General features: G+C 39.9%; 2 protein-coding genes across 3 annotated transcripts in view; one reads left to right on the top strand and one right to left on the bottom strand.

The window, feature by feature from the left end:
- Window positions 1-42,002: 42,002 nt before the first annotated feature.
- EIF3H (eukaryotic translation initiation factor 3 subunit H) lies at window positions 42,003-126,912 on the bottom strand. Of its 2 annotated transcripts, XM_021546491.3 has the most exons (8): window positions 126,761-126,912; window positions 109,021-109,177; window positions 58,816-58,983; window positions 57,293-57,392; window positions 55,738-55,887; window positions 47,571-47,691; window positions 44,266-44,398; window positions 42,003-42,265 (listed from the first exon to the last, which is right to left on the bottom strand). In XM_021546491.3, the coding sequence occupies exons 1-8, from the start codon at window positions 126,878-126,880 to the stop codon at window positions 42,168-42,170; spliced, it is 1,047 nt and encodes a 348-aa protein (XP_021402166.1). In that variant the 5' UTR covers window positions 126,881-126,912; the 3' UTR covers window positions 42,003-42,167. The 2 variants fall into 2 exon arrangements, with proteins under 2 accessions (XP_021402166.1, XP_021402167.2); XM_021546492.3 differs by lacking the exons at window positions 109,021-109,177; window positions 126,761-126,912 and adding an exon at window positions 102,940-103,417.
- Window positions 126,913-140,871: 13,959 nt separating this feature from the next.
- Window positions 140,872-144,179, top strand: part of UTP23 (UTP23 small subunit processome component) — a 4,020-nt gene continuing 712 nt past the window's right edge. Inside the window, exons 1-3 of the mRNA XM_021546404.3 lie at window positions 140,872-141,105; window positions 143,068-143,242; window positions 144,119-144,179. The exon at window positions 144,119-144,179 is cut by the window's right edge and continues 712 nt beyond it. Coding sequence (XP_021402079.1) covers window positions 140,918-141,105; window positions 143,068-143,242; window positions 144,119-144,179 — 424 coding nt within the window. The 5' untranslated portion in view covers window positions 140,872-140,917. The remainder of the gene's footprint in view (window positions 141,106-143,067; window positions 143,243-144,118) is intronic.

Below are 144,179 nucleotides of genomic sequence, written 5' to 3'. Positions count from 1 at the left end.
AGATGAAGGATTATCTCCAGCTGTTTCTGGTGAACAGCTATCTCAAAGAAGTGATTTTGTAAGGCCCATTTCCAGTCTCTGTTACGTAGTGTTACTGTCAGCCTGAGTATTTAAAAATCTTCTCCAGTGAGGGCTCCCCAAAATCACAATATAAAAGCCCTGCACTTTTAATTTCTTTTTATGTGCCTGTTGATTTACAGCACTGCAAGTGTGGTACTTTGTGCTCACATTCCCAAGCTTTTCTCCACATGCAGGGGCTGGGATGAGCCTCTACCACAGGACTCCAGAGGAGCAAGAGGCCCAGATGTTGGGACTGTAGCATAGGGCTTTTTGACACAATAATCTTCATCTCTGCTGTCCCTCAGTTCCTGATTATTACATATTATATAGATATAATATATAGATATATATTATTTCCACTGCTGTTATGGTCCCTGTCCTGGATGTAATTAATTTCACTGCAAAAAGAGCTACCTGGCTATCAAAAATCTTCTATTTGTCCAGAAGATCTCCTGGTTTCTCAGGTTCTGTGCATGTGTCTCTCTTTCCTAACCCCACCTCAGATGTTAATATGTTCAAGAGCTGGGCTCTGTCCCTTCTGATGGCCACTAAATTGGCAATGTTCTGACCATGTATCTGAACTTGGCAGCATGTACTGTAGTTTTTGGCTGAAACAAAGTAGAAAAAGTGTAAGGATGAAAGGAAAGAGGCAGTGTATTTTTTGGAGTTGAGCTTTTTTTGGCTTTTTTATCCAGAAGCTGCTTTGTCCACTTACCTGGGTTCACATCCTGTCCTTAGCCAGAAGTTTTCAAACTCATTCTCGTCCCAGCAGACAGCTCACCCAGCAGATTAAAGGCTGGTTGGCACAAGGAGCCTTCCTGACATTGCCCTGTTTCAGAAAGTGGTGCCTGAGTGGATGGGTTAAGGCATCCCCTTGGGCTTGAAAGACACATGTCTTATCCCCTGGCCCAAGATACTTTTATGTGGGTGACATAAGAAATGCCAAATCTGCCTTTTCATCCTGTATGTTCAGTGCTTCAACAAACATTCTCAGATTAAGACCTGGGCTGCACCGGGAAGCAAAACCAGCTCTGATTGAGCCATGCCATTTTACATGTGTTGAAGTGTTACTTTTTAATCAAGCACTAGGACTTACTCCCATCCTGGGAGTGATTTCACATATCCAAACGATACTCCTTCTGCCTCAGACTCACAACATACAAAAAATGTATCACTGAAACAGAAGAGTGACTAATACGGGGATGTAAGTAATTTGTGTGCAAATAGCATGCAAAGAGCAGGACTGAGACTGTGTCTGAAGCCAAGTGTTCCATAAGTCAAGTCATAGGAAGTGGGAAGTGATAAAGGGTGTGACCCATGAGAAAAAAGTCTAAACTAATTAGGAGGATCTCCTGCTGAATGATATGTGGAAGACTTGACATTTAAAAAGGGGAATGATCTGTTTCAAGCATCACTACCATGCAAGGGGTGCTCACAGCCTGTTTGCTCCAAATATGCTTTTTAAAATACTTATTCCAGATCAGTCCCTGCTTTGATCATTTTTACAGAAACACCCTTTTGCTTTATATCAAATTTGGAAATTGACAGCCTTGGCCTTCATTTCCTGGTATGAGTCTCCCAGCACCAGACATCATCATGGCAACACCCCTTAATCTTAATGCTCCTGGGACTCTGACTAATGAAACAGAGGCGAGTAATAGGTTTTTAGGCCAAATAAATTATTAAGATTGCCTACCCTGACCTCCTCTGTGCTGCATGACACAGAGTCCCAAGCAGAGACTCTTTAGAAAGGAAATGGATGCAGTGAGCCTCTGTGAGAGAGCTGCTCCAGTGGCTGGCCATGGAGGCACTGGCAGTGCTCCCTGCCCTCCAGCAGTGCTCGGTGGGCAGGAAGAGGGAGTGGCTGCAAAGATCAACAGCAGAGCAGGAGTGTAGCTGGATGACACACACGTGCTGGTGAAGATCAGGTTGGTTTGGATGCTGTTGACTTCAGAGGTTGAGGCTCCACAGGACAGAAGTCTTCCAAATGGAACATCCATGTCAAAAGTCCACCTCAGGTACAGCAAATCTGTGACCCTTGAAAACTAAATATGGTGTTAAAAGTCCAGAGTTGTTCTGTTCTAGAAATGGGGTGTGACAAAAATATCCTAGGCTCCTCCCCACTGAGGAGACGACCCTTCCTTGCCTATGTTAATCCAAGCCACAAGAGGATATTTTCATTCATGAATCTTCAGAAAGGTTTTAAGGAGATAAATCTTAAAGAGAGAACAAGTTACTAATGATAGGTTGACTCTCAGAACTTATGTCACAAAAATATTGCACAGATTTTCTCACTAATATTATTTTTCTAGAAGAGGTGGAATATGATCATGAAAGTGATATGGAAGTGCAAAACCTTGTTCTCTAATGTGTGGTGTTTGCATCCATACCTGATCCTTCTGTTGAGTGCAGCCGAGCTGAGCTGCTCTTGGCCCCGGTGGGAGGTTGGACCTCTGGAGGCAGATGAAGATCTCCTGACACCAACTCAGGGACTCCAGCTGCTGCACATTGTGCTCAGCAGGATGCAAATCGGGGTGCTGTAGGTGAACTTGACTGTGGTCTTTCCCAAGGAGACCTGATCTGGATTTCAGGAAACCATCACCATCATTTTCCTTATAAAAAAAAGTAAATACAAAAGACTGCTTAAAACCCCAGTCATTACCAGAATAGAAGCATAATCTTTAAAATTACAAATATGTACATAATTGCACAGTCCTGATTATAGCTTTCTGTGTTTGCCTGGCTACAGATCTGACAACTTTGGGAGACCTTGGGCACTCAGATTGCTTTTTTTTAATCAGATCGCTGACTTAAGTGTGCGCATATAAAGCCCTTGGAGCCTAAATTTAGTGACCTATTTTTGAAAATCTTGTTCTGTTTGCACCCAAGCAAAATTACCAACAGTATAACACAAAGGGCTCTTACAGCTGGACTAAACACAGAGAAAAACTTGAATTCTCATCATAGGTACTCAGAGGCAATTAATCCCCAAGCCAAGCTTCTGTAGAAGATGCCACTCTGAATTCAGAAATGCAGATGTTTCGCCCATTTCCTTACTAATCAGCTAATGCCATGTTACATTGGGTGGCTGCTGTGAGTCTCTCCTCTCTCAGTATGGCACCCACCATCTCTTTACCTTCAGCTATCATCAGTCTCAGAACATCCTGAGGCAAAGCAGGATTTCCACATGCTGTCTTTGGATAAAAGCTTCTCCCCAAAGATGAAGAGGACCCCAGGGCATTTCAGCATCCTGGGCAGCTCATTACACAAACTTGTCTCTGCCCTCTCCAGTCTTCTCTGTCCTGCCTTTGCCAGCAAGGACCTGGCAGAAGATCCAGAGGGTTGCTGTGAAGTCAGCAGAGGCAGACTGCACGAGGTCCAGGGGTCCACAGAGTATTCCCATTTAGTCCTCACTGAAGGGGGAAGAACAATTTTAGTGCATAGTAAAGCATTTGTTTAATTCCTCTTAGGTGCATGGTGCATTTTAATGAATAAAATATTAGATTACCTCATATAAACAAAGTTTAACATGATCGTGAATCGAGGCCTGAGAGTGCTCTCTGCAAGCTCCGAAATTGCCTTTGGGAAACTGGCAATGTTTGGCATTTCCTGACTGTATATATTTTATGGAGTATATTATTCACAAACATAAAATGTGCATTAAATAAAGGTAAAGCTGTGTCCAAAGCAGTGGGGTCATTAAAGATCCCATGGCACTTTATACTTATTGTGGGTGTTAGCCCTGGTCTTCTGGCCAAAATCAATTTGGCAATTACAGGCTGTTTGCCTAAATTCCCAAGAAGTTTCAGTCAGATGCCATATTCCTTGCTTCCTCCTGAGACCATTGAGTAGCAGCATTGTGTGCTGCTCAACAGTTTCTGTGTTTCATCTTTTAAATGTCTGTATGGGCCATGTCAGAAAGGGGAAAAGCTAGAAAAAGTAAGAGGACACTTGGAAGGTTGTTTGTTTTGGGAGGATCTTTGTGGGGTTGGGTTTTTTTTTTGCTATTTTGGTTTGGGTTTTTTGGTTTTTGGTTGGTTGTTGGTTTTGGGGTTTTTTTTTGGGGGGGGGGTTGTTTGGTTTGTTTTTTTGTTTTTTCTTAGGTTTTTTGTAATTTTTATTTATTTAGTTTAAAACTGAAGAGAATTAAGATGTCCCCAAAAATAAGGATTCAGATAATCTGCAGCCACATTGGAAAAATATGGTTACAAAATGTTCTTCAGCCCTGACCCAGTTACAACCTGAATTTAATTTGCTGCCTACATTGCCCATGGCTGTAATGCATCTCAGGAGCATGTTATTCACATGATAGGGTCTGATCCAACACCCATTCCTTTCTGTGCGAGTCAGACTCTGCTGCTAATGAGGATGGCATAATTCTCTCCTCGTCGTTATGGCTGCAATCGTGTGCCAGAGGTTACATGTTCCCTTCAGGCACATGCTTTTAAAGAAAGAGTTTATTGTGCACTTTGGTGGAATCTGGAGCTGAAGCACAGAAGCCATATGTCAGGGGCTAGCTGTTTTTATATGGAGGTTTGCCATAGTTACAGCTGTAGGTAATTATTACAAATAATAATGACTAACATTTATGTAACAGCTTTCTCCGAGCATCTCAAATCACTCAGTAAGCCTCATATATTGATTACAAATCCCGAGCCAAATGCTGCTTTCATTCATATGCACACAGCGTCAATGGTAATCTCCACTGGGATCAACATACGTAGTGAGGGCAGAAGTTGGTCCTGTGCATACATGTGTGTACAAGTGCAATGTACATACTCACACTTAGGTAGGGATATAGAGATTGGTTCCCTTGCTGGCTGAAAACTGGAGCCATGATACAATCTGAGCAACATTCGGCAACAGCAAAAGCAAATTGGGATTAATAAATATTTCCACAGAGTTTTCTTTGGAAAATTGGGCTTTGTTTTAATAAAAAAATTTCATTTGGGCAAATAAACCAATCTCCAAAGAAATCAGAAAGAAAGAGGTTGGTCTCTGTTCTTGTTTTGTTTTTTATTTTCCTGAAAAACTAAATATCTTCAGCATATCAAAACAAGATATTTGCATATTACCAGAGTAAAATGTATTTCCTAAAAGGAAAATAAAATACTGTGACGTGTCTTAACGATTTCTTTGGTTTTTTCCCTTGATGAATGATGTGTGAGAAAACAAAGAACTAACTTTCTCATTGACAACAAAAACAAATCTGGAGGAGTCAAATTTCCCATGAAAAGAAATTCTGTTCTCCAACAAGATCTCCTCAGCTAAGAGATCAGAACAAAGATAATGACCCTGAAGCCTTTGTTCTCTGGTATTTACATAAACCAGGAGAAGTGGACAGAGGAGCCTTTGCATCATCTTTTAACTTCCCACCATCTGTGAGTTTGGTTTAGCAAAAGTTTGCACCTGCAGGTTGTTCTAATACTTGCATGCTAGTAAAAGAAAGAAAGCAAACTGGTTTTGAATGAAGCTTCTATATAGGAGAATTTTGGATGAGTGGAACAAAATCACTATAATTATAAGTTAATCAAGAAGCTGAAATAAGCAACCATCTCCTGAGAAAAGTCCAGCAGTGAAAATTTTCTCTAGCATTGTGAGAGGCCTCCAGTTCCAGGCTAACCCAAGAAGACAAGAGTCAGGATGTGAATATATGGCACTGTTTCCTACCACATGTGTTTTTTGAGATTTTTCAATACCTCTATTGAGCAGGCACAAGACTGCTTATCCAACAGAAAGAAAAAGTTGAGTGACATGGCAGCAGATAAATGTAACAAGTCTCAAGATTCTAGACAGCTTCAGAAACAATAATCAAAGAACACAAATCATTGAGACAAAAAGTGCAAAGTATTTACTCTGATGCAATGATAAGAACACTCAGATTCTGCAGCAAGTCACCTTTTACAATATCCATTAAAATGAACAGCACTGAAGTATTTATTTTAGAAATTAAAAAGCACCCTAGTGAATTATTCATCTCTTTCTCTGATTTTTAGAGGAGACAGCATGGTACAGCACAGCTTGTTGTAATACACAACAGCATTTTGATCTGCAGATTTAAAGAATTTCAGATTGCTTAGAGATACATGAGGCTCCGTGGTGGTATGTAACATAATTTCTCACACAGTCTAACCACTGGAACAACTCTTGCCTTAGAGGAGGTAAGTGGTAATGTGAAACATGTTGTTTCCTATTGTGAAGTTTTAAAGAAATACATTACATGCAAATAATTGGACTTTTTCCTTCATTAATATTCTAGTAAAATATATGCTACTAACAGGCAGCTCTGGGACAGTTTAGACAGCTTGGCTGATACATAATAAAAACAAGGGCTCTTGCTATGTCGTGCATTGAAGTTTTCATAAGAATAATTCCACTGATTTCAGAAGAATTTCTCTTTATTTACTGAGGTACATTAGACAAGAGAATCAGGCTCAAAGTAATTCTATTGACAGATTGAAAATGCTTACTCTAATCTCCACAGAGAAACATAATAGTTGAGATTTCCATTTAAAAAAATATCTGTTTTGATGAAATACAAAAGCATATGCTTTAACAAGCTGCTGCACCATTTTCAATCAGCACAAAAGCACAGATCACATTTTAGAGAAGTATTGTGAAATATTTTTAATGAAACTTGCACAAAAGTTCACCCTCTGAGAAAACTCAGTCTACCAGACTAATACATCAATAGAAAAGAAAATGAAACATGAAAACAAACTCTAGTCAGATGACGATAGGAAATGTTAGCTAGCCTAGAGGAATGGAAAGGCTTGGAATTTAATGCAAAATTTAACTCTTTTTTTGACACAGGCAATTATCAATGCTCCTCTGGTTACCAACTTTACTGACATAGAGGCTATTTGTTGAGGAGTTGAGGGTAAAATAAATCATTTTGGGAAAGCCCTCACATCTTTGGCAGGCCTGAAAAATCAGGTCAGCTATTAAGGACGATAAATATAGGTCTGACTTCATTCTGGACTTTTTTTCCACCGTCCTTGTACTCAAATCCATACAAAAGTGTATCTTCTTCCTGCAGTCTTTCTGGCTGCACTTCTCTTCTGGCTGTTTAGGTCATTTAATGCAGCATTTTTGCTTCTGCAGCCAATGCCTGGATCTTTGTCTGCCCTTGTGAAAAAAGGTGATATCCCAGGAGCTTCATTCTATCTTTTCTGCATTTTAATCTCAATTAAAAAAGCAATCTGTCATAAGACATGAAGTGGGACCAGTGCAGAGGGCTCAGGCCTAGCACTTATCACCTGAAAGGGCAGTTCAGAGGCTGATCCTGCTAAGAATCTGCAGTAGGACATGTTGTAGGATTGGGCTGAGCCCCTTTGCTTTTACAGGACCACCAGCACGCACTCGGCAAAGTCCTTCATCCTGAAGATCCTCAGTTTTCCAGATGTGAAATGTGAATAGAAGATCTTCTATTATTATTATTAGCCTAGGCCTCTCCTACAAGTTTTGATATAAAATATTCAGGGGGAATTTATTCTTACTGAATGTCTGAGCTGCAGTCCACACAATGAAGCCCCCAGTCTCCACTGGTTCCTCTTGTAATACAAATAAACTATAGTGATAAATATGTCTCTCAAGGAACAAGTTTCCCTGAGTCAATCGTGTTCAGAGCAGCCCCCTTAGGCAAATTCACCCTTTCATGCTTAGCATTTAAAACTCATTTTATGAGCTGGTTATACGTTTATAATGTTTAATCTTTGCCTAATACTTTTTATGGGGTCCTTGTGGATGAAGGGTACACTTTGAGGGAAGTCGGGCTATGTGAAAACTGCTTACAGCAAGAGCTGGAAGGAATGGTTAGCTGAGAACTGGGGAATAATCCTGTAGGTTCTTAACACCAGAACTTGAAAATGAGGGAATTATGGCTCTTTTCTGTTATTCTGCTTTTTTTTTTTCCCAGCTTCTGTTTTGGGTCATGATGTTTCCCTACAGCCAAGGTAGATATGCTAATGGCTGGACGGCCTATACCATTTTGATATTGTCTCATAAAACCAACATTAACTTGCCTTCTCAAAGCCTTAACTGACTTCAATGAGTATATTCAGCCCTTAAAATTCCCACTGACTTGCTGGAGGCACCCACACAGGAGGCTGACCTTTAATCCTATTGCACTGCTTCAAGAAACCTCTGTTCACTGTGCTTTGCAGTGGCTGGATCTCATGGGAAGTATCTCTATAATATTTGCTAGCTATGAAATGTTATTCTTTTTAACTCAAAGGAAATAATTTTTTGCTTTCTGTAGGGGGTCTGGGGAGTTTTGGGTCTGTCAGTGCCTACTGATGACCTATGGCAGCATCATTCATCTGCTCAGAAGTCTTCCTACTCCTTCTTCATCTCAACCTATCTGGACCTCCTCTGAGCTTGACTTAGCTCTCCAAGGAGAAAAACAAAACTCAGCTCCTAGAAAAAAAGGAAATCCCTGATGATTTCAAGCAACTTAGGGTCATGGTCTCTGCACTCCTCTTTGCCTTTACTTCTGTGTGCTAATCTCTGTAGATAAAACATTTGTATCCACATACTGGATGACTTGCAGTACATGCACCCATGAACACCCTCTATCCACATTCACAGAAAAACAGTCCCTTGCTGCTTTCTACACCCACACAAGATTCTTGCTACAGTGCCTCTTCACAAAGCTTTGTAAAGACCAGCAACCCCATGTGGCAGCGGGGCTCTGCCAACCCACTGAAGGCTTAGGGCTAACAGAATGGAACCCTGTAAAATGTGCCTTCTCAGAGCACTCCAAAACATCCACAAATTTGCCATCAGAACCCAGGGAAAACACTGGCATTACCCAGGGCTGACACTGAGCTGGCATTCCCAGCCAGAGCCAGTACAGAGGCACTGGGCCATGTGAGCCCTGATCTGTCGTGCGCTGGGGCTCGTGCTCACAGCGCTCATTCGGTGATCACATGAACAGCGAGACCTTCTCCTTTGTGCTACCCAGGTGCAGACCACTGACATAAAAAAGTTGTATTTTCAGAAAAATATATTGGAGCAGGCTGTCTTTTATGAAAAACAACTCATTATTTCAAACAGTTCGTTTGCAGAGCAGGTGCCTCTGCCTCATCGCATATCAAGCTCAGCTAATGTTTTGATTGCAAATAAACATCTGCCTTGCTTTTAACTCACTTACACTGACAGTTCCCCGCAGCCATTTGCAGAACAATGTGGTGTGAAATCATCCATGTGAACTGGAAATCTTAATTGTTACTCTTGTCAAGCTCAGTCAACACTGCAGGCTCTTACCTCACACCAAGTGACACCAGTAATGGACAAAAATGTGAGGTACTGCTATTTATCTAATACAGCAGCAGAGAGAGAAGGCCCTGAATACTCATTCAAGATGTCGACCTGAGCAAAAACTAAAAAGGAATTATTTGGATGATGATTCAAATCAAAGGCTCCAAAAATCACAGAGATTATTTACACTGTAAAAAACCTTTTTGGCCTGCTTAGAACTTTTAAGCAATTTTCCTGTAGTCACAGGGTTGCAATGGATAGTAATTATTTCAGTCCTTAATACAGGCTTCAGCCCCCCTCCTTTTTCTCCTCCCTCAGAAAAAAAGTTATAGGTAGTAATTTTCCTTCATTGGCCAACACATGGCTGTGTGTGAAGAATACTCTGGATATCCAGCACGATGTAGGCTTTGATGGATGGAAATAAAAGATCATTCTCTGCAAGCTGGAGCTGAAATGTTAGCCTTTGAGAGCAAAGGTTATTTTATCAGGAAATAAATCAGAGCCCTCTTTCATTGCTGTTTTTTTCCATGCTCATCTCAGTGATGACTAGGGTGTGTGTTCAGACCACAGGAATCTGAAGAACCACCCAGTCGCTTCATCAGTCCTAGAAGACGACAGGACCCAGAGTCAGAGCTGCACCATCCTGGATCCCTTTTTTTATTTCACTCTTTTTTTTCCCCTTTTTTTTTTTTTTTTTTTTTTGCATTTGCATTTGGCCTTATTTCTGTTTGTTTGTTTGGATATTCTCATTTATGGGCTGGTGGTTACAGTTAATTCCATGGACTCTGAGCTAAGAGACGCTGGGTTTTTCTTCCAGCAGCCTGTCCCCCCTGTGCTGCCATGCCACGAGATGCCACCCCATGCCTCTTCCTAATTCATCCCCAGGGAGCTGCCTTCCTCCAGGCTGTGGGAAGCACAGATCCTTCTGCAGATCAACAACCATGGCCCTTCAGTGCTTTTCTTCAAGGAAGAGGCTTTGCTCTTGTGTCTGACACGTCCCCAGCTCCTCGTGAGTGGCACTGGGACAGTGTGGCAGCCACAGGGGTGCTCCCAGGGAGCGGCTCTGGAGCCTCCAGACCCCACAGGGAGAGGAGATGTGTTGTCAGACCTTTCCTAGGGAGGCGTGCAGGAAGGAATTGTTCTCTGTTCCTGCGTCCAAAGCCAGGGGGAAGGGGAGCCCAGCTGAGTTGGAGAGGAGGGAGGGAGGGTTTGGGGAGACAAACACTGGATGGCAGGGGAGGAAGGCACTGGGACAAGCCTGCACATAGATGAGCATCCCTCAGTAGGTGGCAAAGGCTGCCAGCAGGGAAGAACAACACGTGGCCATGGAGAAACAGGGTCTGGGTACATGAGTGAGCAAGGAGGATGAACACAGGCCTTGCCAGGGAGCCAGCCCCATGAAGTACCCACAGCCCCAGGCCCACAATGCCTCCCTACATCAGTCTTCAAATAAACTGGGACACCACACCTTCAAGAAAAGATACAGCTATTTATAAGCATTCCAACTATGCCTTTGATTCTATTTCAAAACCCTAAGATATAATTTAGGTTTGCTTTTTTTTTTCTTTTTTTTTTAAGAAAAAAAAAAAAAAAGAGAGAGAGAGAGAGAGTATCAGAGAAGACAGAAAAGAAAGAAGTTTAAAACCAGAAATACAATTCTACCATCACATCTCACCTTTGACTTACAAGCCTATAGGTCTCACTCAGCCCCTGCCTTCCTGGCAATCAGACCTTTTAATTCACTGATTTATCACTAAAATGTTATACAATTAAGTGTGTATTTTTTCCAAATATGAATTTTACATTTATCACCTGCTAAACACACATCACCCATGCCCCTTCAGGAAATGTAATAGGTATCACCATTTTACAGATGGCAAAATTAAGACATCAACACACTAGGTGACATATCAAGTTTGCCAAAGCAAGCCTATGTCAGAGATAAGGTGAGAGCATGACTGCTTCATTTTCTGTTCTGATGCTAAATGCCACGTTTTTCTTTCTAATCTATTTTACTTCAACCTGGCAACAATCTTAAGTCTGACTGGAGAAATAAAATCTTCAAATTGAATGTCTCTCAGTGATCTCAATGTGACTCTTACCTTCTTTTACACCAAAATCCTGCCATGGATGGAGTTTTTTGTTTGTTCTTGACAATAGTGTAGATTATACATTGTCTTAATCCTTGGACATACCCATCTTTTTTGGATACTTCTCTGTTGTATTACAAAGGTCATGAAGTAGTTGCAAGATCCAAGCTTGAGAAGTCATCGATCCAGATCCATGTTATTATCCATGACAGAAAGTTCCTTTGGATAAAATAAGCAGAATTTATGCTGCTGCAAATGGGTCACCTCATCAAGACCCACATTTTGCATAGCTTGGTTCACACATAGTTGTGAAAAGTCTCTGACTAGGCTTTGCAGGGGGAACAATCAACTTGTAAGGGGCAGCTCTGTCCTGGCCTCCTCAAATGAGGTGAGAGGACTATCTGAACCAGCATTTCATAATCCTGAACATGCACATCAAATCTGATAAATTTTAGAAGGCAGCATTTTAACCATGGCTGTGACCTTTTTTGGTCCTGGCCTTGTGCCCATGATATCAGTCACACGCTATGAGAACAGCAGCTGGGTTTATCACAGCATACATTTTCTTCTATCTAATTACAGTCCTGAAGACTAAATTATCTGCACAGCTTTGTTTGAAGTCTACAATGCCTGCTTTGAACATCCCTTAAACTTCCTGCCGGTCTTGCAAAATCGTTCTCTGATTGCTCTGGAGGGTTTCTCAAGGACCCAGCACACTGAGCAGGAGCCAACAAAGGCAGTGTCTTCAGGTAAGTGCAGGAGCAGAGTCTAATGTGCTAAAATTCAGCAACAGTATGTAATTTTACATTTTATGTCATATTACAATATATTTATATCCTTTCACTCCAGAAGTGTAGTTTTAATTCTTCTCGTCTTTAAGGCTTCTTGATGCTGCTTAGATGATACAAAAAGAAATGTTTTAAGGCATCAGAGCCCTTCTGCTAGGAAACATCATCCTTATAAAACAGCTTGCCTGCTGGCTTGGGAATGATGTAATGACTCGGGCCCTCTCAAGCCAGTGACCCTAGAGGGAAGGAAGGAGAGCAATGGGAAGGGCAGAGCAAGGACAGGGAAGGGGAAAGGCATGCATGGAGAGGGCAGCATGTAGAGTATGAGGATACCGTGACACAGCTCAAAGGATGCTGCTGCAGGGCATCCATCAGAGTGTGTTTAATTGCCACAGCCTGGTTTTTGGTAGCAGGGGAGAGCCACGGAAGTGGCTTCTGTGAGAAGATGCTAGAATCTTCCACCATGTCCAACAGAGCAATCACTGATGGTTCTGAAGATAGACATGCTACTGGGTCAGTAAGTGAGGCTGGTAACGCCTCTGTGAAGACATATTTAAGAAGAAAACCAAAACAGCACAAATGTAGGTTTTTTCCCAGGGGCAGGCTGTGGCCATGCATCACGGCCACCACCATCTTGGCATGGCCCCAGTGACCCTTGCCTGCCTGGCCACCCCTAACCAGCCACGCGCTTCCTCTGCCCAGTGCCCCCATGAAGAGAGACTCCAAACAGCGCCAGCGCCGCGGCCACCACTGCGGCAGCACTGAAACAACTCTCCAGGACAGAACCTAAACGAGATCCACCTCTTGGCACTGCAGGATCTGGCAGGAATCTTTAAATTAGTGGAACTTGTTGGAAATGGCACCTATGAGCAGCAGTTTTCATTCTGGTCAGAGAGGAGGAGGAAGTGAGGACATGTGAGGGAAAACAACACAGCGGCACCAAGGTCAGGGGAAAAGAAAGAGAGGGAGGAGATGCTCCAAGCACTGGAGCTGAAATTCCTCTGCCAGCCAGAGTGAGGACTATGGTGAAACAACTGTCCCCCATAATGCATGAAGTCCATAGGGGATGCAGAGACCAACTCACAGGCTGTGGGAAAAATACTCACACCAGAGCAGGTGAATGCCGGAGAAAGCTGTGATCCAGTGAGAGACCCAGATAGAGAGAGAGGATCCCTGCTTCCAGAGATAGAGAGCCTCTGCTTCCAAACTAGAGCAGCCTATCCTTAGAAGTCTGCACCCCATGGATGAATGACCCACGCCACAACAGTTTTGGGAAGGGACCCCATGGCATAGCAAAGAGGATGCCTCTCTCTGAGCAAACAGAAGAGGATCGCAAGTGATGAATGAGCTGACCAAAACTCCCACATCCTGTCTCCCTGTGCTGTCTGTAGGAAAGAGAGATGGCCTGAGAAGAAAAAAAATGTTTAAAAGGCATATTGTACTTCTCATTATCCTCCTCTAACTCTGTTAATAGTAAATTTATTTTATACCTTTAAATTTGAACCTATTTTGCCCCTTACAGTGTTTTCTCCCAATTCTTATCTCAACTCCTGAGCCCTTTATTTTTTTTTTCTTTTCCTCTCCTGTGCCCAGCTGAGAGCAAGAAAGGAGTAAGCAAATTACTTTCCTGAGTGTCTGGCATTTGGCCAGTGTCAAATCATGACACAGAGTCCAAGAGGTGCCCTGAAACCCTCGGAAATGCAGCCCTGCCTCCTGACCTCACAGAGGGTATTTTAGCCATACTGTACTCTTGGAACTCCATTGATACCTGCTGAATTTAACATTTGTGATAGCCTGAGTGCATCACTGAAGACACTGTATTTAGTTGTACAGTACGGGGGAAGTTACCAAAATATACTGTGAACAGACTTTTCATAAACACCATTTTCAAAATGCCTTAAGTATTATTCATCTCATTTTAAATACATACTGTATTTGAAACCTGCTTAAATATATCTTTAACTGAAAACTGGACAAGTTCCAGCAAAGTAATCTATACAGTTGAGCAAATGATACTCAATTTATGACCATATGTTATTTTATTAAATAAACAACAAAAAAAATTGTCATTCCCAAAGACAAAATGAAAATATCTTCCCAGAAAACATGTATTTACTTAATATTATGGTTGCTATACAAGTTAAGAGAAGCCAAGACATTCAAAATCAAGGCTATCCTTTATGCTTTTACCCAGCAGCTATATGAGGTAAGAGTCAAGCGCCAGCCATAACTTGCATTTCTTGTCCAGCACTGGTTGATGTACCAATTTGTATGTTATGGCAACAGGCTTCATCTGTTCTTTCAAACGCTTTCCTGCTTTCACAGTGCCTACAATAAGTATCCAGAATTATCCTCTTCCTGACTCTTTTATCTTCCATCATTTTTAAAGCCAGAGCTGCTGCAGCTGAGCCATCCTGAGAAGGTGCCACTGCAGAGTTGTGGGGCTTGGCACTCCCAAGTCCTTCGGTGGTGGGGCAGTGCTTGACAGCCTGGCCCCAAACTCAAGGACAGACTTTCCTGGGAGAGGCAAAACCCCAGAGGCCTGAGGGATGGAGAGGTGGGATGGGGGCCAGTGGCTGGCTGGACCAAGGGACCAGTATGTCCTGGCACAGGGCGTGCCTGGAGCTGCCACACACCACAGGCAGGGGAACATGATGCCTGTTCCTGCAGCTTTGGGCAGCTCCAGGCACCAGCTGCCTCCACCCAGCCTCTCTGGACTCAGATCCCTGGACTCATCTGCTCTCTCAGAGTACACTCCAGGCCCTACAGGCACTAGTGTGAAGATGATCCTTGCCCTGAGCAATGGTCACACTTAGGATCCAGCAGGAAGGAGAGCAGTGTATCCCCCATAATTTAGGAGCACTCAGGCAAAGCCCAGGATTTCACAAGTCCTGCTCAACCTTGTGATAAGGGCTTAGAACCAAGAAGAGCTGAGCATCAGCCATAGCAGAAGTAGCTGGTGAGCCTCAGTCCACAAACTCTGCTATTATTTACAGTACAGGTTGCATTAAAATAAGCACCTGAGCCACAGAACAAGACACCATCCTATCAAGTTCTGCGCAGCCTCCGAACTGAGGGATGATCCCCTCTCTGACAAGCACACTGGAAGGAGAACCTGACATTGTTCTTGCAGATGAGCTCTGTTCGTTTCTCTGAAGCAGTATCACAACATAAAAGCAAATAATTCCCTGATATATTTTCCTTGTCCACAGTATTTAGCAGCACAAGGAGAGGAGAAAAGGATACATTCAGGGACGGGTGTGGGAGAGGCAGAGGGCTCCCCAGCCAAGGGCTTGTAGGGTGAATGGCTTGTGCTTGAATTCAGTGCATGCTGGCTGACAGGCTAGAGGACTATAGGGTTGCATACCAACTGGAATTAAGATGTGCTAGTTTTCCTAGCTCCCATAATTTTTAAAGAACAGAAAGAAAAAAAAATTCTCATGGAATTAATCTATTTCTTATGCTCATTCCAGCTGTGCTTAATTTACCCTCTGCTATTTCTCCCCTCTGATCAAGGGATGCTGTATCCGTACATTCATATTTCCCCTTAAAATCCCTGTGTTGAGCAGAGCTTTTCTTAATTGCTTTAATATGCTGCATTTTGGGATGGGAGGAGCTGATCCAGAGTGACAACTGCTCCTTGTCCCCCAGCAGCGCTGCAGCCCCGCTCCCCACGGGGGTCCATCCTTCACCCCTGCCCGCTGCCTGCTGCCCCCCAGGCTGTGGTGCAAACAGGCTCTGGCTGCAGCCCACACTGGCCCATCTGACCCAGCTGTGTGTGCAGAGAAGCAACCACGTTATGTGCTCGACACAGTGACACCAAGCACCCTGCAGCAAAGCCAGAATATTCCCCTCTGCCTGGCTCACTTTCATTCATGGATTAAAAGGCAAGAGAGAAGCCTTTGGGCGGTCAGATGGAACCCAGCATCCTGGCAAGACTGCCCAGCCGTGATTTAGCAACCAACATGCCAGATGGGCCAAGCCTGGAAGAACAGGGATGGGGCGATGCCAAGCCAGCAAGGCAAGGGGAGCACAAAAGGGAGAAACCAGGGAAGAGGAGGGACATTCAGAGGAGTTTGAGTTTTTGTGCGAATGTGCTTGCCTCGACTTGCATCTGAAGCTTCTCAGATAACCTGAGTTCTGCACTTAGCTCTTGCATATCAGACGGACTGCTAGACAGAACATCTATGCTGCAGGCAGCCTAAACACTTGCAACAAGCTCTAATGCCACAGGAACATCTCTCTGCAAGCAGAGCAAGAGCCTTCCACCATCAAGTTGCCTTGGCTGGACCAGTGACACCAGTATGTTAGCCCAGACCCAGAGCAGGGACACATCTCCCACCACCTTCACGTGCCAGTTGCCTACTGACCACCCTGCAGATGGGGTGCTGCAAGACTGTGAGAGTACTGGCTAACAAACCACAGCCCTGCTTTCTTCAAGTGAAAGGAGTTTCCATGAGTTGTCCCGCTGGTTTCATTTTTCTTGTCCTTGAAACACTATCCCATACCCCAGACAATGTGCTATTCTGTTCAGCAGTACAGGAGTGTCCAAGAGGAAGGTACAGACCTCTCCTGAGGATGAACCACAGAGGGGTAATGTATCTAGACCCCTGCATAATGACCAGACTGAATATAACATAGCTCTTTGCCAAAATAATCACCCCATGTAGGCCAGTCTCATGCACTGTGCAAGTCATTAGGTCTCACATATGTGGCAGAACTGCTTAGCCAAATAGGAATTACATAATAATTTATGGGGGATAGAATGCATATTCTATGCCATAACTTCCTCCTCATGGAAATTTCTCTGTAGGTATTTCTTCCCAGCCCTGTTTCCCTGCTGAAGATGCCCTGACCATTATTCAGCCTCATGTGATGCCCTTTATTAGGAGTCTGTGGAGACGGCTCCCTCTCTGAAGTGTTTAGGATTCATTGCTCCCCTCTTTGAAAGCCACTCCAGGGAAGCCTGGGAGAGATCATGTAGCAGGAATTTTTTTTAATTTTATTTTCCTATTCTGGCCTTCCCAGAGACAACTGAACAACCATAAATAGACCAAACTCTTGGAAGGAAGGAAAAATAAAAGAGAGAGGCAGGCAAGATGATGATGTGAAGTTATGCAGTGAGACCAGGAAGCTGACAAAGAGGTAAATTATCTGGCCTTTTACAGAGATGGTCAATGGTGGTGTGTACACTGTCCCCTGCCTTTGGCTTTGGAACAACCCACAGGCAGCAGCCCAGTGTCTGAAACAAGCTGGGCTGGGTCTCCTGGGTGCCAGGGAACACCAGCACCACCATGCCCACTAACAGGCCAGCCTGGGGTTTCCTCCTCTTGTGGCCACAGCTATGCTTCACCACCGTCTGGCTGGCTGCTGCTATTTATTCCATGATTTTCTAAAAATGTGCTCAACCTAGATGTTCAGACTGCTGCCAGCCTCCTTCTTTAATAAAAGTAACAACAGCAAGGTATTGAAAATCACGAGGCATTTAGAAATATACAGACTCCTTTATGGGTGAAATAATCTAATAGACAAGCTGTTGTTAATTTACAACCTCAATTTTCAGACACACTTCTTGAGTCAAAAGTACTTCCTGCTCCATAATTCCTACAGGGACACAGGTGGCCCAAATTGCAGTATACATCTACTGTACATTAAAATGTATTTCGGACTTAGCTTAAACATTTTTGAAATCTCAAGTTTATGTCTAGACTATTTTAATCAGCTAAATGTCATAATAAGCCATATGTTGGGCTTGATAGGTTACATATACCAGCCCTGCTCATAAAGTATCAAAAGGTGTTTTTAAAAAGGAGTCTGTGTTTGTTTTACCAGGAAAATGGTGCTTTTAGTCAGTCGTATCAAACCTACTGGCAAAGTGCACAGGCTGTGACGTAACTACTGGGAAAGAGGGAGGCCAGAGTGGGCGCGGTGTGGGGAACAGAGATGGCTCAGTCCACGCCACGGGCACACGCCAGCTCTGCTGGCAGGGAGCCTTTCCCCTCCTGCCCTGGCAGCAGGCAGCTTCACCCGCGGGATGGCTGCAGGCACAGCCACTCACACACCCCACAGCTGCTTCTCCTTGAGGAGCATTCCTGGGCTGCACTGGATGAATGTTTTTTACGAGACCCTTCCATGCAAGAGCAAAGGGCACCAGCCAGGTCCTGAGCACCACTTTGCATCAGGTCTTACCTGTGTAGGGGGTGACTTGCTAGAGCAGAGCAGTGCTGGCAGGTTCTTTGGGTTACACCAGAGAAAAAGAGCTTTCACCAATAAAACTCTGCCATTACCAAATTAAATTAATTAAGCATAACTGCAAAAAATCAACCATTTTTTCTCCAGGGATTTCGTTAGTATAAACCAGAAAAATCAAAGTCTCTTTCCTGAGCATTGTTAAGCCAAAACGCCCAGCTTGGGAAATGACCCATGACTGAGGGATGCCTCATGCCAGAAGGACAGTTCCCTACCACGTAGGCTGAAAAGGATCCTCTGTTTGCTCTGGGCTGCAGAGGGCCTATGGCACACAGACACGTAGCTTGGACTAGCTCCAGCAGCCAAGGATATACATGCACACAAATTCATCACACTGCTGTATGAGATTATTTCCTTATGAAAAGCTGGCTCCCTTCTTGATGCAGAAATTCCCCTTCAGCTGCCAGCCCCTGCCACAGGGAGGTCTTGCAGCCCCAACTCAGGCACCCTGACCACCAGAATGGCTATGGGCCATGCCATGCCCAGTGTCCCCTAGGGCAGTATGTCCATCCCCCTCATTCTGTTCTCCTGACAGCCCTGGAGCAGAAGACTTTTATTGGAAAAACCACATATGGCCCTAGGAGACATATTTGTGTGTCCCAGTGGATTAAATCCCACGAGTTCTACGTCTGGGCACTTGCCTTTGGAGGTTCCCCAGAGACTATATATACATACAGGAGAGCTTAAAGAGTATTTTAATTATAGTCTTTCCTCAGGAAAAACAGTCCATTCAATGCACAGAGCTCCCAGGGGCAACACCTGATTTGCGACTAAAAGTAGAGTAACCCTCTGGTTACCCCATCATAGTTCCACAGGATGAACCATTTGAGATAACGGCTAGAGTAACCCACAAACTGTACATCAACCCCCCTCACACTATCCCAATTCTTTGGCTCCTGGGTAACTTAGCCAGTCACTTTCCAGATGCAATTATTCTTCCTCCTTTTAACAAGCCTCCAGGGCAGAGGATGAGAGAGAAGTTGTCACGTTCTCATTCTGCAAAGAAAGTGTATTTCCTCTGCAGTGTGAAATGCAGTGCAGTGGGGTGAAACCATGAAGAAGCAGAGCGTGCCCATGGTACCAGGTAAGAATACTGGCTTTTTTAAAAATATATTTTACTGTCAGTTTCTCCACCACAAAACGTAAATCCTTACGGGATCCCTTTTTTCAGAGTTCTCCTGTTTGCCAGCAGTAAACATCTGAGAGCTGTTTTTATTCCCACAACAGTTTATTGCCATGCAAATACCATAATTTTCAGTCTCTACAAACAGAGAGAGATCGTCATCCACCCAGTTTGTTACTATACTTGCTGGGCAGAAGGATGTAGTAAAAGTCATTATTGCTCTTGATGTCCAAACTGGAATTCCAGATTTTAACTCTTTCCCTGCCTCTGCAAGCTTGGGGTTACTTCCTCTCATGCCAGATAGTCAATTTGAACTCTGGTGTGAAAATCCACCCCATCTTCTCCCTGCCATGCTGACCACCTGCAGAGGAAGGAATAGGCACAGAGTTACTAAGACACACTGGTAACTCATCAGCCTGTGGAAATTGGTACAGCTTCACTGAAGGTGTCATGCTGAAGATATGCAACATTAGGGCTTATGGCCTTAGTTCCAAAATAATAATGAGTCCATGGCCATGACCCACAATTGGTCATTTCACTTTCATCCAAGACCCTGTATCACTGCAGTGTAGGTGTGCCCAACACCTTCCAGTCTGTCTGTCTGTCTATGCCTGGACATGAGGAGTGTGCTTGCTTGCCCCAGCAAGAAACTTTGACATGTAGCATTGCAGGAAGGGACAAGGCCAGCTGGATTTAGGTGGCCTCTCAGGGTGTTACTGGTATAGGCAGATCAGCCCCTTTAAGAGAGGACATGCATGCATATGTTGTAATTCTGCAGCTTCTGGGTGACTGATTCCCAATATGGGTGAACAGGAATCAAGAAAAGAAAGCAGGAAGCAACTAGGAATAAAATGGCAAGAGTAGACAGTACCAGCTGAGTCTCTTTTCTCAGACACGTAGTTCAGCTGGGCTGGGGACATCTAGTTTTCTGTAGAAGCAAATTATGATACTAGAACAAGGATAAGGAATGGGACCTGTATTCATCAGCAAAGAGAGGGTAAATTCTGTTGTTAAATCAGAGACACACTGAGCCTTGCCATCACAGTCACTAGGATTATGCATGAGCTTTCAGTCCCTCTACCTGATAATGCTCTTTCTTGCTTTAGCAGTTCAGTTTCAGCAAGGTGATAATTGGTCCAGGTAGGATCAATCCACTTAATTAAGGCTCTTTTAAAGCTTAATACAATGGTTCTTCTAATTCCTAATATCTTAATCATGGAAATGACATGCCTCCAGAGACTTCCAAAATGTCAGTCCTGGCTATGTCCTTAACAAGGGTCTAGAAAGAGCTTCTCACTCCTAGGTCCAGACATGTAACTTAGCCACAGTCTTTTCTTTCTGTGGGAAGAAAATCTGGATGTGTTGGAAGGGGAAAAGCAGTGTCCCCTCTCATCTGGCTGAAGGGAAAACCAGGGCTGTGAGGCACCTGCTCTTCCTGCCTAAAATCAGCTCTACAGGGAAATCAGGCACTTATTAAGGAGACCCAGATCCCATTAACAAGTACATCCATCTTTCCTGCCAATTTGATGCACCACTTTGTTCCCAGATGAAGGGAGTTGAACACAGCTGTTACCTTGAAGGTCAAACTCTGAGTTCAGTCTTGCACCTGAGCAGGCAAAGGACACTTCTTGGTGCGATCCTGCAATTATACTGAGACATCTCATCTAAACACTCTCACACACATTCTTGACATGAAACATTTTCATAAGCACATACATTCCTTTTATCATTGAAATGCTCTATGTGGCTTGTTTGGGGTTTTTAAAATCAAATCCTTGTGTAAGGTGGTCTCATTTTTAATCTATTTCTCATTAAAAGTTGTTGGGTTTTTTCCTAGAAGTAGCTTTGCTTTCATTTTTTGAGGGTCTGTTGAGATTTCCTTTTTTAAACTTACAACAAGGATGATATTTTTAACAAGCAGTAATTATAAAACACAATACCTGATAGCTTCACAGACAGATGGATCACAAGAGAGTGTAACTGGAGGCGGGTAGGAAATTACACCCCTACCATTCACAGATGCCTCTGTTCCTTAGACAGAGACACTTCTTCTGATCCTTGAGAGCTCTTTAATCTAACAAGCACACAGGGAAGAAAATATCCTCTTCTACATTGAATGTTGTTGACTACAGCTCTGTCAATCAACACAACATTTCAATTAGGTTTTACACAGTAGATTTTGACAAAACACTGTCTGTTAGACCGAAGTTGCTGTTTGTACAAGTTACTAAATGGTGTGATGGATTTTTCATTATTTATCCAGTCCTGAATCAAAATCTCTATCTTTCTAAAATATACGCTGCAGTTTCACCATAAATTGTTATGTTGGGAGCAGTTCTCATAGCACAAAATCTACGGCTTGTGCAATACTAGTCAAAACAGGAGTAAATTCAAAAGGAGCTTGGGACCACAAAGAGCAACCATTTTTTGGATGAGTTTTATGTTTTTAAGTACCAAAGAAGTACAAGGCTGCTAAGTCACCCAGGCATTTCTGAACATGCCTAAGTCTTGAGTAATCTCTAGTGTTTCTGTACCATTTCTACTTCCAGAAATAACCTGTTCAGTTCTATGATGAAAGGCACACACCCACACAGAAGTGCACAGAGACACCAGTGGCGCCTCAGTCAGAGACAAGAAACCCTGTCCCAGCTGCTCCAAGGCTGTCCCAGGAGAGCATCAGCCCCAGGGACTAGGAAAGACCCAGGACCATGAGTCCACCGGGGCAAATCTCGGGGGTACTGCATAGGACAGGACTGACAAGAGGACAGGATTGGGTAATTTGTGTTGTGTTTGTGTATTTCCATCTGCTTTACTCTGTGTTGCTTTCAGGCTGTGCTCAAAGGTAAGTTTGTGCACTCATGTGCTGCTGGGAGCATGTGCTCAGTGCCACTGTTGCCTGGGCCTGAGGCTGTGGAGCTGCAGCAGCTTCCCCTCTACAGGGCTACTGGTTTTGGCAAATTGTAACATAAATCTTGTGGGTATTTTCAGGCAAAGCTTGAAATTAAGCATCCATAACTCTTAAATGAATTGCTTAATGTCAGATTAAAATAAAGCATGAGCTGCAATGGTCATTAATAGAAGAACCTTGGGAAAAGTAAATAACAATATCAGATCCTCTTAATAAAGCCATGGTATCTCCATTCCCAGCTCTGTCTTAAGCTCTTCTAGGAGTGAAAAAGATAGACATGATATGGAAAATGATGGAGGGAAGGTCACAAAGCAGGGAAGGGCACATCCTGGGAGGTCTGCAGGCTGTCAGCTCTGTCAGGGCAGAGGACAATTAGATCAATTTAGCTCATATTTGTAGAAGTGTCCTGACCAAGCAGATCAGCCTTAAAGGACCTGATCCCTCCCAAGCTGCTGAACCCACTGACCCAGAACAGAGGCAATCAGGGAGGCAGCAAGCAAGAAACCTGAGAGGAAAAACACAGCCAAGCCCAAAGCAAATCAGATTATGGTGTTTCTCCTGGTGTCTCCCCTAGAACAACACCAAACACATCCAAGAAGAAGCAGTTATAAAAATATCATTCACAAAATTAGAAGACAAGGGGGAGGAGGAGGAACAGAGGGAGTTATTGACATCATCAGTCCAACAGACAGATGCCCACACCTCTGCCATCCCCTACCAGAAACTGGGCTACATCTTTATTTGTTGGGTTGGTTAGTTGGTTGGCTTGCTTTGTCTTGATAATAATACCCTGTGGCTTTCTTCTTGTTCACCTTTTGCATTTTCAGCCTTGAAGTTGAAAAACTCTAAAGTTTTTCTTCAACAAACTTAGAGCATTACTTAGAAAATTGCGTTCGTCTAATACAAAAAGAAACCCAAGATTCTTCTCTGCTCACAGAAAATGATAGGTAAAGGAAATATCAACATCAAGAACCCCACAAGATAATTGCTACACCATCATTTTTTCAATTGACTACAGGAAAGAACACATTCTTAGAGGGCAGATGGGGAGGATTCCCCTCTCATCTGCTCCTTTGACTAAAAAAATCCCAGTTGCTCATCTGTGAGGGATGATTTAGTTTTCCTTAGCTACGGGACAGGTAAGGTATGAGGAGAGTACAGAGGTCCAGTGCTGTCTCCACCAACTCTGCTGGAAGTCATGCACTTGGCAGGGCAGAAAGATTTGCTCTTTGAGTAGATTTGCTGTTGCTATTATGAGGAATGGGCTGCAAAGTGCCTGAGGCAAAACAGCAGGATCCCTCTATTTTAAAGAATGTGTGTGTACATCCGCTGAGTATATAAACCAGATCTGACAACCAAAGCAGCAGCAAAATTAAAAGAAAATGAAAAGAATGCTATTTATGACTGAAAAAAAATCACTTTAAGATTAGGAACAAGCAAAAGAGAGCCAGCAAACTATATAATCCTGTTGCCTTGTCTCTTCTAGTTTTGAAACAGCAACAAAAACAGCCATGACATCCATGTTTAAAATGTAGCACATGCCCCAAATGTTTTTACAGTGGCTGTTCACAAGCAGGGTTAAGCTCTACTGCAGCATAGCCAGATTTATCACTCAGCCAGTTGCCCACAGAACAGGATGTATGTACTGGAGACATTAAGTGCTCCAGACCATCAGCCACTCCTGAAAAAACTGGTCTGACCAAACAGATCAAAAGCCCAGTTACTCAGTGGTAACCTGCTCACTAATTACCCTTTGAACACGCAGTGATTGATTTACCTTTTCTTTATTGCAAGTGCATCATCACTCACCTTTCCTAGGTGGGTACCTTGGGCTCTGTTGCCCTGGGAACTGTGCAGGTGGATGCAGGAAGTGGGAACCTGTCACTGCTCCAGGACCAGCAGGTCTCAGCCCAAAGCCATGAGCTGTGCACTAAATATTGGCACGTGACATCTTTTGGAGGTGAAAGCAGCTTTCTCTTAGCATTTGCCCAAGACCTTGATTACAGGAATTAAGAGAAGGTAATGAAGTGATGTCAATCAGTCACTTCCCGTGCTGTGCGCCAGCCCTGCACTCTCCTGTCAGACACCCAGTGCATCTGTCAACTCCTCCTCAGGGCAGGTTGGGACTTTGAGTTTAACCTGTGACCACCAACTAACTACCAACCCCAGTGTCCATGGGCACAACAGAAAGACCCCACTGCTGGGGTGCAGGGCAGAGCAGCAGCACACACTCCTCTGCAGGGCAAAGTCCTGCTGACCAGTCTCCTGACCGTGTCATTCATCCCTAGGAAGGAGCTTGGATTCCCTGTGAAGCAGCAAGCTCAGCAAACCAAGACCACACTGAACTTGAAGTCCAGCTCCTGTGAAACTTCTGCTTCCACTGGGCTAGAGGAGAGTATCCAACTTTCAATTTCCTGCCTGCAGCAACTTTGAAGCTGGCCCATACAACTGAAATGTATTTTTTTTTTAATGTTAAATTAAAAAATTCCTACATTTAATACAGAAAAATTATAACAGATGCTGAAAGGTTTCTAATGTTTCACCTGAAATGCACACATTGGATTAAGCCCTTGGATGCAATGTCTGAATTAATGTAGATCATTGTAAAGAAATAATTGCTAAATTAAAGTCTATATGAGAAAACCAGTGGAGGTAGATAATTGCAAAACAAGGCATGTAGGACTAGATAGGAACACAAATTCTACCTCAGCCACTTATCAATATCAAAGTACTTCAGGCAGAAGTGATTATTTCAGGGAATATATGTAACAGCACATAAATCCTTCATCCATAGTGCCTCTGGTGCAGCCAAGTTCTAAACAGTCATCCAGCTCAGCATTGCTCCGTGGGGCCCATGGGCAATCCACAATCCGAAAGGCAACAGAAGGTGGTCCGGGAACTGATTGCAGAAAAATAATTAAGAAACTAAACCAAAACACACACACAGCATCCCACGCAGTTGGCAGGCGTTTATGTCAGTGCCTGCCTACAGGCACCGCTCACTCCCTGGCTGCTGGTGCTCAGATCAAAAAACCTTGTATGTCCTTTGATTTTAAAAGATTGAGAAATGCTCGTTTAGCTTCTGTGAAATAGGGCAGAGCTCTGACTTGGGCTCCCAAAGCCTGAGTCTTCTCCCACTGACTCAGGAACGTGCCACCTCCTCCCCACTGTTCCTCCATCACACAGAAACTACCAGCAGAATGGTCCCTGTCCAGTAACATGCAAAATATGCCTCTCAAATTCACTCAAAATTCTTACCCTGGTCCCAGCCCCATGGGCCCAACCCTCTCTTAGGAGCATTGCAGGAGCAGGACTGGACCAACTGTGCTGAGGTGCTGGGTGGGCAGTGCCACAACCCCAGAAGTGATGCTGCTTCACCTGCCCTTGCAGAACTGTGCCACCCATGGCCACCCCATCCCAGGAGCATGACAAGAAATGCCTGACCCTGAAGAGCCTGCAGGGCAATGGAATTAAACCATAGCTACAACTGAGAGATGCAGCTCATCCAGTAGCTAAATTTGCTATCCTGACAAGTACCAAAGCTTGAAAAATAATAACATAATAATAAAAATAATATTTTCAGGTATGACAGACTCTGCAGTGTTCCAGTGAGCAATTTGCATGACCCTGGAGGAATTATTGGGTATGCATGTTTAGCTGATTGATAGATTTTATTAGTAAAGCAGATTTCTTTGTTGCAGTCTGTTCCAGTCTCCAACTAGGAGTAAAAGAACATTGCTTCTCCCCAATAAAGAAACCAGCATCTTGTAACTGCCCAAATTTAAGAAAAATGTAGTCCAAGGATTTTATTTTTTTTAATTACCCTGTATTTAAAGAATTACCAGCAAGCACCCTGTTTCTCTTGTTGGGAGTTAACATCAAAAAATTGCCTGACAATTTTTCTAAGAGCCAAGAAAGTCAGCTAGTAATCATGTGGAGTTGTGTGGCCAAAGGTACATAAACTGGCTTCACATGGGACCAGCAGTAGATCAGATTGCATTGGGCGGAATGAAATAAAAAATCCCAGAAGTCTAGTTTCTTTGGAAATGTACCAAAACTGTCTAACCATACCAACCTGGCACATCGTATGTAAAAAGTGACTATTTCCTAGTACAGTATATGGGGTGTTTTATAGAAGTCAAAAAATCAGAATGGCCTTAGTCTGACATCGTAAACACAATATACTGTAATGTCATTGAGAGACTACTTGTTACCTACTTGTCCCAAGATTAATGCTGAAATTGAGCACACAGATCTACCTACAGGTTCCCTCTGAGCACAGACATGCCTGAAAAATCTCTTTGACATACAACTTGGAAATAGTTACAATAACTATGTAATAGCAGAAACCACTTCTGTTTAATTCACATATATTATTTACATTGGCCCAGGGAGTTTACAGCACTGGGAAGCAACACTAAGGGAATGACACCTTGTTGTGCAGCAAATCTTCTTTCTATCTGCAACACAGCTACCTTCCTGCTTGCTGTGACAGCAGAACTGTTTGGAGATACAAAGAATTTGGTTATTCTTTCTCCTCCAGTCCCTCCTCACTGGGGCAGCAGGGCAGGGACAGAGCCCACAGCCACCAGAGCAGGGCAAGCAGGTCTGCAGTGAGGCAGCTCCTCAGCTTGGGTGGCTTATCAGGTGCCATCCAAGAGGTAATTTTTCTCCCCCCTTTTGAAGACCAGGCCTGCAAAGGCAAGTCTGTGTGTAGAGAGGTTGCAGAAGATTAACAGGTGTCTGTTGCTGTACCCAGTTGATAAGGGTTAGGTTTTCCTGATAATAACAGATGCAATTCTCCTGTGCTTCAGATGCAGATGGAGGTTTGACAACAGGGAGGGTGTTGTCATTAAAGCCCATGAGCCCAGTCACAAACTGCAATTCTGAAAGTGACTACATCCTTAATCTATTCATATTTAGCACTTAGATTAGATTATCTCTTTTGACAGGCTGCACTGTGTCTTGGAGTCAGTGCATCATTCTTGCTGAATTAGATATATTGTCTCCAATGTAACTTACAGATCACCAGCAGCCTGAAGGCACGAATCACTTAGTTTTCAATAATAAGAAAGAATGGTAATTAAAAGAAGTTGCAGGGGAAAAAAAACTAACACAATTTTATGCAAATCAAAGTTTTTAAAAATGCAAATCAATATTTGTTAAGATTATAGTCTCAAATATAGTTTGTGAGCTCCTAAAGGAAAACACTATGACTTCAACTCTCATGTGAGATGCCAAGACTGCTAGAGCCACAAAATATAAAACGAAACAACAGTTAGATTTTATGACATTTGCTCTAATTGCAGATACTAATCACCAGGTGTTCATAGGCATGCAAAAAAGATAGCAAAAAAGAGTGAGAAAGCACTAGGAAACCAACATGACCAATTGAATTGTAAATAGCACAGCACCTAAACCTGGAAGTTTCTGCCCACAGCTCATTCATGCCAGCTTTCAACACAACTTTATGAAGCTGTATCCTAGTGAGGGCAAATCAGTCATGCTTGTAGCAAGAGTGTCTCCCACAGTTACTGGTTAATAGATTTGTGTGGTGATCCTTTTGGGTCCCTTCCAACGCAGAATGTTCTGTGATTCTGAATCTAACAAAGGTAGCCTTCCTTGCAAAAGTAATGCATGCAATGAAGAGTCTAAGTTCTATTTATGACACTTGCTCCTAAAGTACAAAGGTATTTCTGAAAATGGGAGTCAGACACAAAGATTTTCATGCTCTTCTTTTTGCCTTGTATGGTTATTAACTTGCAGCAATTAACTCGGCCGCGGTCCCGCTGGTGCCTCTCTCCCCAGCAAGCGTCAGTGGGTCTCAGTTTGCTCTCCTCGCTGCATTCCTCAGCTGCACCAGATGTCAGTCCCTTCCCTTCCTTCAGAAGGGCTAAAAGCTCATGCTCAGAAGGTCCACAGCCCTTTCTAGCCTCTCCATGTCTGTCTTGGGGTTTTACTCCTTCTTTTGCCATGAAAGGACAGAGCACAGAGGAGCTGAATCAAGTACAAGGTTTTTCAAGTTATCTGCTTGCTATTAGGTATCATTGTACAGCACTGAATTATTTATTCCAGCTTCCTAGGCAGGTGTGTGGCAAATTTCCATACAGCTTTAATGGGAATCAGATTGCCAACTTCAAACCCAAATTCTTCATCTGCACCACAGCATGACTGTGAAGTGTTGCTGAGCAAGGGCGGGGTGAACAGCTATGTAGGAACAGACCGCAGCCACAGCTGGGAGAAGTATGTGGGTCTCACTTAATAAAACTTGATAGAAAATATTTGTAGCTATTAAAAAATATAGACAAAGGCACGATACACTTCATGTAACCAACATGATTGTCTCACTAAGATGGACACAATCTGGATTTCAGAGTTTGATCATCAGCGGGGACTCACTCCACTTTCAGAGCACATGGGAGCACACACACACCTGCTGGCAGACACAGGAGAGGGTGGCACAGCACAGCAAGAGCACTCCTTGCATGCAGACTTGCTTTATTCCCATTTCCAGGTGCAAATTCAGAGTTTTCAGAATATCACATGCCCAGCAGGAAGAGGTGGATCTCATCTACATACAAAAGATATTGGATGAGCTGGGAAAAACAAGGTGGGATCCCCCATTGCAGTGTGATCTCAGTGGAGGTACCAGGGGGATGTGCACAGTCTGCATGCACCCGAGCAGGTAACCCCGTGCCTCCTCTGCAGCCGCCAGAGCTCAGGGCACAGGCATCCCATCCTTCAGCTGGTGCCCTCCCTGACCATCACACACTTCACAGAGAGGGATCAGAAGACCAGGTCCAACACAGGCAGCAGAAGACAGCTGAGATGAACCACTCTGGAGGTAAGTGGTACACAAGAGCCCTTGGCAGGTGGTAGCCTCTAGATCAAAGCCAGCTTGTGTGGTCTCATCAAAGGGCTTGCACAGGCCAGCAACCAGCAATCCAGGTGGCATGGCAGCCAGGATCTCAGTGGTATTGCTGGATCTGCTCTGGGAGTAGGCAGTGGGATGCTCCCTGGGTGGTGGCTCCCAGCAGTGCTTCCCCTGCCAAGTTGATTGCTAAATATTTATCCTACCAACCCAGAATCAGGAGAGTTTCGTGAGGAACCATGCACTTTCTGCATAGCACACTACAGACGTAGATGACCAAAAAAACCTCTAACCAAAGAGCAAGAAACACCCCTCACCCCAAAGAAACCAACAAAACCCCCCTCATTTCACAGGGAAACAACAGAATGTCTTTACTTGTTCCCTGCCATTGTCAAATATGATTCACAGTCAGATATTAAAATAAAATGGCCTCATTTTTACTGTCACTACTACGTTGTGCTAATTTAGTCAAAAATAAGACCTCTTAAAAATTACAAAAACCTGCACAGCTTCTGGAACAAAAATCCAGATCTGAGTGGAAGAACAAAAAGTTAGTACAAACTGACAGTGTCTGAATTTGTTTCTTTTAATAGATAAATGTCTGTGATTATCGCAAAAGGGGTAGAGCCAGCAGTTTTACTGAAGAGTCCTTGACTGAAGGGTCCTCACGGTCTCCCTAGGCTTGCACAAATTGAATGACTGCACTGCTGGCATAGCTGCTTGCCTTGCCAGCAGGGCATCGAGGGACGGTTGGGAAATTATGGTCTCAGTTATGGATGGGGAGAGGGAAAGCTGTGCCTGGATACTGGCCATGTTTGCAATGCTGTAGCTTGAAAGTGTGCCAAGGGCAAGCATGCCTTTATCACAGCAGAGCAGACAGAAGCATTCAGCACACCTGAAATTTAAGAGTTTTAATCCGAAACATCTCTAAGGGGGATTCAGTTGTCCAGGGTACCATGAAACCTTGGGTGAAGCACATATTTGGGAACAACTAGTGAATCCTAATTATTCACTTAAATAATTATTAATAATTATTCTTAAATAAGTAAGAAAATAAAATGGAAATTGAAATAAATGTGTGAAGGGGCTTTATTTTGGCCATTGTTTTGAGTCACAACACGGAGTGCAATATTGCTGCTGTCTCATCTGGCTCCATCTCCAAATGAGATGTTCCAAACCAGGATAACTACACTTGCAAATTGATTCAGTGAGCTGAGTATTGCAAACTGTGTGCAGCAGTGAAGGGGAAGCTCTGCACTGCTAGCAAAGCTTATTCTGAAAGAGACACACACAAACAGAAATGGCAGTCACTGGACAACAGCAAGATGGTGCTGGGGGATGTGATGAGTTCAGGAGCCTTGGTGAAAGCTCTGATTTGCAGACATAAGGGGTGAGGATACATTCCAGTTCTTCAGAATGTAGTGTCATCTGTAAACTAATACTTGAGAAAAAAGTTTCCTGTTCCACCAAGACCATTTTCACTTAGCATTGCCCTACACAGACACCTACTCTCTCTTCCCAGGTCACCAGCATAGTCTCACTACTTGCAGAAGATTGCTCATCACTGGCTTCAGTCTGCTCACGTTCATATTTATACCTAGTTTGAGCTGCCTCTCAGGCAGAAATCTTCACACTCAGTAATATGAAAACCCATCTTTGCATCTGCCCTTTATGTCTCCCTCACACATGGGCATTTCCTCAAGTCAGTTGATTTACTAGGGCAGGTAAATAGCTCTGTGCCTTCCTAATTCCTAACTTTTCCTCTCCCCCACCAAGACATTCCAAAATGATCCCCCTTTTGCTTACCCTCTTAGTGATCACCTTCCTACCAGTGTCTTTGAAACACATCCTGTTTTAAAGCTGGTCCCAGATCCACTGCCCTCTGACATGCCAAAGAACAGGAACTCACTCCCCCAGTCCTTCCTGTAACCTCAGTGTCCTCCTGCCAAAACCACAACACTCATACAAATCCAAACCAAGAAACATGGACCTAAAGCAGGTTTTTCAACCCTTCCATGTCAGAAATGACACATATTCTTAATAGCCATTACTTTTGTTATACCCCCCTTTGGAGACTTCAGACTTCATGTCTTTGGCAAACCAGTCATGTCAGAGCAACCTGTGATGGGCTCTGAGCTGGTGAACTACTAGCGAAAATCTTGGCCTGGAGATGACAAAGCTTTTCATAACCAGTGTGAATAAAATAATTCTTGCAAATAAAAATTTAGAAGTTCAAAGCAAAGGCTATTACAGTGTAACTTTTTTTTTTTGCTATCCACAATTTGTGATGACTCAGGAAAGGCCCTGCTATTCCTGCATGTATCACCCTTCAGTGATGAACAGGATTCAGGTTGAAAAGACTACAAGAAAGCAGAGACCAAGGTACCTACTTGTCAGAAGTGTCTCCTCCTGTTTGACTAGAGCAAACATCTCTGCCCAGCAGCCCACATAGGCTGTGTGCCAACAGCACACTCCATCTGCTCACAAACCACCACGTTTTTGTAAATGGTCACACCTGAGCCTGCTTTTGTCACTTGGGGAAATCCATCTTTTTGTCTCACTAGTTGTGAACACTTGTTCTTCACTAAAGTTAGCCCTCTTCATGTCTGCAAACTGCAGTTCTCTCCTGGCTTTCCCACTTTCTCTTTTCCCCCTGCCTTTACCTCAGGCCCAGATGCCAGAGCATCTCACTCCCTGCTGCACACACACCCCTTCTCCAGCACCAGCCAGCACTGCTGCCCCTGCTTTCACTGTGCCCTGCCCTCACCACCTGCAGGGAAGCATTGAGCAGAGCTTTATCACCAAAAGCAATGAGAAACTGCATTGAGAAATGGCATGGCCTAGCAGCACCTCCCAGCACTCATAATGAAAAACAATGCAGGAATTGGTGAGGCCTAAAAGATTTTTTAAAAATAAATTCTCTGTATCAGAGTCTAACAGGAGGTGGGTCTGGACCTTTTTTTTTGCCATGCTGAGCAATAGAGATGGAGAAAAGTGTGAGTGGTCATCTCAGGGCACAGCACAGAAGCAGTTATGATCTTGAGATGAGAAGACTTCATTCAAAGGGACAAATAAAGCAATGAATTAAGGCATCCTGGTGGCAAAAGGGCTATATTACATGTGAAATAAACAACTTTAATGAGGTTGCAACCCTGGATTTATAGTCCCATCTTCATGTGCAGGACTTCAGGTGCAGAACTCCATTAGCACTAATGGGATGTGCACAATTAAAGCCCCATCCAACAAGATGAGACTGCTGCTATTAAAATCAGCCATGATCAAGCTTCAAAGCTTCAAAGTTGTTCTCCCATTTAGCTCAGCAGAGTGATCTGAAAGAGAGCAGCTCGTTTGTAGCTGAGCTGATCACTTTGCAAGGTGCTCAAGTACGAGCACTTACTGTGCTACAATTCTCTGTATGGTGGATATGAATGGGTTGGATGCTACTCCTGCCCCTGGACATTTTAGATCTCCTCTGCCAGGAACAGGCTTCTGCTCTCCATGAATGGTCAGTAAAAGTGCTGGCTTCAGTCACCATCAACTCTTGCTTTCAAACTGGGGAGGTGCTGGCACAGAGGATATCCTGAAACCTCCCTTCCTCTCGATTCCTTGGCACGTTGGAATGGCAGAGGCTGGGCAGCGTGGCTCAGCTCAGACACAGCTCCCAGCCCAGGGCTGCCTGTGCCGTGCCCAGCACTCAGAAGGGACTCCAGCCAGCTGGGCACCACGGCCCAGCCAGGTGACTTACCTCGGGCAGTCATTCGTGCCTCTGAACTACTTGCTGCCAAAGACAGCTCTGGGCTGGACCATGCCCTGCCACAGCAGGTATTTATCTCTGAAAAAAAAAAAAAGCCTCTGCGGATTCAAAATGAACATGACACAGCATTGAAAATACTCCGGATTTTCATGGGGACAAAAAAATTGCCTAACACATACAAAATACAGGACAAAATGGCTCAGTATTTTAAATCTGCAAATGTCTCAACTGTTCTCAGGAGCAGAGCACATATTATACATCCCAGTGACAATATGCCAGCTGGGACCCTACTTGTTTGCCTGCTATTAAATAGTGCCACCAGGCAGACATCTCCAATTGAAAAGGGCAGCAGTTTATGTTATCAGTTTCTTTAAAAAAAACAATGCAGATAATACAATCAGAATTGCTTTCTTGCCAGAGGTAAAAGCTATTTAAATCTGAATAATTCCACAGCATATTTGAGGGTAATGGAATAAGGTGCAGAGGCTGAAAGCAGAACTACAATGACAAAACATTAAATACCAATATGACTTTAGATATTATATTGTGGTCTCCCAAGAGTTATAATTCTTCAGATATATGAAGCATTCAGAAAAATTGAATTGAACCCTTCATCAAATGATTTTTTATACAATATTAAAAATGTAATTTTACCAGAAGCCATGGGAACTCTTATGTTCTTAATACACTTAGAGATTTTTACAAGCTAACGTTAAAACTGACTGAATTGTCATACACATTCTTGTTCACACTTAAGTCTGGTCTGAAAGTTATTCTCTTTAGTTTTGCACTGTAATGCCTATATTCATATATTCTTAATACTAACAGATTTCAACAGTACAAATTTTTCACATCATCCCTGAAAAGTCCATGTTCACAGAGAATCCAATAGTTTCACCATCAGCTTTAGTGGCAGCAGGCTTAAGCCTAGAAGTCTCAAATCTGATAGACATTAAAGAATGAGCAAATTTCCTAGTTAATCTAATTTAGCTAGCACAAGAACATTCTCTACAAGGCCAAGGATATTACTGGCAGCACAAGTAGCTACACTTATGAGGAAGCTACTTAACATTTTCCATTGTAATACTCTGCTTCAGGATAACTTTGAACAATTCAGGCTAAACATTCCTGATGTTAGCTGTCTGACTAATAGGATCTTTTTTGGGAAGCTTTAGCTCAAGGGATTCAGTTATTTCCAAGGTTGAGGTTACAGAAAAGGGGAAAAAAAAGAAAAATAAAAAAGAGAAGGAAAACTAGAGTTTCATATTAAAAGCTCTGGCACTTCCATAAGGAAAAATAAGTTTTGATCTTAAAATTGAAAGAATGACCAAGGCTGAAGGCTGACAATAAGTAACATGGTGATCTAATTACAGAATTAAGAAACATAAGAAATTAAAATCAGGTGCTAAGAAGAGGGGAGGCAGAACAACCTTGTCTGGCTGGTAGCATTACCAGACCATCACATCTATGCATTTTGGCCTCAACACGGCTTTGCTGTTCGGCAGGCAGCAAAGCAGCTCATTAACACCTCTCTGCTGTCAGGTACACATAGCAGGTAATTGCATTGTGCTGCTGCTTTCCACTCTCTTGGCTCTCAGAGAGAGTAACTGTGTCTCCAACACAGCCTCAAATACAGCTGGCATGGCAGTCTACACAAATTCATACAATAATTTCTGCTTTACTAGACTTTGGAAATCTGAGCCCTCAAGAGACAGGAAAAACCTGAATTGTCAGTGCAATCTTCATCCTGTTACTCAGTACACAACCTTTTAATAGCCTAATCATGTACTATTTTCTCCATAAGATGTAATAATAAGGCAATTATACTTAGATTCTCCAAATGATATCGAGAGCCTGCTGAGCATGGGCTGGATTGAGCACATGAAGTACTTTAAATGCATATGACAGATGACAGCATCTGTCTTAAGGAGCATACACTCAGAAAATACAAAAGAGAGAATTGCTACTTCTTGTGCTGGAGGAATGGAGCACTGGGATTCAAGGGCCTTCTCAGGGAGAACCTTTATCTGGATCTATTGTATCTGGGTTTAGATAGGATTCCTGTTGGGCTCACATCTGTACTGCCAGGCAGATGTGAATGAAGAAGCAGCTCATATGTTTCAAATCAAGAAGAGCTGCCCTCTACATAAAGAAATTATTCACCCATGTCTATCAACAGCACTACTGACACTCTAGTACCTAGAGTGGCACATCCACTGCTATGGCCTGGTGGCAGGCAGAGCTTGTGGCTGGTGAGCAACAAGACATGGACAAGCTTCTCGCCAGGAATGGGGGTTTCCTCCTTTGGGATTGCTAAGCCCATGGCCCAGGTCCTCTTTCACCTCCCTCAGTAAGGAATACCCTTCTGTGTTTTGTAGGCGAAAAATAAAGTTTGGTTGGCCCAAGAGAGGAAGAATCAGCGGCCGCCTATGAAGGGGATGAGAAATTTCAGACAGATGCCTGATTTGTGCCACCTATTTAAGAGAGATGAAAAATACCATATATAAACAAAAGGAGCCTCTTTTAATAATGCAGTGATCTAATGAAAGTTCTTATGATTTAAGAAATATTCACACCCACAAATGCTGACTCTTCTGCCAGCATGTGTAATTTATAGACAAACACAAACCAGTCACTTTACAACCATGGAAGTGGTTTGGTGGTTGATGCAGAAGCCTCTCATAAATTACCTGATTTCCCTTCTATCAATACCTAAAATTAAAATGTCTGGCTATCCCCCCATAACAGACGTTTTCCTTGGAGTGTGGGAATTAATTAAATGCTCATGGAAGTCTTAACAAAAAATCAATTTGCGAATGGGAGTTCTTCACTTCCAAAGAGCTTGTTTGACTGCAGTCCACATTAGCCAGCCCAGGATGGATGCTGGTGGTCCCTGTGAATGCAGATCTGCACAGCCTCCCCTTCACACACTCTGTGCTGTGCACAGCTGGTGGTGTCAGCATTAATGAAGGATGATGTTGAGCTTTTCTAACGAGGCAGAGCTAACACAGTCATGCAGTCTCTTAGCTTGTCTGATACCTTCTGAACTCACTGGCCAAGTACCGTTACGAGACAGAGCAGCGGGCTGAGCTCCGAGGTTCTGGGCAGACCCGCAGGACAGGCGGGAGCCGCGGCCACGGGCTGGACCAGCACTCGCTCAGAAGTGAGAAACTCCTGGAGAGAGAAATGAACATCTAATGTGGCAGCTGTGTGTAGGAGTCATTGTGAACAGCTATTTGTGGTTGAACTAAGAACACCAAAAAGCCACAAGAAACCAAGCCCAGGACTGCTTGTGCTTACATATATAACTGTAGAAAGTGCTCTTCTATGAACTGAAAGGGTTTTCCCCCCTAACAATACTAGAAACACAGATGTCTTAGAATATGACTGCAGGAGTCACGTTAAAAATTATTAACTTTAATATGACCTTAAAGTCCATGAAAAGAAGTTGTTAACATCACTGGAATTTGTAATTGCTAATCATTTTGGAAACTATTTTCTTCATAGCCAGTAACAACAGATTTGCCAGACTTCTGCACAGCAATTAATATGATCATGCCTTTTTTAACTTTTTTTTCCCCCCAATGAAAAAATAAATATGTATGTGTGGAAATCACACATTTGGTCCAAAGCAGCTCATGTATTAAAATTCTTGCAAGACAGACTAGCCTTGATCTACTTACTTCTAAAATACATAAATTGGTCATTATTAGTCAGGACTTCCCTTTCAAGCACATTTTTTACGACATCTTGAAAAAGGCAAGTCTATTGCAAATGGCGAGTTCCAATTATAGAATATGCTTTTCTGCGTTAGATGCAATCTGTGAGCTAATAATTAAATGTGCTAATGTTAAAGAAGCAAAGTGAAATATTTTGAAACAAACAAACAAAAAAACCCCAAATTTTGTGACAGAGAAAGCCTATTTAAGTGCTTTGTTTTCAAATATCAGGATACATAAGCAAGCAAACACTGCATGTATTATGAGACCCCTAAAAGCTTTCAACCAGATTTCAACTTTCTAACCTGAGGGATATTGCTCTCCATACGTTTTACTGAGAGATAAGGGATGAAATCACACACTGAATAATGAAAACATGACATATATAAAACTATATATGTATTGGTCAAATCCAGAAGGGAAAAAAAAGATTGATGTATCGTATGACATTTAAGCAACATCACCCTCGGCAATGGACAGAGACTGAATAAACTGATCATTCAAACTAGAATGGTAATCCTTGTTACACATATTCTTTTCATCTTATGAAGTTTGGAAGGCTTCAGTTGTGTTTGTGATTGATTAATACATTTCTACTCTTCCTTGTTTATTTTACTGACACTAATGCCGTTTAATATCATTGTAAAATGGATATCGCCATTTTTCCTCACATATAAATGTTTGCTTTAATTGAATAAGACATTAACTTTTCTTTTATTAAGGAGTCTTTTGCTTTTCTCTCAGTAAGGAGCCTTTTGCAAAGCTGTTGTTTTTAGACATCCTCCACAGCTCTGCACAGTTCACTACTGCTAAGCATATGATGAGTTCTGTCAACAGCAATCTGTTCTGTCAATAAAAGATCAAAAATAAAACACAAGCCAAACTTTGTATAAACCTCCTTCCAGTAGTGAAGTCGACATGAAAAGGTTCCGAATGAGTTCCTCTGGACTAGTCCAAAGAGCAGCACCACCATCTCCTGAGCAGTGCCAAGGCTTTAAGGGCCCTGCAGCTGAAGGGCAGGGGCATGAGAAAGTTGAACTTGGGATCATATCTGACACCTGAGCAAATCAAACCTCCACCATAAGTGGAACGTTCAGATTACAAAATTTAAAGCATCATTCCAACTGCAGACAAAGCTTTCCAGAAGAATTCATGGAAAAGTAAATATAATGACAGAAGGCATGGGTTTTAGAGCAGCATGCTGGTTTTGCTTAAAAATCAACAAGCTCTGGGCAAAATCTGAAGAAAATTAAAAGGCAGTATAAAATTCAAGGGGATAAATGCACAGGCATGGAAAATCATGAGGGACGTATCTCTCACCCCAGGGCTGTCAATCCCGATGAGAAGCCGTTCTACAGACAGCAATTCAATTCCTCTTGCTGCACACACTGCACAGATTTTGACTGGGATATTATTTGCACCACCAGCTCCTAACGACATCTCAACAGAGCATTCAGAGTCCTTTGGCTGCCAAGTGAGAACCATTAAATAGTGCTTGCTTCTTAAAGATGCCTCAGATTGTCACCTGTGATTTGTCATATCAGAGATTTGTCAGAAGGCAAAAAACTGAGCAATACAGACCAACAAGATGAATGCATGGGCACAGAAATTTGCAAAGTATAAGAGCACAAACACAAAGATGCCAAATGTTCTTTACAAGTGTTATTGGTTGCCAATGCCAATCCCATTGAGCATCCTTGCTAGCACCAAAAAGGACATCTGCAACCTCACTCAGATCTTCTCTACTCTGCCCCTCTATGCACATTTCCATCTGCACAAACACTACCCATCCTTATGTGGCAGTTCCTTATACCCACACTGGTCAGCTCTGCATACATGTCCAGACGTCAACAGGACACACAGGAATAGAAATTATGCCTCCTAAATGTTTTAAGTATATGGGAGAGTATCATGGGAGCAGAAAAGAAAAGAGAACATGATAACCTGGGGAAAAGTGGGGGAGCACCCTGTGCTTCCTCCATGTGGGCAGTCAGCAGCAGAATGCTTTACAGCTTAGATGGAGTCTGGTCCAACTTTGAGAATACCAAACAGAGAATCGAAACAGTGCATCATATCATGATGTCAAGGCAAGGTCACATCAAGTATGTTCAGATAACAGAAACGCTCTCCCATTTAGTTTAATTTTCCTTAAATATTAATGTTAAGGACTAGATTCTGACGACAGCTGTGGCAGTTAACTGTATTTTTTTTTGTTTGTTTGTTTTTTTAGTTAAACCCATAGATGCTCCAAAGTTTAGCACATTTTCCTATGGCCTGTCCTGAGCATAACTGGGGTGCTGCTCCAACCAGACACATTTCAGCTGTTAGAAATCTGTTCCACCTTGCTTTGAGCTGAGTGGGAGCATGTACCATCCATTGCTGTGACTACCTCAAACGACCAGAGCATGGAATTTCTGCCCCTTTATGCAATACCAAGCTGCATCCACCCCACCCTTCACCAGCAAAGCCTTTTTGCCTACACAGAACAAGGGTACTGGAAAAGAGGCACCTGTAAGTGGCAGCCATGGCACTGGGACCTGAGCTAGTGTTGTATTTAAGGGAGACAGTGTTTCATATCCATGCTGGCTACAATTATCAGTACAATTAAACATTTCACAAGTAGCAGTGGAACAGAGACAGTAAATCTCACAGCAAAATCTCACCAGCAATACTGGTGAAGATCCTAAGTATTAAACAACTAGAAGAAATGCTGTTCTTCTCCAGCATCAAAACTAAGATAATTGTCACCTTTTTTCTCCCTTCAGATGTCACTTTTGAAAGACTTGCACATCTAGCTCGGACAGCCTGTAATATTCACACCAATTAGAGATGGATACCATAGTAACACTTTCTCTTATAAGGATTACAGTTCTGCAGAAATAAAAAATAAATTACAAGCCAATTATCACAACACAAACCTGCAGGGTTGGGAGCCTGACAGGAGATGACAACTTTATGCAGACTGTGTGTGTAACTAGTAACCACAGGGTAGGTTTTCCCTTGTGTGCACATTTGTCTTCTGTGTGCATGTGTTACCTGTGGAGACGGAACCATGGGGCAGAGGCCATGCCTGCCTCTGCAATGGCTTGCTGACCAAAAAGAAGTTCTAACTTCTTTATACGCATTTCTCAAAGACACTATGTCACACTAGTATATGTCACTACATATTCACTAGTATACAAAAAAGCCTTTCACAGACAAGAAAGCAGAAGAAACAGGTAGTGCTACGATGATCAGGAATAGAAAGGACGTATCTTGTGGTGAATGAGCTGCCAGGTCACTTACATTAAAGAACAAAGAACAGGGAAAGAACAAGTAAAAGCAAAGCTATAGAAATACATAGATAGTGGGGAAAGTCCACACCGAATCCAGTATGAAGATGCAGCCCCAGCCCTATTAATCTCCAATCTCCACAATGTCGATTCTCTTTAATTGATCAACACCTTCAAGTGACTCCACCTCTCTTGCCTCCCAGAGAAGCTTCCTCTTGATTATTTCCACCATGACAGAAGACCAAAGTGTCATTCAGCACAAAACAGTTAAATCATCTCCAAAATCTGCTTACACCTCACCTACTTTTGTAGCTCATTTCCCTTTCTGACACAGGTCTATGCCTTCAGAAGCTACAAATCTCTTCTGAAGTCTTCCTTATTTCTTAATGGACTTTAATTGACATTTAGCACATTTTCAATATGGCTAAAAAAAAAATCCACTGAGCTTGTTAAACTTTAGCGCAGATTACTGCTTCCTTCTTTCTCCATTTACATCCTCAACCCTAAAGAAGTAATTCAAAACACACAGGTTGTTTTTAACCTGTTCCAAGTATTTGTTTTGCTAACTTTACCCCTCCTAGTATGTATAATGTTACTGCTGCTTCTTTCCATACACATACAGAATCAGTCTTCTATTCCCTGTTATCCAGAAGATCGTTTTTTCTCTCTCAAATGTCTCATCTTAGCCTAATTATCTGCTCCTACTTCTGTTCCCTGGTGGTTATTTTGGTGCTACAGAAAACTAGAAAAATTAACACAGTTTGAATATTTTTGTATAGGAAATGAAACTCAATTATGTGGCACTGTAGCAGGATACTTCAGTGTTCTTTGATTTCAGAGGAGTTCACTGTATGAAAGCTAAGAGAAAGAAAAGGTGCCAAAGGTTTCCAAAGTAAAATATCAGCCTGGCAATTTGACAGATATGTGAGGGCTGAACAAAATTTGCATGCATATCTACATAAATACTGCAATCACTATAGTTTAGACTGGAAAAGAATAAGTACTTAGTCTAAACCCCAGGTTTCACACACTTCTGACTTTCCAAAATATTCACCTTAGAGGATAAAATATTCCATGCTAGGTCCATATTTAGAGGATATTATTTTAGAAGACCAAACCACACTTCTTCAGCCATTTTAAGCTCTTGGTATTCATATAATAATACGCAAGACCTCAAGAAGAAAAAAAGACAAAATCCTGACAGCAACACATGTAAGTTGCCATGTACTAAATATCTAACTTTCTTGTTAAAAAGATAAGTAGACCAAGTTCAGGAATAAAGACTCATCCACATGACAAACCTCCAGCAGATGCTGCTCTTTTACACCACACTGGCTGCTCCGGCTACTTTCTGGACTTTCTGTCATGAACAATTCAATAGCATTACTGGATTGTACAGAATTGCTTAGGTTGAAAAAGACCTTTGAGATCTCCAAGACCAACCATTAACTGGTTTTCATTCCAGCTTTTTGTTCCAGATTCTGATTTCAATCCAGCTGGTGGCAGCTAGAGGAAATGGGAACAAGACTAAATATGGTGGTGACCAGTCCCCATGTCCCACTGGTTTTGTATGTTCTGAATGTGAAGTCTAAGAAACATTTGTTATACAGAAGGACCATTGCACCAGACTGTCCAAAAAGATTAAAATAAAAATGAGCAACTGCCCCAAGTGCCTACAACATTGGAGTTGTAACTTCTCAACCAAAACTGGGAAATCTTAAATTTCTTCTCTAAGTCAGTTATACCGAACATTTGTAATATTTGTTTTTATTTCTGACTCCAAGTTAAATAAAACCTGTATTATTTGCTATGACTAAACATGAATAACTGCCAAACATTTATAAAACATGAGTGACCACAGAAAATTCCAGTTCAATTTGGCCAACAAGTAAGAAAATACTAAAATATCAGTAAAATGGGCCTTTATTTTTCTATTAGAAGAGAATTCTACATAAACCAAGCTGACTCTGTTTTACAAGACTTTCCTCCCAATATAATAAAGTTTCAAGATGATCATGAACATTGTAAAGTTGTAAATCACTCTTCTTGTTGAAGGCTTCAGCAAGGTTTCTTCAGTTGTTGTAATCTTGGAGCGCTTGAGCCATGAAAAGCTTGCCCAGGTTCTGTGCATTGAACTCCTTAATATTCTGGCAATAGGTATTAATTTGACCTGTCAAAAGGAAAGAGTAAACCCTTGTCAGTTTTGAAATTCAGAAAGACACCCCAGAACACAGTTTTTCAAAAGCAAAATGTGTGTAAATCATTGAGGATTTATAGAAAAGCCACTAACTCTGCTCATCTATTCAACACTTAGGAATTTTACATTTTCAGGATGCCCAAATATATTTGGAAAGAAGAAGAAACTAAATTAGTAGAACAGGTAAATTCGTATGCTCAAAACCCCCTTAATTTTCCAGCAATACTACATATGATTTCTGAAAATACATATGACAATAAAAAGAATAAGCAACTCTTGCTGCTGAACTGAAAGCTCAATCACATTAATTCTACAATTTAGCTGCTTCTAAAAATTCTACAAGACTAAATTTCAGTTCTGTTCTTATGCATATGCTTTCTCTATTAAAATATTTGAAAGAAGTATTTTTCAGCAGCACAATGAACATTGTGCCATTCCTCTCGGACATTCTGCTAGCCTTTTTTCCTACCTAACATTTAACTTTATTTCAAAAATCATCAGGGTATGAAGATTTGTCAGCGCTTGACAAATCAAATGTGCCCATCAAAACATTATACTCTTACAGCTACAAGTTATTTCCCTTGTTAGCTACAAATAGCAAAACCTGAAGCCAGTTTAATCAAAATTAAGTCTGTTTAGAAGGCAAATAAACTCTCAATTTAATGCTCTATTCGAAAAGTTTTTCAATGCCTCAGAGACAAATAGCTAAGTTTTATTCTTTATCCACAAACTTTACTTCATCAAAGTTGAAGTGGATGCTTTCAATTCTTCCCCTGACTATGATAAACGAACAAAGAAAGAAAGTGCTTTGGCTGTCTTTTCCTTTAAGTATAATAGTTTTCAATTCCTTCTCTCATAAGGGGTGATTCATCCGAAGCTTTCACTTTCATAAAACACACGTCTACACATATACACTCTTCAGTTGCATTTATAAGCCCTGCTAGAGCTGAATATTTAAATACTTTAATGCTGTTAGGATTCAGTAACTGCTACAAACTATAAAAACAATAGGGTTTTCTAAAAGCTTCTGTAAGGAGTGATAAATCAAGAATATTCTTTCTTCTAAACACAATATTATCACTGTGAAACTATTAAATATTAAAATAATAATCTCTTGGTCACATCAAAATTCAGGTAATTCAAATCCACTTTTTCTTTAACGTCAAAGCACTCTTTGATGTACAGTACACTACCAGGATTTTGAATTTTCTCTCAGTAGAAAACAAGGTGGTAGCTATCTGGACCAAAAAGCCTGATACAATTAAACAATTTGCTTTCTCATGACATTTTCCAGACTTATTTTACTTAGCAGGGAACCAAGGTTGCCTGCTCTCTGTTGACACTGTGAGGTCCCAGGTATTTTTACCCTTTCAGGAAGCACAAGACAGGCACTGACAGTGGCTATGCCTGCAGCCCACCAGTGAACTGAAGGAACTGGGAGGTGATAGCTCTATCTATGCTTTGTTCCCAGTTATATTTTTTCTCTCCTGGCAGTGCAAGAATATGGGGATAGTTTCCCTAAATCTCTGGCCATAAAAAACAAGTAAATATCTCCATTCTACTTGAAATTAAAAGCAAAACCTTCTCAGTTGCTGCAACAACCCGTTCAAACCTAGAAATATCAATAACCTGGGACTGCTCTGAATCAGAAGCTCAAGCCCAAAGAACTTATTCCTGAGTCTTATCTGTACAGATCCTGGATTTCTGGAGCTGAAGGAGGAGCTGGGGCATGAGTGAAGGGGTCAGCTACACCCATCCATGCAGAAAGTCTTCCCTGTAGAGCATTTCTCTTATTTAAAATCTCAAATTTACAATATCAAGGATAGGATCTGCAATGCTACCAAGCCAAAACATCACCACATAATGGCAAAGGTAATGAAAACTTAAAATGCTTTCATAGAATACAAATGCACTTTTCCCCAAACAGATATTCTTATGTTAAAAGGTAATTTGAAAGCACTGCTAAACATTACCTGCAATAAGGAGTGACTCCATTCTTGGAGGTGGTTGTGGTGGTTTGAAAAGCTTATTGATGTCCTCCTCAGGAAGAGGGGGCTCTCCTCGGCTTTGACGCTGTATATTTTCTTGCTGACGTCTCTGCTGATACTGAAAATAAAACAACAGCATCAAAATGCAGCAGGATTTACAAAGCTGTAAAACAAAATTTATTTTCAGATGTTTTCAACAAACCAGCAAGGGTGTTTTAAAAATTACATTATTTAATGCAATTCAGGTTACTACAAACAATAAAATGCAATTCACAATTTACTGTGAATTCACTGGCAACAAGGCATTTCCCACCCCACACACTGGCACCTTAAAAAGGTGAGATAATGGAGATTCATATAGTACTGAGGTAGTGGGGTTAGCTTCTAAAATTTTTCAGAGATAAACACTGTATCTGATGGAAAGAATACAGCATGGTTGAGAAAGGCCTCTACTGCCTCATGCAATAGAGAAAAGCAAGGGTGGAATATGTAGGTATGAGAATCCACCATCTCAGATAGTTGCACAAATCAAAAACTCTCCATTTTATGCAAGTTAAAGGTCAAAACAATATTAATGTTAAAGGGGAAGAGAACTTGATTAAATAAGGTATTTTAAGCCAAAAAATATTAACTCCAAACTGAGAACAAAGTGGTGGCTGAAACCAAGCACAATAGTTCATTTCTCCAGTAATATGCTAGAACAGCAGCTTGTAAAAGTTTTTCTGATATATATATATCTATAAGGAAAAAATTATTTTCTGTACTTCTCTTTGCCACAGAGATTACTCAAACTTTATAAAAATTAAGACAAACGTTTCTGCAGCTATCAGATAAACATTTGTTCTTGCAAAGCTCATAAATTCAGGAACTATGTGAGATTTCATACTGTATGTGGCAGTGAGGCTTTAGTTACAAAGTTTTTCCTCAAAGTCACACATTCAACATAACAAAAAAGTATTTAAGGAGACGAAGAGTACAGAGTGTTTTCTCTTGCTTACTTAAATGTATTTGTGATCCATTGAGTTTGAAAACAGTTCTTACTTGGTGGCACAATCAAATGAAGTAATTTTTTTTCCAGTAGTAGTGACAAATACATGTTTTTGGACAATGTTAAAAATAAAATCTTAAATGCCCATATTTGTATGTGAATTGCATGCAGTTTCTTCTTTCTTTGCATTACCCCATTCACTTCTCAGCAGTCTGCCTATTATTCTTTATTGAAATGGCTTGCTCTTAATCACAATTGCTCCATTTTAGAAATGAAGTTACGACCACTAAATATGCTGCAATGAGCCACTACTAAAGCAGCTATAGTTAGTAAAGAAATTAAGTGAGACACCATGGAACGTACTTTGCTCTGCTTTTCAAAACAAATAGATCCCCTTGTTGTTAACAAAAACCTTTGAAGCAGATGTCATCTTTCTATTCAAATTAGGCAATAAGGGAAAAAAAAATCTGAAGATACCATGCATGAAGCTTCCATGTCCTTGGGAATTCCATGGCCACTGATCATGTGCTGCTTCCCTAAAATATTCCCTGTTCAAGCTACACTTTACTTATGTGAAAAATTGTAGCTTTGATTTTAAAACAGTCAGTGATTAAGTCTTTTTAATAATCATTTTGTGTGGCAATAAATGCAACCTTTTATCTTAAAAGTGATCTGCCATTCTCAGTTGGCCAATATTGAATCTTGTCATATCTCTGTGTGCCAGATAAAAGAGCTCAAATTTATTCTTCATGCAGGAATCTCTTGAGTAAGCAAGTAACTTGTTAACTTATCACATTATGTGAATTCTGTTCATCAAAATCTTCTCTCCAGAGTTTCAAATAATTCTCATAGTGCTTTTTTCCCATTTATCACCATCCTCCTACAGTCAGAGCATTGTTATATCTGTGCAGAAAGAGCAAAGAAAGTAATACTGTCTTCAAACACCAGAATAGTTAAGGTTGGAAGGGGCCTCTGGAGGTCACCTTGTCCAACCCTTCTGCTCAAGCAGGGTCACCTAGTGCTGCTCTTCATACTCAAGATTCTGTAATCAATGGACTTTAATTCTAATTCGCTAATGCTCTGGATTTTAAAGAGGCCCTTTGGCACCAGGAATTGAAAGTCAGCATCACCCAATCAGCATCACTATTCATTGATACTAAACATAACTCAAATGTCCTTTTCAATCAGAGAACAGTCCAGCTTCTTCACAGTCCACTGGACTGTGTCTCTTTATTTCTAGATGCATGACCACATGTGATGGTACTAAGACACAGTTTGGTTTGAAGCAAAACTTGTAGTTTCATGCCTTTCATTTACTGAATGTATAATTCCTGTGTCCATGGTATATTTGTAAATTATTTTGGTTTATCCTAAATCACTAATAAACATGTAAAATAGCAAAGAAAGCTAAATCCATACCATATACCACTAGAAGTGAATTCATTTGGTAACTGCTGAATGAACAACCCGTTTTATAAATCTTCTTGTACTGTGTTTGTGTGGCAAGATTTTAGTAGCAGGGGGACTACAGGGGTGGATTTTGTGAAAAGCTGCCAGAAGCTGCCCACATGTCCAAAATGGCCAACAGCATCTGGCTTTGAGATGGACCCACCACTGGCCAAGGCCAAGGCCAAGAGTGACAGTACCTCTGGGATAAAACATTTCAGTGGGGGCGCGGTGCCGGGGGGAAGGGAAATATGCCAGCTAAGAGAAAGGAATGAGAGTATGTGAGAGAAACACCCTGCAGACACCAAGGTCAGTGAGGAAGGAGATTCCTCTGCAGCCTGTGGTACACAACATGGTGAAGCAGCTGTGCCCTTGCAGCCCATGGAGCAGGGGAGGAATGTGAGGGGACCTATCTCTGAGGAGGAAGGAGCAGCAGAGATGTTATGATGAACTGAGGAGGAAGGAGAGAATGTTGGGACTGAAGTTCAACCCAAAAAGTAGGGATGGGTGAAGGGAAGGTGTTTTAAGATTTGGGGTTCATTTCTCATCATCCTACTGTTTTGATTGGTAATAAATTAAATTAATTACCTGTTTTGCCTGAGATAGTAATTGATGAGTGATCTCTCTCTGCCCTTAGATCAACCCAAGAGACTTCCACATTTTTTCTCCCATGCCCAGCTGAGGAGAGGAGTGATAAATTTGCTTTCTGGCTCATTTGGCACCCACCACACTGCTTAACAGGTGTATTTTTGAAAGATCTTGCTTAGATCCCAATTCATCTGTCTTGGGTAACACAACCTATACTGTATTTTGTGTGAAAAAAATGCTCTCATTTAGGTTTCTCCATGCTACTAACCTGATGTTTCTGCTGCTGCTGCTTGCTTACGTTCCTCAGATAGGTATTGTATTTAACAATGTCTTGGCTCATCTCATCCACTCTGTCCATCAGCAGCTGCAGACTCTTCCCAAGATGATTACTGAAATAGGAAAAAACATTCATGAAAGATTGAATTTATTACTAAAAAAAAAAAAAAAAATTAAAATTAAAAATTCATTCTGTCTCTTGACCAGTATTTCTGCACAAATGGCACCATTTGCAAAATTTTAAGTTCCTGACTATCTTTGCTCATATATTTATTTGATGATACTTTACAGGGCATGTCCTTCTCTAGTATCTTTGCCTCACTGCATATACCAAGTTTAAGTGTTTCAGTCTTTCCAGGAACCTCCCACTAATGAAAAAACAATGCCTTGCATGAATTTACAGTTATTAGAGATGCAGGTCATACATCTAAAATAAAAAATCTGATGCTTTTGTGACATGCAACCCAAGCAACATTCCAGATGTGCTCAAAGTATTTGGTTTCAAATTACTTTTTAAAATTCACTACCTGAAGTTGGCGTTGCACAAATTTTTAATTATCCCTCTGTTAAATATTATTCTGAGTAAGAACAGTTAAGTATTCTTCAGAACTCCACCTCGTTAACCATGCCTTTAAGTTCAGCAGACGTGGTTTGATCCTAGCTGTTGAGAGGGAGTCTGTGTCCTGTCCAGCCAGCTCCACATTCCATACCATAGGCAACATGGAAGCTGCAGCAGGCTGGGTGTGTCCAGTTCCAGTTATGCGATCTACTGCCTTGGCCAGACAAATGCAGTCTGTGAAACAACTTTTATTGTTACCATTTTTAGCAATGGATTCAGTATTTTACAGGAATGTTCAACTTAAGGTATACCTTCCAAATCAAAGTTTTGGAAGTTTTTAGTTTGGTGCCCATGGAGACATCCTCCTAAATCGTGTTTACAGGGTAGAGCAGTAAAAGGACACTTTCTGCTCTCTAGTGATCCCTTTGATCAGAAGCTGTTTTTCTGGCTCTGTTGTCCTACTTGGCTGAAGACTAACAACTCAAAAGCTAAATTCCATCTTTCTCTTCCTCAACTGAAATCTACCAATAATCATGAGTTTCTTTCCAATTTAAAATCTGGTGCACTTCAATGTCAGAATCACACTCTTCAATCACTGTTTCACCATGTTATCTGAGATTCTCTCTTCTTTCATAATGCTTTCCTACCATCCTACAGTCTATGGACTGAAGAAGCTCTAACTGGAAGACATAGGCACAAAGTCAAAAGAGAACCACACATGCAATACTGTGCACATCCCTCTCTAAGTGTAAATTATTTCCAGAATCCATAGAACTCATAGCTGGAAACAGAAGCTGATCATGCACTTAGGAATACCTGCAGAGACTAGAGCTGGAGACACCCTTATCTCTGAGAGCAAGGACAGCTGTTTCACTCACTGAGTTGCTCACTGAACAAAGGTCTGCATCAGGAACTTCAGACCACAATTTATTTACAAGCCAGAGTGTAAAATTGCACTTGCATACAGAGGCAGATGGTGTGGCGGATTTCAGCTCCACAACAGCAAGAAAGGCGCCACTATAATAATTATTTTTAAACTTCTTGGGTTGTTTTTTTTTGGTTGAACATTTCAAGCACATGATATTTAGAACTGTGGAATATTGCCATGGCCAGGAGCGTGCATGTTTTCAGTTTTTTATAGAGTTTATATTGTATGGAGTTACTGTTAGAACTGGATATTATCAGAAAGGCCTGTATAGGTACACACTAATACCCTTGTAAGGTATGTGCAAAACAGAAATACATAATTATTTTACAGATAGTGTCTACATGAAATATAGTGGTTACAAAGAATGATTTTATGTGAATCTCTTTGGGACCAGCTTAGAACAACAGAGTACAGAAACAGAGAGTTATTGTCAGAAGTTGCAGTAACACAGTGTTTGCTCTCATTGCCAGGGCAACAAAAACCAGATAACTTAAACAGATGTGAACTGAGACACGAAGTGATAAGTACGCTGCAAATACAGGACCAGCTTTTCCCTCAGTTCTCATGTGGCTGATAGCCTTTTTTGCTCCATCTCTTAAAAAACAAGAAAGACAAATAGGAAGCAGTTTTTAAAAATGTATATGTACGATCTCTAAGCAAGTTTTATTCAACTAAAGTTTATTCTGCTGATACTTTGCTCCAGCCCATAACACTCATCATACATTTAATTTGCCCAAAGGGTGCTTTAGGCACCTCCATACATTGTGCATTCCCTACAGCAGATCTCAAAGATCACACTGCCAGGTAACTAAATGCCCACTATGCATCAATACAATTTAAAAAAAAAAAAAAAAAAAAAAAAAAAAAAAAAAAAAAAAAAAGAGTTAAAAAAAAATTTATATATATATATATATATATATATATATATAAAGTAGTAACAGTAAGTGCTCCTTACATCCTTATCTAGACTCACTTCCCTACAGGGCTCTGTAGACAATGCAGAGCTCAGCACTTCCATTTGTTGTTGTTCTGGGGGGATCAGTAATAAAGGAACTGCTATTTCAATGGCTGCATTTCAGTCAGCAGATTCAGCAAAAGAGTCGATTAAATTGAGTTTACATTTAAATGAGTGACTAATGCAGACCAACAGGAACAGACCTATAAAGCAAAACAGCTGGTGCTGAGAAACCAATGGCCATGCTACATGTGTTGGGGGGGGTTCTTATCACTACTTCTGACATGGTCCAGTGATCTGCAAGTAGCTGAGGCACAGTAATTATCCTCCCAAAGCCTCTTTTCAGTTTAGTTTCATCTGAAACAAATCAGGTCTGAGATCACACAGTGGTGATGACCTGAAGGCACTCTTGAGTTGAGCTAGAAGACAGCTCCACCTTAAGAGAGCACCAGGAGACCACCATTCCTCTGGTACAGTGAATCTTCATGGAAGAGAACTATCAGCTTCCATCACAAAGTCCCCCCCTCTCACATGGGGACTGTGTTGTTTTTTGTGAAGAAATATAGATAAGAAAAGGGGGGAAAATTAAAAATCAGAAAAAGTACCTGCCATGTGGATTCTTACACATCTAATGAAGAATAATCTAATGTGAGAACACTCCTTCACCACAACTGTTTCCAAAATCATGGACCTGTAAGGAGTGACCCATAGAAGTTCTGGAAACTTATAATTTGAGATTTATTTGTGTAGATTAGATAGCATAATCAAAAATGCCCCAAAATTACTTACACATACAAACTGCCAAAGGTAAATTGTTAAAGCCTCTTTACATCATAAAACACGCTAGAAGCGATAGCCTGGAAAGCAGTTTCTTGAGCTGTGCATTTTTTCTTTAACAGCCTTATATGTGATGGGATGTAATTGTTTACCCACAGGGGCAGATACAAGACCAGGTCATAGACACATGAGATTCCTTGTTTTACAGAGTCCTTGTTTAACAATTATCAAATACAAGGGTCAATTAATTCTGAGAGTGAAAAGCAGAAAACTGTGATTAGAGTAGCCTAATCTGCAGATAACACTGATGGCCTTTCCTGTCTTGCTCTTCCTGCTAGCTTCCTGTAGTTGGCAGTGATGGAATCCAGCACCCATAGAAGGAAAAAGCAACAACTATACATTAACCAAACTCACAGATCACTCACTGCACGAGGGCATCCTCTTGGGATCCAGATCTGGCTAAGAGACCTGAATGCAAGCTTTCCTCTACCCAAGGGAGTGCTCATACCACTAGTGCCTCCCTTTGCAGATATATTTTAAGGAGAGCAAAGATCCAGCTCATTGAGGCCAGCAAAGGCACTTTAAGAGGTTCCAACATCAGCATCTCCGTGCCTCTCCCTCTCTGCCCACAGGTTACAGCACTCTGAGATGCACAAATTCAGCTGTTTGTGTGGGCACACTTCAAACTCTTTCAGTGAAACAGTCTACTGTAAATGCAAAAACACCCCCTGCTGGGTTTTGGTTTTTTTCTAAGGCGGCAGAGGGGAAAGCTGGAAGGGAGGAGTGGGAGTCTGACTTTTTCCATCAGACTATGCCACAAAAGCTATTTGTACAGCCATATTCTGAAACAGATGAGGAAATAAAAAACTTTGAGGGTGGGAGGGATGTAGAGATGAAATGGGGGTAATGGGGAGAAACAAGACAAGCAGCTGGGACTGGAACCTCAAACTGGCTCCACTTCAGTAGCATTCATAATGGGGAACTACACATGAAGCCCATCTTTACTTTAGCATCTTTAATCAGAAAAGGACTCCAGACACACTTGCTAAATGTCTGAAACACCCAAAATGAAGCTTCAAGTCAGACACTCAAGCTTCAAAGAGAAGCAGCAGTTCCTGTGGCTCCCAGTGCCCATGTGCTGCTCACTAGTTTTGCCTGTGCCCAGGTGCAGCTCCTGGGCTCAGCTGGCACTGCCTGCATCTCCCTGCTCCTCTGAGACCCGAGTCACGGTGCTGCACCAGGCACCCAATTTTGGGCTATAACAATCCTGAAGCTGGAGATGTGCAAAAAAGACAGCCCCCTAAACTTGCCTACAAGTGCCATAATTGGACCCCCTCGCTTTTTTATTTTGCTTGTACCATGGCTAAGGAAGATGAGAACAAGAGACAGCAAGAAGAAGGGTTAGAAAATGCTGTATCTGCTGTTCTTTTTTTCCACTTTCCATCAGCTCCACTGAGGCCCACTCTCAGCCACTGCTTTTTGGGAAAGGTGCCATCCTGTACAGAATTTTCCTCCTGGTGGGAACAGCTTTGGGTGGATTAGAGAACTACTGCTGGGCAAAGCACATCTTTTTCATTAAAAATTTGTAAGGTATGTTCCCACCACTTAGCAGAACTTGTTTACATCTCAGCATTTCAGCCTGTGTTCAACCTGTGCTGTTTAAGAGGATTTTGTTTGAATGAGATATGTAAGTCAAGAGTCTTGAGTTCCATTCTGTCTTTGATGTGTACCTTTGGGCAACACATTTACTCTCTCTTGTGTCAGGTTCCCCCACCTGCAAATTAGAGATTTTCATAATTATCTTAATAATCCGTTAAGCACATTGAGAGTTTTGAATAAGCAGTGCAATGTGTAAAGGTTAATACTGTTTTTAAAAGCCAAAGCAACCCTTCTGTTACTTCTGCAAAAATACTGCATCTGATGTTTGAAAAATATAATTGCCAAGTAGATGTTAGTGCCGTAAATGTTCAGCACATGTTTGCTTCTACTGACGCACACTATTAGAAAAATTGCTTGAGACAAATTGAGATATTATAGAACAACCCTATTATGAAGCTAGACCACAAAAAAGCTTTTTTTAATTTAAACTAGATCATCAATAGAATAAGGAAGAGATGGATGAGAATGAGAAAGTTGGTTGTAATTATTTCCCTGCAGATCTGGAACATTATCTGACAGGATTTTAATTCTTGAGTCTCTATCAAAAGACTGGCAGTACTCCAAGGTCTTCAAGACATTTTGGTCCTTAAGGGTAGCAGGATAACTGTTTGAGTAAAAGGCCTTTACTTGCTATTACTTGCTAACCCTGTGCTACTCTGCCTTCAACCCCTTTGCCTAGAGTACTTGAGTCAATTCACATTTCACAAGAGAAACACAACTTTATGTCCAAAAAAAAGTAAATTACTATATACAATTATCAGAAATGTACTTCAAATGGAGAAAGATACTAAGATGCAAACGAAGTGCCTCAAATAGGTAGAGCTTTAAACTCAGACAAGGTGGGTGGCTGAACATGTGAAAATCTTGATGAAGCAAACTCTCCAGAAGAGAGGAACTATGGGTAAATAATTGTATTGCCAAAATCATTGTTTCAGAGAGTACAGAAGTTCAGGGATGCTCCCAAGGAACCAAAGAAGTCCCCCAAAAGCCCAACAAATCCAACATGCCAAAGAAATAAAACAACAACAAAACACAAACAAAAATAAAAACAAATAAAAATAACAAAAACTTAAAAAAAAAATCCACATACAATCAAACAAAACAAAAAACAAGGCTAAACCCAAAAAGCAGCTTTGAAGTTACTGTCAACAACAGCAAAGTTAAGTGAGGAAGATATACACCAAAATTAAAAGTTGTTATCTGAAATGTTTTAGCCTGAACTGCTGAAAGACAAAAATAAGGAAATATGAAAATAAAACTCCAGAATAGTGCAGGTTGGAACTCCCTACTTGAGGTAATAGATGCTTTGACAGAGCAACCTTCGTAGCTGAATTCAAGTAAAAACTAGCTAAATATTTCAGCAGGCAGTACAAGTCACCTAACCTTGAATAAACAAGCATTAAAATGCTTTAATTTGCCACCTGCTTTGCCAGTTATACCAATATAAGATATCATTGAATGCAACCTGCCTGGTAACTAAAAGCAGCTATCAAATATTAAACAAAGGACACATACAAAAACTTTCAAACAACCCACTGCACTTTCTCCTTCAAACCAAATTAAGCACCTTAAGTTCCTCAAAGAGACCAGGTGAACTTCAAAAATCTGCCAGGAAAGTCTGTTTTTTGTTTTGGGCTGGTAATTCTCTTGTTCACCTCTCATTCCCTTTACTGATATGAAGACCAACACAAAAGCCTGTCTTGCACCAGACATTTAACATCAGAACGGAAAGTAATTTGTACAATTCTTAACTTTTATCTTGAGTCAGGACAGTGGCACAGAACAGTTACTACATAAGACCTAAAGCTGTGATCTGTTCAAATTACTTTCCATTTCCAGAACTGTATTGTGTCACTAGCAGCATCCCTTACTAAATCTAGGGTGCCAGGTAGTCTCAGCCCTTTTTACAGGAGGAAATCCAAAGGATCAACCAAGGGCAAGGCTGCCAGGCCACCTGGAAACTTTCTGTATCCTCAGCATGGTCCTCATTTTCACCACAAAGTGATGGAGCTCACAAGGAATCAAATCATTGTCATATCCTACATCCAGTGCTCACCCTCTCCTCAAATGGGAAAAACTTTGTGATCTTTGACCATGGAAAGAAAATTACTTACAGAACACCTGCAGAGTCAAGCACACTGAGTATCTCAGAAAGGATTCTTCACTTCATTAATTCCAATGTGCAAAGTAACAACTTTACTGGACAGAATTACTGACTAAGTATTACTTGTGGCATTTGTAAATACCCCAGCAGAATTCAAGCCTATACCCATTCTCTCGATCACTTTCTCTAGAAGCTCTCAAATCCCTCTAAACATCCACATAAGCTCAAGTAGAGAAAGTGGAAAATTTCTGCTAACTTAGGCAACATAGGGACCACTAGAAATACACATCCATTAACTTCAGCCTTACATGACAGGGGAGGGAAGGGGAGCAGGAGAAAAAAGGAAAAAGAAAAAAAGCCACTAGGATCAGAATCTTGGCAGACAATAGCTTGATGCCAAAGTGAAGTGTTTTACCTCAAAAACCTATTAATGAATACAGCCTAGCTTCTAAATGCAACAAGATACTGCATTAGTTTGCCTATCTAGCTATTTTGGTCACAACAATAATAATACAACTGTATTGTGTCGTGTAAGATTTAAATACTGTTAAATTTTTGACAATACTGCTAGAAGTCATGCCTACTTTGTTATAAAAAGTGTATTTTCAGGGCAAAGTGCTGCAAGAATAAAAAGTTACTCCTAGACAACGTTATGAGAAGACCATTTTGGAAACGCTTAAAAAACAATTTCCAACATCATGAATGCTGTCTGTCATGACAATCAGTGGCATTTTTGCCAGTTTCTCAGAGCCTTTATTATTTTATTTTCAAATTCATCCTGCTACCAAAGAAAAGGAAATGCATTTTCTTTTTAATTAAAATAATTTATGCAATTACTAACAGAATATTTAACAAAACATATTTTTAATAGATCTATTTGGCTGAATTTTTCTGAGTGCCCGTATTTTCTTGTAAAAACACACTCTTCTGAAACATTTATACATTTCAAGCACTGCAACTATATGAGGATTAGAGACTGAATTTAATCCTTGAATCTAATGCTACAGTTTTACCATGCAGTTTTTTCCTTCAGCAAAAGAACATGAAGGGTTATTGCCATTAAAAGTCAAGGCAAAGCTTCCATGGACTGTAATGAGACTGGGATTTCACCCAAGGTTTTAAACTGTGGTTTGGGAAAGCGAATAAAAGTACATCTATTATTGTAACAAGTACTTACCTGCTAGCCAGACTGAGCAACTCATGTCTATCAGCTACTGCGGATTTCTTTTCCAGTTCCCACAACATCACATTGATCAGGTATGAATTCTTAATTACAATAGGCACTTCTTCAAACATGTTTTCATATGCAATATTTGCTTTTTTCAAGCTGTGGAAAAAGTTATGGAATATTTACTAATATAAACATTATCTCTCTTAATCTTAATCTTTGTTGAATTGTTGCCCCAACAAACAACAGTTTTGTAAAAATTCTTCATTTTCATAGTTCCACAATTAAACAAGAGTCAAGTTTTGTTAAGAAAGCATTTGCATGGCAAAACCTCACGTTTACAAAGACTAGGAAAAGCTGCTGTAGGAAAAATTCTCAGAAGACAAGCAGCCGCCTTGCTTTTTAATAGATTACCTATGCAAAAAAGCCTCCAGCGAGATTGTACTGACAGGATTAACTCTGCCCCTTCCAAAACATTTTACTGATTTTCCTGCCATCAGTGTTTCTTGAGCAGAACTAAACAGTTAGTCACCACATGATGCTGAAATACCTTTAAATAGCATAACTACTACAAGGAAGAACAATTTTCCCAATAACTGATAAGTAAAAATTTTACTGACCAAAAAAGTAGATTCACAAAATATTGTATGTTTTAGAATAATTCAATTCTGTGGTGAACATTAAAACGTACATTTTTAGTGTGTATTTTTTTACAATACACACATAAAAAACTATTGTTGTTGCCTTATAATAAAGTAAATAAAGTCACAGTAATACTTTACATTAAAATGCATATAAAAGTATGATTTAGAAGTTTCTAAGGAAATAGAGCCTTAACTTCTTTAGATTCATACTAGATTTTGGAATAAAACCTTTTGCTTTTTGCCTCCAATCCCCCTTTTTTTTTTTTGACTGATCACAGATTTGTTTGCTCATAATTACAGTTTAAGACACCAAGCAATGAAATGAATACATTTTTCCTCAACGAAGTGATTTTAACAAGTTGTTTGATCTTTTGCTATGGAACACCAATCAGTTGGAGTCAAAGGATGCTAAGGCCTGCATCTGTAACAAGTAGCTAATCTTTTGAAACAGAGTAATTATCCGACTTTACTCCAGAAAATGGTGTCCACATGGGGAGTTAATTTGGAACAAACACATTGGGACAGCTATTCCAGAATACCTGTTCCATTTTAATTCTGGGGGAAAAAAGAGCTTAAAGATAGATCATCTATTTCCCTTCCCCATTTTTTTTTTTTTTATTTTTCTGTTTTCGGCTCTCTTCCCACATACAGCTATCTACATTGTGGTCCTCACAGCATGCCCTCTTGACTAGCCCCAACCCAGTTTGGGTGCCCCACTTCTGGAAATGCCCAGCCAGCCTTTCAGACCCCCTCAGCCCACTGTGCTACTGCACAACTGTCACAGCCCATAGAGGCGCGTTTTCCCCAGCACACACCGTTACATGAGAGTTTAGAATACAGTGTTCCATAATCCCAGGTACCCTTCTGCATCCCAGTAACTCAGCAAGCCCTGTGAGAAAACATTATTTGAATTTACTTACGCTTCTGGAGAGAAGTCTTTTTCCTTGCAAACTTCCATCAATTTGGGAGTCAGCCTATATGCCTTCAGTGACAAAGACCCTTGGGCAGTCTTAATGGGATCTATTATTAAAAATGAAGGAAGCCTATTACTACCTAACCGAGACTGCCTTTTTCTTTTTAAATATCTGAATGACATAAACAGGAGGGAAATTACTAAGTTGTCCTAGGTAAAAAAAAAATTAAGACAACAAACACAGGAAAGACACTATATCAGAGGCAGTCCTACTGCACTGTATGTGAAATGCAACCAACAACCCCATTAAAGGTCTAATTCACATTTATTTTTTTATATGAATTATCCACAGAACTTATGTAAGAGTGACCTCATTTAAATAAAGATTCTTCCTTCCAGTCATTCTGCAATAAATTAAAATATTCATTAAATATCATTTTATATGAAAATAAAGTAATTTTAGAGTAGCAATAACCTAATTCAGATCAAGCTGCCATGCTGCTTTGTGCATGACAATGTAACTGGTATATACAAAGATCTGTTTTGCCTTGACATATTCTGCCGAATTTAGGGGGAAATTTTCTAAACAAACTGTTACATTCCTTGGACAAAGAAGCTTAACACTTGCAGCATGATAACAGCTGAAGCATGCCAACACAAGAATAAAAGCTGTGTTAACATTCATGTTGTCTGAAACTTAACACAGTAAAACTTTTAGCAATTGGTGATAAAATGAAAACCAAAATAGACTGAAACAAGTGGAAAATTCATCAAGGTCTGATGATGCAATGTTTCCAGCCAATATAAGTATACTTTAACAACTTGTTCTTTACTGTAATCCAATTGTTAACATACTGAAACAATTTTGGGGCAGCTCATAAGATTGATCGTATTCATTAGTATTTTTTCTGACAGATACTCAGGACGTTACATTTACTTCTCAGCTGGAAACTATATGCAAGTCTGCCAGATATGGCAAACTGTGAGTGTTTGGGGAGGGGGAGGCTATAAAGCTGTTAAATTGCCTACGGTTCTGATACAGCACAGAACATCTGGTCTGGAGAGCTTGAGGAAACACCATTAAATAGGCAGAAAAGAAAAAAATCTTTGTGCTAAGAAACAGTCCAGGTTTTGTATGCTTCTGTCAGAGGTATTAAAAAAACTTGGCAATTCGTGTGATGATTGGTCAGTCACGTACAGAGCCAGACACGCTAGCAAGCGGGGTTTGTTAGACATCTGGTCGGGTTCCACCAGCCCCTTCCATGAGGGAGGGGAGATGAAGGAATAAAAATGAAGCAGCTACTCCAGCATTCCAAAACGTACACATCAGGGCTCTGATAGCAAGAAAAATAAACAGAAAGAAGGAAACCCTGTCTAGACTTAGCTGCTGCTGAGGCTGCCGTAGACACAGGGTTGGTATTTACTCGAAAAGGCCTGCCAGGCTACTCTTACAGGCAAAAGACAGAATACAAAAATAGTAGTAATAATATTAAGAGGGGAAAAGAGTAATAAAGGAAACCTCATACTAACCGTAAATGAGAACTACAGACTCCTCAATTGCATGCTGGTAACTGAACTGGGAGTCCAGGAGGGCACGGGTGACAAAAGAGCCATAGTATGTGGACTGGTACCAGCCAACGTGAAGATGATCAATGTTTACATGGCGCAGGCTTCGCATCATTTCCATCTGGTATTGGACTGGAATAAATAAAAAGCATGTTAAAAAAGTAAACTTACACAATCAGTACTATTTAAAGAGAAAGCTTGATATTAAATGAGTATGCTGTATTTTATTTTCATTTTTGCAACTGCCTAGAAATTTCTTTACTCACTGGACTGTCTTCATTAAATTCCAAAGTTTCCTCAGAGAATGAGAGTAAGACCAGCCTGAGTAAGCAGACCTTTTTCAGCTGCAGTTAATTGCAAAAGTGATCAACAAACTGTTACACGTCATTTACAGTGTGCATTACCTTCTGCATTCATAAAAAAAAAAAATCTGATACTGGGTTTCATTAAGCAATAACATTTTACCATTTAGTAACAAAGACTTATTGTGATTTAAGTTGCAATACTGTCTGGAATTAGGTAACTTTTGGAATCAAAAGGAGAATTATTTAATGAATATATGGAAGAGATTATAAACTGTGTCTTTTCCACAACATAAAACTACATTTTCAGTATTGAAGCTTGGGAAACCAGCTATAGCTGTTAAGATAGTTTTGATTGCATTTTATTTCCAATTTTCAGCACTGTTTCTTCTTTTTAGGTGTATATAAATGCAAAGGATGCATGCATGTATATATTATTGTTTTTAATATATATATATATATCTAAATACAGCAAGTTACCTAAAACAGTAGAGAACATATTTTTTTCTATTTTTCACACCAGCAGCTGTAAAGTTTCATTGTACCAACACAAAAATTCTATTTCTATTAAATGCTTCATTTAAACAGATCACCTTCATGGAACAGAGTTCTGTTGAGGAATATTTAACATAATCCCATCAAACAGAAAAAGACACTTTATCACTTATCAGACCTCTTAAATAGACAAACACTGTGCCTGCTGGTTAAATTTCAGGAAAGAGAAATCAGTGTGATTATCAGATGAACCAATATTCGGAGCCAACTCATAGGAAATCAACTGCAACAACACTACACAATCCTTAAGTTCCGTCTGCAGCTGCAAAAATTACAAAGATAACACACGCACACATACCCCATGTGTTCATTTTTGGTAATTTTTTTCAAGGCTTCTCCTTGTACCGATGCAAATATGATATCCATTATAAAAGACAGAAACACAAATTAATTACCCATAGAATGTGCTACATTCTCAGACCCCACTTCATATCCTTTCAAAAGGGGGGAAAAAAATCCAAACATATTTAAAGATATGAGGAGACATTCTTCAAGACTGGACAGATAATTTTCCAACTTATCACTCACCCTTGCAGCACAAACTACATTCTGCAGTCTTCTTCAATTGCCTTTTCATTAAATTGCCATATCTGACTGACTTTGTACTAAAGTAACTACACACTTACAGAAACCCTTGCAGACTTCTATCAGTATATGCTGATGATTGCATTCTATACCCTAGTATCTTAATAGAAATTACTTAAAATTTGTGTTTCATCCAGGGCCATGATGAATGAATCCTGAATCCCATTCAGGATAATACAGCATCCTGAAACTAATACAGCAAAACCACCCAGGCTTTGTTCTGAAATGCCCTAACACAGACAGTGAATGGGAGACCTGGCTTGATGTGAGTGTCTCTAAACCAAGGCAAATCTGGAGGTGCCTCTACACTCTTCAGGGCAGCCTGCACAATTGATCAAACAGATATTTCCAAGTCAGAACGAAAACCTTTCCCCTTGCCAAACCTAAGCAAGCTCATTGTACTATTTCCAGAAACAGAGGCCAGGCTGAATGAAGCTACTTACCCAGAGCCTAATGCTTTTGCATCTCAGTGTTTAGCTCAAAAGCAAAGATCTGTTTGTCAAAGAGGCTCAGTCCTTAAACTTTAAAAGATTTTGTGGATTTTTTGGAGGTGAAAATGGTAAGTTTCTAAATTTTATGATTAAAACAAGAACACAGATCTCCTCTAAAACAAACTAAAGACCTCTCAAGTAAACATGATTTTGAATTGAAAAAGTAATAATATCCAGTTATTAAATGTAGCTAGAATAAACTCTCTTGGTCAAAACAAGCTTTTCAAAGATATATCTGTGTAGAAAGCAAGAATGACTTGTTTTTCACATGACTTGCTACAACATGCTAAAAAAATGAAATTATAGTTAGATCCTTTGTAGCCAAATGAAATCATTAAGAAGAAAAACTAGAAAGGATTTTCAAAAGCAGTTGAAACAGATAAAGGATTTTGTGATAATTAAATTAAATTTAATTAAATGTGGATTTTTAGATAGCTGAGTTAGATTTCTTGCAGTGGCAATTCTCTTGTGATGGTGGACACACTCAAAGTAGAGGTGGTCATGTAACGATGGGAAAAAGATACTTAGACATAGATTCCTATGAAATCATGTGGCTGATACATCCAGATAATTTCCACCTTGAGAAGTGTCATATCCAAGAGCAGGAAAATATCCAGATCTTTTACAAACTTGAATGAAGGCATATCATGCTCCAAAAAAATGTTCTTCTGAGAGCTAACTGGTAACCAAGTTCCAGGACAAGTTCTTTTCTTAAACACAGTACACCCAGCAACATGTAAGAGATGTAAAACGATGCAAGAGATACTATCCAGAAGAAAAAGAACACACTGAAAACCATCCAGATTTCATGTCAGCAATTTCTCCTCTCATGACTGTTAGCAGTCAGATGATAATGAAGGCAATAGTGGAAAAAATGTCAAAAAACCAATAAAGCATCAATAGCTAACATCTTTGCCTTGGGAAAACAACTGCAGAAATTAAAACATGATGCAGTCCCCACCAGGGAGAAATGGAAACTCTTTTAACCAAACATATATATTTTATAACATGTATTAGTAGCTAGATAGCTCCAAAAAGCTGCCAACTTGCACAAATGGATAACAGCCCCCAAGCTGCTTTTGTTGATACCTTTACCACTGTTTCTTTACATTGTTTGCCCAATCTACAGAACATCATCTTTTTACCTAGCAGCTTAGCAAAGACTGGGCAAGAGCTCCCTCTCTCCTTCTATTTATTACTCAATCTGCTAGCATTTGGGACAGTTGTGAACTTTTTCTAGTGAATTCACTGTTTCGTGTCACAGTTGCTCCAAAGCCACTCTGCAAAGCTGACACTGAAAGAGCCACTTGGTCTAAGAGTGCCCAGAACTGAGGTGAGCAAAGAAAAGGGCAGGGGAACAGCCAGACCAGGATGCTGCCTCCTTCTCCCTCACATTTAGACAGTGTACCTACATTTTAAAACAAACTATTTGTTCAGGGATATCTTTATGATGAAGAAAGCCAACAGCCACACCTGCACTTCCCAGCGGTGCTGCCTGCACTGAGAACATGCAAACTCTGTCTCCTGAGCACCTGAGATTCTTAGATTTTTAAAAGATTCTCTCTTTTCTTAATATTAAAAAACACCACCTCCTTCCCCTAAAATGGCAATTTTTTGTTAGTTTGCAAACAAATAGGCAGGGGGAGAGAATTAAGGAAGCTAGAAAGCATTACTATAATCTGGCTAAAGCAAACAATGTGCAAAACTATACAATATGGGGTTTTGCTCGAAAATTATTGACTTGTGTGGATTTGTATTACCAAAATGCCTTGACTGACAAATCTTGACAGTAAACCTTATTACAGTAGTTTGCTTTAATAAACACTGTAGAAGATTTTTTTTAAATAACAGAATAGCATAAAGACATTTTCCTTTTGTAGAAAGTACTGCCAATATTAGAAAATTTATCTAGGCTTTAACATATAGGACATATATACCCTACCTTACCAACAAAAAACACCCTCAAAAAAAACCAAACCAAACCAAACCAAACAGAAAAAAACACAACCAAAGGAAAAAATACATATTATATAAGATACAAGACAAAGAATTGAACCCTGGTGTAATGGCCCATTCAACACTGGGACAATTCAGCCATGTTTTCTATACTTTAAAATATCTGGTCAGTAATTCCAATATTTGAAAACCTAATTTCAGAACAGGTCAAATCAGCTGAAGCATTGAAAAAAATCCCATCATTACTCTAAAATGCAAACAAATCTAAAACCCTAAAGTTCAAAAACAACTAGCAAATTATGTAAGTTTACTTATTACTGAATTGTTTCTTTACAAAGAAACATTCATTAGAATTCACCTCTTGTGGGATCACATATGCACATTGCTGAAATTCAGTCCTTAAATAGTTACTGTTATCATCAGAGGAGATGCATTTCAGCCTGGCCACATTCAGACTATCAGTAACTATTGTGACAAGTGAAACCCATGTGATCAATAGTGGCCTGGAGGCAATATACTTGATGACACCTCACCGGCTCAAGACCTTAATTTCTTAAGTTGATACACCTTAAGAAATTTGATTTTAAGAGCAGCAATCCACCTGCCTCCTAAAAAGGCATGCCCCATTGGAATGGAAGGACTCTGTAGCAGTGTTAGGTGCCACAGACTGACTGGTTTTATGCTGCTCATCACCAAGCTTGCTGCAGTGGACCTTGTGCAGAAGAAGTAACAACCAACTCTAAGCTACAAACCACTAACATCTGTGTAGCCTTTGGTCTGCCACTCACAACTCAGTGTTTGCCTCAACCCACGTCTCCCAAATTTGTCCTTTAACTGTGCTCAAAGAGCAGAAGTTGCATGTGCCTTCAGGAGGGCAGGTCACTGGTTCAAGAACAAAGTGGATCTTTACTGCTCCCTCACCTACAGCCTCCTCACAAAGATACTCTCAAGAAGAGTGAATCTGAGGATAAATATTGTTTCCTCAAAAAATGCTGAGCACCCAGAAGACAGACAAAATAAAACTACCTAAAATTTACACAAAACTAGGCATACTGTCCAAGGGACATAAAAGTGCATCATAAGAGACAGCATCTAGTTTCTGTGCTAACACTTCTCTGAATTTAACTAGTAACATGAACATAGCAAATTTAATCTGGTCAAAATATACTGAAAAACAACCAAAATATTCCTTTTACAGGACCACTATTAATGTGGGTAGTATTTTTAATGCAATAATTTATCTGTTTTGAAGTGCTACCATGTGGTAGCATGCGTACTGAACAAGTGCTATACACTTTGCAGGACAAAAAAATTTGGGTTTTTCTATACATATTAACTTTGCCAAACCACATGTATGCTTCAGACAGTATCTTCAATGACTAAACCAAGCTAACAGATGCTAGTTCAAGGAACCAGCATATGCATTTGAAAAAGAAGAAAAATTGATTTATTTAATTTAGCACAGAAAATTATGAAGACAACAGATTAATTTGTTTCCCTCCACACACACAATCTCAATTAATTGTCTAAAAAACTATGAATCACAGTAACTGCATCTATTGATATCAATTCCAATTGTGAAGATACAAAAAAAGGAATGCCACAACCAACTTGCTATGGTTAAAAAATACAACTAAAAAGAATAAGAGAAATAAGAATTCAGAATTGATTCCAGCAAAGGCAATATTTCATCTGAAAAAGCCTTTAGATACTGTTGAATATATTTTTCAGTCCAAAATGTGCACCACATATGCATACAAATATTTACAGATTTTTATCTACATCCAACCACCTCACACATACACACTTCTCCCAAGACAAATGCACAAGCTCAGTAACTCAACAATTCTCCTATTCATGGAGAAAAAAATTAAAAGTAAATATTGCCTTCCTCAATAATATTAATTTCCTCCTCTGAAATATCAAGTCAGAGTTACAAAACAGTGCTCTATTTTATGCACTTTTACTATATAGGACTGAAAGCACCTGACCTCTTCTAAACTTGGAACCTAAGCAGACCAGGATCTGTAGGTAGCTGGATGGGGAAGAAAATCACATGAAAATACGCAAAAGTCCAAGAGTCATAGTTGTAAGAGCACAAAACAAAAAAGCAAGTCAAAAGACTTGATTCAACCACATTTTAATTGCTAAATTGAAGAATGAAAAAAAAAAAAAAAGGGTAGAACATACCTGGCCAAATCAGAGAATCACTATCACTAGGCTGGAAGAAACCTTCAAGATCACCAAGTCCAACCCAGTCCTAACACCTCAATGAAACCATGGCACTGAGTCCCACATCCAGTCTTTTTTTAAACACATCCAGGAATGGTGACTCCACCACCTCACTGGGCAGACCATTTCAGTACTTTATCATCCTTTCTGTAAAAAACTTTTTCCCAATATCCAACCTAAACTTCCCTTGGCACAGCTTAAGACTCATTCTGTAAGTTGCTGCCTGGAGAAAAGAGACCAACCCCCCAAATACAGTCACCTTTCAGGGAGTTGTAGAGAGTGATAAGGTCACCTCTGAGCCTCCTTTTCTCCAGGCTGAACACCGCCAGCTCCCTCAGTTGCTCCTCACAGGGCTTGTGTTCCAAGCTTCTCACCAGTCTTTTTTTTTTTTTTTTTTTTTTTTTTTTTTTTTTTTTTTTTTTTTTTAAAGGAATTTTGTGTTCTAATGAGTTAGCAACAGAGGAAGAAAAACCGAACACTCACAAATCTGCATTTTTTGTACAGGCTATGAGATAAACTGGCTACAAATCTTTAGGATTCCCCTCCACCTATGCCACCAACACTACTGCTCTAGTAAGAGCCAACCTCTTCTGAGTGAATGCTCATTACAGCAACTGAGGCTTTGCTAGTACCTTCATGTTTTTCCAAAACAAAAAGGTCCTTGCTTTTATGAGAAAGAATGAGAGAAACAGAAGAGGAAAGACTCTTCAGTACCAATTCATTATGTACACTCAGTAAACTCATTCATTTTTAACCTCAATCACAAGTCAATGTTAGTTTTATGACAGCACTGTGTGATATTAATTGTGCTCAACAGAATAAAGTACAGGACACCCAGAGGAGATATCACAATCAGTAGGAGAACAGTGAAAAGTAACAGAAAATAATAAAAATAAAAACCAAAATTTGGAGTGCTTCTGTCGGGAGATACCAAGTGTAAGCATGTACCTCCAGACTATTATTTATTACCAGTTCAGCCAGCAGTTGCCAGAGCACATCCCCACCAGAGCTGATGACCACACCCTGGGTACTATGCACAGAGAGAACTGTCCTGGGATCGGGGACACCCCAGCACAGCCAGCAGTGACTGCCCATGACTACCTTGCTGCTTTACAGAGGTGGCTCCAAGCCACAGGCCAGCACAAGGCCAGTTGACAGTTCCTGACAAAGTAGGACAAGGTAGGAAAGGGCAGCTCTGTCACTGGTGGGAACAAAGGATGAGGACAAGTTTTGAGAGCAAATGAGTAAGACAAGGGAAAGGGGAGAACAGGAATGTGCGTGACAGGACAACGGGAAAGCAGAAAATGGAAGCACACCACTTCCTGCACATGTGCTGGCACTTGCCCAGGGTTTGCTGACAGTGAGCTCGGGGCTCTGGTCTAAGCACACAACCAGTGAATTAGGAAGCAATCAAACCCATCAACCTATTACAGCATTTTATTAACACATGAGCAAACAGATAAGCCTTTGGACAAGCTAGATCTCACTGACCACACAATTCTCTACACAATTCAAGATAATGGAAACTTGTTCTGTTTTTAAGCAAGTACTTCCAAGCCTCAAGATGACTCTACATATGATGGGTAGGACTGTCAAAGTACCTTGTGAAATTGTCTTCCAAGGTATGCAATGTTATTCCGAAGGATAAAAGCATTATAATACTATCTTTCAGAAATATTAAAACACTGAGTTTTCAAAAGCCATTTTTAATTCAGAAATCCACTAAAAATTAGCATATTGAAATAAAGTTAAAATCAAGCAATAGAATTCAACTATTTTGTTGGCAATGATTATCAAGAAGAAATGGTCAAAAGAAAAAGCAACATATTTCTGCCATATCTTTGGAGTATTTTTTTTCATTTATCTAGAAAACTCCATCTTCACAGCATCTTACTATCGCCAATTAATCCTCTATGTCTTCCTATATGGCAGGTAAATATTATTCTTGTCTAAGCATCCATTCGGCTTACTACACTATTATTTCTACATTGATTGAAGACAAATTTGAAATAAGAACAAAATCTTTATCCAGAGAAAAAGTTTCAGTCAGCCTACATTGTCATGACAGCAGTAAATTGTACTACTAAAAATGCCATCTGTGCAGCCTAAAGCTTGCTTTCCTTGTAAGACGGCAGGAAGATGATATCTCATTTCCCAATAAACATCACATGCCTAATGAAAGTATCAACTGTTTTCTATTAGGAGTGTATTCTCATGAACTTCAGCACCTTGATGCCTTTACTTACACCAGTTTTGTCCAGTATAATGCTAGTTGCTAACATGCAAAGTAAGATTAAAGGCATAAAAAGGAATCAGCATAGTCAAAAAACAACTGTGTTACAATAACCTCATATCTAACAAAACACAGCCTTTTTTAAAAAGTGGCTTTTTAAAGTTTCCTAAGATAGCCTTAACTTTGTTTAACAGCCATTGAATTTAGCTTGGTTACTCTAGTAAGGATACATTAACAAGTAAAGCTCTTTCTTTACAAAATATCAACACATTCTTTACAACATATCTACCTTAATGCTCTAGTTACAAAGCAATTAAGTACACAATAACACAAAAATGTGTGGTGAAACTAATTCCTTTCCTAAATAAATGTCAACCAGATTAATGTATTTTTTATGAAATTTTATATTACATAAATACTCTGAGAGGTTATTCAATTACCTGGAAAAATTTGGAAATGTTTAAAGATTAATGAATTACACAGTCACTTTTACTTTAATATAACACAGATTTTCATATTCAACAATTTGAAAGCAGAACAGGAACAGACTGAAATGGAAACAACTCAAAAATCCCTACATTTTGAAAATCAGTAATTTCATACCATATGCATCACAAGAAAGTCAGTCTCATTTAGTCAATAACTTTTCAGTAAGTGAAGAAAATTATGACTTCACATAAGGGGTTTTGGGCCTTTTAAATTCCTCATCTCCCTTGAAACACACAGAAAAAAACATCCTTCTTCTTCATAAAGCTTCAAAGTTTGGGTATTTTCTACCAATCACTGTTTACATTGCTGAAATTCAAAGGGCAGTGGGAAGTGGAGGGACATCTTCCACAACTTACTTAAAGTCAAAACACCCATCTTGTATTACAAAATACAATGAAGCAAGTGGTTTTCTGATGGCTTGGTATTAAACATGGATAAGTCTGCTTTCAAGAATTTCTCACGTTGTTCTTAAGTTTCAAGCTCGTAAAACACGGTCTGAACACTGAAGCACACACAGCCCCATATAGCAATTTTCCTGAATTGTCTTTATAGCAATTCATTGCTGCTGCCTATTTCTTCAGTTGAACGTTACACCAGCTATTTTTCTGTGACCTCTATCAGTCCATCATAGACAAAACACTACTAAACATTTAGCAGAGAGAATCAGTGAAGTTCTAATTTTTGGCAAAACAGAAGAACATGGTAGTCACCCCCATAAACTCATCCTTTGAATCAAAATTGCACAGGTATTTTATTAAAAAATAAAAAGATTATTGTATCTTCAGCATTGCCCTTACTGCTTCTTCTGCTGGGGCCTACTGTGCAGGGCAAGACCTCCCCATGCACTAGGAAGGCCTCAGCATCTATTGCTCCTTTCAGAAAGGCAGAAGGACCCCACACCATCCCCGAATAAGAACAGCACTTAACTATCACCCCTCATTTAACACAGCAACTAAGAGCTTTGCCTAGTACCTAGATGAACACAATGCCACAAGGACGCTTCAGCACACCTCTTACAACACTCTTAGAACCCCATTTACATCTCCAAGTAGCACATCCCATTGAGGACACAGACTCAGACATCCCATCTGACCAGCTTAGAGAGCAATGACTAAGCTGAAAGCTCTAACAAAGGGCAGCTTCACTTGGATCTCTGCTGTAGGACCATCTACAAGTGCTCCTCCTGGCTGTCAGCCAGGTCTTCAAGCCATGAGCAACACTTTAATTCACAGGAGGTACAAGTAAGTCAGAATTCAAGCCAAGCCCTACCCAACAGACAGATAACAAAGTATCTCTTCACTACACGATCCAGGGTCAGACATTTGTTTAGCCAAGCACTGACTTCAGATAAAATGAGTCAAGTCCTTTTGCTTGCAATCCCTGCCACAACAGAAATCTTTGCCCTTCTTTAGCTTGCAGGCAAATTAGAGTGACAGGTTCCCTTTTGGTTTAGTTCTTGAGCTAATGACTGCCACTACACAACAGACACACATATTCAACACCACTTATTATCACTAGGCAACTCTTCAAAAGAGGGAAAACTCAGCTTTTATTATCCAAACTCTAACACAAAAAAATCTTAACATGCAGGCTTACAAAAGGATAAGTAAAAAAAACCTCCACCTCAAGATTTCTCTAGATGAAGTGAAAGGTTTGTATTGCACATGTGGAGGCCATGGATCCATACAGAGATGATGCCTAATGAGAGCCAGAACTGAGTATATCAAACAACTCAATTTTTTGAGGGGCACATCTTACGCTAGTATTTTATTGTAGCATGATGGCTACCAAGATCTGTTTGCAACTCTCTTCAGGATAGTTTTATGTTTGTGAAATAATATGAAGGAAACTGGTTTTAGGTGGGTTCAAAAGTAGAAGACACTGATCAACATTTTCTATGGAGCTTGATGAAAAATACTCAATTTCGGAGGAAGAATAGGCCTAGTGGTTCAAACCTTGTGAAAGCATTTGCCCAAAAGACTCCTAAATTACTGCAATTAGATCACAAGACATTTTCTGCTTTTTTATTAAGTCTTCCCTGCCAACCAACAGCCTCCTTTGCTCCCTAAATATTACATAAAATATTACATGCCTTTCAATGTGATAGGCAATAGCATTAGCAGGGTATTGGAAGAAATTATACAGTGGCCACATATGCTAGCAGGCAGCAAGAGCTTGCAATAAGAGACATGATACTGACTAAAAAAATTCATCACCCAGAACTGATAATATGCAAATTTTCAACACATCTTATCCCATACAGCTAAGCAGCAATGTTAGAAAAAAAGCCAGTGTTATGCTTCATTAGGTAAAACCTTGTTTTTATGCCAATTCCAAGACAGAAAATTTCAAGAACATCACTAATACATCATTGTGCTGTTTCCTTACATGACTACTACCACAGCATCTATCAATTCTTTAGCATGCACAACATTTAATTAGTAAAGAGTATTACAGTACTTAAGTTTTAAAAGTGTACTATTTCAGGCATAACAGCACAGACTTCTAAATAACTTCAAAATGATGCTTTAACACAGGGTTAGCAAGTCACAACAGAGATGCCATGGAAAGGCAGCAGGTGCAGTTTTGAAAGGCTCAGTGGCAGCTACTGCGCCACTTTAACACAAGAACCATCACAGGTAGGGAGACACACACACACACACACCAGACCTTGTTTTAAAACACAGGAATCTACTGCAGTACCTAAATAAGAATGGCTCAGTTTTCAGAGACTTTCTACATGGATGTAAGAAAAGTAAAACCTGGTAGACCAGAGTGGCATTTCAACTGGTCAAGACAGATCCAGACTAACTGCATTAACTGCATTAACATTTTCCAAATCCTCACACTATATCAGACTTCCAACCTTGCTCTGGACAACCTGCATAGTTAGTTACTACATGTCCCATTTTCTTCCCAAGGAAATCAGATGCATCATCATCATCACTTACTGCCTCCTTTATTTGCAGTCATGTATATACACATATAGATACAGATGTGAGGGGGGTGGAAGAAGAGGGAGAGAGGAAAGAATAAATACATACATACAACCCATATGTAAATATATATTTAATCATGAATTAAGGTGTATTTCCCATGGTAAATGTTAATTACCATGCTTTTACATACATAGAAAAAGGAAGGTAATGTCAATTTCTCAGCAAGACACAGAAGGCTGACAGCATTTGTTTACAGCATTACAAAGTTCATCTCAATCCTTATCCCCACTCCCCCTGATCCAAAAAAAATTTCAGCTTATGATTTCTCACCACAGCCCAGATAATAACATGATGGTGAGGGAAAATCAGGCCAAGGTAACTCAGAACAGAAATCCCCTTTTCACTGAGCGTTTCTGCTGTATTACTGAGCGTTACAACACTGCACAACATCTACCGAATGGCATCATCATTGGTATTACTCAGTGGTGTTTCTAAAGCCCAAGCTAACACTAGTAATGACTGCATCAGTATCACTTCTTTAAAGCATCCTGAAAAAAACAATGAATTCAGGCCACATTCAGGAAGTCTATTCCATAGCCCAGCAAGAGGAACAATAAAACCAGCGGTGGTTAGATATCTGAGGTGAAAAACAGGAGCAGCCTTTGGCACACAGCAATTTGAGATTGTGCACTATATTCAAATGCAATTATATGAAATAATTTAAACAAAACTAAAACACAGAACAGCTTAAGAATATTTAATTTAGAAAATAAAGCTCATGGCTTTTAGATCAAGCTACACAAGACAGAGTCAGGATGAATTCCTCGTCTTTCTAGGGCTTGTAACATCATATGGCAGGATTTTGCAAGCCAAAGCTAATATTTCAGCAACATAGCACTTGCAACTTTTATATCTAAGTGTGGCTTGTTCTTTTAAAGTAGCCAAGAACTGAACTCACACCCTGTATGAACAGGCAGAAAAAGTGTTCTGTGCCAAGAAGGAAGTTATAAACTTAAAGAAGGTTTTTTACATTGGAAACAAGTTGGAAAGTGGAGGGGCAGATTCACTGCAATCAATTCTTTAATGAGTAAGAGAAAAAGCACAGTACATCAGAACTGGAGGCAGTAGGCTGCGGTTCCACTGCTTGCTCAGCTGAAGGACTCCCTGATGGGGGCTGGACAAGTCAATTCTTTCCACTCTCGCTTGTTCTCTGAAGACTACAAACCCTTGGGACAGCAGCACTCACCATTTATTCTGAACAAAGCCTCAAAGCAAAACAGTTTCATTTGAGGAAGAGATGAATCATCAAATCACTTGGTGGTACCTATTTTTCACTGACTGCCAAAATGCCTTTGTAAAAACATTGTAAATACAAACTCAAATTACAGTTGGAGGGGGAAAAAAGACTACAACAAGATTAATACTATCTAAACAGACTTCAGAAAAAAGCCACAAAGATGATGAGCCATGCAGGGCTGTGAGCAGCAGCACTAAGTCCATCCAGATGCCAGTCACTCTTTGTGTGCCCATGGGATCAATACTGGGTCCAATACTTGTCTGTCATCTTCCTTAATGACCTGGATGATGGGATAGAGTGCACCCTCAGCTAGTTTGCCATGATAAAAACCAGGCAGAGGCTTGTGCTGACTTCCAGAGTGACTTAAACAGGCTGGAAAAAAGTTCAGCAAATGCAAATGCAATGTCCTGCTCCTGGGGAGGAAGAACCTCAGGCACCAGCACATGCTGGGGCAGACTAGCTGGAAAGAAACTCAGCAGAAAATGCAACTGGGGGTCCTGGATGGACATTCAGATGAGCCATCAATGGACCCTTGCACTACAGGGCATTTTCTTGGGCATTAGGCAAAGCATTCCCAGCAGGTCAAGGTAGGTGATTCCCCTCTGCTCAGCCCTGGCAAGACACATCTGGGGTGCTGTGTCCAGTTCTGGGCTCATCAGCATGAGACATGGACCTACCGCAAAGAGTTCAGGGACAGGCCACAGAGGTGACTGGGGACTGGGACATCTGTCAGTCAAGGAGAGGCTGAGAGAGCTGAAGACTCAGAGGGATCTTATCCCCATAGATGAAGATTTTGGAAATTCTAATTTCAATATATGATGAAACAGTTTATTTGTTTGCTTTCAAACTCTGAGGAATGGCAAAGTTCCCAACAGGCTGTCGAGAGAAGCCGGAGAGTCTCCAGCCTTGGAGACAATTAAAACTCGTGTGTACAACCTGCTCTAGCTGTGCTGCTTTGAGCAGGAGGATTGAACCAGAGACCTCTAGACACTCCTTCCAAGCTCAGCAATTCAATGATTCTCTGATTGGAAGAGATGGCTCAATAAGTTAGAATTCAGTGAAGAAAAATAACAAAAAGAAATGCCAAACATTAATTTCAGTCACAAAATCCATTTTTTTTTAAACAGGGACAGTATCACGAAGTTCTGTTAATTACTAAAATAAAAACATCACAATGTAAGTAAACCAAGTTTGGCTTGAGTAAAATACAGGTTTCCAGAAACAACCATAGTGTGAAATCTCATTGAAAGAGATTTTTTTGTGTTTCAAAAGCATTCATTTTCATTCCGCAGTCATCTTTTTGTTAGTTATTGAAAACGTTAGAAGCAATTATACAGAGGACTATGTAATTCTCAAAGGATTCAGCCTAAATAGTTTTTCAAATGCAAACAAGACACGAGTCACAATAGGTGCAAAATCTTTGGTTAACAGCCACAGACTATATTTATTTTAGACACTCTCACTGAATGTCAAAAATGTAACAGAAATCGTTTCAAAAAAATTAACATGGGTAAGCTAGTCTGAAAATATTTTGTTATACAAACTGTGCTTAGATTTGCATCTGCAGTTCAATATGGTAAGCAAATACAAAAATACAGAACTGTCAAAGGACAAAAAGGAAACAAAGCCAAGGACTGAATAACACTGAACTGCAATGTCAAGAGGACTTGAAAATAGAGGCCTAGAGAATTCATTTTGTTCAACAGAAACATGGCAGAAAGAAATGCAAATTAAAAAGCATCTTAGTACATTGACCATGATGTCCTATTTTTAAAGTTGCATTTAAATTTTAAAAAATAGTGTTGTAGCCATCAAGAACAGACTCAGTAAGTTCTCTCTAATATCAATAAAACCAGAATTACAACTAGATGGACTGCTGAAGACTTCTCTGCAAGATATTACAAAGAATGCTATCTCCTGAAGTATTTCACTGAAGAAACTAAAAACTTCCATTTGCTACAATTACACATTTATACCAGAAAACAGTTCAAAATATTACAAGTTTCATGAGTGAAACAGTGGCAACTTTGAGGTATCTGTTAAGGTGACAATTCAATAAGAATAACCTCAATTTATGCTCACCTAATTATTTTAAACATGCCAATATATTTTATTTATAACAAGAACAGTATCAGGTCACAGCAGGGAATCTGCAAACTTTGTAAGACGTTTACTCTGCTGTAGATGAAAGATGCTTATATCATTCTCAAGAGTCTCTAAACAACTACTTAAAAATCTGTAATTTGTGTTTTAAACACCTCCTCCATATTTTACCATTAGAATATACTCAAGAGGACTGAAAAAAAAAAAAAATCCTTCTTTCTGTGGGAAGACTGAGTCAGTAATGCTTATTAGAGAGCCTTAATTTTTCCACACAGATACAGAGCTTGTGGTGTAAAGCACAAAGCCTTAGCCATAAAACACCAACCAAATCATGCTGATTGGTAGCATAAATACAACAGTTTTTTCACTGCCCAATACATTCAGCTGCTGATTAGCTAAGTGTCTAACACAGGCTTTTTACAAATAATCTTTCTTCAATTCTTACACTTAAGGAGTTCAGGAGTTTTGAAACCACATCCCACTCCTTCAGCAAGTGGAAGATCCCACAGCAAAAAAAAAAAAAAAATGTCCTTATGTCCTTGCCAAAGTCCTGAGAGTTAGAACTCACAATTGCACTACTGAAACTTCTCTGCAGGAGAGCTGAACTGACAATGGTTTCACAAATCCAGAGCTCCACCTGGCACTCAGCATAACCCAGTCCATGGTGATCCATGCCATTTCTGCGACAGACAACCACTCCTCCAGAGAGACTTCCAGGCAACTGGCTAAATGAGCTATATGATCACCCCAACACAACTGAAACTTTGCCCATTCCATTGCTGTTCTTTAAAGGAGAAAGAGGCCAGGGTCTTCTCCTCTCCTCCTCTCTCACCAAAAGGCCATGTGTTGATCCAAGTCTATTCTCACAGCCTCCTTTCTTAGGCATTACTTTGGAAGCATGAGGAGGATCAGGAACACTACCCTGGACTTGCAGATATGCTAATTAGCTTTTAAAACAGACCTCCAAATTCCCTGACATGTCCTCACACTATTAAACGTGCTGATGAATAAAATGCACTAAGCAGATAAACATTTCACTTGCTACCCTCTACAATTTTCCTGGTAAAACTTTCTATTACACGGGTTTGTTACACTTTTTTTGTTCACAGACACCAGACACACATCAGCTTTTAGACAATGCTGTAACTCAAATATGGCAAGGGCGGCACACGGTTTGAGCATGGGAGCAGCTGTGGGTGGACAGAAGTTGAATTTCTGATACCTCATTCCGCACAGATGTGAGAGCCTTTGTGCAAAGACAAAACTAGTGAGCCACACAAGTGGCCCAAAGATGAATTTCCTTCAAGAAATATCAACTGCATCAGCCTAAGGGAGCTCTTCTTGAGATTCACAATTATTACTTAAATTACTGAGGCTTCTTCATCCAAAAGACTACTTTACACTGTGAACAAACTCTAGCAGTAAATATGCAAGATATCAAATCACATGAACTATTAATAAATATAGACATAGACAATAAGCTTACATAAATATACAAAATCGGCTCTGTTTAGTGTTACATTATCTTTACAAGCAAGCTTAGTCTAAGTCAGACTGGATTATTATACAAATGAAAATTATAAAATATCTTGCTGAAACAATCTAAAAGAAAAATATATTTAATATGAGACATTACAATGGTTCTTCAAGTTATAAAAGCTTTCCTTTATCTCCAAATATTCATAACATGTTTAAAATATATTCTGAATTTTATTTCTCACAGTGTTTGATATAAAAAACAAACCAGAAGGTTGCCCTAAAGATAAATGAAACATCTGGTGGAACATGTAATAAGCTTCAGGCTCACATCTGCTACTGAAGTTAGTATTCCCGCACCATAGCTACAAGCTCTATGCAAAGCTCTACAAGAATAACTGAGAACAGGGAGGATTATAGGGAACACATTCCTCAATCTAAATTGATATTTCCTCTTCCATCTGAATCAACATTATGCTTCCATATGTATGCAGTAATGCCCAGTCCTAACCCTTAGTGGAAAATAATTTCTAAAAGTAAAGGTATCTCAATTAAAACCTATCCTATTATTTTATATCATAAGAGGTTTTAGGCAGTTTTAAACATATGAAACCATTTATCTAAGTATATTTATATACATAAATACATATAGCTAAAACTGGATATGTGTATATATATATATATATACACACACACACAGTTCCAATAGTTTTAGACTACAAGCAAACTTACAGTTAATTCACCCATGTATCATTACATTTTACAAAACTTATTGGCAAAATAACAAAGAGTAGACAGTATACAGCATAGTTACTGCAATTGTATAGAAGTGAAGCCCCAAGAATTTTCAAGCAGTACCCGATAAAACTGACTAAGGAACAAACTATGTGTAATTCACATTCCTGTTTCTATAAGGAGATTGCTCTATATTTATCTTTTTTTACCCATTCACTCCTAAACTTTCAATTTCTTCCATAAACAATGACAGCAAAATGTTTACATTTAATACCAACAGAAATTGCTTTATATTTGTGACATTTTAAAAAGACCCTTTTGTACCATGCAGAGTTTAGAAAAGGCAGATATCTGCACAGCAGGGAAAAAATGCACTTACATTTTGCAACAGCTGTGAAAGATCAGTCCACCAGGGAAACCAAAATCAACAGCAAACTGGGAAGTGTTTAGGAAATAAAATGTTTCCATCACCTCATACTATCATTCACTTCCATTAGTACTGACGAAAGAAAGACTGGATTTTATACAGTGTTATAAATGCTAGGAACATTACAGGCAGTGGAAACAGAACTGATCACTAAACATTGTTTGGTGACCAACAAAATTGGTCACCAAACAATTCTAACATCAAACCCAGGACAAAAAAGCATAAATACCCAGTGAGCATCTGGTTAGTCAGAAGATGAACAAGTGATATCCACATCCAAACTTATTTTTCTCGGATAAAAATTTCATAGTATAATTGAAAGTGATTAAGATGTTTAATCACAGGAACATGGAAACTTTTTCAAAAAACAGATTACATGGTAACACAAACTCCCTCAGTAGAGGGCCCTTTTCCCACACTTAAATTTGCAAAAATGCAATGATTATAATAATAAAAAAATAGTTTTATATATATTTAATAGAAGATATGGGAGAAAAACAGGGAAAAGATAAATGTAATGTGATCACCTAGGGAACAGAAATTAAGGACTGGCCACAGAAAAAGTGATCAAGCCAGTAATGTCATGATACAAATCACACACAATACCAAGGATCTATCATGAAGAAATAAAATTGCAATACCAAGCTTACAAAATTATTAGGTGTTACTTGTGTCCTGCTCCTTGACACCCTGAAGAAAAGGGATGAAAATGAAAGATTGCAGAATGGACAAAAAAGGACTGCTTCTGACACAAGGAGAACTGAGGTGTGGGGAGGGCACTTGCATTTGTTCATATTTAAGAAAAAACAAGCAAGCCCCAACTTCTCTACCAAATAACTGTTGCAAATAATCCACCTTGCAATGTATCTTTGGAATACTCTGAAGACAAGTGTGTTGCAAAAGTTTTTCAGAACTCAAAGCAGGAGTAGGGGAAAAAACCCACCCCGTATTCCCAAAAAACCCAAACCAACATAAACAACCTAAATGTCAATCTGATGCAGAGAACCTTATGAAGCTTTCATGCTAGGGTCTAGAAATCATTATTTATTTACAATGCCTTGTACACAGTAGACAGTTTGGATAAATCTCAAGTATCATTGAAATGCTCAAGTAACCTGTCTTTGTGAGCTCAAATTTAGTTTTTCCCTTAATGAGAGTCATGGCAGCTACTTAGCTTTTTTACAGAATTTGACAGTCTACAGCTGTGAAACAGGTAATATTTTGCTCAGGCTTATTTCAGAATTACTGTATCTGACATTATCTGCATATTTAGCTAAGAATAAAATAAGTTATGACAATAATGTTTACAGCTCTTGGTAATTTTATGATAAAATAAACTCTCCGCTGTGTTAACAGACAACAAAGTAAATAAGCTGTAAACAAAAATTAGACTGTTTCATGTCACACTCAATCCTCTACCCTCAACTGCTGCTGAAATGGGTGGTCCATACCAATCCTCCCTCCAGCTACATGAGCTTCATCAATGTGCTGGATTCACTCTCCAGTAGATGAACAAGCTGATCTGCCTCGCTCTGTGGCCATATAAGCCCTAGATCCTGCACAAGGCAGGAGCAGGCAGCCAAATGCACACAGGAACAGGTGGGACCACTCCCATCCCTCAACCAATAGATTAAATCACATGCATTATGAAAGTTCAACTGCAGAGAACAAATCACTCCTAGAATGAACAGCACTGTAACTAGAAATGTCCAATCCTCTTTTTTTTCCTATTCATCATTTTAAAAAAGTCTGTCCTAAAAATATCAAAGAAGGGATAAATTACATGTTATGGTTAATTTACTATTCTTGAAGCCATCCAACTTAATCAATACACTGTTGCTTTCAGGCCACAATACAAATGCCTTGGTTAGCTAAGATTTCCTTTGCCAGGGGTGCTTATATGACAAAATTTAACAGCGAAGAACATATTTAAATTAAACTCTACCTACAAAGGTCTTCCTATAGCAATGATCATTTGCTTCAGAAACTGCAGAGCAATGAAATGGTCTGCTCCCAGCAATAAGTGCCCTATCAAGAGCTATAACAGATTGGGAAAAACACCAGCAAGACACTTAAATAACATTAAAATCATTTAAAGTAATCCAGAACTTACAGAATTGATCAAATAATACATATGTACTTTGTTTCTTACATTTTAGAAATTGAAAAAATATTGTAAAACTAAAAGCAAGGGCCCTGTGTCATTAACTGGAAACGTTAATTCACTGAATTTACAGTGTGAAGGATAAATACATAGAGCGCCTTACATACCAACACTGGATTTATGTAGCAAATGATTAAAAAGGAGTGTCAGAATTCCAGAACACAAATCTTCTCCTAACAAAAAAACAAACAAAACCAACCACAGAACCCCTCACTTCTGTGTGGAAAGCTGTCTAAAGAGTAAGCATTTGGTCTATCATTGAAAACAGGTATTTGAGGGGGCACTATATATCAATACTAGAAGTATTCTAATAATTAAAGATCCAATACAGTTTGAGACAGAAAAACATGCAATAGAAAAGTGCATTAATAGTCAAGGTCTTCAGGTCTGGTGTTAGAATTACTGATTTGAGTATTTTTACGTAACATTAAGTTAGGAAGTAGTTTCTGAAAATTCTATCGCCGAGCAGAGTTTCAGGACTTGAAAACATTGACATATCTTGTTTTAAGTCATTCTGTGGTCTTCTCTCTATCCTGAAGTGTGTGCAAATCAGTCCCCATCCATACACACAGACCTCTGGTGCTATTGGCAAATAGGAGTAAGATAAGTTATGCAGAGGAAATGATGGTACATAGTGTATTTCAACGTATGAAATGAGGGAGAGGGAGGGGAGAGGGAGAGGAGAGGGAGGGGAGAGGGAAGGGCGAGGGAGGGGAGAGGGAGGGGAGAGGGAGGGGAGAGGGAGGGGAGAGGGAGGGGAGATTTCTACTTTAGTAGATTGTCAAAACAGCAGAATAACTAAAAGGCTTGAGGTATATCTTTAATTTTACAGCAAATGCAGGATCAAGTCCCTGAATTAAGCTTGATCCTTCAGACTGGATCATAACAGCATGTTCCCAATTAACACTTCCACACCCTTTCTAGGCAAGTTACATTCTTGGGCATCTTCCTCTTCAATGAAAGCCACTTCACCAGCTCAGGCTTTATACAACCCACTAGATCACCTTTTACCCATTTCACAAAACCTCTAAACTTCCACTCTGAGTAGGACAGCTGACAAAAACTAGCCAGTGTACTTTCTTCTTATTACTCCCATCTGTCTTTCTTCTTTGTCCTAACGTTCCCTACAGGTCATTTTCTTCTCAACCCAAGCAAGCTTTACTTTGCACAGAAAATCCCAACTTGAAACACATCTGCTCTTTTTGATACATAAAGCCCACCAAAATACAGCCATTCCCACGTACAGGATCCACAAACCAACAAATAAACAATTTAGTCTCTTGGTATCTTCTTTTTTAAAAATCATTATAATTGGCCTTCCTTTAGCTTTGACCAGTATACTGATAATTTTGTCATATCAATTCACAAAGCTGATACAGATAGTTCTCCTATTTAACTGCTTGAATACATTAATAAAGAATGCTGGATGGGAAAGGAAAAGTTATTGTTACAACAAATATAAGTTTATCTCTCTGCTTTTAAGCTTTTGTCTAGCTTTCCATTTTCTGCATGTAAATATCAATACTAAAGGCTCATTTCCATTTTCCTATTCTCACACTTCCCGTCAGCTTTTGGCATTATTTCAGCTACATTTTTTACAAAAAGCACAAACATTGACGACTTTGCTTATGAAGAGCTGTCCAAAACCAGCTGCAAATCATTCACACTTTTCTTTGAGGAACCACTCCTCTGTCAGGATGCTCGAGAAAGCTTGATAAAAATCTATTAATTTACCAGGTCTATTTTATAATCCCAACACTCAAGTTGCTAACGCTTCCAAGCAAGGGAACACGGCAGTTGGTGCATCACACAAATGCAGCATGACCACATTTTGGTTTACAGGTACTTTGACAGGAATAAGCAAACATACAGTAACCCCTCCAGGGTCACTATTCTAGTGCTGGTTTTACCTGCCTCACCATCAAATGGATGCTGCAAGCAAGGAGGACACTTTGCTAGGAACTGAAGAACCCATTTACACACATCTCTGAGCCACTTAAATACAATTGATGGGAAAAGACTGAGTTCCACAAAAAATTAGCGAGTAGCTTACAAACTACTCTAAAAATCCTCTGAGATATTGAACTTCTAGGCATATAAAAAACCAGCAGAGAAAACATGCTTGTGTTTTAACAGGGACAGTTCATTAAACTGAATACTTGAAAGGCTGAGGTACTGTAAGAATCCAAACACCAGAACAATTTTTAAAAAAACTGTTTCAGCATATACTTAAGAACAAAACCAAAACAAAACAAGCAAAACACTCAGGGATACAGGCCACTCCATCTCACCAGAACACTGAGTGCAATTACAGTTTAAAATGTGATTAAACAAAGAACTCATGAGAGGTTTTGCAAAAAATCAGACTGCATCAGCTAAACCACAGGAAAAACTTGATTAAAAGCATGTACCTTATTGTAAACCAAACATGTTACCCTTGAAGTTTATACATTGAAATAGTTCTGTCTAGTAAAATGGAAGATATCTCACCTTATCATCTCTTTACTTGCATATTTCTGTGAGAGTGTAACATAGTACTGCCTTATAAACTTGGAATGAAAAACTATCATCTCCTCCAGTAAATACTTTCAACGTTTAACAGGTTGAAACATTTAACATGTTTGGGTTTTAACATTTGTTGCTCAATTCTGATCACTGTTGTGCTTTTTTTATGGCCAGATTACAGGTACATTCTCATCCTAGAGTGAAATGCCAATTGAGATTTCCCCTGCCACCAAATCTACTACTCTCTAAGATGGAGAGAGTAAAGTTACAATTTTATAAAAGCAAAGTAAATCTAGGGAGATTTGTTTCAATAGAATAAATCTGGCCTTTGAAATATTAAGGGACATTCCCAGCTTCTACCCTACCCTTCCTCCACCTTTGTAAACTGCTCCCTTTGTCTGCAATAGCCCACACTTCCACAGCAGCTACCAAAAACTCAAACAATTAGAAGAACCAGAAAAATCTGCATGTTACCTTCATGTTAACACCTTCTGGCTATTTAAAATAGCCAAAAAAGGCATCTGAAAAACAGAGATTCCTTGTGCCTGCAATGTTAGATGTTAGTGTGACTAGATTATGGTCAACTCAATTTGTCATTATCTTTTTCCTCAATTAGGTGAGACTAGTGGAATTTTCAGAACCAGGTAAGTAGCTGGCTTATTGTAAAGAAAAGCTTAAAAATCCTGCTTCAGTCTGCCCATTTGATGGAACAGTGAAGTTACCAGACTTTTGTGGAATTGTATAAAAAAGTAACTGAAAATCTGTTTGGCTTGTTTGAATTTTTTTCCCCTTGGTAATAACTGACTTATACAAAGTAGACGGGAAAAAAATTAGGAGCCATTAATTAATTATACTTAGAAAAACAAAGTGTTAAAATATTTCCAAAGATTTTACCTTTCCCCCTTTTCAGTATCACAGAAAGAACCACAAGCTTTATTTATTCTGGAATGACTTACAATCCATTTTTGTCTAGCTGGTTATAATACTGTGCAGTTTTCTAATAGATGTGAAGTATCCTTTTTTCAATAACAAATTACACAACCTATTAGCAAGTCAGCTATTTCTCTTTCTTTTTCAACTACCATGAAGGCCATCCAGCAATAGTAATTTACTGAAATGTATTTTTTTTTTACTCCTAAAGAAAACAATGTAACTATGATAAGCAGCAGACAGAGCAGACCTCAAATACTGTGACTCTTGTAACTGTTCAGGTCCTGTTCCCCAGCTGGTTTTACAATGACACATTTAAAAAATCTCAAGGAAAATTTTTAGAAGTTATGTTTCTGTTGGGAAGGAGGAAGAGCACTATTTACATGCCCAGTTTTCAGGTAAATTATGTTTAAAATAAAATCTAGCCTGAAACATCAGAATACTAGTAAACATGGTGTGCTGAAAACATATACTACCATCTGACAGCACCTCAAACAGATTCTAGTCATTAACTTCATATGTGTCCTGAAGTGACAATATTTTGTATAAACAGCTCACTTTGCTTAAGAAAATAATCCTGTTTTCTTGAGTATGTTTGAAGCAAACATCTTTCCTGGTATGCAGACAGATCACCTTCCAGAGTATCTACAGAGCACACTGAGTTGTTGTAATATGTGCTTTATATGTGGTTTTTGCGAAATACTGTCTACCATGATGGAATACATAATGATTAAGTACTTCTAGCAATTTTTAAAAAGCATACAAAGCATGTTTCTCTGACAAAAAGGGAGCAGTCTGATATGGTCTGGCCCTTCACATGAAGATCTACCTAATACTCAAGTAATTACTCATTTCATATCCAGTTCCTTCATTTTTAGAAAAGGAAAGCATGGTTTCATATGTAGAGGATTAGTCCATGAAAGCCCAAGGAAAGAAAAAGCTTCAAATTATTTTTTTAACAGAAGACATAAACTGAAAATACAAATTACTATTAGAAAAGAAAACACAACATATTCTAGCACAGATGCTCACATTTTAATTTTGTAGTGTTTTGTAGTGTTATCAGATTAGGTGGCACAAGGCAAAGATTACTAATCCTCTTTTCATACAAAACACAGATTACCAATTTATGGTGAAATACATCCTTTGCTGTCAGATGTTCAGCAATTGTGTGTCTGAGAGTCACAGAAAAGCCTACATGAAACGTTGTATCTACATTTCTGGCATGACTAAGGGAACATATATTAGGTTTCCATATGGAAGTTCTCTCTTAGGTTAACAGCAGGAGTTATTTTAAAAAATTACACATTTCCCTCAGTGTCAAAAACTTGCAGGCCTCAGGGTCTCTTGTGGAGGCAAAATAATCACTTAGCACACAGTTCATCAAATTTCTCAAATGCTGGTATTTATGCATTGAATCAAATCCTTTGATTTTTACAATGTAGAAAATAAATTTACCCATTTTAGCCTTATCTTTACAGAAAGAGACTATACTAAAAAAACAACACCCTGCCTTTTAACTGCAACTTTTAATCACCACTTCACTCCCAGTAACACAGAATTACAACTCCCACTACAGTAAATACACTATTTCTTCACGTACAAAATCTCTTCTCTCTCTCTCCTTCCACTCTTAGCCAATTTAACAACTGTATTTCTTTCCACTGTCCCTGCTGCTTAAGCTTTGCCTGTTTACTTATGCAACTCTCACTGAGTAAATACAAAACTAGTAAATTACCATCTTATAAACAAAAAAGTAGTACACTATCATCTTCTGCATTTCTCACTGATACATTTTTTGCCAATCCTTTTTTGTCTATTTACCACTGGGGACTAGGGCTAATTCATCCAATTTTTTTCTCAAAAAACATGATAAAGACACCCTTTTCCCAGTTAAAACTGTAAGTGAACATTATCTTGCAGTCCATTTACTGCTTAAATTTAGTAACTCACTTGGCTTGTTCAAGTCCCAGGATGTAACTAGCACATCTCTATCCTCAGCAGAATGGACCTATAGTACTATTTCACTGTTATGATATAAATTAATTACTACATAGTTTCCATTACACAGAATCTCATGACATCCATTACATTTGTAAAAATTACTTATTATCAACAAATAAAAGGACACCTGCTTTTACACAGCTAAGTTTTTTAAATAATGAAAATGTATTTTTTTTTAAATATAAAATTAATAAAATGTAATCTTCAAATCAATATTGACCTGCAGTGAGATTACTAGTGTTTTACTCTTCTTGGGAGTAAAGTCTAATTAACTTGCACTAAAAGTAGTCAATTCAATTTAAAAAATAAAAATAAAATCTCTTCCTTCAGGGCTGAATCATTAAAAGCTAAAAACTCCATTTCCAGCCCACTGTGAAGGGAAACAGTAAATAGGTGTTTCAAATAGGTCAGCTGGATTATTTTCTGTAAAGACAATAACACGGCATCTAAGAGCTACATTTTCTTGGGTGTTATTATTTTACAAACTATTTTGTAGAAGAGGGAAACAAAATAAATGTATCTTTCAATGAAACATCAAGCTTCTAAAAGAAGTTTCTTAATATTTCTGGGGTTTTCTGCATATCTTAAAAATAATTGTGTAAAGCAACCAGGAGGCCCTACTACTTAGCAGGATGCCAATTTAAAAGGAGGAAACATCTTCTTTTGCCAGATTCCAAATGAACTTGATGTCCAGACCAGGAACAAAGAATCACCATGCTCTGAGATAACAATTTAATAAAATTTGTGGCATCTGAAGTAGCAATCTTTACCTCAGCATGATATTTGCAGGCATCAAATTTAATAAAATGGCACCAATAAAAGTTAATCAAAAGTGATTAAATGTATTGGCAATAAAACAAATTTTATGGCAGCAAAGTCAGTTCTGTTCTGTGTGACAAATGAAGTGAGCACTGAAAATGGGTGATACATCAATACCATTGCAACAATGAACAAAGTAATGCAAGTCTGGCAGGAGAGAAACTCCATGCAGGAAGAGCACAGAAATGAGTAAAACCCAGAACACCATGCATTTTGTACTACACAGAAGAGAAAAACAACCAAAAGGGTTTGCTTTTCTTCAGGACGACCATAACTTTACCTAGGCTACAGCAACAGGTAATGTCTGTTTTTTTAATTAAATTGCCAAATGCAGAACAAGTACCAAACACTAGAAAAGTCACAGTCAGAAGGTTTGCAGGTATTCTTACAAGAGACTAATTCTGCTCCTCTCTCTACCCTGCCAGTTTGAACACTTACCAGTATGAACCTCTGAAAGTTGTAACGCACAAATTGTGACCCTAATTAACTTTCTTGGAGTCGGATGATAAATTGGAATGAGTTGGTTACTATTACCTGTATGCATACAATACAATACAATCATTTTCCACACACAGGGGGTAGAAGATCATTAGGTGATCTTTAAGGTCCTTTTCAACCCAGGCCATTCTGTGATTCTGCAGTTTTTAAAAACAGCATAAGCAGCTGCACTTGGCTCAAAACCTGTCAACTTGTCAGTTGAACTTAAAACTGCTGAATTCTTTTCACAGGCAACAACAAACAGAACGAGAGGAAAAGGCATCAAGTTGTGTCACAGAAGGTTCAGGTTGGACATCAGGTTGAATTTCTTCACTGAAAGGGTAGTCAGGCATTGGAATAGGCTTTGTAGGAAAGTGACAGAGTCACCATCACCAGAAGTGTTCAAGGATTGCTTGGATGTGGAACTACAGGCTATGGTGTTCAGTAAAAGGCTGGACTCAATGATCTTGGAGGTCTTTTACAATCTTAATGATTTAAGTTTTCTCCCTGGAAAGAATCCATTTCCCTTCTCATCACAGCAATCACCTTGTGCCACCTAAAAAGTTTCTAAGATTGTCTTCTCTAACAAAGACAAGCTTTGTACGTCTGTTTCAAAATATTTTTCTTTAAATTATGTTCAGCCCTAGTCACTCTTATTTTAAGGAAGAAATACTGTATGGTCTTCCTAAATGAGATGCAGATCAGAAACAAAAGACAAACCACAGGTTTGGAGTAAAAAAAAATAAGTAAAAAAATTTCATCTATCTTGAATACTTCACCTTATGATTTGCCTTGCAGCATGAGATGCATTGTGCCATATTAAGAAGTAGAAAAAATCTCTACTTCATCTTGTGAGGCAAAGCAGCTGAAATGAAAGATTAAAACCAATTACTGGTTCTGTCAAGTCCACAGTACTTTAAGAGAAAATCCTGTGTACTTTTTCCTTTTTTCTCTACAAAGCTGAGGTCAAAAAATGTGTTCTGCTTACTGAGCACGATTATTATATTTTTCTCACTACTTTTGACTGTCTAATGTCTTAAAATCAAAATAAAGTCACTACTAATAATTGGTACACATAATATGAAAATCATGTTTTATGATGTGGGGAGATATGTATGCAGTGTCCATTTTTATCCTTGTGTACTTTAAATCAGAATATATATTGTCATAAGTTAAAAAAAAATTCTGAAGTACACCTCTATCTTAAGAATTACTATTTGAGTCACCTTTCTGAAGATAGCTTTTCACATATACTACTATAAAGGATGCAGCCTGTAGCACTGTTTCGCCCAAAACACAAATTTCATTTTCATATCCCTCTTTAACCAATTACTTGAGGTATCCTTTCCCAGGACACACTTATCTTCTACAGTCTCCTGTTCTCCTAGTATGGAGAAGCAGGAATTTTACACCGACAGGGTTAAAACAATAAAAAAATAGTTCTGGTTATTTTATTCATAACATGAAAAAAAAAGATCAATAGGAAAAAGCTAACTGGAAGTTTACTTTGGGTAACAGAGAGGTGTGTCCACACACTAAAAGAGAAAAGCAATTTTATTTAATGCTTGTAAATTCAACAGAGACAAAGTCATGCCTTCATGGCAGCATTGTTAACTACTTTTTAGTTCACCCAGAACTGCCCAGCCATCACCAGCAAAACATGTATTCAGCTTCAAGCATAGCAACTCAGGCACTACAGGATTACTGGTTTATGATTTCTTTTAGTGACAAGAACAAAAGGGAACATGTGAAGAATGTATTTTGACACCTGCATTTTGAGAAGAGTGGGAAGAAAGTCAAGACTTAACCATTTCTATGTTACAACTCTGCTCTTCAGCATTTAAAAGAGACAGACAGTTTGCATTGCTCTCAGTTAAAATAACTGAATTTCCTTTTTCAACAGCTGTCACCTGTGAGACCAAAGGACCACAGGGAAAAAAAGCACAGGGAAGGAACTCGCACAACTCAAGAGGAACAAAAAGACCTAGAATCAATTACTGCCTTTTGTATAGGGAAATTAAGTGTTGTGATGCTAGACATTCCAAAATTAACATGACACGAACTTCAAATATTTCTGCCACAATTACCCAGGCATCCCAAGGAAGTTACTTCAATTCTTCTATGCATCAGCTTCTTTAACTGTAAACTAGTGATAGTTTTTACCTCACAGAGAGGTTATGAGGCAATTAACTGATCATAAAGCACGCCAAGATCGTCAAATGAAAGGTGCTATGCAAGTGCAGGGTATTAATCTCACACTCCAGGTACAAATCATTCTCTTATCCTACCTTTTACCTAGTGTTGGCAGCTTTACAACCATTAAAACTCTCTACTACACACATTGGCTCGATTCCCTGCAGCAGACATCTTAGACACAGTGCACTTTTGTGGTTCAGCTACCTACACTTTCCTACATAAAACAGGGCATTTGGTTCAAGACATCTGCAGCTTCAGGTAGACTGCCCAAACACACAGCCTGCAAGCTGGATACAGACTGTGTTTGGCTGCAGGACTACAAGATCCATGAAACTTCTGCCAGCTCCATGTAATGTATGTTGTTAGATACCACCTAATGAGCATAAAAGCTGTGAAGTAGAAGCAGCAAAAGGACCACCGGCCACCCTGGTGAATTTAATTTTTAATTGCATATTTTTCAAAACGTGCATTGGTTCTATTACCAGTTAGAATGCTTACACTCCATTCATCATAATGTTATTTAAATAATATATTAGATGGAGACTTCCTTCTAAATTAATAGCACAATTTTAAGTTTGGAGCAGGCAGTAACATAAACACTGGAAAATTTACACTCAGGATCACTGGTGATACAGATTCAGCAGAAGTAGCAAAAAGGACAGTGCAGCAGCTTTTATCAGCCTGCTCTGCAGGTCAGAAGACCAAGTAGAAAAAGGGTTTCCAAGCAGGAAGTGCAGGGGAAAAAGAGCAGCAGTGCAAGCAAGGGCAGTTCTGTTCTATGTTAACAGGACAAGCTGGGGGAAGGAAAGAAAAAGATCAAGGCAAGAGACAAGAGAACTATAAATCAAATGTAACCCTAATGCCATAATCTGGACAGGGAATGGGAGAGACTTTAAAAAAGAGGTGACAGTAAAAATTGATTTATCATAGAGTGATATCCCATACAAAGAGATGGAATAAGACGCCAAACACTTTAGAAATCTAAAGAAAATACAGCATTTGCAAGGTTCCAGATAGGACAGAAGAGCAGTTTTGGAGTCTGCACGTGTGGATGACATGATGACAACAAAGCCATTTCAAAGATAGCCTGGGACACTGAGAAGGAAATGCAAAACAAACCATAATGATGATCAAAGTTACACAGCACTGGCTAAATCCACTTTAGTCCTGCATTCACTATAGCTTCAAGTTATGATTTACTAGTATAAACAAAGTCATTTTTTTCCTTCCACAGGTCAGAAGTGTTTTGCAGTTCCCCAAGCCTGAAACCTATGTCCCTTTCCAGTCTTTTCCTCCAAGTCTCTTTTGAGTAATTTTCCCTTTTCACAGAGCCAACAGCAATAGCATTTTATAGATCTTCAGTGCACTACACACCTCTCTTCTATACAGAGACAAAAGGAAGCACACATATACCTTTACCCAAGTTCTGACAGGAGAAAAGCATTTTGGGAAGAAAAATATCAACAGGACTTCTAACACTTAATACTTTTTAAATTAGAAGACTACTGATGCCTACTGACTCCCCTTTATGTCACACTATATTAATTCTGTACCTACATAACAAAACGTGGGGGGACCGGGGTGGTCTTAAGTTGTAAGACTTTAAATTTATATATATATAGACAAAATGTATTTAGCATTAGTAAATAGATTTTATGAAATTTCTAGTTATTCATCCATGTCTACAATTCTTTTATCACTTTTAGCCACAACTTGATAAAATAAGAATGGTGACCTGGTGTTAATCAAGATATGACAGTGATCTTTGATGATACTGGAAGGCGTATTATTTTACCACTTTACAGAATTACAGAATAAGATGAGTTGGAAGGGATCCACAAGGATCATCCAGTCCAATTCCTGGTCCTGCGTAGCACATGACCAAGAGTCCTACCATGTGCCTCAGAGCATTGTCCAAACACTTCGCAAACTCTGTCACTGCTGTCACCAGTTCCCTGGGGAGCCCATTCTGGTGTCCCAACACCCTCTGGGTGAACAATTTTTTTCCTGATATCCAACCTAAGCTTCCCTGGCACAACCTCAGGGTGCTCTCTTGGGTCCTGTCACTGGTCACTACAGAGACAAGCTCAGGGTCTGGCCCTCCTACTCCCCTCATGAGGAACTTGTGGACTGAAGAGCTCTTTCTTCAGTCTCCTCCAGGCCAAGTGACCTCATCCATTTCTCATATGGCTTCCCCTCAAGGACCTTCAACACTTTCTTTGCCCTCCTTTGGATGCTCTCTAATAGTTACCATCTTTCTCATACTGTGGCACCCAAAACTGCACCCAGCACTTGAGGAGAGGCCGCCCCAGAGCAGAGCAGGACAATCCCCTCCCTTGCCCAGCTGGTGATGCTTTCCCTGATGTCCCAGGACAGGGTTGGCCCTCCTGGCTGCCAGGGCACTGCTGGCTCATGTTCACCTTGCCATCAACCAGGACCCCCAGCTCACTTTTCATGGCACTGCTCTCCAGCCTCTCATTTTCCAGTCTTTCTGTACATTCATGGATGCCCCATCCCTAATATAGAATCTGGCACGTTCCTTTACTGAACTTCATATTGTTTGGGATTGCCCAGTCCTCTAATCTGTCAAGGTTTCTCTGCAGGACCTCTCTGCCTCTGAGGGAGTCAACAGCTCCTCCCAGTTCTGTACCATCAGCGAACTTGCTCAGTGTCCCTTGCAGTCCCATGTCCAAGTCATTTATGAAGATGTTGAACAGCATAGAGCCCAAGATGAAGCCCTGCAGAACCCCAGGAGTGACAGGTCGCCCTATAACCCTTTGTGCCTGACCCATCAGCCAGTTGCTCACCCACCCCATGGTGTGTTTATCCAGCTGTGGACTGGATACTTGGTTCAGAAGGATCCTGTGAGAGACAGGAATTCAGAAGCTTTACTGGAATCCAAAAAGATTCCATCAACTGGCTTCTCTTAATCAACTAGGTGAGTTACATGACATGAAAGGAAATCAGGTTTGATACCAGGACCTTCCTCCCATGAAGCCATGCTGGATGTGACCTACAACTGCATTGTCTTTCTGGTATTTTTCAGCATCTCTCAGAATATTTTCCTAAACTTAGTCAGGCACTGAAGTGAGACTGACTGGCCTGTAGTTCCTGGGCTCCTGCTTCTTGCCCTTCTTGAAAACTGGGATAATGTTTGCCAGCTTCCAGTTAGCTGGGACCTCTCTGGATTCTGTCTAGAAGACATCTGCTCTATTTGTTTGCCCTTTCATTTTCACACAGAGAATCTCAATTGAGTCATTGCTAACTGTGAGCTCCATACATTCAAACACTTATATCATGTACAGTAACAAACCCCAGCCTCTTCTGCCCTGCTTATCCCTCCTGAAGAGCCTGTAACCACCTAACAGGGCACTCCAGACACAGAACTCATCCCACCAGGTTTAGCTTATAGCAATAATGTCAAATCTCTGGGACTGGGACAAAACCTGAAGCTCCTCTTGTTTGTTCCTCATGTTGCATATATTAGTGTAGAAACATTTTGAGTGTGGTAGATTGTATCCAATACATGGTAAAGCAGATTGGGAGATTCACTAGTACTCCTTTCCTTAAGTTTTGGCACACATTCCCATCACTCATCACTGGCAAGCCTTGCTTACTCCTTTCTTCCTTCCAAGCTAGTTTAAAGCTCTAACAATGAGCCTCGTTAGCTCCTGTGCTAGAGCTCTTCTTCCCCTTTGAAACAGATGCATCCTGTCAGGTGTTAGACTGGCTGTTGAGCATACCATCCTACAGTCAAAAATCCTAACATTTTTTCACTGACACCAACCTCAGAGCCATTGACCTGATGGATCTCCCTATTCCTATCAATATTACTCCTTGTTACCAGAAGGATCAAGGAAATCACTACCCACGCTCCTGACCCTTCTACCAATCGCACCAGGGCCCTAAAGTCTCTTTTGACTGTCTTCAGACTTGTCTGTTACTTCATCACCACCAACTTGAACAACCGAAGTGGATAGCAATCAGAGGGCTTTACTAGACTGGAGAGTTTTTCAGTAATGTCCCTTTATCCAACGCCCTAGGAGACAGCAGACTTCCCTGTGAGCAGGGTCCACTCTGCATACTGGGCCCTTTTGTTCCCCTTAGAAGGGAATCTTCCATTGCAATTACCCCACTTCTTCTGCTAAAAGAGGAGGTCATGATGCAGAGTAGATGTGGCGTTGCTTTAGGAGGTCCCACTATCCTGGAAAGACCCTCGCTCACCTCATCAGTTGTCTGGCTTTCTAGTTCCAGAGCCTCACACCTTTGCAGAAGGTCCTACTTGTCAAATTCCATGGAGGAACCCTCCTCCTGCAATGTGCAGTGACCTGCTTCCAGCCTTCATTGTGAACAGACCCTTGACTAACAGTCCTTTGACTAATTACCCTGCAGGATTCTGAATCCACCTGCTTTTCCTCTACAATGGAGGTTTAAGACTCCCGAGAGTCTTGAGACTGTGGCGCCTCTGAGAAGAACCGGTCAATCTCTTGCTCCTTTGTTGAAATACTATGTAGCCTGTACACTTCCTCCTGTAGCTCCTTCACCTGGTGCCACAGCTCTTAAACCACAGCACACCTTCTGCAAAAGAACTGCTGGCTCCAGCCTCAGGGAGAGGTACCAGGCACTCCTGGCAATCTGTGACCTGGAGAGCAGCAGTACCAGTAACTGTAACTGTTAGCTGTAGTCTTCAAAAATAGGCCTTTACCTGAGTCAAGGATCTCCAATACCTTACTAGGAAATAAAACCAAAAAAGTCTACTTGAGCTGAAGGCCCAAAACATTAGCAACACCTTTCCTAAAAAATGGCCTATCCAAAAATGTGCTCTCAGAAATGACAACAACTATTTTTATCTAAATTTACAATAAACAAATAATTTTATCAATGTATTTCCATATTTAAAACACACATATTTGGCTGAAAGACTTACAAGTATGGTGGAAGTAACTTAATGAGTTAACAGGGATTGGGAGTGTACATTAATGTTATGCTTTGACACTCGAATATAAAAATTGACCACTAACATTTGCTTCTTTTCACCAATAGCTTTTTAACATTAAGTAGAGTGCCACATTTGAGATCTGATCCAGACAGAAACAAACCCATTGATGAGAGAGAGCTGAAAGTCTCTTAATCACACAGGCTGGGTCCAGAAAACCTCAGGCAGTGGCCATCTGTCCCCACTTATATGGCACTTCCAGTTCACAAGCAAGGGCTTGGCTGGAACTGCAGCTGGTGCAAAGGACCAGGACCCCAGCCTGAAGCAGGCAGCAGCACCAGGTACACATCAGCTGGGCACCAGGAGGAGTGACAGGACCTCAGTCCACCAAGGCAGCCTGCATCTCCCGTGGACACATGTTTAGAGGTTCACTTAAGCTTTGAAAGTGAGTAAAAGCACAGTGACACAAGGATGAGAACTTCTGAAGCAAGGAAAAGTGAAATAAGCAGGAAGGTTACAGACAGTGCATGCGCATGGCCTGAAAATACAGACCTACTGCTATTTCAACTAAGACTATCGCTTCCTTGAATGCAAAAAAGTCAAGTGGTAAAAGTTATTTAAAAATTTAGCTTAATGATTAAACATGATTTGTTCTGAAACAGAAAATGTGGGCTAACAGAACAGTCACATGCATATATTTAATGAGTTTTAATATTAACACTACAATTGCTAAAAGTATCAAGAAAAAAACAGATTTTCCAATAAAAAATATATATGGAAGCATCAATTGAATGCAATTCGAAAACAGAAAAAATGACCAAAATCAGACATTTTAAAATGGGGAATATTTGCCATATTTCCCCTTAATTTGCCTATTTCCTACTAAAATCACCTGTTCTTATTTTATAAAGTAGCAGATCTTAAAAGACATTTGGGCATTTACCATGTTTATCATGTTCACATCAACTACTTTATGTTAAAAAGGAAAAACCTGCAACATATAAAACTGAGTAAAATGACAAATAATTGAAAGTAAAATATTATTTCTTCTTTATACTATTCTAATGTACTTGAACTACATCAGTTGAGATGTTTTCATGCAAATGTTGGGTTTCTATTTCATAACTGTACATATTTCAAATTAAAACAAACCACCTTCACATCAGCCCCTGCACAAATGAAGACTTCCACATATAGGAGGGTGTATGGAAAATATTACTTAACTAGTTGATCAAATTACAGTAGTTGAAATGCATCAGTTTCAGTAACTTAAGTCTCTTTCAAATTCAGGATAAATAGAATATCAAACTCATAGGGACAGAGCTCAAAGTCATCTGATAGCCGTTTCCTCCCATTACACAGTTTGTAGCAAACATCTGGCTAATGTATCCTCCACGACCTCCCCAGATTTCTACTCAACCTGCCCTACTGTACCACTACTCTTATGCTGTTTCTCCTCATGACTGACTCACTCTTAATACAAGTTGAACCCGCTGCTTCTTCTTGCAACCATCCGGGACACAGGAAAAAATCTTGGGCAAAACCATTTTTCTTTAGCGAGATTTAATCAAATGTCCCTTCACCGTCTCTACACTGAAGAAAGCAAAAGCCCACAACACAAACAATCCCAGTGAAGAACTACCATCACCATTACTATAAAACACTTTCTGTTACATAGCTGTAGCAGGGGAAAGGAGGGGAGAGGGAATTTTCAGCAGCAGATAACTTGGCAGGAAAAGCAGTGTTGTTTGAGGCTCAATAATATGCTCAGGTATCCATGACCAAACCAACACCCAGATGCCACCAAACAAGCAGCTCTCCTACCTCTGCCCATCAGCAAAGCCTCAAAGAGTTATAACCTACATGACCCGTATATAGTGATGGCTTTATTTCACAGCCACAGAACTGTATCCAAATTTTATCAATAGGAAGAATAAAAACAGATCTTTCCCCTGTTCAAATTATTAAGATGGATCAGATTTTATTAATTGGTTAGCAAGTATGAGCAGGATCAGAGACTGGACCCAAGTAAGTGCTCCTTCTTTCATATCAAAGTGCCATTTAAATGCAAGAAGAGAAAGCAAAGGGAAATTTTAAGGAGCACATCTGCATTGTGCAAAGGGCTGTGCCAGGAACTCAAGGCTGGACCAGAAGTGCATTGCAGAGCCCTGTCTCCTGTGACACCAGTTCCTAAGGGACACAGCTGTAACAAACCAACACACACATGGCCTTACTGTTGTCTACCCCGATCCCTCCATCCAAGATGAGAGCACCCCACTGCATGTAATCTTCTCTGTCTGCTGCCAGCAAGCCTGAGTTATTGCCACTCTCTACAGGGCATGATGTGTCCCACATCTACTGAAAGTCATCTACTGCTCTTGCAGATTACAGGTCTTGTTTAAACAGGTGCTTTTATTCCCAGGTTGACACATTGAACTAGCATCTCTCCCATACCAGTTTCCCATTTGAGTACTGTCTTGATTTTTGCAATTCCTCTTTGTATTGTGTCAGATTAAAATCTAAATCACAGTGATGACAAGGAACATTGATGTTGTAAACAGACACCTCTTTAAATAAAGTTGTGATCAAAGCATCAAGTAGCCCAATAAAACCCAGGTGGCTCTAGCTTATCATATGCCATACTCATTATTTCAAGTGTCCCATTTAATAGATTTCCAGGTGTCAACAAAAGGTTTGTGCTGTTTTTTTATTTCTGGCTCTGTTTATATATCTGGTGCCTTTTGATAAGAAGGTCCAATATTTAAAAAAAAGTTTAAAAATACTAATTTTAAAATCAGGCATTTTGCCACAGCTGGCAAAACCACAGAAACCAGTGTGTCTTTGTATTATTCACCATCTACATAAAGCATAGCTAATTACAGAGAAATATGAAATGACTCATGTTTGCCATCATTTTCTGTGGGCCAACATGTTTATTCAAAAAAGTCAAAATAATTTTAAAGTGTCAACTTTAAGAGATTTAATCTGAAAGTTTCATGTAAAAATACAGTCAAAAATTTTAACTACTTATAGAAGTCATTACCTTTAAAATTACTATAAGATCTGACAGCAAGCAGACAAAGAGAAAAAAAAAACTGATTTGACATTTATTCTTCATTTAACTTTGTGCTTTATGTGTCCGAATGCATAAATTAATTATTCACTTGAAACATCATTATAAGAAAAATGCCTTGGAAGATTTGGTCAAGTATCATACAATGGAACACTGTGAATAGCAGGAACCTTTTTCAAGTGTCATTTTAAAAAGTAAAACCTAGAGCTCAAATTTCTTTGTTTGAGGATAGAGGGATGTTTTGTTTTTAATTCTACACCATTGCATCAAAGTAGAATTTTATAAGGTACTTCCTCATCCCTCACCCTGTCATTCATCATTTCAAGTAGTGTCTTGCTTTCTCTTGAAGCACATGGTATTTTCTGACCGAGTATTTCAATTTCTTTTCATACAAAAGAGACAAAATTTTTGCATGGAAATAAGGTTTAGAGGTCTAATCTTTCTGAAATGCTATGGCATTTTACCTCCCAAACCCCCACTTGCCTTTCGGCTATAACTGAAATTTCAGTTTCCAAATTAGCCAGGTAGAGATGCCAACAATATTCCACTGAAAGCCATTAAGAACTGGACACCTAAACTCCTGTGCTGTTTCTAAAATGTTTGAGCAAGTATGTGTTTGTATAATGTTCAGGACACCCAGAGCCAGCTGACGCCTCTGGGCATGAGCACAGTAAAGCATAAATCAGGTCACGCTTCCTAGTTTGAGAGCTACACAGCTTTCAGGGTGGAAGCACTAACCTCATTCCAATTTACATCTAAACATTTCTTACTCCCACTCCTTATTCCATCTCCTCAGCATTCCTCATATCTTCAACACTTGGTGCCTATTGGAAACCATCACTGCCTCCGAGTCCAGTAAATTGACCAATGCCAAAGCCATCCTCAGCTGTGCTTTTCTCTAGTCTTCTGTAAGTAACACACCACCAAATGAACTTGAAATGATCTAAAAATAAAGCACACGGCAGAATGAAACTGTATATAAAAAAATACATACATACATAAATATATATGCTTGCAGGCAGACATTTCATTAACATTTTTTGGTTTTGTAATTATTTTTTCTGTTTCTGAGGAGAATTGTCATATTTGGTCTAGTTCCTGAACAGTTGGTGTTGCTCTCTTGTCTCTCTTATACATGAGGGGAGGTATGTAACCAGACAGCAACATACCAAGTCTAGAAAACCATTCTCCGTAGAACTGAAAAAAACAAAAAAAAAACCCTACCCTTGTATCTTTAGTTACTCCTTGTAGGACTGAGGACAATGTTTCTCAGCTACAAGAACCACTAGGCTCAGGGGACGAAGACCATCAGAATTTCCTGAGTATACAAAGAGCTCCATTTTTACAAGTGCCTGCTGTTCCACTGCGTGAGAAAGCCTTTCGAGGTTCAGTGTGTACCAGGAGTGGCACCCAGTGTCCAAACTGCATCCTTACAACAGCGTTTTCAGTTCCCTTCTCAGCCTCTCCGTGTTCCTTTCTTCCAGGCTGCAGTTACAGAAAATCAGCAGTTCTCTGCTTAAACTGTGCATATACTCTAAGCAAAGCAGTTTTACACACACTTTTTGCCAAACTGTTTAAATCAACTGTGCACAGATGAATGAAATTTTCAACTATTCAATGTAGACAACAACTATTAAGTCCAGTAAAATACTTCATTTAAACCACAGAGATACAGATTTAAACGCTGAATGAAATCAACATTTGTGTAGACTATGGTCTTTTAACTATACTCAACAACTGACTTCACAGTCCCAGGCTGATTTATTCTCAATCATTGGCACTGCTTTGATAGTCCAATCCAGTCTTCCTAAACATGTTTTGTTAGAACTGAAGTAAAAAAATCACTAAAAGAATTGGAAAAAAAATCCAAAACAACAAAGCAACAACAAACAATTTTCATGTTTTGCAGCTATGCAAGATTTTAAAGATCATCTACAGTGCTTTGCTAAAACAACTGAGTAAAAATGAAAGTAACAAATCTAGAAAATAAAATTGTTTTGTTCTTCCCAAAACTGATCAGAGGGATAACACTTGGTTTTAAACAAGATTTAATACCTGCAATAAGTTATAAAGAAAAGTTTTCCCCAAATTGCTGCAAAAGCTACAATTTCTAGCTTTTCTTTCCTTTCACTACCACGGAGTAGCAAAAAACAGATCAAGATAAAGCACTTAATTATTATAACAGTTATCCTAAAGCATTAAACAGTTATTTTTCTAGCTGTAGGTAAGAGCACAGTATGGAACAATGGAGCAATACAAATTGGTGAAAAGAAAAAAAAAATCCTTATTTCCATCTACATTTGAAACAAATTGCAAACACCCCTTTCAGTAATTTTGCCAAACTTCACCTGGTCAGTTTTCCTTCTTCAGTAATATCAAAAAATTAACCCCCACCATAACATCTCTCCCCTCAAATAATGAAGCCCAGCACTATCTGCCTCACGTGTGCAAGCTGCAAGAACATTACATGCAGCTCTTCAGGAGTCAAATGCCTTGCAGCTAAGTGAAATTCTGAGTTCATTAAAACCTAAAAGATTAGATCTCAGCTCCACTGCAAATATCTCTAAAGAAGCTTTTGTTTCTCAACCAAAGACACAAAACTGGCACAATTTAATAGTTTATCGAGAACTTCCAAATAATGATGCTCAGAGTCTGTAGTTCCTCCCTTACCCCTCTGATTTCTCTGCTGCATGAAAGAACACTATAAACCTGCAATACACATCACATGGATCAGGTTTATATATATATGTATATATATATATATATATACACACACACATATACACAAAGACACTGAACAGCATGTTCAAATCCGGGAATTACTCCCCCAGTAAGATTTATTTTGTTTCAACGAGACTTCTACTTGCAAAAACATGCACACATTGCACAGCAAATACATCTCTTTTTAGGTGCCTAATATGGCCAGGGAAACCATTTTGATTATTCTGTGCCCGCTTATGCATTGTCCTACAAAACAATAAGATAGAACAGCAAGAAACTAGCAATTGAGTCTAAATGCACATCGGGAATCACTAAAATCCATGCTAGCCAAGTCAGGAACAATATGACTGATGAATAGGCCATATTACATTGAGATTGTTAGCAAGTGTTAGAAAATTATCCTTAGCAGATGTCCCTTATGACCTATATATATCACACAAAGAATATGCCTGTCTTGTTTTCTAAAAAAGTTTTAAGAAATCTTTCCATTTTTATTACTGACTAGAACTCCACATGTCTGCATGTTGGCTATTAATACGTACAGAGGATTTATCACACTAAACTTACAAAGACATACAAGTATTTTACTGTAAACAACCTATTTTCATGTATATTTTTCTACTGCATGAATTTACACTGTACTGAAGCATGTAATCCAATAAAAGAAATCAAACTGCGCATTCAGCACAGTGAAACAAAAGGCAAGATACATATTACAAGCTACATACTACAACTACAACTTATCAACTGATACACCATAAACCAAAACAGAGTAAACTTCTTCAGTGAGATGGGCGAGAGCCTTATCTGCAATAAAAAACATTTTGTAGATGCAGTCAATAAGGAATTATATAAATCTAAGTTACTGTACACTACTACATGTGCAACTATGCACACCCTGCTCATCTTCACTAGAGCTTTAAAGTAGATTTTACTTTCTTAAATTTTGCTGATACTAAGATTCTATACACTGGCTTACCTTCACACTACAGAGATAAGTAAGATTTGCTCAGTTTGAGCTTTCTCAGTTTCTCCATATATTTTTGACTGCACAAGATTTCACAATACATATTAATCATAAACAACTAATGTTAAAATAAAGATACAAACATAAATTCTACTAAGGATTTTTCTCTCTTTTCTAGAACACCTTTTTAGAACACCTTTAAAGTTCCACAATTTTTTATAAAAAAAAATCTTATATCTCTTTAACTCCACTGCTGCAGTGGATTTCCTGCCAGCAGAATGGATTTCGAGTCTGTTCCTCAACTATTAATTCCAAATTCAGTCCTGAACCTTGGGCCAGCTTCTTGTCTCTGCCTTTCCATCAAAAAAATAAATATGAACACTATGAACAAAGGAGGTGCAACTTAGGTTTCATGTGTATTATACTTTGAGTATGGAACATTTTCTTAGAGAATAATGCTACATAATTTTTCCACATTATGCAGTTGATAAGTCCATAAAACATTACTGAACAAGTAGTAAGAATGAAAATTATTTTTCATAATTTACTGCTACTATTTATTTCAATCAGTTTCTATTACCTCTCACACAGATTTATTGATTTGAACTGCTTTTCAATAGACCTATAGGCATTTCCTTAATTTTAGCTCTCAGAAAAAAAAAAAAAAAAGATGTGATCTGCTCATTTGGCTGTGCTTTCCTTTAGCTCCCTCAAGTTTATTACAGCTTTCTTAGGGAAAGGAAATGGCTAAATACTTGCATTAGCAAAAAAGGAAAGGAGGGGGAATGGAAAGAGGTAATAAGAAGGTGTTGAAAGAACTCTCTCTTCCTCTTGGTCCAGTCCCACTGGGAAAAGAACAGATGAGTGTAGAGTCCAAATGTATGGCCAAGGCAAACCACAAGGTCCACTAATAATTGGTCCCTTAAGAAAGGTCATGCTACAGACTCAGCAAGACATACAAAAAGCACAGAGAGTGAGATCCAGGCAGTCCTGCTGCAACAGCCATTCCCGTACCACATTGTCCGGGACCAAGGAATCATCATCAAGGATGAAGAAGCTGGAAGTTTTCAGTAGAACTGACAGTGTTGTGTTCACAAGCTTTTCACTTCCTTCTGAATGAAGCTTTAGTTCCTCCAAACACAGAGGTAGACACAAGAGCACATATTAAATGTGTGTGTGTGTGTGTGTGTATATATACTTTCATTATTTATTTGGGTATGTGCTTCTGTGCTCTTTTATGTCTTTAGTCAATGCCGAGCTGATTATATTAGCACCAAAAAAATTAAATTCAGAATAGCTCATTTGTAATATTTTACCAAAACTGAGGGTAAAAGAAATTGGGCTTTCATATTGCTGGCCATATAAAAATTAATGACTTTCTGCAAGTCTTACAAAATTATAAGAAATATCCATATAACAAACTAATTTATTGTATATCATTATTACAAATAAAGAATACAGCTAAGATAGAACACAAGCTATGAAGTAAAACTTCTGGCTTCAAGATGAAATCTTCCATATAACAAAATGTTTAAATGCATAGCTGAGTTGGATACAATCTCCCAGCTCATTTTAATGCGAAAAATCAGTTATATAAATCTAACTACCTCTCTCTTAAAAGCGACACTTTTCTAACTTTATTTTCAGGCTAAGTAAGCGAATATTCTTAAACACAATTTTCAGTAAAGTACAGCATGGAAGTTTATTAAGTATCATAATAAAATTCCTGCAATTACGAATTACGGAAAAAAAATCAAGCAACCTACAACAGATTTTAGGCTAGATTTTTCTGTTTAAAATTGCTCAAGGAAAAAAGCCATTAAATATGTTTTCTTTAAAAAAAAAGCTAAGAGATAGTAGAACATTTTGCATTTTAAATGAAATTACACTAACTTATTTTGCAGCAGAATTTAAATGAAAACTGATTTAAATAAACTTTAATATGCATAGTACTTTAGAGAGCAAAATTATTTCTGTTTTTTGATATAAAATTAGATGTTGAACACAAGGATTAACCTACTACTTTAAAGTATTGCCCCTACAGTAAAAATCAACTTGAGAATCCAGAAATGCAGTAAACAAAGCAGTTCAGGCAGTTTGTGCAATACTGTCAGAAGAGGAATTGTTGATATGCAATTTTTAAGTCTGCAGACAGTAGTGTAAATCCCTTTAGATATGCCAAGGAGTTCCATCACAATTGCTGCGTTCTCTTTCTTAGTAACGCGTGGTAGAACTGGGACGCAAAGAAGCAAACCCGCAGCACAAGCAAGTTCCTGCCCTGCTTTTAGGATACACTCACATGGAATTCTCCCCATCTAGACTGAGCCTTAGAACACACGGCACATTTAGGCTGATTTAAGAACCGAAAAAACACTGAGTCAGGACAGTCAATGCACTTTGTAACATATTTTCTGGATTCGTTAGTATAAAAGATTAGCTGCCGGATCAGACGAAGGTACCGCGTGCCCCAGCGCTGCCGCACGCCCCGCGGCACCCGGCCGGGAGGGCGGCGCGGGCCGGGGCCGTGCGCTGGCCACGAGCGCCCCCTGACGGCGGCTCCGCGCTGCGGGGACACACGGCCACGGGAATGGGGGAGACACGGGAATGGGGGAGACACGGGAATGGGGCAGACACACGGGAATGGGGGAGACACACGGGAATGGGGGAGACACACGGGAATGGGGGAGACACACGGGAATGGGGGAGACACACGGGAATGGGGGAGACACACGGGAATGGGGGAGACACACGGGAATGGGGGAGACACACGGGAATGGGGGAGACACACGGGAATGGGGGAGACACACGGGAATGGGGGAGACACACGGGAATGGGGGAGACACACGGGAATGGGGGAGACACACGGGAATGGGGGAGACACGGGAATGGGGGAGACACACGGGAATGGGGGAGACACACGGGAATGGGGGAGACACACGGGAATGGGGGAGACACACGGGAATGGGGGAGACACACGGGAATGGGGGAGACACACGGGAATGGGGGAGACACACGGGAATGGGGGAGACACACGGGAATGGGGGAGACACACGGGAATGGGGGAGACACACGGGAATGGGGGAGACACACGGGAATGGGGGAGACACACGGGAATGGGGGAGACACGGGAATGGGGGAGACACGGGAATGGGGGAGACACGGGAATGGGGGAGACACGGGAATGGGGGAGACACACGGGAATGGGGGAGACACACGGGAATGGGGGAGACACGGGAATGGGGGAGACACGGGAATGGGGGAGACACGGGAATGGGGGAGACACGGGAATGGGGGAGACACACGGGAATGGGGGAGACACGGGAATGGGGGAGACACGGGAATGGGGGAGACACGGGAATGGGGGAGACACGGGAATGGGGGAGACACGGCCACGGGTGGGGAGGGGGGGACGGACATAAATGGCCACCGGGAGACACGCGGCCACAGCGGGAGGGACACCCGGACAATTCACTCGCCTCGGGCAAGAGCGCTGAAAGCGCCGCTCCTCAGCGCTCGCGGTACACAGCCATCCCCCGACACACACCGCCGCCTCCGACACACACGAGTACACGCACCCACACACCAAGGCACGCACCCGGTAAAACAGCCTTTTATTGAGATTTCTTCTTTCTTACCCATTAAAGACAAAAACCTCCAGTCATTACAGGTAAGTCTGCACAGTATGAAAACTTCGGCAAAACATTTAACAGGCTGCGTGCCTGCTACTCCATTGAACCATCACAATTACACACACCACGTCAGTATCAGCTTCCTTTCAGGAAACAAATCAAGGGCTTGCATTAGGCACAGGTAAAGTACAAAATAATTCAGGTGTGGTTAGCAGTTTTATTAAAGAACCCTGAATACGTGATACATCTTATTAGATGACAATTAAGTACGTAATAAATAACGTTTTTGTCAGTATATTGCAATATCAGTTCTGGCAAACCACAAAAAAAAAAACCTCAAATATCATATGACAGCATTTTGAGTGCTTAACAACTATCCACTCTTTGTGGATAGTCAATCATCTGAATTCCTTATATAAATTAAACCTTATTAAGTCTATGGACTATTTCAGACATTCATTACACCCAAATGATAAAAAAAGAAACAAAAAAACAACCAAACAAAAAACCTTAAAATTCTATATCCTTTTTTACATAAAGAACGAAATACAACTTCATAAACGCATAGCCAAACCTGACAGACTTTCACCAGCACTCAGTAATTGAAAAGTCAACATTTACACAGTATGGCTTTCTTCCTAAATTACAAAGGCCTTACAAAAAACACTGATGAGGAATTTACATAAACATATTACAACTGGAACCAGAACCAAGGTTGTGATTAAGGCGCTTTTGGGTTATCTGTTCCTGTCCTTAGTGAAATAAAACTCTAATTTCATGTAACCTGATTTCTTCATTTCATAAACATTCCATTTTCTTAAAGCAAATGACAACAGACATGAGCTACAACTGTTGTATCTAAAGAGAATAAACCTACACCAAAAAAAAAAAAAAAAAAGGAAGAAAAAACAGCTAAAATTGTATCTGCCAATTCAGAACAGTTATAGTCACTGCATGTTCAAGGTCTGTCACACAATACAAGAGAAATACAAGATGATAAATACGATGATAAAACCTTTGATTTAAAATGAGAATAAAACAAGAAAAACTGACAAAATCTAGCCTGGACAGAAGCCTTTACAGAAAGCAGATGAACCAACATTGCTGAGGGGGCAGTGATTTAATGACACCAGGACTTCTACAGCAATACTAGCAAAAGAAATCAACTCTCACAAAGTCCATTTGGACCCCACTGCAACAAGGCTTATGAAAGGTCTGGAAAATATGTCTTAAGGGAACAGCTGATGGAGCTGTGTTTGTTCAGTCTTGGGTAGAGAAGGCTCAGGAGGGACCTCATTGCTCTCTACAACCATCTGAAAGGAGGGTGTAGTGAGGTGGCAGCCAGCCTATTCTGCTGTGCCTGCAGTGAGGACCAGAGGAAATGGCCTTAAACTGAGACAAGGGAGATGCAGATTAGATATTATAATTTTTTTTTCCCATGTTAAAGCAGTCAGGCATTGGAATAGGTTGCCCAGGAAGGTGACAGATTCACCAGGGCTGGAGGTCTTTAAGAGGTATCTGAATCTGGTCCTGGGCGATGTGATACAGGGGTTACAGTGATAGTACTGGACAACAGTTGGACTTTATAATCTTCTTGTTTTCTTCCAACCTTGATGATTCTCTGCTTCTGCAAGGACCACTCACCACAGGTGAAGTGCAGGCAGCACTGCAAGTAAGGCTCAGCAGCTCAAACTGCTGCTGCCCCTGGCCAAGTAAAACCCTGAATAAGCACTATTTATGAGCTATGACACCTTTGTCCACATGCAACTGCACCCATTTGAGGCTAAAAAAAATGGTGGGTTAGTGGAAATCATGCACTATGTTATTTTTAGTTGTTACTGAATGATTACACAGCTAAATACAACCTAAAGCACAATAAACTGCAATAATTGAATCTTTAATCATCCAGCTAACTTCTAACCTGAAAACCAAAATTAATCTTTCTAAGTAACAAAGTAAAAATCATGTTGGGGGATGGGGGAGAAGGCATCAGCTTTCCTTCTGGAGCATTTCAGAGGGAATCTAATAAAAGAAGAAAAAGTTACAACCATATAGAACTCATATTGATGTATAATTATATAACTGTCTCAAAGTTCTGATTGGCGTATTTACCACAGGACTTTATCATCTTAGCATTGTAACTAAGTTATTAAAATACATCACACTGAAATAAATCTGTTGCAAAATAATATCTCACAACATCTACAATGAGTGACAAGAGATATACTTTATTTTGAACTGTTGTATTTCCAAGAAGGGAATATGAATTTCCTTTAAACTGGGAGAAAAGTTACTTAGTGAAAAGGACCGAAGATAAACTCTAAATAAAATGAAAAGGATTGAACTTAACATGCTGCTTAGAAATAAACAGACATGAGAAGTACATTTATTTATCAGGAAGAACACAGAGAAAATAAGGGTTTTAGTAAACGTTAACTGAAAGACAGCAAAACTATGCTCAGACAAAGGCTTGGAAGTGCCCTAAAGTGAAAGCACTTCTCAGAAAACTACCCAAACAACCTCAACAAGCTGGAATACTACAACTTTTCACAGAAGTACCTAAGCCAAAGATCCTTACAGCAGAAATCTGATTTCCCCTAAACAAGAGTTGAATATGTGGGGTGGAGGATGTGGGGAAGGAGAAACAGGGGGCATGGGAACAGGGGTTGTATGTGTAAATCACTGAAAGCATCTTTATAAAATTTAAGATCAGTGCTTTGAAAAATAAAATCAATGCCTATGAGGATTTAAGTGCTCCAGCAATAAGGGAACACAATTACGTGAAAAGTAAATGCCTAACCAAAAGCCCAAAGTGCAGCCCTAAAATACTGAACATTCACATTGAAGCATCTTCTGCTGAGGACTCAACAATTCTGCAATTTTCCTCTATTAGCTCACACATCATCAACTAAACTTCACCTACAGATTTCTAACAGAGAGCTGGGTTGAACCCTCTCACCCCCACTAAAAATCTCATGCTGCAGCAGGCCAGCCTAAGTGTTTAAGACTTCCCTGACAGGAAATCTAACCAAAAAAATTGCACTTTGGAAAAAGAATCATAGGAAGACAACAGTGCAGGAGAAACTTTCTAAGATGAAAAACACCTGTGGACTCATACATGGTGGACAGCCCGCCCACATCTGAAATAAGAATTACCTGAAGCTAAAAAACCTCTTTCTGTTTTCTGTTGTTTCAGAAGTAGTCCAATACAAACTGCATTAAAAAAAAAAAAATGTTCTTGCACTCAAAGACCAAGCTCAGATATGGGTTTTTTAAAAAAATAATAATTTTTGAAGGAACTCTGTAACAGCAAATAGTCAAATTTTGATATTATCTCAGGCATTAGCAGCAAGAAACAAAATGGCACTATAACAAAAGCAAACTACGCATATCTAACAAAATGGTTGTTGTAAGCAAGTTTAAATACATCTTTATCAAACTGATTCTTAAATGTCATGCATACCTATTTCAAGTTCAATTTAAGGATATTTTCTTAGCACCCTCAAAAATGTGTTTTATATTAGGTTTGCACAGCTTAAAAGAGGAAAACATTCAAGTAAATGTGTCTTGCCAATTTATTTGCAACAGTTTATTTGCTCAAATATCACCCTCCTGTACAAAAGCTCAAATTCTCTTAACAATCACCTCGAGACCACTAAGGCCTACACTAAGGCAGAAGATGATACAACATCATCCTGACAAAAGAGCACAACATTAGGTATTATTCTGTGTGATAGCAGCACTGAAGTGCTAAGGCACTTTCCCTCTGTATCTATAGGCCTGAATTTGTGCAAATATATAAAGCCAGGTAAGGAACTGAAGTAACACACAAGTCATAGGGGGAATGAGGTGCCTTGTTTTCTTTGGCTTTTAGCATCCTGAATTTTAATATTCTGGCATATAACAAGAGATTTCTCTACTTGAATTGTCTGCACCTAAAAGAAAAAGAATCTTTTAAAAATCTGGCAGGATGCTTGCATAGGGAAACACAGCTCCAGGGAAAACAAACGGGGCATTTATAAAACATTATTGTTTTTTGCATTGGCAAGACAGAAGACAACTCTGAGGAGCCTAAAAAGATACTAAAGGCTCAAGCTAGCAACTTCAACAGCCATTTTGTTTAGGTTTTCATCTTCCCTAGGCTCTACAACAAAGGTTAAAGAGCTCAACACACCCCTAGTAAAGGGAATGCAGAATGAACACAAGCATTTTGCATTTCCTAAGTGGTTCACTCTATTTAACTGTATTTCACTGAGAAGAATACAGAGGCAACATCTCCGTGATCCATACAGTACAGGCTAAGGAAGATGGAAACAAATGGGAAATTCTCCTGAATTAGCTTACAGGGTTTAGCACAGGCAAGTTCCCTGACTTGGCTGCAGATTCCCCATCACTGCCAGAGGCAGCATCAGCCTCACTGCCACATGCTCACTTCCCACTCTGGCCAGAGTTTGCTCTGCTTTCTGTGCCCACAGCATGGGAACAAAAAGCTGAAAAGCTAAGGGGTCCAGGTGGGGGAAGCTTTGCCTTCGGACCTTACTTAATGTAAGGAAAGACTTGTACCAAAAATCACTTTCCTGGAAGGAAGTTTCTCCCAAACACCAAGAGTTGAACCCTGCATACCAGATCACAGGCTTACAGCTCAGCATGGGAGCCATCCTACAGTGAGCTGAATCCATCTCTGACACTGAGAAATTAGATTCAACAGTTGCTCTCCTATGAGCTACATGGAAATAATTCAGCCATTTTCTACTGAAAAAAAATGAAGCATAGGGTCCAATTAAGAATTTAGATTACTTCAATCCTTTGAATAGCTCCAGAAGTGAAGGAATTTTAAAATATTTTTTAGGCTTTAGTAAAATATAGTTCTGACTCAGGCACCATGTTATTGTAAAACAATTCAGATTCTTTTTTGTTTTGCACTCTTCTTTTCTTTGACCTAACTGCATAATCACACAAAGGAAGCAATAAACAGTGATGAAACCTTACCAATTTGCAAAGAATTCTTAAAATTATCTCTGCTATAAAAGCAGAGTCCAAGATTGTTTTGTTGTAAGATAAAATATTAATTTAATAATACCTAATCTCATTATAAGCAAGAAAAAGCAGTTTATACTTACAGATTACTTAATCTTGCTCAAACTGAATTATCAAACAGAATCAACTGCAACTACTTTGACTGTATCACCTCTTTAACTACTCTCAAAGTTAAACTGACTCTTTATGCCCTAATAAAGTTTTTCTACTAGTATCATTAAATACATACATACTTACAATATCAAGATTAGAACTGGTAAGTTTTAAGCCTTTTAAGTTTTCTTTATTATTTTGATGTCATTTTGTGCCAAGCCAATCATACTAACTTACAGTGTAAATAACAAAACATTACTAGGACCAGCAGAAAACACTGAGACAGAAACTACCCATGCTACATACTAGCTCACTTAGAAAAAGCAAAATGATCACCCAGACTTCAAATCAGCCAAAGCCTCTCAAACCTCACAAAGCTCTGCTCCCCAGATTTTCAATGAGTACTTAATGCATACAATTAAATCCACAGAGAGGCAATGTATGTTCCAAGCTCCATCCAGATGTGTATATATGCACACACGTACACACAGCCATTTCTCTGAAAAGCTTTAAAGTGATTATGAATTCCAGACAGGAAACTAATGTAACTTCCTGTGTGGAGTCTCATCCTAAAGTAAATGTCCATGTAATACAGTATTCATTCCCTATAACTTCCCTTATACAGACAAGCTTTATTTGGATATTCAGGACAGCACTCCGATTAACCCACTGACACCTCAACCCACAGTAAAAATTCTCTGAGTACATACAAGCTTCTGCTCACCATGAGGGGAAAAAAGGTCTTTTTAGCCCATAAAAATCTTTTTATTCTAAGTTTTACAAAACTGTAACTATTACCTTCATCAAAGTCTGCATCATCTTCTGTATGTTGAGGGAAAGGGAAGCAATTTGTGATTTCAAGTCTATCATCCACCACAAGACCCAGCAGCACACCTTGGACCACTTCATTCCCCTGTCCTTCTTCTTGGTAATGTTTAATGATCTTTAACACAACCTAGAACACAAAACAATAAAATCATAATATGCAATGCATTATTTTTGTCCTCAAACTATTCATCTGGAATTTAAATTTGTTGCATTGTTTAGAGCTTAAGCACCAGCAATTTTAATACAGGTTGAGGAACAGACAGCTATCCTAATATTACAGGGAAAAAACAAGATCATTAAATTAACCATCAAAATGCAGTTCTATACCAATTTTCTGAAACACCATTCTAAAATGAAATACTGACCCTTTTTACTTTAGCTTGTTGCTTTAACTGTGAGCTTTTAACAGTATCTTGCAGGTCCAATAATCCCCCTCGAGGGAAACAGTGCAAAAGGAACTAAACACATCTCAAAAAACTATGCAGAAACCAGTAGGAATTTTTTAAAAGGAGCAGATCCCATTAAATTTAAATTACATTAATCTTCTAAAGTACATCTCACTGCAGTTTTACTTCAGATGATAGTTCAAGTTATATAATGTGAATGGCATGTCATAGGGTATTTAAGGAAAATCTATGATTAAGGAAAAAAAATGCACAAATTACTCATAATATTTTTAACAACGTAATTTCCACTTCCTTCCTTAAATCTGAACTCTACAATGAATAATTCTCATGAGATGATACTGTAAATTGGAACAGTATGAACAAAACCACTCAAAATAGTCATTTGCTAGCAACACTTCATATTTGAATAACATTTTATACTTGACAAGAACTACAATAAGGTAAGACACTAACTACAAACATTGACTTGAAAGAACTTAGGCTCTGTCCACTGTAAGAGAGGTTTATTTTACTAGACCCTAATCCATCCATTGAAAATTCAACAGAAAATGTCTGATGATTATGTTTTCATTAAAGCGATACTATTTGAGTATCTGTTGGCAAACAGACTAGTTTAGTAGATTTCAGCTCAATTGCCCTTAGAACAGTCTTTGTACAAGTACTGGTTTTTAATGAACATTCTATGGGGAGGGAAAGAAAGGAAGTTAAGCTCCAACTTACACATCAGGAATATCTATTTGTCCCTAGCTTTCTCCTTTGTTGACTAGCAGATGTCACTTTTTGTAAAACACCATTAATGTATTAAAGCACTACAATACAGATTAAATGAAAGAAAATGGAGACTAGAATAGAAATTATTTGCAAATAATTATTTGCCTCCTTGGGCTAAAATGGGAAAACAAGCTTCATACTTGGAAGCAGGGTAGAGAGGGTAAAATTGAAAAGAAATACCCATTTTAAAGTAAGTTGGATTTCAGTATCAAACTGGACTAACATCCACTGATTCCTTGTTTATTTACAGTATCACTCATTTGTGCTTCCTCTTTAATCTAGATATACTTGTACTGAAGCTTCTCAATCATAGATAGAAAACAACATTCATTCACATCTGTCACTCAAAACCTTTGCAGCCACACCTTTTTAAAACAGGTCTAAAGAGCAGAGACACAAAGATACTTTGGTTATATACATCTTATTTCATGGGAAAACAGGAAATTATGACCAGTAGGCAGTGAAGCAGTATTTAATAGTGATGGAAGCACTACAGCAACCACCAGTTTGAAATCACCTGGACATAGCAGATGAATGTATCACAGAGTCAGTACGTAAATAATATTCAACTTGCATTTAGTGTAAAGCTAAGGTTTATCCTATATTTGCCATAAGCTCTGTCTTTCACAGTCATGGCATCCATAACTACCCTGCCAGAATACAGCACAGAGTATACTCGGTTGTCTACTATACAACTATTCTCAGCACCTTTACAGTCTCGTAAGCTTCACCTTTTCCAGTATTTTTCTCATTTTCTCTTGAGCTCTGTGTGCACACTGACTGTCCCTGTAAATGTGAGTGTTATTTGCTTGTTTGATTTCATTCCAGGAGCATTTGTGATACAATGCCAATTTGCTGCAGTGTTTGTGATGATAATTGCCCACAGAAAGCAATCACAAATGAAACAAGCATGGGCTGTCACAGAGTATCAACGATTTTTCAGAGAAAGAAAACTAGGAGATTTTTCAGAGAAAGAAAACTAGGAGTTTAAGGTTCTTAAATGTTAACCAAATACCCCAATACACAATGAAGTTATTACACAAGCCTGCACTTTTCAATCTCCAGACTGAAGACCAGAACAGACATTACCCAGGGAGATACAGACCCCAGGGATTTAAGCCTACCTGCAACCTTGTTTTCCAACAGAATCTGAGAAAGGGAGCAGAGAAGTTCATGAACTCAGTACTCCAAATTTCACAACCATTAGGACACTGCAGAAGTTTGTGTTTATGACTGCACTGGAAAATACATTAGCTACTGAAATCGCTTATAAAAAGATGCATCCAATGACAGAGGATTTTTGTTTTCATTTTGTTCTTGGATCTGGACAGTTTTATTTAGCACATAAGACACCAGTCTTTTGTACAGCAGACTTTTCAAGGCAGATTGAAAAACATGCCACCAAAACACTACCATATGACTGACCAAGCAGGAAATGTGCTCTGAAACTTGTGTTTCAGTACTAAAAACAGACCTGCAGGTGTAAAGCAGAACTATTTATCTAATAATAACATCAGCCACAACACTAAAAATGTCATTTCCATTTTTTTGCTAGTCTAGATACAGCAGGAAGAGTTGACCACTATGCAAACACTAACTCCATGATATTTCTGACTGAATGTACAAACCAATACTTCATACTGAATAAACCACATATACCCAAGAAAATTGAGCACTAACTTGTATCTAGATATTTCCTAAAAGATGTTATGCTTGTGAAGCATCAGAACAGAACCAGAGTAGTTATATTGGTCTGAAAACAAATGTAGTAAGTGTTAATATAAGTAATGCAAGTAACACAGCACATTGAAAAATATCCATTTTTCCAAATAGCACTTTAAAAAAATCCTAAAGAAATCTAAATGAACACCAGTATAAGCATCTTTCAGTCAATACTGATTCACCTTCCAAACACCATTTATAACTCCCATCCAATTATTCCCCTAACAGGAGATATTGCTCCTTTGTACAAGCTATGACCTGTAGATCCTTCATTGCTATGCCATAGCTACACAAAATTAACAGTACCTGAACCAAACCATTTCAACTGCTGCTGTTACTAAAGTAACACAGCTGGCCAGCCAGGAAAGGTTATGTGTTTAAGGAGAAAACATATCAAATAACAAAAAAGCCCTCAGATTTCTAAACTCTAATGCCCTGAACACAAGTCAATAATCATATGCAGCACAGTTTAGTAAATCAGCATGTAAGAAATATCCAGGTACACAGTGACTCTTTAAAAAAGGATATACAAATAATTCCTAAATAAAACTCAAGACTCCCCCAGTCTTTTAAATTTATCGTTCAAAACACCAAAGTAATTTAATCACTTGGAGTAGCCAATTGTCAGATTTTATTGACCATTAGTCCTCAATTAAAAAAAAAAAAAAGCTGCAATTCTGCAGTGCTTCTAATCTCTAAATCTCCAAAGCACAGCTCAAACATTAAGAATAAAGTCAAACTAAAAAAAAAGTTTTAAAAAATCCAAAAGCCATTCTGAAACTATTAAGAACATCAAAGATACACATTTTAACTGCATACTGCCAAATTTTAAATTGGGCTATATCCCGACATCATAGTTGTTAATTTCAAAAGTTTGTGCCTCACTACAAAAATACATGTAACATGAACCCACAGCTGAAGTACCATGAGCCTTTGGGGAGAAGCTTCTGTGAAGATCCCACTGTAGGGACATGAACATATCAAGATGCACATTTCTGCATTTATCTAAAGAGAAGCAACAGCAAATCAAAGCACTGAGGATTCATTTATGGCAGTGTTCCAGAGAGCTGAATGTCATCACATTGAAACCAGATTTCCAGTACCTGTGCCATGTCTTACACATGTGAAATCAAACGACAGAGCTTATGTTAGCCCAATGAATACATGATGTAGCAAACTGATATACAGTCTTAAATTAAGTATTTATATCTTTTTAAATGCTTAACATTTTTTGCCACCCAAGAAAGCTTTGTGGTCACAACCATTAGCATCAACTGCCAGCATCTGGGGAAGAGGATGGGGAAAGAGTCTAAACAACTCTGTGTTATGTAGCTGGTTTCAGCATTCACGTGGAAGTTGCCACAACACTCACATCCTCTCAGTACTTAACACTACTGCAACGGTGATCAATAGTTAGCTTGGCAAAAGGGTCTTGAAAGCTATGACTGCTAATAATCTGTGATACAAAATACATCCATATTACATATGTGGCTTTCTCCATACAAACCCTTAAAACTCAAATCATGAACTTCTGTATTTGAGTGTTTCAGCATGAACAATTTACTTAAACTCCTAGCATAAACTAAATTCAAGAGAGAACTGATAATGCAGCTTTGTAAATGGACAGATCACAATGTTAAGTCATTACTAACAATGACTCAGGCAATCATGTTAACCTCAAAGTTGCCTGGAATCAACATCTTCTTGATACACATAAAATGCATAAAATGCCACCTCTGGATAAAGAGTTGAACTGTTTAGCAATTAATACCCACATGAAGACATATCACATTTTACTCTAATTTAGTGGCCATGTCTCCTTCCCCAGGTAACTCCATATCAAAAGCAAATCTACACATGGTGGTGAGCTGAAACAAGGAATTAGCTGTGGAAAAATGAAATTTAATTGAACAGTTCTGAAATCCTCAAGTAAGCATTGAATGGCTTTGTTTTTAAACAAAGACTAGGAAAAAATACAAAAAACCTAGATATCATGAAACATGAGCAATGTTAACATTTTAATAATTCCAGATGAGGTTTTTACAGCCTACAGATAAGTGCTTATCCTACACTTACAAAAGTCAAGTTCTGGAAGCTGACCAAAAAAACTTGCCTTGAGCTGTTTGTCTCCTGGCTACAGCACCATTTGATAAGACAATAACAGAGACTCTCAACGTTCCTGCCAGGAGAAAAGGAACTCTGAAGTAAATTAAAGATATTACTGCAATGATTAACATTAAGAGAACATATGTCTGATACATGACACATTCTTCCAGATGATTAAGGAGACAGATGTTTATAGACACACATAGAAAATTCCACCTTAATCAGTGCAGTCCACAGATATGGGTTCTAGAAAGCACTGTGACAGATAACACGTCAGAAATAAGTACAAAATCAACAGGTTGATACCCCGGTCTCATAGCTGTTGGATATGAACCTTCATGGCACAAGACTTGCCATCACATAAAGTCATGGCATGAGTTTCACACCAAGCTAAGTTCTGTGGGTGACAGTCCTGAAGGACAGAATGCCATCCAGAGGAACCTGGACAAGCTCAAGAAGTAGGCCACAGGAACTGCAAGAGATTTTGTAAGAGCAAGGGCAAGGTGCTGCACCTGGGTCAGAGCAACCCCTGGTACCAACACAGGCTGGGGGATTACCACTCCTCTGAGGAAAAGCTGAGAGATTTGGGCTTGCTCAGCCTGGAAAAAAAAGGCCTTAGGGTGACCTGAGTGTGGCCTTCCAGCACCTGCAGGAAGCCTACAAGAATAATGGAGAGGATTTACAAGAGCATGTAGTGACAGGACAAGGGGGGATGGCTCCAAACTGAGAGTGGTTCTAGAACAGATCAGGTTAGGAAGAAATCCATGACTGTGAGGGAGGTGAGGCACTGGCACAGGTTGCCCAGAGAAGCTGTGGATGCCCCATCCCTGAAGGTGTTCAAGGCCAGGCTGGATGGAGCTCTGAGCAACCTGGTCTTGTGAAAGGCTACCCTGCCCATGACAGGGGGGCAGAAACAGATGATTCTTAAGGTCCCTTCCAACCTAAACCATTCCATGAGACTAAAGATTAGAGGTGAAACTGAATTTTACATGTTATACTAATCTCAAGAAATGCGACAATTTCTACTGATAAACACAGAATTCATTTAAATGCATATTCCAGCTTATTTGCAGAGATCTTTGAATTCTTCTAGATTCTGTTATTGAACAGACTGCATTTTTAACCATTCCTGACATGATGGATGTCTAGACATTTTTTCTTTTCTTCATACTTAACTTTAGAATAAAAGTTCTTAAAGCTATTAGACCAATTTTATCTCAGAAGAAGTAAAAGAAAAAAATTTTAAAAATAATTTTCCACTAAGACCTTCAACATCTTAAAGTAATTATTCTGGCAGATATCTTCAGTTCTAAATATGTTTGGGGGCCAAGAAAAAATTAATTCCCTGAGAAGTAATCAAAAGCTACTTAATCTAACTATTGTGTTGAAAAACCTAAGGCCAAGACTAAGTAGACTTAAAAGCAAGGTAACTTCAGAAAAATGTTGTTCTGAACAGCAACTTCAGAAATAACACTGTTCTATCTAGTAAGTAAAGCAGTCATCTTTTGGACAGAAGACCTCAAACGCCCTGCAATAATTTGCCTTTATCTTGACTTGCTAAAGGCAAAACACCATTTATGAAGTCTTTGTAAACACAGTTTTTGGAATAGTAAGCTTAGATTTTATGTCACTCAACAGCTAATTCAACACCAGATGTTAAAATCTTTATTTCTGAATCTGAAAAAAAATTGGGGCTTAAAAACAATAATTATATAGGAAGCATAACAGAACGATGCATGTCATTTCATACCATCTCAATTGGGTGTAAATATCAAAATATCCTTTTGACATGAGCAGAGCTTTCTTGGAGCTGAGCCTAAATTCACCAACAATGAACAATGTGTATTGATCTGAAGCGGGCATCAAGCAAAGAACGCTACATATATTTTCACAATGAAATTATAAATTATAGGAGGGTGTCAATTTTGTCTCGTGTAGGTCCTCAGAACCAAACCATTTTGGAAATCCATGATAAATTGACTGGAAAATTGTCCATCTTTAACTATGAGGGGATGATGCTACATGCTTCTGTACTATATTAATATTTTTGAGTATTAAGAAGCACATGAAAAGCATCCAAAGCTTTTTGTTACCTGGATGTCTTACTGCATCACTTAGTACTGTAACGCTTGCTTAGTTTGTAAACCTCAAGCCTTCAGACGATTTAACTGCAAGAGGGAACATCAGTAACCTTTCTGCTCTACAATATGTGCATGAGGCTAAAGAAAACTACCCAAATCATAACAGATTATTCATGTAAAAAGTCTTTTCTGTCACTTCTGCCTGGTTTAGGAACCATTTCCCCCAGTAACTACAGGAATCTAGATGGTTTCCCAGACTACCTCTTACTTATAGCTATCTCACTTTCCTTCAGCATTTGGTTAGGGTTTTTTTCCCAACAGGACAAAGAATGTGATAATATCCATATACAGCAATAAGCCAGATATAACATCCCTTGTCACTTTATCTCAGTAAGTGGCTGACTCAAAGCACAATTTCTAGTCACTGGCCAAGAAGCATTTTATCAGTTCTTCCTAAACATTAACTGCTTATGTGCACTTTTTGGAGTGGCTGAAAAAGCTGTACCTTGCTCACCCTGAAGCTTAGTCTAGAAAAAGTAGACATTCTGTTCATATTTCACTTTCTGAACACTCTTGCATAGATAATGTGCAGCTCAGCAGCATGCTCAACACAAAGTACAAAGCTTCAACCACCACTGAAATATCCCACAGAAAACACTTTAAAGTAGCTGCTCTTTCAGTTGCTTTATTTCTCTTTTTAAGAATTAACTTCCAACTTGATGTGACTTAAGTGCTCTAGAATTTCCCTAATAGCCAGAGGGAAAACCATTCTAACATGAAGGGGGTCTCCCTACAGCGACACAGCCTGGCTACACCTTCCAATAGCCCACACTTCCAGTCAAGGTGGTTGTTCCTACAGTGCAAGCCCAGATTCCTACAGACACTGCCAAGTGACTGACACACAGGCTATTCACTCACTGGAAGCAAGCTTAGCTGCTGCAAACATGGGTTAGCTGCTCCCTCATTCTATTACTGGGACACTTTCAAAGTCACCAAGATTAAAAAAAAGTCATAACCTATAAAAAAAAAGCTACTTCAAATTACAAAAATCACTCATTTCATGTAAAACCAGACACAGAACATGAAAGAGACTATTTCTCAATATCTAGAACTAAAACTGGTTAATATTCAAAATATAAAATGGAATAGACAAACTGAGACAAGACTCCACAGGTAGGTGAAGTTCAGACTGAAGAACTGAAACAGTACAGACACCAAGCCTGTTTCTGCACAAGTTCAACATTAGAAGGGAAGAATACTGGGTTTTGACTAGAGGCATGTTAGGTTTTCATAGGCTGTGGTTTTCCTTGACTCTGCCAGGAATTTACATTCATCAGCTAATGTCTTGTAGGTACCATGAAATACCTGTTTAAGTCATTTATTTACTCACGTCCAAGTGAGCTGCTTGTTCTTGCAAAAGGAAGCAGTTAAACACAAACTGCAGTACATCAAAAGAAAAACTAATTAAATAGTGGAGAAAAGCAAAGGCTATTAAAACAGAAAAATACTGTATGTTAATCAAGGTGTCTGTTACCGAACAGACCAATCTCTTCTTCATTTTTGTCCCACTACACTTGACTTTTACAGTAGTTCAGGTTAACAGCTATCTCCAGGGTTAATCACAAGCCATTAGCACACTTTAATATTGCCTCAATGTAAGTAAAAATGCACCATTACATATGTGCATTGAAACTCTCCATTGCTGTGCTCACATGCTGGTGAAATGTAGTTCTCAGCAATACAAAGTTTCATAACACATTTCACAGTACATGGATTTGTGCACATTCCCATGGAAACCGTCAAGGCCACGGGCACTGCGGAATCACTTCCTCACAGGAACACCTCCATAAGACAGCCCCAGGACCTCATCCTGCAAGGGCAGGGCAGTAGACACTATTAGCACACTGGCAGAAGGCAGGGACAGGGATGTGATGAGATAAACATCCAAAATTCTGCTGGTTGCAAGCAGGATGGAGCATTTCCCTGGAACTACTTAGTGTATTATTTCTTCTATTTCCCAAATCTCAGTGAAAAAAAACTTTTGAAAACATTCAGTCTTGCAGGCAGTTTTTGCAAACTGCCAATATAATTAATATTTATTATTTTAATGAATTCAATATCTAGCCATCATTTCAAGAATGAAAGCTGAGGACTATACTCCTTCAAAGCACAACATATGGAAATGATATAGAAGTGGTAGAGACAGGCACAGTTTCAACATTTTCTGCTTGAAACTCCAGAACTTACATTTATCCTTCAACATACAGCAGATACATGTTCTATGTATTAGTGAATCACCAGAGCTCAAAATTCATGGTGCATGAGGAGTGTGTAGCAAGTATAGTCTTCAGCATCAACTTCTAGCAGCTTCCTATAAGAAGTTTTAAAGATGACAGCTAAAAGCAGCAGTAGCAATTTTAACAGCCTATTATTTAAACAGATTGTGCCACACTAGTACCATTTTGAAGCTGAAGAAAAACTCCAAGACAGTTACCCTTATCTATTTGACCTTCAAAAATTAGCAAAGTAAGGCAGACCTAGATGGAGATGAGGGAGTGGGGGTTCATCTGATTCATCTGAGACCACTGATCTTTTCCAAAAAACATACCCTGCACAACAAAACTGGAATATGTTATTTAAGGGTGTGTCTTTAAAGCATGACTTCCATATGCATTCAACAGATGCTTCCAAGTAACCAGTAAAATCCCTACCGGAATGACTTCCATATCATTTTAATAATTTATAACTTTTTGCACAGTGATTTCTTCCACATTGAAACACTCGGCCTTTCTGGCAAACACTTGGTTATGTGCTCAGAGACTGCAACAGAGACAGATCCTCCTAGCAACAGCTAGTGCAATCCAGAGAACCAAGCCTGCATGGAGTCTCAGTTTTCCTGCTGACTTAAAAGTATAAAACTGAGGAAAAAAAAAAGCCCAAACCATGAACATCAGTTATTACTTCAGCTTTCCCATCTTTCGAACACAGATTTGCCTTTCATCATCATCTGAACACTGCCACATGAAAATCACTTCCAGCAGAGTTCCATTTCTAATAACAGCTACTGTGACAAAGATTAAAAACAACCATCTAATTTTATCACTGAGAATGCCAATGCAGAAGACAGTACTTCTTTCAAATTGCTTTCAAGGAGTGATGACAGCTGCAGTAAATATCCTACGTCTCATCTAAAGTTTAAAAAGCTTTAAAACAGCTAATTTTTTTGCATTGATAATAATATAATAGTAAAAAGCCCCAAGACCTAAGTGCTCAAAACTCAGCCCTACACTGATGAGTTTGTCAAACTCCATACTTTTCTCAGGTATGCATGAAAAAGTACCCAAATATCGGTAAGCAATTTACACCTCCAAGTTCCTAAACACCAAAGAATTTGCTAAACAGGAAGGGGTATGCACATTGCTTCTTGCACAGGTATGGGCTCCAAGGAACAGGAAGGATGTGCAGCAAACACACTGCAAAGCAGGATACAACATGTGAGCAGAACAAAGGCAAAGACCAACAAGACTTACATGCTCAAAGCAACATCCAAACACTCTCTTTCTTGAAACAAACCCAAATATTTACAAAAGGGAATTAGCCTGTTATTGCATGCACAAAGCAAAATTCAGGCATATCTTCAGATTCCAGTGAGTAAATAAGCCTGTCTATTAACTTTAAAATTTGATAAAGCCAAAAGAAATTAAGAGAATGCTTATCTAAAATAAATTTCCATATAGAAGTCATTCAAAAATACTCTCACACTTATGCTGAAGTAACTTTGTGTATGCACATTAAAAAAGACATTATCAAAGTTAAGCTCTATTGTCTTAGTTTTAGATTACTGAATAATCATACAAAATACTAACAAGAATATTTATTATATAAGCCTAAATTTTTTCCACTTGGTACATTAACAATTAATTTACTTTCCATTAAGCTGGTATGATTTTGTTATGCAGTAATGTAATTAAACTGTTGCACACTGTTGGTAAAGCCAGAATCACATCTCTGCAATCTTAATGCTGCTGGAAGAAAATCATGCTCAAAACTGTACCATCGCTGAGAAGGTATTTTAAGCTTGTCTGTAAATATGGAAAAACAACATCCAAAGTAAACATATCAAAAAAATATCTCTGGCAAAGAAAGATTAATGATAAAATACTATAGCAACAATAAGTTGAAGATACATGATCCTTTTTCAAAGATTAGGAGTCAAAAAAAAGTTTGCTCCTTTTCCTACAAGGCCTTTCATACAGTCTATAAGATTTATTTAAAAGGTGAATAGGGTCTAGGAGTTGCTAATTTCATACACATCACCAAGGACCTTTAAGTAGCTGTACCTGCTGGGTTCCTCCCTGGGGCCTGCAGTTCTGCATACACTTCCCTCACCTACACCACACTGCATGTCAGCTGCAAAGCTCTAATTCTCTTACAATAAACTGAAAGCTAAAGGAGAACATTTCAGTGTGCAAGAAGACATAATGCACTGCCCCAAAAACAAAGTCATCACTGCTCAGCTCCCAATGCATTGAGTCAAACCTGACACCAATCAGGACAAAAGGTTACATCTAAAATGCAGCAGATAATAATCGTTACATTTTAATCACTAAAAGGTAGGAAATTATTTGAAAGATGCCTGGTGGAAATACTCTTGTCCTCTGTATCAACACGGCCACATAGGAATCACAAAACAACAATCTACTATTTTCACAGGAGCTATGAATTCACAATCACCATGCCAGAGACCAGTTCAATGTGCACATAAGAGGGCCAAAAATCAGAGGATTTTAACTGCTAGTGACAGCAGTGTAGAGGGCAACACATTATTTCTTTTTGCATGCAGCAAAAGAAAGAAAAGCCTATTTTGAAGTAAGACTTTCCCCTTGAAGGCTTGAAGTTAACACTGCTCAACACATTTAAGCTACCTCCACATTTAGAGTAACTCCTTTTGTCAGCACACTAGTTTGATGGCATGAAGCAATACCAGATGTTCCAGTTCTAAATGCCTCACTAGGGTACACTTACCATGACACTTAGGAGATGCTGAGTGCACCACTGCACTCTTACAAATCATTTAAAGTTTGTGCTCTGTTAGCACATATCCACTCCTATCCACCGACAAAACACACTGAAATTTGCATTCTCAGAACATCGTGATATAGGTACTTTACTGCAGTTCAAGAAATTTCACTAAGCCTGAAAATTGTTATATTGCAAGGAGGCTCTTGCCCTTTCAACTTACCAGCACACATTAATGCTTTCTCTTCTGAATTTAAGCACAGATTATAAGTCAGAAGTTCCCTACTGGGTTAGATTCATGTAACTCATTGTTAACACATGAAGATTAACAGAATATAAAACAAAGCTCTTCTGTCTTCTCCATGGTTCAAGATATCCATGAATACATCAAGCCAGTATTCAATTCACACATCAACTCTCAGAGCCAGCATAATGTGCTCCAACTCTTTAGGGAAACAGGTCAAGGAAAAGTCAACAAGATTAAACTTCAACTTAAAATTCTATTTTAACTCCTTTAGAAGACACATAAAATACAATACAACCTGAAGGATGTTATATCCTAAAATACTACTCTACAGATCTGCAACATCAAGAAACTCTACAAATAACAGCAGGCAGAACCCACCACTGTGCATTCTTGCAAAGTCTTCAGAAAGGGTAAAGAAGGAAAAAAAGAAACACAAGAAATGCTAGGAAAAGCACAATATTCACAACTTAAGAAATGTCAGAGATTTCAGTCAGTTCAATATAGGCTTTACCTCCTTTCTTTCAATAATATCAAAACTTGTCATTTAAAAAAGTCCTTGCACAAACATTTGCAAGAAAAGTGTTAGAAATTGATTTTCAGTAACCATGGTAACTTATTTAATTTACTGTGATCAAACATATCCTGAAGGGCTCCTCCCTTTGAAAGCTGAGGATACAGTCCAATGTATCCAACCCCTTTATGGCAAAAATGGATGGTAATTAAAAAAAAAAAAGGCACAAGCAACTTAAATATCACAATCATGAATAGAGCAACTACTGAAAAATAATTCAGTAATGATGTGAGGGGTTTTTTTAAATGTAGGCCCATATAGTCTTATCTGTTTTTGTAAATCAATAAATAAATAAATCCTCTATATATACTTACCATAGATAAGAATACAAAGCACTAGGCATACTACACCATCACCAAATCAGGGATGATGTAATGAAGCTTGAAGTAACAATCTTTGATTAAATCAGTTATATCTGACACAAGAGAATGCTACACTGTAGCCCCACTGGTGATGATGGTGCACAAATGCAGACAAGGTCTACAACTTTTAACCATCTTCTTGACATACTTATGTTTTGGCCAATGTATGTTTGTATTTACTATAAACAAACTTACAGATATCTTAAGGTATAGTGGCAATTTGTTACTAGCATTAAGGTTTTTGCACATCAGCAGTTATGAAGATATAAGAACAGAAACCTATAGGTATTTTGAAAAAACTACATAACTTCTGCTACTTCCTACAATATGTAAAAATTTTGTGCAATGAACATATGTGTAAAAATAAATCATATGCAGTGGTTGAGTAAAAAAGGAAACCATATTCCCATTAAAGAAATTATAAACTCAATGAATGTTATGGCATGAGTTATGGATCTAGTTATGTTACTCTGCAAGAGCCATGTATAAGCAAATGTTTTTCAGTCAGCTAACACTGATCTTCAGAACCATTCATAATTTTTTGAATGTGTAAATAAATGCAAGTGTAAGATTTAAAAAGACAAAGTAATTTTGGAGCTTAAGAATTTAGTTAATTAATTTAGTTACTTCTATCTTCCTTCCTAGAATAACCTCATGAAGAAGATTTCAGAGAATGAAACCCCTTCCCAGTAAAAACATAGTGCCTTTTAACCACCCTGAAGGCAAATGGGATTCATAAGATCTCTTATCTGGCCTGGCAGCACACTCACCTTGCTAGGAGTTCCCCATCTCCCATCCCACAGCTGCTATTTTCCAGAAGAAAGTTTCCATACATCCATCAGCCACATATTAGTGGTCTGACACAACCTACAATCCACCACATGGAGTATCTGGTTTTGGATATTAGTGCAATTTCTGAATGACACAGACTTTGATGCTCATCATGTAAAAATGCTACTTATTTAACCTAGCAGATTTTATGCCTTTGAATAATCCACCAGTTCACTTCTGCCTTGACAGTTTTCTGTGTTGCCTGATATCACTACTAAAATAATGAGAAATGCATAAATATGCCAAGAAGTTCTCCATAAGAGCAATTTTAAACAGTGTAGTATGGTTAGAAATTTCACTAGGGAAGCATTTTAGAGAAGTCTCCAAGACTTGATGGAAATCTAAAATCTTCCATTAACCTAAAAATCATTCAAAGTAATAATTATTTCTTATGTTCTAAAATACATCACCTTATAGTTTGAAATTTATTGCACCTTGCTGAAAGAAAATACTATAATATCAGTGAACCAAATATGATTAATTTTAGCAGCTAAATTACAAAATATTTGGTTACCATTGAAGAATCTCTAGAATAGAACAAACCTGAGTCCATCAACACCTCTTGCAAAAAATAAAAAGAGGCAAGCAATTTATGGCATTTCTGTACAATCATTTCTGACAGCTTGTGATAATCATAGAATGAGAGAATTGTTTAGGTTGGAAAAGACCTCTGAGATCATCGAGTCCCACAGTCAATCCAACCTCAGCACAGTATTCACCATGAAACCACCTATTTAAGTGCCACATCTACATGTTTTTTCAAACACTTTTGAGGAATGGTGATTCCACCACACTGGGCTGCCTGTTACAATATTTAACCACTCTTTCAGTAAAGAAATTTTTCCTAATATCCAATTTAAACCTCCCCTATACTAACCTGAGGCAATTTCCTCTTGTCCTATCACTTGTTACCTCGGAGAAGATACCAACCCCACCTGGCTACAGCCTCCTTCCAGGGAGCAGAACGAGTGGTGAGGTCTCCCCTGAGCCTCCTTTTCTCCAGGCTGAACACCCCCAGCTCCCTCAGCTGCTCCTCTCAGATTTGTGCTCCAGACCCTTCCCCAGATATGCTCCAGGGCCTCAGTGACTTCCTTGTAGCAGAGAGCCCAAAACTGAACATGGGATTTGAGGTGCAGCCTCACCAGTGCTGAATGCAGGGAGACAATCATTCCCCTGGCCACAGCACTCCTGATCCAGGCCAGGAGGCCACTGGTGTTTTTGGACACCTGGACACACACTGGCTCATGTTTGGTTGCTGTAAACCAGCACCCACGGGTTCTTTCCCACCAGTCACTCTCTCCCAGGCCTGTGCACCACTGTAAACACAAGCTCTCTTTGGGCTCCTTGACTGGAGAAAACTATCCAAATTTCTACAATAGGAAGGACAACAGGACGCAATATATGGCACTTGATCTGATCTTTTTGTCAGGATGGCCAAAAACAAATACGTGAATTCTTACATCTCACCTGAAAGAAAAACACATTTTATAATGTGCTTCTGGAGGGTTATTTTTCACTCTGCATTTTCTAATTTTTTACAAAGACCAGGCCATCTACACTGGAATCTATTTTCAATCTAAGTATTTATTAAGAAATTGAGAAGATTAAAGTAAGAAAGAAGTTAACTCCAGGATGCTTCATCTGTACCAGATTTTAAAAAGAGGTCTGAGAAGCAGACATTGCTGCATTGTTACATATTAAGGTAACAGCATAACATTTAGAACTTCTTATTTTCATGACAGATACTGGGGTTTTTTAATTTATTATTCCTCTGAAACACCAAGCTTTTTAAACATACTTTCACCTTCTCACATACAGAGATAACTGATGCATCTTCTATTTTGCCCTCAGATTCCAAAGCAGCCTACCTAGACATGCCTTTGCTTTCAAAGCAGCCCCATTTGAAGGATTAATTGTGACAATGCCAAGAGAAGAGACACCACTGAAGAGAAAGAGATCACCAACTCCCCTGATGCCCATCACAATTCAGAATTCTTGGCATGTAATCACCCTGGTCATCATCAAGATGACTGAGGAAGTCCTGTTAATTTGTGAGGGCAGATAAGACATTTAAACCAGTGAGGTATCAGAAACACTTCAGAAGAATTTCAGTAAGACATTTGAAGGACTTATAACTGAATAAACTTTGTTTGCAAAGCAAACAAATTTATGCCAACGTTTCTGTCCATCACAGATGTCAGAGAAATTTATGAACCAATGTCAATGTCCTGAGAACACTTTGGCTAGGAGACATCTTCAGGGGTGGAAAGTTGAAAGCTTTCATAGTTTTCAGTAAATCACCTCCCTCTGTAGTGACACTGTGTGAGAGGCACCACTGTGCTGCACCAGAAAAAAATACAAGGAGAAGGGAAAAAAAGCATGAAACAAACAAATAAAAAAATCCTAAACACTTGCTGGACTGTCAGAAGCAGAGCATCAGAGACACTCACAGTTGATCTGAAACAACAGCAGCTCACAAAGCAGATTATATGCCTGATAGAGAACAATCAGGAGCAACATAAATCAAATTTACCAGCTTTTATCTAAGTGTTTGGCACCAGCCTGCAGCAGGAGCAGTCTGCTATCTACTGCTGGGTTTTTACGAACATTTCACAACCAGTCAGTTTTCACCACTCCTTGAAAATGCTCCATGCACCAAAGCCACGGGCACACAGATAGCTGGACAGAGCAGGGCAGAAAAAATGGGATTCAGATTTCCTCTTTCACAAGTCCTTCTACACACAAATAAATTATTTTTCATCTTCCCAAATATTTACTACACTGTATATCTCCAGGATAAGAGCTGAGGACTACCACTAATAATGCCAAGCAGGCTTCAAAGTTTGTCTCAAAACTATGATTTTATTTTTCATAACCAGGGTACCAACTCCTTCACACTCCAGCTGTACAATGTTCTACTGACACTTGGCAAAGCTAATGAAGTAAAAAACAATGTTTCCACCCCTAAGTAACTTTTTCTCCTTGTGTCATTAATAGTGTTACCAACTTTCTAAGGCCTGAACCAACAAACACAAAAAGATCCAGCAGCACAGCCAAGAACCACCTTCAGTAGATGCTCTTCCACTTCAGGCCTGCACTGATTGTCTGTATTAGGATGGCTCTGTTCTTTGTCAAGTCATTTCACCCGTCACTTTATTTTATTTCCCATTAAGCAAACGCAGGGGGTCATGGCAGCCCTGACAGAGAAGGCAAAAAGCACAAGGGTGAGGGAAAAACCCACCGTGCTCTCAGCTCTTAGACCTGCGGCATTTTCTGGCAATAGGGTATGACTGTGAGTAGAAAAGCAGCAAAGAGCAACTCCGGGCACAGGGGCGGCGGAGCTGGAAGGTGAAATGGGACATTTAAAGAGAAATCACTCTGCCCCGGCCCGGCTTTTGCTTACACGGGGCGCGAGCCGCTCCCCTCACACGGACGAGGGCGGGAGCCCGGCCGCAGGGACGCGAAGCCGTTCTCGCCCGCGAGAGGCGCCGGTCCCAGCAGACACGAGGCTCCCGCGGCACCGCCCCACGGCGGGCCCCGCCGGCGGCTCCAGCGGCCGCCTCGCCCGCGAAAGCCCCAGGCCCCCTGCTCACCAGCCCGTCGATCTGCACTTGCTTGACGGCCGAGTCTCCCGCGGCGGCGGCCTTGCCTTTGCCCTTGGCGGCGCCGAAGCCGCCGCCGGCAGCGCCCGAGCCTTCCTTGCGCGACGCCATGGCTGCCCGCGGCCGGAAACGGAAACGCGCCCGCCGGAAGCGCCCGCGCGGCAGCGGCGGTGCGCGGCCAAACGGGCCCGGGCGGGAACGCGGATCGGGGCCCGGCACGGCGGCGGTGCCGGCTCGGCCCGGCCCGGCCGGCCCGAGGCTGCCGCAGAGCCTGTGTGGGTCTGGGCCAGCTCATCCGACAGGAACGGCCGGGAGAGCCGCCCTGGCGCCTGCCCTCCCCACAGAGTCATTGCCTTGTAAAACCGCCACGATGTCCAAGCTGTGCCCAGACGCGCCGTGTCACCTGCACCACGGCGCTGAGTGCCGCCTCCAGGCGTCTTCAACACTTCCATCCATACCGACTGCACTGCACGGGCAGCCCATTCCGGTGTTTAATCGTCCTTTCTGTGAAGAAATTCTTCCTGATGTCCAACCTCCCCTGGTACAGCTTGAGGCCATGCCCTCTGCTCCTGTCACCCTGGCGCTATTTACCTGGGAGATGAAAATTAAGAAAAGATGTTCTTTGACATTTGCTCTTGGTGTATCTTCAAGCCTAATCAACAAGAAAGGAGACTTAATCTGTGAATTAGATAGCAGCTAACAAGGGCTAAGTGATGTCCAGGCATTAGAAATTAAAAATACTTGTTGCCTTGTTAAGGACTAGTGCTGGATATGCTTCAGTGATCTCAGACCTAGGGGGAAGTTAACAATGAGCTTGGGAAGAAGGATGTGCCATTGACAGTGGGCACAAAGAATGCAGAATTTATGGGCCACGAGGACATTTGACAGACCCCTCAAGATGAGGAAGAAACTAATAAGGACAACTCAACAACTGTGCTGCATCAGCTTCCATGAGGTAAAAAGCAATTCCAGCAGTGGAAAATCATGACTCAAGAAAGCCACCAACTCAGAGGAAGAGGAAGACTTAGCATACAGACTAATTAACATGAGAAGTGAGAGAATCATTAACCAATAGAAGATAGAACACTAATTAATAAGATAACTAAGTAACTTCTTATGAATGAACATTAGTGCCTTTGTTAAAATGCATAAATAGTGAAAAGTTTTGGTAGTCATTTTGCTGGCTTTGTGGATTTGCCACCCAGCACCCCTTTCTGCAGAGAAGTGTAAAAAAATGAAATACCTCAGCTCTGTGTGGATTGGCTTCTTGCACACCAGGTGAAAGAACCTGTTTGGTACCACTTACAGGGAGATGTAGAGAGCAACATGGTCCCCCTTGAGCCTCCTTTTCCCCAGGCCAAACACCCCCAGCTCCCCCAGCTGCTCTTCATCAGACCTGTGCTCCAGAGCCTCCACCAGATCCATTGTCTATCTCTGGACTTGCTCCAGCCCCTCAATGTTCTTCTTGTAGTGAGGGGCCCAGAACTGGACACAGCCCTTGAGGTGTGGCCTCACCAGTGCTGAGGGGAGGGGAAGGGTCACTGCCCTGGTCCAGCTGCCATTTGGCCCCTGGCAAAGCATTTCTGACAGCCCAGAAACCTCCATCTGTGCATTTCCAGGGCCACCTCAGGCAGTTCTGATTCCACAGTGATGTGAATTCCCAGCCCTGTTGCTGGGCCAGCCCTGGGCTGCAGCGAGGGCTCCCCAGCATGGTTGAGGAGACTCTGGTCTTGAGGAAGTATTTACGCCTAATAAACCTGCAAATGTTAAGGGACATGTACTTCTTATAGATTTGAAAGCTTTGTGTAGTATCTTTACAAAAGGCAAACTGCTGTGGGGTGATGTGAATATCTGTCCTGAGCATGAATAACGAGACATCAGTGCCAACTCTTAACATTACACAAATCCCTGAACTATCAACTTCTGCAATTCTCAGGAATGAGTTTGGGTTGCATTAAAACAGTTGGTTTTGCTGCTCCATTTTGTTTGAGGTAGGGGTTTCTTGTGTGAATTTTTTTAAATTTAATTTCAAACTCTTCAAATTCCTTCTGAAAAATGCAACGCGCTATGAAAGGCAGCCCTACCAAACCCCCCAGATCTGTTCAGACACTATGCCAAATATGTGACTTCATAAAAATTTATCTTTTCAACAGTGTAGTTAACAGTCATTTCTAATTAAGGGTGAGGAACATATTTATCAAGACCAATATTAAAACGTATCTGCATTTGCCTGCGGCCACAGACCCAACATTTGCCTGTTCCTATAAAACGATTCTAACATCACTTAGAATAGTCCTTATCAGTTGCTTGCATTGATGCTGGAGCAAATTGAAACAAAGAATTGAGTATAATAATCATCCCAGCAAGGCAAAACATATCCTAAATTCCACTGACATCACTGACTAAACTGCATTGACCCTAACAAGAAATCTGGGCATCCAGAAGAAATCTGGGCATCCAGCTTTGCTGAGGACACCTTGTGATAGATGTCTAAAGCAGGGTATGATGGATCCCACTTCACATTTTCCATTGGGAAAATAATTCTTAAATGGAGATGAAGGGGCAGTTCAGAATGGCAGCATTGCTATGTCTGAGATTGCAAGGCAAGATGTATTCTGTTGCCATCTGTTAGAGGTGTGTCAGTTATCTTCTCTTAATTGGACAGTTTTCTTTATCTCTTCCGCAAACCAATCCTCCCACCACGGAGACATCTGCTGTTAATGGGCCATTGAATGTCACTGCATGACTGATAAAAATTACAGCATCCCACTGCAAAATGCTCCTCCCAGAGGGAGGAGGCAAGCATTTCCACCTGGATATAATGAGTTTCTGGAACATCAGCATGGCTTTTTCTGCACTGGATTTCCCAGAGGAATACCTGCCTCTTCTACTGCATCTTCAGAGGAAGACTACACCCTTTTCTACAGGATTACTGCTCCAACAGAACCACACCTAACCCTCCAGGAGTACTGCAGCCATAATTCCCAATTGGACTGCTGCCGACACCCTGACTAACAGGGTGTCAGTTGTATTCTGTCAGTGTTGTTTTAGTTCACTGCATTGTTTATTTTATCTTTTTCTTTCCTAATAAAGAACTGTTATTCCTGCTTCCATATTTCTGCCTGAGAGCCCCCCTTAATTTCAAATTGGTAACAATCCAGAGGGAGGGGGTCTATATTTTTTTTTTAACATTTCAGGGAAGGCACCTGCCTTCCTTAGCAGACACCTGTCTTTCCAAACCAAAACACACTGAGGTCAAATGTGCCTTGTGCCCCAAAGAAACTGAAGTGCATGTGCAGTGGGATCAGGGAGATTTCCTACAAGCAGTTTGTAGAGAGGCTGATGCAATAATATCCCTGATCTTCAGGGCAGTGTGCTGTGGCCAGCGAGCTCAGCTATCATGTAGGTATTGAGTCCTGCCCTTAGGTTTCCATGAAGGCTGCACTCCCACTGGCATTGACTTCTGAAGTTTTCCTAGATAATGGAGTTAATTCAATATTATTATTTAACTTAGCTGTTATATTAACATGAATATCCAGTTTTAATTCACAATATAATAGTCACAGAATCACTGAATATGCTGAGTTGGAAGGGACCCATCAGGATCACTGAGTGCAGCTCTGGCTGCACAGGACATCCCCATGACTCACACCATGTGCATGAGAGTGCTGTCCCAATGCCTCTTGAGCTCTGTCATGTTTCATGCTGTGACCACTTCCCAGGGGGGCTGTTCCAGTGCCCAGCCGCCCTCTGGGTGAAGAAGCTTTTTCTGATCTCCAACCTAAACCTCCCCTGACTCAGCTTCATGCTGTTTCCTCAAGTGCTGTCACTGGTCATAAGGGTAAAGAGATCTACACCTGCCCCTTTGCTTCCCCTCCTGAGGAAGCTGTAAACTGTCATGAGGTCTTTCCTCAGTGTCCTCCAGGCTGAAGAGACCAAGTGACCTCAGCTGCTCCTCATACAGCATCTCCTCAAGGCCCTTCATCACCTTGGTTGCCCTCCATTGCCCTCTTTAATGGTTTAATATCTTTTTATATTGTGGTGACCAAAACTGTCCCCAGCATTCAAGGTGAGGCTGCCCCAGAGCAGAGCAGAGCAGAGCAGAGCAGGACAAGCCCTCCCTTGCCCAGCTGGTGATGCTGTCCCTGATGCCCCAGGACAGGGTTGGCCCTCCTGGCCACCAGGGTACTGCTGGTTCACGTTCATCTTGCCACTGACCAGGACCCCCAGGTCCCTTTTCATGACTCTGTTCTCCAGCCTCTCATTCTCCTGTCCCTACACAGACAGGGTTGCCCTGTCGTGGGTGCACAATCAGGCACTTGCCCTTGTTTTTCTAAATCTGTTCAAATAGTTTTAATTAAAGAAAACAAAGAGTAGGAAGTAGTACTGTGGTAATACAGTGATTTTCAACTCCCATCCATGGACTGCTGGAGATCTGTGGAATACTTCAAAGATGTTGTTGAAGGGTATTTGAATAGGAAAATATACCTTCTGAAATGCATAGTGCTTTACCACTGGCAAATTCTTAGGGAGCTGAAAAAGAATGAAAACTCCTGGGATAATATGAATGTGATGTATTATCCTGACCTATGAAATTTCTAAACAGAAAGTCAATGTAATTAAAACAAAAAACAAAAACAAAAAAAAACCAAAAACTCAAAACCAAATAAACAACAAATGAAATCAAACAAAACAAAACAAAAAACCAACCAACAAACCAATAAAAACCTAAACTAAACCAAACCAAAAAAGCCCACAACCCCCAAAAAAATCAAAAAACCCCAACAAATAGCTACAGCGTGGAACATTACCATGTTCAGAGCCATTGCTGTGGGCACCCAAAATATCCCTATCCAAGGGACTGGCATAGGGCTCACTACTTAATGCACTGCCAGAATAATTGAGTCAATTTTGTTAATTATGATTAACATGAAAAATGAAAAACAAAAATCAACTTTCTACTTTACAAAACTCACCAAATAACTGGGGGCAAGAGGCCATAAAATTTCACCATTAAAAATTCTGAATTCTTGAAAAGGAGGCTGTGGAAAGGATGTCAGTGTGAAGAACTCAGAAACGTTGCCCAAGCTACTCAGGAAAACCACAAAACAGAAGACTTTCATCACAAAATACTTTAGAAAATTCAAGAAGTGCACAATCTCCATTAATCATTTTTAAATTATACTCTAAATCAAAAGACAGCTGGAACCAACCAAAAACCCTTTAATTCCCCAGTTCTGTTTAAGTTAAAACCTTGGTGAAACTGAGATGTGTCATATCCCCCAAAGCACCTCTGCACCATATCAGAGCTATAAGCAGAACTAGAGTTGCTAAATAGAAATTATCTGATTAAGGTTCAAAGATATAATTCCTTCCAAATCTCCAGACTGACTTTACCTTAAGGGCTAAACCAACTTGAGTTTCATTTATGTATGCTGCAGGCTAAGACCGTGCACCAGAGACGGGCTAGCCTGCGATGACTTGTTACCACTTGGCAAATAGGTAATGTCTGAATTCTGTGTTTTTCTTCCCTGCCCTCTCAGCAATTCCAAGTATTTCGAAGCATAATGAATACTTTAATTTCATTATCACAAAGTGTAGAGGAATAGGGAAGAATCACTTAGGATACACATAGCAGTTTGTACTTGCACTGAGACATAACAACACCCAAATACAAACTTGCACAAATAACTCGAGTTGCCTAAAACATTAATTATGTTAAAAAGAGAAATTACTGTTTCTAGTAAAATAATATGCAAAAAGAGAAATAATTGTTTCCGGTAAAATAATCTCCAAAACTAGATGGCAAAAGATTCTCCTAACACAAAACCGCCATATAATATCTTGCAGTTTACAGAAGTTTCAAGCTCAGAAAATCTCAGTGTTCTGAAAGAGGTGCTGTATTCAGGCCCAAGCTTTCAAACATGGGGAAACACTTGAAAGGCTTGTGATACATCTCTATAGGAATACGTTCGTGACCTTTTTCAGTGTGCCACAAAGGGAATGTACTTATGCTGCCTCAGCAGGCCAGTGCACTGCTTACAAATTAAGTAAGAATCCAGCACCTTTTCCATGTAAAGTAAGGCTTGTATGTAGGAGGAGTGTAGTGATTTTAAGGCTGTACTTAATCCTCATGTTCAGGCATAAAGCTGTTCTACATAACTCTATGCTTGGCATGGCCTCTACTCCTTTTGAAATCCCTTTCAAATTCACAGGACACCTTTTGATAGGAGTCTTTCCTTTACATGCCACTCTCACATCCCTTTGAGAGAGTGAAAGTCCTAATGACAAGAGGTCCCTCTGAATCTGTGAAGATATCTGTGGTGGGTTAACCATGGCCAACAGCCAAATACCTACTCAGCTCTCATCCCCCAGCATGGGGGAAAAACAGAAGGCTAGCAAGAAGAAGACCCATAAATAACATTTCCAAAGCCATGGAACAGACAAGACTCCTTAAATGCTCATTCTTTTCTTACCTTTGTTTTCCCTCAAAAAAAGATGTAACAGAAAACCTCATGTCTCACCAGCAGATGAAGTTGTGCCAGGTGCAAAAGTATAGAAGCTATAACTTCAGTTATGTTCAGCAGCCATGTGCAGGGCAATTCCAAATTCCAGCCCCAGCCTCAGGAAGCAGCCTTGTGTATAAGCCTTGTGTAATTCAGGAGTTTCAGTGATTTGTGTCCTGCTGACCACAGCAATTTAAGACTCAAAGAAATAAAATATCCCCAGGCATACCAACCCATGTTAAGGCAGGTTCTTCCTGATATATGAGGCAGCACTCTGTTCCCAATTTGTTCAGATATCACTGATCACCAGTTGCAATTCACTGAAGTCAGGACCTTTGCATACTTATTTCTACAGCATTTACAACATTTTGTTTCACTGATAAATAATCACCCTCTGAAGTGTCAGGTATTCGTCTAACGTTTACTACTTTCCACAGAGGAGCTCAATGGGAAAATTTAAGATCAGGTTACATAAATGCATAGGCATTTTGTGCAGATGGATTTTTAATTACTATTATTTCTCATGAGGCTAGCTGTGATTTTAGAAGTTAATGATACCAATACTCAGGTCTATTCCACTTTTTTTTTTCTAATTTTCTTCAAGATAATCAAAGTGAAGGAATTGGTTTTATTGTTGTTGTTTGTTGTTTTTTTTTTTTTTTTTCATTTGAAGTAGGAAATGGTAACTAATAAGGTGCAGGAGAGAGAGAAAAATTGTAAAAGTAGGAGCTGCAACAGCATGAAAACCCCCAGGGACAAACATCAAATGCAATAAGGAACTACGGGTCTAGAATATAAACTTGGAAAATTCAATTTCTTTTGTGTAAGAATGGAGGTTTCAGAGGCCATTGAAGGTTTCAGCCATGCTGTTATACAGGCAACCTTTTAGCATTTACTGGACAGAAGTATAAGCATTATACTAAAATAAAATGGACAGTAGCATAATAAGGTATTTCTGCACATGAAGGAAATATTAAAAAATATAAGCTCTTTCCTTGAGAAAGTTTGGGGTTTTTTCACCACTCAACCTTTTTTCTCTATTTTTTTCAACAGATGTTTTCCAATAAGTGCTTTTAGTTACCTTCTATTCTTACTAACTTTTATGTTTCAAGCTATTTTTTATTACTAATGGATCATTTACTACTGCATCTCAAACCCATTAGCATACAGCTAACAGGAGAAAAAAAATGACAAAGGCATTAACAATAAAATTCCCTAATTAAAAATGCATTTGATAAAACAAACTCAGACATTTTAAGTGCTAATTTTGGCCTGGAAAACAAAGACAAGGTATTTCACAAAGTTATCATATTTTTCTAAGCAGAGCTAAACTCTTTTCTAGAGTATCAAGTTAGAAAACTATGTAAGTGTAGGGAGCATGTATGATTTATTACCACACTGTAAAAATTCAATTTCTCTGTTCCCAGTAAACTGATTTCTCCCTGAAATCAATGAAAAGGTGCAAAGATACATATAGTATCGCAGGCAACTGAACTGAGTTCTCTGGCATAAATCAGAATTTTGGCCATAAGTTAATTTCTTGTTGGAGGTAGGCTTCTCACATAATTTCTCTTTTGATGTCAATTTGTTCAGCCTTCTCTTCATAATCAGTTAATTAATCAACCAATTAATTGACCCTTCTGATTCTTGATGACACACAAGCCATCCCATGATGAATATAACAACCTATCTCTAAGGAGAACAAGAACTGAGGAAATGGAAATAAGCATACCAAAAATTCAAAATGTTTTATGTCTTCTGAGCATCCTGTCATTGCCAAGGTAAGACCATGTAGGTGTTCAAGAGAACTAAAATGGTCTTATACTTACTTTGTATCAGAAACAGTAAAAGGGGGAGAGGGATGTTCTGCTCAAAATGAACCAATAGGTACAATAGGAGATGGGGTGTAAAGCATCACTCTGTTATTCCCCTCTACCCACCTTGCACATCAGGTGTAGGATAGATAGGGTTCGGCAAGGTATCTTCCTCTCTCCTGTATTCTTCACAATTCACAAACTGAAATTACAATTCCAGTCCTGGGTACTCCACTAACACTTCCTATTTTTCTACATTATGGCACTTTTACATCCTTCAAGGCTTATACAAGTGAGTACAGAGGGACCAGTATTGCAGTATGTCACATGTGGTGCAGAATGCAGCTAATCGGTGCAGATCTTGAGGAACAGTGCAGGGAGGGAAGACTGCTCCAAAACAATGTCCTTGTGTGTCCTTACAGGTGTATGAAACCAGTTGTTTAACATGTACATCATTATGAGCTGCATCAACCAAAAATGCTGCATAAACTAAATTATGTGCATCAGAGATGTGTATCTATCCAGAAAGTTTAGCTACATTGGATAAGATCTGATTCTGTTCTGATCTGTTCTGATCTTTCATGTGAATTTAGTTCAAGGACAAAAAAGACAGCAAAGCTAGTTTAACGTTTGAGAAACTGTCAAGAATCCCGCTGGTTATTTTCATTCCTCTAATTTCTTTCACCTCTAGTAAGAAAGGTGAAGTTGCCTGCAAAATCTTTGTTCTCCAGAGCATTCTCAAAATGCATGCTACTATAAGCAGTCACTTAAAACCTGCATTGATATTCTCTGTATTTTATTTCTTACCCTTGTGAAACTAAATATGCTGATCTCTACATTAATTGTTTGCTTCCTATGGTACACAATTTAAAAGATAGTTAATGTGGGACATACAGTGATGGGCCATTACCATGGTAACAGTAGAGCCAGAAAAGCAGAAGGCTTTGTCATACACAAAATTCTCATCTGCTGAAATCATGCCAACCCATGAAGGAAAAATAGAACTTGTCACAGCCATGGTTATTATAAATCCAGATACTGCATTCCCATGAAATATCAGAAAAACGGGCACTGTAAAAGAAGAGTGCACATGATAAAGACTAAAATTCAAAAGCTCAATACCAACCCCAAGGCAATGAAAGGAGGGGCCACCAATGAATAATATACATTCTGACAAATACAATTTAGCAGAATCTGAATCTTCTTCTATGGCCTATACATATCTCAGAAAAATTTTCAAAAAATACACCTAGGAAAGTATTTTCAGATACCCTCCAACAATAATTTATGAGCTGTGTTTATTACAGTTTTGTTTATTTTTAAATGTTGAAATTGAAAACCTTACCCTTTTTTTTTGTATATCAGTTCATTTCTCATATTTAAGCATGTTACTAAGACTTACTGCAGATAACCACTCAGCACATTTGCACAAAGCAACATATTCAGATTAAAAAGGTCTGAAACAGGACAACTTTGGGAGAATCAGAAGCTATTTTCTCAACAAGCTACAAGCATTTGACAAGTACCAGCTATTAGGGGAATTCGTTGTTACTAGGCCTACATCAAAGCTCCTTTGATTCAGAACAGCTTTTACTTCAAGTAATCCATGTCACTGCAATTTTGTTATTTAATTCTACTACTGCATTACCTGGCACTCAAAACCAGAGCTGAACTCATTTATGCCAAAAGATAGTCTGCTCTGCAGAGAGCTGATCTTCTGCTGGAGCACATTTTGTGTGCAGTGTGCCCAGTGAAGACCAGCTTCCTGTGATGTCTGGTTCATCTCTGCACAGGCTTGGGAAGTTCCGCATGAACATCTGCTCCCACTTTGGATACAGAGAACAAAAGTCTTCTTCAGTGACACCTTTTTTCATAAATACTGTCTATTTACCTTCAAGGTATTAATATTATTGAGAAAGACACAGGAACTGTTTTGTCAGATCAGAACTATACCCAGAAACTTGTATCGTGTCTGGCAGCAAACAAGAACTTGTATTTCAGAAAAAGAAGTTCCTCATTTCAAATTCTGTTTCCTGTCCTTGGACAAAGGAAGCCACATTAATAAAGGTAATCTTAAAATAACCTCTACATTGCTCCTTAGGCTCACTTCTGAAATGACATTGCTGATAGGCAGGCTACTGAAGATGCAAGTGGTCTGTTAGTGCTTCAATAAAATGTTCACCTTAAAAAAAAAAAAAAAAAAAGACAAAACAAAACCAAACTCCCAAAAACACTAGAACATGCAAAACCCCAAACTCCAAGTCTTTTGGTGGTGCAGCCAGATAATTGATTAAGCTTCTTAATTAAAAATACAATGGCTAGAAATTTCTAAAACATAACCTTTCCCTGAGCTTTATGACAAGCTTTACTGTGCTACTGACAGTCTTTGTAAGGGTACGTGGAAGGCAAAAGCATCTGGTTCATTGCATTTGTTTAGTATAAAAGATGACAAGAGGGCATGTGAGCTATGAAACACACACAGGAGTACAAAATTTGCTGATAAGTAGATGGTAATGAAGACAAGTGTGGGGAGCAGAGGCTTTGAGGCCATTAAAGGAGCAGCCCAGGAAGACACCCTGAAGAGGGTCTGTTTGAACTTTGTCTCTGGTAAGAATATGAAAACATGGTTATCCATGAATTGATAATCCAATTGATAACACCACAAGGTATTTCAGGGGGTGTATAGCACTATGTAAAATTTCTTATGGTGTATCGGCAGGAGTCTGCAAAATTTTCTACAGAGTGTCCACAGAACTGGCCAAAGACAGGGAAAGAGAGGATCTAGGAAGACACATGGGAAAATGAGATGTAAGGGGACTCACATGTGAGATGGCAGTATTCAGTAAATTTTTCTTACTGAGCTCTCTGTCTGATCACAGCAACTAGTCCTATCTTTTTATAAAGCTTGTTTCTAACTCTTCTTTTGCATCTAAATATCCTACCCCAGTGAATTTAATCCTGTGGATGTGTAATCTGCTATCAGATTTAAACTGGACTAGCCAGTGAGCAGGAGACACATGTACATGCCCAGGAGGGCCAGGGTCCAGGCATGGGCATTGGAGGGACCGAGGGGCCATGGGGATTTGTGAATGAAGGTGTTCTGGTGAGTACAGGGAGTGAGGATGTGTGAGTGATCCCTGGGCATTTCAGTCCTGTTCAGCTGGAGAGGGGTGGCAGCACTTCACTCTCTGAATGTGCATTATGTGTCATTTCTAGTGGAGTTCTGTGTGCTGTGCTAGTCTGACTGGCTGGCTCTGTTAGTGCCTCCACGTGTGCCACGCTTGTCCAGGACACATGGGAGCATAAGAATCCTGCTGGGTCCAGAGAGTGTATGTGGATGGATTTCAGCAACCAGAAGCAACAAACCCCAGGTACCAGAGAAGTCTGGATTCAACACCTCTCATATATCCCTAGGCTTATTTTTTTTTAAAAATCCACTTTACAGATGGCTCATGGGAATAGTAAAAGATTTGAACTTGGAAGGAATATGGTGGATTTTAGTTTAGGAAAAATACTGTCAAAATATGAAAGAAAATGCTGAAAGAACTGTACTTCTCTGCACTGCTATAGTAGTCTAATAGACCTTATTTTTAATATTTTAAATTTATTTAAAATAAATTTTAAAATAATTGCATACATATGAAACATAATTGTACTGAAAGTAGTTTATCATCCAATTAATGCCATCTTCTGACCAATGAAGAAGGAGAAATCTATGCTGTGTTTTGCTTGCTAGACAGCCTTCTGAACATATTCCACATATACCAACTACATTACAACTTGTCTGTGATTATACTATTTACCAGAGAAACAGTATCTCATTATAATGGTATTTAACACCCAACTCTGGATTATATCTTACTTTCCACTTAGTTCAAAAACTAGTTTAATCTCTTCTTTACTTGTTTTTCACTTTTATCTCCATTCTGTAATAGCAGCTGTTATCATTGGAGATTCCTCATTCCAGCTGTAAAGTGTGAACAGTGCTCTTAGCATGGAATAAGTGCCTGTCTTTGGGCAGTTACTTAGTTGTCATCACACACACACAGAATGCAAAAACAAACAAGCAAAAACCTACTTGAAGAAAAAATGATTTCTCTAGAAAGGTTTAACTTTGGAGTCTTGCTGAATGTTTTTGTCCAATATCTTCAACAATGAAGCTGCAGTTAGATAGGAGAACTGAATCAACATGGCATTATGGAAACACATCAGCTACAGGACTGAAGTTTAATGAAGACTTCTATATATAAGACTATGTCTAATTATGAATTCAATATTTTGCTTAGCTCATAATAAGGCATATATCCATGTATGTTCATGATACCCAGGAGCACACACAACACCACAGAAGACAGCTGGAAAGAAGGGTTCAATGGCAGAAAAATATTGTCAACAGTACAACTGGATTCATGGAAAATATTCTTAATCATCTGTTCTTTGCACTTTTCATCTTAAGTGCTTTAAAATACTTTTCCATGTAAACATTTGAATTTCTAGAATAGTAATCACTTTCTCTTGACACTAACTAACTTAGAAGAACTTTTTTTTGTCCATGTCTATTTGCTAGCAAAAAGGCCAGTATGACACCTGAATATTTGCTTAAATGATCTTAGAGCAGCCTGACTGATTACAACAAACTGGCAGGTGCTTGCCATGGTTTTGCTTGCAGTACAGTTGTTTCAGGCAGAAAGATGTCTCCTGTGGAACCTGCACAGCAAGACAGATGTCTCCAATTATCGTTTTGATGGTGTTAAGGTATCACATCCTCTTGCCTGACTAAAATAGGGCATTAAGTTTGGTTTCTTAATGCCAGATGTCTGGTGTGTTCATGTTTTGTGTTGGACAGGGAGGAGTTTGTGCACTTTTTCAATGACAGCTGTGTCCCCAGACTGCAGTGCAATTAAATTGTCTTGGGAAAAAAATTAAAATGTAGAATATGTGCTTTTCAACTTCGGTTTTGTGCACATTGAACTTAAAATTGATGTAGCCAATACAGGCAAAAAATATAAATAGAACCTGACTAAGCCTTCTTAAGTATTCCTAAGCCCTCCAGGTAACAAGTGTCAGGATGAGAGGACGTAGCATTATGCTGTGCCAGGAGAGGTTTAGATTGGACATTAGGTGAAATTTCCTAACACAAAGGGCGACTAGGCTTTGGAATGGACTGCCCAGGGAGGAGGTGGAATCACCGACTGACCGTGGCACCAGTGCCACGGTGTGGTTGACAAAGTGGTGCTGGATCCTAAGCTGCACTCGATGACCTCAGAGCGCTTTTCCAACCAAATAGATTCTGTAATTCTCTATGCTGATGTGTGATTAGACTGCAGTCTCTGCGACAGCAACTGCAATTTTATCAGTACAGTGAACTAGCAAAAAACAAAACTCGGCATTTCTTATCTTAGCGAACGGCAGCAGCCAGCACGGCACGGCAGAACAAGGGGCAATGAGCCAACCCTGAGGTGACCCGTAACAGGGCGGGCCGGGCAGGCGGGACCCTCCCGGCCGGTCCTGCTTCTCCGGGGGCGGCCGCAGGGTTGCCCCGCCCGGTCCCGGTCCCGGTCCCGGTGCTCGGGTGAGGCCCCGGTCCTGCCCCGCCCGGTCCCGGCGCTGCCCTGCCCGGTCCCGGCGCTGCCCCGGCCGGTCCCGGCCCTGCCCCGCCCGGTCCCGGCCCTGCCCCGCCCGGTCCCGGCGCTGCCCCGCCCGGTCCCGGTCCTGCCCCGCCCGGTCCCGGTCCTGCCCCGCCCGGTCCCGGCTTTCGCGGGGCGGCCCCGCCCGGGCCCGGCGCAGCTTCCGGGGCAGCCGCGGCCGTTCCGGGCGGCGCGGGCGCCATGGGGGTGACGAGACAGAAGCACGCTAAGAAGATCATGGGCTTCTACAAGCACAACTTCCAGTTCCGCGAGCCCTTCCAGGTGCTGCTGGACGGCACGTTCTGCCAGGCCGCGCTTCGCAACAAGATCCAGATCCGGGAGCAGCTGCCCGGGTACCTGGGCGGCGCCGCGCAGCTCTGCACCACGCGGTACGGCGGGGGAGGCGCCGGCGGGCGCGGGGTAACCCGCGGGGGCTGGCAGTCCCTCGGAGCCAGCCGGCTTTCCGAAAGAGGCACAGCTGCGGGGCAGCGGTGTCCCCCGCTGGGAGGGAGGGCCGGTGGGTCTCGTCCCCCCGCAGCGTCCGCTTGGCGAGGGGCTAACAGCGGGGGCAAGCGGAGATCCCCTGCGCCGGAGGAGCTCCTGCCTGGCGGGGTGCAGCTGCCGCCACTGCCGGGCTGTTTCCCTCTCGCAAGGGAGGACCAGGATGGGCTAGACAAAGACGCAAGTAAAGCATGCACACTACATACTGAAGTTGCCTCCAAGTTGCCTTTGTTATTATTTGATTAGATGTAGTGTAGATATTAAAATTCAAAAATGCAGTTACACTGTATATCTGCAATAGCAGAATAGCCAACTCCCTGCTATGGAGGCAAATAGTGACAATAGCAGAGAGAGGTTTACACTAGGCTCAAAAAACACACGGAGCCTTCTTGCACAGCGTATGGAACTGGCCTGCACTTCTAAACAGTATAAAGTATTGAGTCATGTCCTTAGCTGTGAAAGGTTTGGGAATTGCTTTGATCCAAACTATTCCTGTCATATTGAAACATCACTTCTTGCTTCTTTTGTCAGCAGTATCTGTTGGTCATTTTGACTACCTTCCACTTAGGCCAGCTGAATGGACATGTTTTCTCTGCAGTCAGAATGCTGACTTGCTGAGACCTCAATGTTACGGAAAGAGCCTTGCAGGGGAAATGAGCTGGCTCGCCGTGACCCCCAGTCGGGGTCTCACTAGTGTGGGGCAGTCAGGGGAGAATCCCCTCCCTCACCTTGCTGCCTGTGCTGCTTTTGATGAAGCCCAGGACACAGTTGGCTTTCACATTGCCAGCTCACGTTGAGCTTCTTGTCCACCAACACACCTCCCAGATCGCTCTTGTCAGGGCTGCCATCAATCCATCCTCTTCCCAGTATTTGTGCTTAGGTTGCACTGACACATATACAGAACCTTGCACTTGGGATTGTTGACCTTCATAAGGGTTACACAAGCCCATCTGAAGCCTCTCCAGGCCCATCCCTCCAGAGTGTCAACAGCACCACACAGCTTGGTGTCTATGGCAAACATGCTGAGTGTGCCCTGGATCCCACTGTCCATGTCTCTGATAAAGATGTCAAATGTTCCAATACCAACCCCTGAGGAACAACACTTTGCTCTCCACTTGGACATTGAGCTGTTGACTGCAACTCTTCAAGTGCAACCCTCCAGTCAGTCCATATCCACCAAGTGATACATCTGTCAAATCCATGTCTCCAGTGTAAAGATAGGGATGTTGTGTGGAACAGTGTGCAAAGCTTTGCCTAAGTACAGTTGGATGACATCTGTTGCCCTTCCTTATCCAGCAGCATTGTAGCTCTGCCACAAAAGGCTACCATATTTTTCATGATTTCCCCTTAGTGAAGCCATGTTGCCTTGTTTTCCTCATGCCTTATATACTTTCCAGGAGGATCTGCTCCATACTCTTGCTAGGCACAGAGGTTAGACTGACTGGCCTGTTGTTCCCCAGATCTTTTATTTCCATTTTTAAAAAGAAACTACATCTTCAAATTTTTTGAAAAGTTAATTTAAAAATAAATTAAATTTTTAAAATAATTTTATTTGTTAGGTAGTGGTTCATATGCTCTGTGGTATTCAAGCACAAATTTAAGGACTTAGCATTGTCACTGATGTGAATTATTTTTAAATCATTTAATATATCTTAATTTTATTACTGGTTAATCATGTTTACAGCCAAGGAAACCTTGCTGATGTCTTTAGATGGGCTATTCCTTTCTGGAGTTCAGAGCCTGAACAACTGGGCGTTGCTCATTCCTGTGTAACTCACATCAGCCTTTTGCTGTTGTAAAAAATATGAGGGTTTTTTTGTTTAAAAATTACTGTCTCTTCTGGTTTTCAGATGTGTTATAAAAGAACTTGAATCACTGGGGAAGGCACTGTATGGAGCAAAATTAATTGCCCAGAGATTTCAAGTTCGAAACTGTTCTCACCATAAGAATCCTGTGAGTGGTTCAACCTGTTTACTTTCCATGATTGAAGATGGCAATCCTCATCACTTCTTTATTGCTACACAGGTAAAAGCTCATGGGAAATGTAGCTTCATTTCTTTTGAAATGATGTTTTGATACCTAAGGAATAAAGAAGCCTACAGTAACCCTGATTATGAGGTTTTTAAATAGTTTGTGGGAATTAATCATGTAAAACCTTACTTGCTCTTTAATGTATTTTCTAATAATGAAGCAGGGAATATTTTCTCCTACTTGAACAACTAGATTTTTTTTTACTTTGTAATGATATTGCTTAGTTTAGCTGAACAAGCATGAAAACATACTGACTAGGTATTGACATGTAAAAAACAACTCGTGAATGTTAATTTCCATATTACTTGTGTGTGCATCCCCTTTTCTGAACTGCTTTGTACACCACTCTGGAAAATGAAATTAACTGTAAACATCCATATAACTTCAATTTAAAGACATTTTGAACTAAAGAATAAATAACTATACAAATAAAAAAGACTTTTTTTTCTTGGGCTTTTTATTAGGACTGCATGTATAAATGATATACAGTATATATAAAAAAAGTTTATAGCAGAATTATTTATAGTTATGCAGGTTACAGGAGTTTAAAATTATTACAGAAAAAAATATGTTATTGTGGTGTGGTGGTCTGCATACAAGTGAATTGGGAGTTTTTAATCAAAAAATGTATGTATGCATATACACTCAGGAAAAAGGAAAATGTTGGTAAATTTTGCATCAGAAGTACAGCTAATCAGGAGAGAAAATTTAGTTGCTCTGAAAGACACTGCCATATATATCTGCTAGATTAATTTTCATATCTTTTTCACAATGAAATTTATCTTCATAGTTTTGTATTAAAAGTAGATGCATTTGAATTGCAAATACCATTTCATCTGAAAATATTGACTAAAGTGTTTAATTTTGCAGGACCAGGACTTATCAAACAAAGTGAAAAGGAAGCCTGGAATTCCTCTTCTCTTTATTATTC

This window comes from Lonchura striata, chromosome 1, assembly GCF_046129695.1.
Source record: "Lonchura striata isolate bLonStr1 chromosome 1, bLonStr1.mat, whole genome shotgun sequence".
Lineage (NCBI taxonomy): Eukaryota > Metazoa > Chordata > Aves > Passeriformes > Estrildidae > Lonchura > Lonchura striata.
This window is presented reverse-complemented; position numbering and strand designations above follow the sequence as displayed.

Bases quoted from the DNA above. Each gene is read 5' to 3' on its own strand.
- EIF3H (XM_021546491.3), bottom strand. From the start codon at position 126,880: ATGGCGTCGCGCAAGGAAGGCTCGGGCGCTGCCGGCGGCGGCTTCGGC. The intron at 58,984-109,020 runs GTAATAGTTACA...TATTTATTCCAG, and splicing joins TGATGCAGACTTTGATGAAG to TCCAATACCAGATGGAAATG. The intron at 44,399-47,570 runs GTTAGTAGCATG...TTTTATTTTCAG, and splicing joins AGCAGCAGCAGAAACATCAG to TATCAGCAGAGACGTCAGCA.